Here is a 135,174-nt window from a genome sequence, read left to right as displayed (position 1 = left end):
TTTCATACCCAAAGGTTCATACTTCAGTGCATGAATGGGTGTATTTTTGAAATTCTGTCAATAGCGATCACTACCTTCTCTTTCCTAATGCTGCTGGAATGAAAAAATGCATGAGCACAGCTTATTCCCATATTACAAAATACTCACATATTTGTACATGAATAGAAGTCTGCATGTACAGAAATATGAGAATGAGGCCTCATTCTCACTACATGCTAGGATAGATTATTGCTAGCAGTTAAGTACTTAGGTTGGTTCTGAGGCCTGGTCTGCACAAGCAGCAGAATGAAGTGATAGGATCCCCAGGTAGGAGAATGGACTGTACTGTCTCAGGCTGGGCATGTGTGCTATTTTTGATGAATCTCTATGTAAAACAAACAAAAGAAGACTCCCTCTGAGTAGAAAACGTGTGCATCAGGAAACAAGTTTCTAACCCAGCCCTCTCTTTTCTGTGCTGCATTTATGTATGTATGTATGTATGTTTGTATTTGCATTTATATCCTGCCTTTTGTAGAAAAAGGTCCTACAACTTTCAGCATTCCCCAGCCATTGCTGGCTGGGGAATGCTGGGAGTTCTGTGCCTTTTTTTCTATCTAAGCATACAGAGGGTTGAGCCCTAAGTTGTCCTTGGAAGTAAGTTCCACTTATTTCAATAAAATTTGCTTCCATTTGTGGGCTTGGGTGCAGGAGGTTAGCTTTAATTGTACTATCCACAATGATTTAAATGAGAGAAAATGAAATGAAACTGCATTATAATGGCTTATGGATGCTGCTTCCCTAACTTTACTTCTCAGAATTTGTTCAGAAGAATTGTAAGACATAAAATGTCATATAATTTCCTGAATGTGACATAACGCCTTGCTCTTGATTTTGAGCGGCAGCTTCAGTTTTGCAGTCTCAACTTCACATTTCATCACCATACATTGTTTAACTGGTGAAACATGTCACAGTAACTCCACATCAGCAGCTGCTAGATGTACTTGTAATCAAGAAGGAACAATGTCAAACACTCAGACAGCAGGTAGATGGCCGCTAATGGCTGACAAAAGAGGCACATGGCTGAAACAAAATCTTACCAGATTGGCCTACACTTCCAAATTTGCTCTACAGGCAAGATATTACCCCATCTGTCAAGATCTACATTAGTCTCCATCCACACCTTTAGGGGTTTTATGTGGTCTGCTACTCATGAGATTACTGCCTAAAGGAAACTATAGGAAAGATACAGAGGCATCCTGAGGACAGGTAGATGCAGGCCAAGGTTTTTGTGCAATTCTGCCTCATATAATTACCTTCCTATGCTTCCTTCTCCATGTATAGCGCTATTGAGTAGTAGACAGAATGTTTGATTTAGACTGGGGAGATTTGGAGTCAAAGCTGTGCTCAGCTATGAAGATCAGGGCACAATCCTATGCATAGTTAGAAAGAAAAAGTCCTACAACTCCCATGCTGGCTGGGGGATGCTGAGAGTTGTAGGACTTTTTTCTATCTAAACATGCGCAGTCTTGCACCCTAACAGAATGATCTTGGACTAGTTACTGTTTCTCAGGCTGTGCACAAATACATTTTCTGAGCAGAAGAGTGGCTCTGCAAGCACACTTACCACATTCTCATCCAATAAATGTATCTGTTCCTCTCCAGGGTTGAGGGAGAGAATCGGTTCTGCCAGTTTGTAGCACAATTCAAGTATGCATGTGTTGATTGGCTGGTGGCTGTAACATCACTGCCCATCCCCAGTTTTGCAACTTATTTAACACTGATTTTTCCCATAAGCTGGGGGAGAGGGGAAATAACATCTAATTGATTGAACATGTATAAATATGTTAAAAAGGAGGACAGTTCACTAAAAGCATATGGAAGGGGGAAGCCAATTTGGATGGCTTTAAAAGGTGGTTAGAAAAATTCCTGGAGGAGAAGTCTATCAATGGCTACTAGTCCTGATGGCTCTGTGCTACCTTCAGTATCAGAGGCAGTATGCCTATGAACACCAGTTGCTGGGGAACGTGGGTGGGAGAGTGCTGTTGCACTCGTGTCTTGCTTGTGGGTTTCCTGTCGACAGCTGGTTGGCCACTGTGTGAACAGAATGCTGGACTAGGTGGACTCTTGGTCTGATCCAGCAGGGCTCTTCTTATGTTCTAATGTTCTTAAATGACAGCCCAATCAGCACTGGAATCCCTGACAAGCATGTCTATCAATTATTAGACTGTGAAGGTTAGTAAAGCCAAACTCACTGTGGCAATTGCTGTTTCAGTGCACACTGTTTACAGCCTCAAACTAATGAACTTCATAGGGTTGTTGTGGGGATAAAGATGTGGGAGGGAATCAACTGACAATGTCCTAAAGCCCCCTGGAGGGATGGTAGGGGACATCCAAAGGGCTTATGATCCCAATGAGCTCATTTTGTGTAGAGAAAGAGGACTTGATGCATATAAAGTTGTAATTTTTTACTGCTAGATGTAACATAAAACTTCTTCCTGCTCCCATTTATTTTCCTCTAATTGATTCACAGCTCAATATTGTCTGAAGTTTGTGGTAGCTGGGACAATTGATCGCAAGTCCTGCATTAGATGTGGAAGGATTTAAAATATTACATTTAGAAAAACAGGGGGCAGCTGAAATTACATATAAAAAATAATATTTCACTATGGAAGAACATGTCAGAGACAAGACCATACATCTCAAATCCTGCAAGGCTGTATCTCCTGTGAAGGAAAGGGTATGTTTTAGCTTTAAGCAGCATGAGATGAAAAACACAAATACTGTAGAAACAGCCTCAAGACTTGTGCATTCATCTCTTTCACCCTCACCTGTTACAGAAAGGCATCGGAGATCAAGCAACCTTATGCTGAGGCTGTTTATCCTGATAAGATCCAAATTGCTCCATAAATACATAGCTATCCCAGGGCAAGAAATTCTCTGTCTGCAATATACTTCCTACAATGGTCAGCTCTTTCTTTCTTTCTTTCTCTCTCTCTCTCTCCCTCTCTTTCTCTGGTTGGTAAATGATTCCATTCCAGTTGCACAGAACAAAGTCAGTGTTGACAATGGTTCTTTCTCACTCATGAGGGGGAAAAGAGACAAGCTACAGTTACTTCATATAGAAAACTGTATGCTGGTAAAGTAATTTAGTATGTGCCATCTTGATTTCCCTGGAGATATTCTGCGTTCCCATGTGCTCTGCCCCACTATCAGCTGTATTCTCACAGTTTGGACTTGCAGTAAATAACTACATTTCTGCGTTTGTGACAGCAGTATAAAAATTTAGTAAATATATATCAATTTGGCAATTTATGCCAGATTGCTAGGGCTCTCTTTATATATTTGAACCAGCCGGTTGCGAAAACCAAGCATCAAATATTACTGACAACAGTTTATGGGAGGAAGGCTTCAAATCCTCCATTTCTGCTGAACCTAGGGTGGCAGTGGCAGCTAGGAGGAATCACCCCATGGGTGCCAAATTTGTCAAATCAAAGAAAACCCAGCTTGATAGAGATTTCTCTGCCAAGTCCCAAGGAATTAAAACAAAACAAACAAAAACAAACCCACAAATATTTCCACCTACCCAAATGCAGAAACCATTATGAAACAGAACCCCCTCCCCATTCTCCCAGTTATAGAGCAGACAACAGCCCTGTTCAGACATTGCACTAAGCCATGATGGTTAGGAGTTTTGAGCTAGCCATATAGGCTTCATGGGATGACCCCGGGTTCTAATATTTTGAGAGAGGGAGAAAAATGTCTCCCTACCCACTTTCTCTACACCATGTATAATTTTGTACACCTCTATCATCTCTCCCCTCACTTGCCTCTTTTTTAAGATAAATAATCCCAGGTGTTGCAACTTTTCCTCATAGGGGAGATGCTCTAGCCCTGGATCATTTTAGTAGCCCTTTTCTGCACTTCCAACTCTACAATGTCCTTTTTTAGGTGCAGTGACCAGAACTGTACACAGTATTCTAAGCGTGGTCCCATCGATCTTGGCAGATTTATTTTCAATTCCTTTCCTAATTATGCCTAACATGGAGTTTGCCTTTTTTTTTTTTTACAGCTGTCGCACACTGGGTCAACATTTTCATCCAGCTGTCCACCACAACCCCAAGAACTCTTTCTTGGTCAGTCACTACTAGCTCAGATCACATCAGCTTATACTTGAAGTTGGGAGAATCCCCCTGCCACCAAGAACTAAATGCAGAGAACTCCCTTGCCTCATTTTATCTCAGATGTACAAGCCAGGTGTAAATGCAGGTCCCTGTAAGCTCCTAGCAGGGCCTGGGCCTTACACTGTTCAGTGGGCTGGGACCATACACCACCTACACAGAGGCAGGTCCTATTTGAGCACTGCAAGGCTTACTTCCGAGTAAGCATGCCTAGGATCGTGCTGTAAGTTCTTTAAAGCAGTCCTCCCCAACCTGGTGCCCTCCAAATGTGTTGGGACTACAACTCCCAGCCACTGGGGGATTCTGGGAGTTGTAGTCCAACACATCTGGAGGGCACCAGGTTGGGGAAGCCTGCTTTAAAACAAGAGGTGTTTGCCTGTTGGAAAAAGTCATGCCTTCTGACCTAAAAGATGTGCACTGCTCCCCTCCATTCCAGACGTTTATTTGAAGTATTCTCGTGCTGCTCGTCAGCCAGATAGGCTCCCAGAGCCGCTTACACAGACTCAATTGAGCAAGGGAGTCCCCACCCTCAGACTTACAATCTAAAGAGGCGGATACACAAGGAAAAAGGAATGGGGACGGTCAGGGAAGAGAGGAAAATCTGTTTTACGGGTTGGGGAGAGATGTCTGACCATGCTTACAGCAATAGGGAGCGAAAGAAATGCACTTTGCACGCCCACAGGCTCACTCTCTTCTTCTTTTGTATTCACACGTTGCCGGCTCTCAGAGACGCGGCTCACGTTAACTCCAGTTGCACCCGGAGCAGCGGCCGGCCAGAAAGAGAGCAGCCGGGGGCTCCAAGAGCGAGGCGAGAGGCGCGCCTGTCGCCTGGCCGCCCGCTTCCTTTCGGGCAGACAGGGCTGCCTTGCGCTCCAGGAGCGGCTGCCGCTCCCGCTCCGGCCTTTAGTCGTCCTGACTTCTTGCACGCGGAGGAAACGCAGCCTGGCGCTTCCCAGAAGGGGGCCAGCCTTTCGTAGCCTTCTAAGGTAAGGCTGGCTGCTCCCTGAAGAGGGCTCCCGCCCAGTGCCCCGTCGCTCAGCCGAGGCGCGCAGACGGAGAGGAAACGTGAAAAAGCCTGCCTGCCTGCCTTATATGGGCATGCTCGCATAGTTGAGCCCGACGTGGGAAAGTGGCGTCACGGACCTGGAAGAGAGGCCAAAAGGGCTTCCCGCGTGGAAGTCCCGGCCTGAGGGGCGCGCGCGCGCGCTCCTTCCCCAGCCGCAGTTTCCTGCCTGGGTTTGCAAGGCGGGGCGGACACACACCTGAGGGAGGAGGGGACGAAGCTAGGCCCCCGACCCGCCTGACCTGTGTCTTCGCTCTCGACGTTTAGAGCAGGTCCGTGCATGCCTCGTTCCTCTCCAGTCCCGCGCGCAGCCAAATTCGTGGTGAAAAAGTGTGAGTCGTCTTGAAAGACAACGAAAGTAAGCGCTGGTGGCAAAACCGGCAGGCACACGCCCCACTGAACTCCCTTGGAAGAGCCAGACTGATGGATGACTGGGACATTTGCTGCCCGGAGCAATGCCGTAAAGTTAATAAAATGCAATGTAACTTTTTGGGGGGAGAGGTGTGTAGTTTTCTCTTCGGAGTGTTTCTCAAGAATCAAGTTTACACTAAAGGCTTAGTAACCGCTATGGAGTAAATTTAACAACTGCACACAACATAGCCACCATTGGAGAATATATGCCTAACATTATCTGAAGAATAAACGCTGGGCAAGAAAACTATGCAAAAGATACATTCTGTACTGTAACACCCCTGGCTGGTTAAGGACCAATGTTTTGCACAGCAGTCTATGTGCAAGATGGAAAGTAAGGCCCCCAATATATTATTAAAGATCAGGTGAAAACTTATCTTTTATTTCATGGACAATTCTGATAGCTGAAGTTGCACATGGCCACCTGTTTACCAAATTAATAACTATAAAAGGGGCTCGCTTTCTATATGGAAGGTCTTTTACCAGGCACATTCTGCTTTCATTGGCTAGCATTTTACTCATGCTAGACAAGCACAGCAGTATTTCTGCCCAAACAGAATAAAAGGAGGTGACAAGTTAGCTTTGCTAGGTCCACATGATCTGGATAATTTATAATAGACTTCCAGAGATGCCAAGACATGCATGCTGGTGCTAGATGGAAGGAGCACACAACCTCTGAAGAAAATATAAAAATATCGCATACAGGTGGAACCTGCAACAAAATATTGCCGTGTGGACTGCTCCTATTCAGAATTCTAGCCAACCAGCCATGCCCTTTTCCTAGACACTCCATTCCATTCTCCTCCCCTGCGCCCCATTTTCCATTATTTTCCTCAACATTCCAAGCTGACTGACCACACTTTTTTTTAGGTTCCTCCTCCCTTTTGGATTTTCCCCTTCAAGACTGTATTTCTGCAAACTTTGGGGTTCACGCAAGCCTGCTGATACCTCCCCCTTGGGCTTGGATGATGGCATTTTGGATATATATCCACATTTGGTAAATTAGTTCACAATTTCGTTAGGTAGTTCACTATTTTGTTAGGTAGAGGGAGGTAGAAATGTCAGGGTACTACATGGCATAGATGGGCATGGAGGTTGGAGATTTCAGAGATGTGCATCCAATAGATATTCATGACAGTGGCACAGCTCCCATCCCCACAACAACCAGTGTGCAGTGGTACTAATTGCCAGAGGTACGTGTAATTTCCCAGCAACTGCATTTAGCCATTTAAATGCTGGGAAATTGTGATCCTTCCACAATAGGAGTGATTGAAGGGATCTGGCCGGTTGAGTCACAGCTCTGAAGTTCCTTCCAGGAAGGCCACTGCATCTGGATGGGCCCTATAATGGGGCTGTTCTTTGACAATGTCAGCTAACTATAATCAGTCAACAGTCCTTTCCAAGGACTTGGCCTGAACAGACCAAGGTCTAGTTTTACCTGCTTCTTGACTCCAGTACCTCTTTCTTACAGAGATTTTCTGCAATGAGTACTATTGTTTAAACAATGCCAGCTTTCTTAATGTGTTTTGTTTCTGAAAATTAAAAATAAATAATTTAAAATACTGGCAACTGACAAAGCTATGAGAATCATACATTTTGATATCAGTTCACTGGTATACTGATATATCATGTACTAGTGCTGAAAGATAGAAGGGAAACCCACCCAGTGAGTCTTCAGTATGCCTAAAAGAACTGTGAGAAAAGGACACTGATCTTTCTTTAAACCCTAAGATTACAGGCTTCTCTACATGAAGCTAAAATCCCGCAACTTTACCGGGTGTTCTGCTTCCAGATTCCTAATGAGATTACAGTCGGCTTGTTTCCATGTGGTTCCCCCCCCCTTTTTTTCTTTCTTTCTGGGCAAGTTCATAGAATCATAGAATAGTAGGGTTGGAAGGGGCCTATAAGACCATCAAGTCCAACCCCCTGTTCAATGCAGGAATCCAAGTCAGAGCATCCCTGACAGATGGCTGTCCAGCTTTGTCTTGAACACCTCCAGTGTGGGAGAGCCCACTACCTCCCTAGGTAATTGGTTCCATTGTCATATTGCTCTAACAGTCAGGAGGTTTTCCCTGATGTTCAGCCAGAATCTGGCTTCCTGTAACTTGAGCCCATTATTCTGTGTCGTGCATTCTGGGATGATCGAGAAGAGATCCTGGCCTTCCTCTCTGTGACAACCTTTCAAGTACTTGAAGAGCGCTATCATCTCTCCCCTCAGTCCTCTCTTCTCAAGTCTGAACATGCCCAGTTCTTTCAGTGTCTCTTCATAGGGTTTTGTTTCCAGTCCCCTGATCATCTTTGTTGCCCTCCTCTGGACCCTCTCCAGCTTGTCTGCATCCTTCTTAAAGTGCGATGCCCAGAACTGGACACAGTACTCCAGATGAGGCCTAACCAGTGCTGAGTAGAGGGGAACTAGTACTTCCCAGGATTTGGAAGCTATGCTTCTATTCATGCAGCCCAAAATAGCATTGGCCTTTTTTGCAGCCACATCCCATTGTTGGCTCATATTCAGCTTGTGATCTGCAACAATTCCAAGATACTTGTCGCTTGTAGTTTGTTGAGCCACGTCTCCCCCATCTTGTAACTGTGCATTCGGTTTCTTTTTCCTAGGTGCAGAACTTGGCATTTATCCCTATGAAATGTCATTCTGTTGTTTTCTGCCCAGCACTCCAGTCTATCAAGATCACTTTGAATTTTGTTTCTGTCTTCCAAAGTATGAGCTATCCTGCCCAATTTTGTGTCATCTGTAAATTTGATCAGCATTCCCTGCACCTCCTCCTCCAAGGCATTAATAAAAATGTTGAAGAGCACTGGGCCCAGGACTGAGCCCTGCGGTACCCCACTCGTTACCTCTCCTCAGTTTGAGAAGATCCCATTGATAAGTACTCTTTGAGTCCGATTCTGTAGCCAACTGTGGATCCACCCGATCGTTGTTTCATCTAGCCCACTTTGAGCTAGTTTGCTCATCAGGATATCATGGGGTACTTTGCCGAAAACTTTGCTGAAGTCGAGGTATATTATGTCCACAGCATTCCCACAGTCCACAAGGGAGGTTACCTGATCAAAAATGAGATCAGATTCATCTGGCAGGATCTGTTCTTGACAAATCCATGTTGGCTTCGAGTCATCACTGTATTGTTTTCAAGGTGCTTACAGATGGATTGCTTTATCATCTGCTCCAGAATTTTCCCAGGGATTGATATCAGACTGACTGGTCTATAGTTTCCAGGTTGCTCCTTTTTAAAGATAAGGACATTAGCCCTCCTTCAGTCCTCTGGCACTTCACCCATCCTCCTGGATTTCTCAAATATAATATACAGTGGTTCTGAGAATTCTTCTGCCAGTTCCTTTATTACTCTAGGATGCAGTTCATCTGGCCCTGGAGATCTGAACTCATTCAAAGTAATTAGGTGTTCTTTGACCATATGCCTATCGATCTCAAGCTGCAATCCTGCCCCTTCAGCCTGTACTTCGCCTTTGCCAGCCAGGTTAGACCCTCTTTTGGGAGAAGACTGAGCCAAAGCAGGAATTGAGCACTTCTGCCTTTTCTTTGTCATCTGTTATCATTTTGCCATCCTTATTTAATAGTTGAACCACCATTTCTTTCTGCTGTCTTTTACTATGCATGTAGCTGAAGAAAGCCTTTTTGTTGCTTTTAGCATCCCTCGCTAACCTCAGCTCATTCTCAGCTTTAGCCTTCCTGACGCCATCCCTGCAATTCTGTGCTAACTGCCTGTACTCTTCCTTTGTTGCTTGTCCATTCTTCCACTTCCTATATGTGTCCTTTTTTGTTTTCGTGTCATCTCTCAGCTTTTTGTGAAGCCACATTGGCTTCTTCTGTTATCTACCACCTTTTTTTCTTGTTGGAATTGTTTGTAACTGTGCCTTGAGAATTCCTTTTTTAAAAGCTCCCACCCATCTTGGACTCCTTTTCTCATTAGAGTCGCTTACCATGGGACCTTACTGATCATTGTTCTGAATTTATTAAAATCAACTTTCCTAAAATCCAGGGTACACGTTTGACTACAGTCGGGTTTTGCTTCCCTTAGAACCAAGAATTCAGGTATAACATGGTCGCTTTCTCCCAGAGTTCCTGTAACTGCTACTTTATCCACTAAGTCATCTCTTGGTTAGGATCAAGTCAAGGATAGCCAATCCTCTAGTTCCTTCCTCTACTTTCTGTAGGAGGAAGTTATCCACAACACAAGTCAGGAATTTCCTGGAGGGGCCATGTTTTGCAGAATTTGACTCCCAACAAATATTGGGGAAATTGAAGTCCCCCATTACTACTACATCATGCTTCCTTGAAACATTGGCTATTTGCTTTTCAAAAGTTTCATCCTCGTCTTCTCCTTGATTGGGTGGCTGGTAGTAGACTCTGACCACCATGTTCCTTTTATTCTTTGCTCCATTTATTTTAACCCAGATGCTCTCGATGGGGCTACCAAGCTCAAATCCTCCTGTATTTCTGTGCAGAGAAAGGTATTTTTCACATACAGTGCAACCCCACCTCCCTTTCTGTTCCTCCTGTTCTTTTTGAATAAGTTATGTCCTTCAATTGCTGTATTCCAGTCATGAGAGTCATCCCACCAAGTCTCAGTTACACCTATCAAGTCATAATTTCCCTCCTGCATTAAGAGTTCAGGTTCTCTCTGTTTGTTTCCCATACTCTGAGCATAGTATATAGATATTGAAGACCATGAGCTTCATAGTCTGGCTTTCTTCCTACATGTTTGTGTCTGAAGACTATTACTGGGCGCTATTAGAGCTGTTCTCTCCGTTGCGGTGCATGAACCTTTGTCCATTGTTACCCCCCAACTTTACGTCTCCCTCCCCCATAGGATTCAGCTTAAAGCCCTCCTGATGAAGTTCTTCATGCTGTGGCCAAACACATTTTTCTTTCCCTTTTTATCCCTCTTCTAACTATTGGAAGGATGGATGAGAAAACTATCTGGGCCCCAAAGTTCTTGAGTTTCTTTCCCAAAGCTTCAAAGTCTGACATGATTTCTTTGTAGCTCTGCTTGGTGGTATCATTTGTTCCCACATGGATGAGAAGAAAGGGATACCTGTCAGTGGGCTTTATGAGTGCAGGCAACCCTTCAGTCACATCTCTAATCTCTCCTCCAGTTCTATATGTTTCATTATAAAGTTACTAGATGGTGCTGTGATATTGCAGTGATAAGGCACCATTTCACCAGTATACCATAGATTTACTGTGGTTCATAGCGGGAGGACGGAAAATGTCAGACTTCATCATCATGAAACAAACATGATAAAAGTTGCAAAGAGCAGGAGGTGCCCTGGAGGAGGAGGATGTCATGTATAGGACTTCCATGAGTGACCAATCATGAGCACACGATAAACGCTCGCGGAGAAACGGCCTAAGTAATCAAGATCCCATTTATACAAATACATTTTTGGAGCTTCCAGCTTGAATGGAGTCACCAGCATGTTGTGATATAGTCCCCCAAATTTCAGAATAGAGCTCATAATTTGCCAAGAGAACCACTGATGGCTAGTGGGTACATGGACCTGGTTGTCGAAGTCGTTGTGCAGCCTTCAGTAACCCCCCCCCCTCATTTTCCCATTTGAAACATGACAATAGTAGGGACCTTTCTTAGAGTTGTTGCAACTACAAAACAAGATAAACTGTAAATGGTTTATATTCAGGCTGCAAATCTAACGATACTTACTTGGCACTAAGTTCCAAATAACAGTGGAACTTATTTCCAAGTAAACATGCATAAGAGGCCTCAGGATGCAGACAAGGCCAAGTCCAATCGACCACTTGTGTGCTTGACCCTTGCCCTTCATGGCTTATTAAATCAAACAAGGAGGGGATGTCCAGCTGGGTCCAGGAGGTTGTAAATTCCTCCTTGAGAGAGGGAGTGGTGTCGGCCTCTTTAAAAGAGGCAGTAATCAGACCACTCCTGAAAAAGCCTAACCTGGACCCGGAGGATGTTAACAATTATAGACCAGTGGCCAACATCCCCTTCCTGGGCAAGGTGCTGGAGCAGGTGGTTGCAGGACAGCTCCAGACACTCTTGAATGAAATGGATTGTCTAGATCCATTTCAATCGGGCTTCAGGCCTGGTTTTGGAATGGAAACTGCCTTGGTCGCCCTGTGGGATGACCTCTGCCAGGAGAGGGACAGGGGGAGTGTGACCCTGTTGATTCTCCTGGACCTCTCAGCAGCTTTTGATCCCATTGACCATGGTATCCTTCTGGATAGCTTGTCTGGGTTGGGAGTTGGAGGCGCTCCACTGCAGTGGTTCTGCTCCTACTTGGATGACCGATTCCAGAAGGTGGTGCCTGGGGATTATTGCTCTGTGCCTTGGCAATTGTGCCATGGGGTTCCACAGGGCTCTATCCCCCATGCTGTTTAACATCTACATGAAACTGCTGGGGGAGGTTATCCGGAGGTGTGGGCTGAGGTGCCATCAATATGCAGATGACACCCAGCTCTACCTCTCTTTCTCATCAAACCCAGGGGAGGCAGTGGCTGTTCTGAATCAGTGCCTGGGCACGGTAATGGACTGGATGAGGGCCAATAAACTGAAACTCAATCCAGACAAGACGGAGGTACTGTTAGTGGGTGGTTTGTCTGCCTGGGTAGGTGATATTCAACCTGTTCTGGAAGGGGTTTGCACACCCCCTAAAGGATCACGTTCATAGTTTGGGGGTGCTCTTGGATCCAGAACTGTCACTTGAGGCACAGGTGAGCTCAGTGGCATGGAGTACTTTTTATCAGCTTAGGCTGGTATACCAACTACGCCCTTATCTGTACAGAGATAGCCTAGCTACAATTATCCGTGCTCCGATAACTTCTCGTCTGGATTAGTGCAATGCATTATACGTGGGGCTGCCTTTGAAAATGGTCCGGAAACTTCAGCTGGTCCAAAATAGGGCAGCAAGATTGTTCACAGGGACTGGCCAATGAGCTCATATTACACCAGTACTTTTCCAGCTGCACTGGCTGCCAGTCCATTTCCAGGCCCGATTCAAAGTGCTGGTGTTAACATACAAAGCCCTTAACGGCTTGGGGCCAGGTTACCTGAAGGATTGCCTCCTCCCATATGTGCCTGCCTGGACCTTAAGATCATCCTCAGAGGCCCTTCTCCGTGAGCCCCTGCCAAAGGAAGTGAGGCGGGTGGCTACAAGGAGGAGGGTCTTTTCTGCTTTGGCACCCCAGCTGTGGAATGAGCTCCCTAGTGAGGTTTGCCTGGCACCTACATTGTATTCCTTCTAGCGCCAGGTGAAGACCTTTTTATTTTCCCAGACATTTTAGCTTTCTAGACTTCTAGCTTTGCTGTTTTAAATCTGTATTTTAAATCCCTGCATTGCTGCTAGGTTTTATTCTGGTTTTATTCTGGTTGTATTTATTCTGGTTGTATTATACTGTGGTTTTAATGTTTTATAAATTTTATATTGTTTTATTGTGTGCTCTTTGGTTTTAATTTTTGTGAACCGCCCAGAGAGCTTCGGCTATTGGGCAGTATAGAAATGAAATAAATGGCATAAAATAAAAATAAATAAGACTCAGCTGCATAAATACTAAATTCTGAAAAATAATAGTTTTCCCTCTAAAACCTTCAATTAGCTACTTGAATGCAAAAGATGATTATTTCTCTCTCCTGAAACAAGGACAGTAAAACTCTTCTATGCATAATTTTCCTCTCCATGTTTCTACAGAATATGCGCACCACCTGTCTTTAGGGTGGATTGACCATCTCTGATATGTTTCTGTGTTCCACCAGAAAGCAAAGAAAGAGATTCTGCTGAGCGTGCCTATGCAGCCTTTCCAGAACCCTAATGTAAGGGAAGTTCAGAAGCACTACTAGAGCTGATATGAGCAGAACCAGAAGCCTAACTCAGGGGAGGATTCACAAAAACAGATCCTCCTAAAAGTGAAAATAAACCTAGATGGTCAGTGCAGGAACAAAACTACTCTATTTCCACTTAGCACCACTTTAACTCGAAAATGTGCCATGAATTCTGAACATAGAAAGTGTCTGTCACAAGACTTCAGAGATCACATTTATACAAAGAGACCAGATGGAAAAGAGAGGGCAAGTCTCAGGATGTAGGAAAATAATGGGCTACTTTGAAGAATAAAACTTGATTTTCCTACATCCTGAGACTTGTTCTCTCTTTTCCATCAGGTTATTTTGAATGTTCTCCAGTTTTGTCTGACTGCCATTTGTACAAATACTTTTTTGGTGCTTCCAGGCTGGATGGGAGTAACCAGCATTCTGTGATACAGCCCTGCAAAGCTCATAACAGAGCACATTTACCCTTAGACAGCATGCATTTTTCAACGCTGGTGGCTTTGTTGTTTATTTTGTTCGTTTTAATTCATAGAAGTGTTACCATAATTCTCTCCAGTGATCAAAAGCTGAATGTAGGAAGTTGCTGGGGAATTTACTTGCAAGTCAAAGCAACAGCTTGGTATGTATATGTCTGATTCACAAGCAAATACAGATATACATTCTTTCCGTGTTACAGGGTACTTCATTTTTCACTGTAGAAGTCATGAATGAAAGGTATAACACAGGGAGCAGCTCTCACATTTGGGGACTTTTTGGAGATCATGTGGTGGCTTAACTTTGTCTCATACATTTCCCTCAAGGGCTTCTGCTCATGTGCCAGTATTCCCCTGCCATGTTCCTTGCATAATTTCCTGTAATAGATTTGAAAGTTAAGGAGGTGCTGTGGATGGAGAGGAGCTGGAATCAAAGAACAAATCATCCATCTCCTGTGCTTTGCTCTGATACTTGTTTTCCAGTTTATGGATTGGATCCAGATGAAGTTAGTTGAACACGAGTTCAACTAACTTGCGGTACAATCCTATGCAAGTTTAGACAGAAACTAGTCCTACAACTCCCAGCATTCCCCAGCCAGCACTGTAAGCTGGGGAATGCTGGGAGTTGTAGGACTTGTTTCTGTTTAAACATGCATAGGTTTGTGCCTGTAATCTGGATCCAACCCCTATATCTTTAGTTAAAGCTGTTTGCATAATTGTATTTGCCTTTGCGCGCGCGCGCACACACACACACACAAACACCCTCAATAGGAGTTAAACAATCATTTTAAAAAATCTGTTATAAAAGTGTCTGACTCATTCTATGCATATTTACTCCACTGTAAATTCCACCAAGGTCAATGGGATTTACTTCTAAATAAGCATGCATAGAATTGCAGCCTTCAGGCCAAAGTAGATATGCAGAAAATCTGCAGTTACGATCTCTTGTGTGTGTTTAAATAATACATGGGTTGGGGGAATCCAAATTAGATCAGGACTGGGATGCTGCCAGGTAGGAAGTTAACCCTTTTCCATGCCATTTTACTGACTAACATCACTCTTCTCCTTGAAGCTGTATTTTGCCCCTCAGAGGAAAACTGGTATCATAAAGGTATGTGTACATTTCCCCAGAGGGACAAGTAGCAGTGGATGGTGGGGAGGGTTAACCCCTGCAATACTGTCTCTTAATCCAATTTGCACTTCTCTGCACACAGCTGCTTTTAATCTGAATTCACACCTAGTTGTGCCATTCATGGAGGGTGTATGAAAAGCAATGCATCTGTGGATCATCCCCCTTTACTGAAATTAAGGGAAAGCAATTCCAGGAAGGCTCCATCTGTGTATCAGAACTCCCATCTGCCAGGAAGCACCCTATGTTTGACTGCACTCTTTATGCAATGAAAATGATTTGTAAGGACTCAAGACTGTATTGGACTCTGTAGTAGCAGATTTGCAGAGCTTTTCTAGACAAGGCATTTATTGCCTTACTCATGGTTGTTTATGGGTTCTTTAGACAATGACGTGATCCTCTAATTTTGCTTCTGTGTCTAACCAGCACTTTCAGCAAGTTTTGTTTTAGAGCAAAGAAAATGTGGCATTTAATTGTGCAAGAAAGAGTGATTTCCTCGTCTGTATTTGTGCTATTCTGCTATACCACAGTGCCACCTAGAGGTTATGTTGCAGAAAAGCAGGAAAGGAAATGCTCCTTGTGTATTGCTTGGATCCCAATTTTGCAACAAAACCAAAAGTAGATACAGCGATTAACAGCCTTGTGTACAAATGGTCTAAGAGGCAGATCTAACTCAGCCACCTATGAACTACCATTGAGCTTTGGCCAAAGGAGGGATTTCCAGATGAGCAGGCAGATCTGCAAGAAGACTCTTGAATGTCAGTAGACTGGAGCAGGTAAAGAGAAGGGCCTGAGCCTATTTGAGTTTCTGAGCGAGGTTTGCGCTTCGGTTTTGAGCAACACATTTTTGGAGGAGTTGTATCCAATGGATGGAAACACACCCCTTTATGGTAAGATTGCTTTCCACAATATTCTTGACAGGAATGGCTTGTGTATGGTTTATACCGATATTCCTACCTCAAAAAAAGTTTTATTGGTTTTGCATTTTAATATTTACATGGATTTATTTTTGACACTGATTTATATATAATTATTCTTTGTAAGCTGCTTCAAGCATTTTTTTTAAATGGGGTAAAATATTTTAACAACACCACAATATGAAATTAAGGTTGCAGTACTGTTAGGACTCCTGACACACAGCATTGCTGTGAGCATAATTAATTCTCTATATAACATGTCTTTCAGGGTTTGAACTTTTAAGAAATAACTCTGGAGAGCCAGTTTAATTTTTAACAACAACAACAATGAGTTGGGTAGAGGGTTGGAAATCTTTATTAATACTGATATTATTTGTAAAAACACACCGGATGGAATAATACTTTTTATCCAATATGTTCCCTAACTTTCCTCTCCAGTAATCTCATACACATCTCTCTGGTTTTCCTTTAGATAAAGATGAAATGCTTCCTGTTGATCACGTGGAATGTTTCAGTCTATCAACAATCTTATAGATAAGGTGCTCATGCAAAGTATGTCCTATGTCAACATCACAGCCTTCTAGAAGAGGGGTGCTAGAGCTCCCTACCTTATAAGGATCTTTGTACAAATGCATTCAATGGATGTAAGTCTTGGGGCCAAACTAGACATTACATTGGCTCTTTTTAAACTGGGTGGGGGATTTCTGGAAGGGTAATCAGGATTGAAGAAATGGCAGGGAGTAGGAGTGCTTAACCTTTTCCTGTGTGCCATTTCCCTCCTCCAAACTGCCACCCCAACCAGCTCCCTCTGCCATGAAATTCCAAATACATGTTGGCCTGCATTTCAAACTTTTCAGGGAGTGGGAAGGCAGGGGGAAAGCCATCTAGAGAGCAATTCGAAGCTGAGAAATAGCCAGATGAAGCCACCTCAATAGCATTTTAGAGGTGGGAAATGTTATGCGCTCCCTCCCCTCTGCCACTTCTCTAATCCTGATCACCCTTCCTAAAATAGCTTTGTAAAAAGGTTTGTTAGAGTAACGAGACTCACATCTGCATGCAACGTCTAGTTACACTCTTGGAGACAGTCTCATGGAAAGATTTTTGTGTGGTGGGTAGTTTATCCATTCTTGGATTGCTAATGCTTGGATTGAAACTGGTTATCTAATTCTTGGATATGAGAAGCAACCAAGTCAAGGCTCCTGACCATCACATGCAATACCAAAGCACACCACACAGAAGCCCCCCCCCCTTTTTTTATTGTAATAGCTCTACAGTTCCTATTGCACAACAAGTACTACTATGGTGGTACAATGGAGGTGAATTCTTCCTGGGGCCTGATTATTTAAGATAATAATACTTTCTCCCATTGGAATTACCACGTAGATTAATTAGCTAATCAAGTTCAAGATCTATTATTATTATTATTATTATTAACATTTCTTGGCCACCTTTCAGGGCAGAAGCCCTCCCAAGGTGGCTTACAGCAATAAAATACATAAAAACAGTTGAAATATTAAAAGTGATAAAACATAAAAACAATAAAAACAAAAATAAAAGCCAACAATAAAACCAGCAAGAATGATAACAGCAGTATCAGCAACAACAGCAGTCATATCAAGAGAAGGCCACAGTAAAGTATTATGTTTTCAAGGCCTTCTTAAAAGCCTGCAATGATGGGGCATGGTGGACCTCCGATGGCAGCTTATTCCAAAGGAGTGGAGCCACTGCAGAGAAGGCCCTCTCACGTGGGATCACCCACCTGGCTGCTCTCATAGGTGGGCAAATGAGAAGGGCCTCTCTTTCTGATCTTAAAGCGCAGGCAGGCTGATATAGGTAAAGGTGGTCCTTCAAGTAACTTCGTCCCAAACTATTTAAGGCTTTAAAGGTCAAAACCAGCACTATGAATTGTGCTTGGAAACACACCAGTAACCAGTGCAGCTGGCACAGTATAGGCATTATGCAATCGAATCGCCTTGCTCCCACCACTACTTGGGTGGCCATATTCTGCATGAGCTGGAGTTTCTGAACCGTCTTCAAAGGCATCCCCACATATAGCACATTACAATAGTCCAGCCTGGATGTCACCAGTGCATGGATAATTGAGGCAAGGTCTGTCCTCTCCAGATAGGGCCACAGTTGGCATACCAGCCTAAGCTGGTAAAAAGCACTCCTGGACACCACAGCCACCTGGGCTTCCCCAGTTAGCTCAGAGTCCAGGGGGACTCTCAGGTTGTGCACTTGGTCTTTTAGGGGGAGTACAACCCCCTCTAAGACCAGTTGTAAACCTCCATCCGACATAGTTGTTTTCCCAACCCACAGTACCGCCATCTTGTCTGGATTCAGTTTCGGCTTATTCACCCTCATCCATCCCAAAATACCCTCCAGACACTGGTTCAAGAGTTCCACAGCCTCCCTGGGATGTGCAGATGGAAACAAGAGGCAGAGCTGAATATCATCTGCATTGTTGTTGTTGTTGTTGTTGTTCAGTTGTTCAGTCGTGTCCAACTCTTTGTGACCCCATGGACCATAGCACGCCAGGCCTTCCTGTCCTGTGCTCTCTCCCGGAGCGTGCTCAAGTTCATATTCATTGCATTGGTGATGCTATCTAGCCATCTCATCCTCTGCCGTCCCCTTCTCCTTTTGCCTTCAGTCTTTCCCAGCATCAGGGTCTTTTCCAGGGAGTTTTCTCTTCGCATTAGGTGGCCAAAATATTGGAGCTTCAGCTTCAGTATCTGTCCTTCCAATGAGCACTCAGGGTTGATTTCCTTTAGGATGGACTGATTTGACCTCCTTGCAGTCCAGGGGACTCGTAAGAGTCTTCTCCAGCACCACAGTTCGAAAGCATCAGTTCTTCGGTGCTCAGCCTTCCTTATAGTCCAGCTCTCACAGCCATACATTACTACTGGGAAAACCATAGCTTTGATTAGATGGACCTTTGTCGGCAAGGTGATGTCTCTGCTTCTTACTATGCTGTCTAGGTTTGCCACAGCTTTCCTCCCAAGGAGCAAGCGTCTTTTAATTTCATGGCTACAGTCACCGTCTGCGGTGATCTTGGAGTCCAAGAAAGTAAAATCTGTCACTGCTTCCATTTCTTCCCCTTCTATATGCCAGGGAGTGATGGGGCCAGATGCCATGATCTTCGATTTTTTAATGTTGAGTTTCAAACCAGCTTTTGCACTCTCCTCTTTCACCCTCAACAAGAGGCTCTTTAGATCCTCTTCACTTTCTGCCATTAGGGTGGTATCATCTGCTTATCGGAGGTTGTTGATAATTCTCCCAGCAATCTTAATTCCGACCTCTGATTCATCCAACCCGGCATTTCTCATGATGTACTCTGCATATAAGTTAAATATGCTTATGATGACATTTCAGCCCAAACCTCCTAATGACTTCCCCCAGCAGTTTCATGTAGATGTTAAAAAGCATGGGGGACAAGATAGAGCCTTGCAGCACCCCACAGGCTAACAGCCATGGGGTGGAACAGAAGTCCCCCAGCACTACTTTCTGAGACTGTTCCTCCAGAAAGGACCAGAACCACTTTAAAACTGTGACTCCCAAGCCCAATCCAGACAAACAATCCAGAAGGATACCATGGTTGAAGGTATCAAAAGCTGCTGAGAGGTCCAGAAGAACCAACAGAGTTGCACTCCCCCCATCCATTCCTGGGCATAAGTCATCAATCAGGGTGACCAAGGCTGTTTCTCTCCCATAACCAGGCTTGAAACCTGATTGCAATGAATCTAACTAATCAGTTTCATCCAAAACAGGTTGGAGTTGTGAGGCCACTACATGTTCCAGCACCTTGCCCAAGACTGGCAAATTTGACACAGGCCAATAATGATCCTTGATCTTGATCTTCTAGCAAGGCCCTGCTCTGTGTTCCTTCTCTGGCAAATGTCAGCTGGGTGATGGCTAGGAGCACACCCTTTCTGGTCATGGTTCCCTCCATTTGGAACCATGTCTTCCTCGAGATATCCATGAGGCTCCTTCCTTGTGGGTTTTTAGGAAGTGTTAACTTTTTTATTATTCCACTGGATTTATGATGGAAGATAGAAGGGATTTCCTGCTCTGTTTGGTGACTTTTAACATCATGTGTGTGTGTGTTTTAATGCTTTAACAACTAATTTCTGCTATACTAGATAGAACCCTTTAGCACTACTGAGGCCTTACTCCTCTGAAATTAGCTGGAATTGGAATTAAAACAGAGGTTTCAGGCAGCACTAAATATAGTGCTATATTCTCCAGCAATGCATCTCACCATGGCCAAGATCCTTCTATGATGTTTACTCTGAAGTCCTACTCAACAAAGGTACTTTCCAGTTATGGGTTTGTTTTTGGCAGTTGGTTAAATTGCTTGGTTGTTAAATTGTTTATTAAAACATTGTTTTATTGATTGTGGTTTATATTAATTGTGTATTTTTATTGTAAGCTTCCCTGACGGCCTGTTGGCCAAAAATCAGAAAAGAAATTTAAGGAGTAAAAGACAATTCTGATATACATCTGAAATTACCATTGTGATAATCTTTGGCTGTTCAGAGGAAATTTGGTGTACTATTTTGGCCAGTAGGATTCTGAGAAATGGAGCACAAGCATGAACACAGGATGAAGCAAATGTCCTGAAGGAACGATAGCGGACCACCCTAAAGATGAAGAAAGTGAGGATGTCACATTCCCTCCCCAAATAATGCTGTAATTGTTTTCACAATACAAAGTTGGCTTGTAAAATGTATCCTTTGGGACCAGTTTGCCTGATCTAGAGAAGGTAAGCTGTCATTCAAGTTTTAGTCTGGGATTGTTGCCATATATAGGTAGAGGCTGTGCTGTGCTGTGGTCTCTGTCTTGAAGGAAAAGCAGCAATGCCTGCAAAGATGCGTACTTTTTTCATCTTGTTTACCTATTTGCTAAAATAAAATGTGAATCTCAGTACTAAATTGGGTTTAATTAAGTGCTGATACACTACTCTACATGAATTAAGGCTAAGGATTAGGGTTAAGGCATCAATAATTTCTCTCCCTCTCTTCTCATCCACCCCCTGTCTCTGATTCTACTCAGTAATTTAAGCAATTTAAAGCGCAATCCTATGCATCTTTAGACAGAAAAAAGTCTTAAAAGTCCCAGTATGCCCCAGTCAGCCATATTCATAGGATTGCAAACTTAAAGTCATTCCACTAACTTACTTTGTAATTTCTCTCACTCACTCTCTCTCCATCCTAGGTCAACTAACTTCCTCTGATCTCTCACTAACGGTCTGATTTTCTCCAACTGACACTAACCCAATCCATCACTGTGTTCTAGCCCCTACTGCCAGTGCCACACATTCCTCCATTTACTCTTTGGTTGCAAATGTTTACTCAGAAGTCAGTTCCATTCAGCAAAGCTACCTTCCAATGTTAACTTTAAATTTTCCTGCTTGCAGATGCTGTCCATTTTATTGCTTCCTGTGGATTGCAGCTGGGGAATTTGTGGCAATTAAGAAGGGTTTCACCATTAATCCCACAGTTGTGCTAAACCATACCCCTGAATTTGGTGGATGTGTAAAAAAATAACAACAATAAACTTTTGGCGGGAGGAGTGATTTTAGCACTATGGACCGCTAAAAAGGTCCAAGCTAAATTTAACCATTTATTCCTACAAACCAGTTAGCTGCCAAATTTCAGTGGGAAACTGCCAATCTTTTAACTTTATTTTTGGAATGACCCATGGACTACATGACCCTCCACAGGGCGTGGCTTGCAGAGGGGTGGTCCAGAGGCAAAACTGGCCCCTGGACCTCCCACACTTGCCCATCCCTGTGCTAAACAGTAAACTGGGCAGCATCTGGAAGCAGGAAATGTTAAGGAAAGTCACAGACACTATGAAAAACCTCAGTAGTGCATTGCATGCCTAAAGTGGAAAAAGCACTGTTGCAATTGCATTTTATTGATTTTTGTTGTTGCCACAAATCAAGTAGGAAAGAATAGAAAACAGTGGAGACTTCAGCCACAATTTGAAAAAATAATCAGCTGAATTCTCAGTTAAAAAGTGAGTGAACAAAGAATGGCAATATTTGAGAAAGGGCTAGACTGGAACAGAAGTGTTCTCCTCTGGTACAACCACAGTCTAAAAGTGCTCATCAAGCTATCCAAAAAGAAAGAAAGAAGCAGCAAATACCAACCAGGCTACCATTTCCTCCCACAGCAATGTGCCATCCTTCTATAGACCTTTTCTGCTTAAATTTTAATTATATTTAGTTCTTTGATAGCAGGGTGCTCGCTCGCTTTTTTACTGAAGGTAAAGAGATACCTCAGTTTTTTTTAAGGGCTCCTTCACACAGGGCTTTTATCCTGTGATTGAGATTGCTCCTTCACAGAAGTTTGCAGGCTCTTTACCTGACGTAGTGACTCTGCCGTGACCCTCCTGCACTAAATGCCCTTTGTTCCGTTTTTAAATAGATCACAGATAATGAGCTATCAAATTACCCCGTTGTGTTCCACTTGAGTTTCCCCGTGAAAAGAGTTAAAGTGGCAAGAAGAGGAGCGAGATCAATGAAAGATCATGGAAGACTCAGATACGGGGAGAAGGGGCGGGAGGAGGCGCATGTAAAGGGAGTCAGTTGTGATCCTGCATTTAAAACAGAAGCCGAAAGCCCCATCTTAAATGCAAGATTTTAGGCTGGTGTAGAAATGCCCTAAGGGTCAAACAGAAATGCAGCCATGCACCTTCAGCAGGTTTACCTCCTCAGCGCGCACATGCACACACACACACACACACACACACACACCCTGCCAAATAATTCAAAGGCAACGTGGCAGGATATCCTTCTATTGCTTTTGAATTGGGACTTTGAGACTCTTGTGCAGAGGCTGAATTCACTGATCTAATGAGACCTTAGAAACAAGGGTCTTTTTGTTTGGCTTTTCTTTCTGTGCTTTCTCCTCATTGCTCTTGTTTCATAAGGGTACTTTCAGATTTGATACATCATATCTTATATTTTGGCTGCTCAGCTAGCTATTTATTGTCCATGTAACTGCTATAGGCTGTCACTTCTTGAAAAGCAGGAAAGCACATTCCTCGCAGGGCTGCAAGCAGGGGACTAAGCCATCCTATACTCCTCCATCTCCAACTCCAGGAGGCCCTTCCTTCCCTTATATGGTCAGCTCCATGAATTCAGAGTCCTTCTCTTGCTTGTTGCCAGCAAACTCTGGTTGTTGGGTAACCCTAGCATTTGATATGGGGAATGTTCTGAGCATCTTCTATAGTGGTGACTTCAATTTACAGCAGTGTGCTGTTGCAAAGACTTGGAATGAGATCAGATGAGAGCATTCATTAAGCTACAAGGAGATAAACTACAAATGGGGAGGGACAGAGAAATTACAGGAATAGGATGCAAAGAGTTTTGAGGTACCTTAAAGAAGAACAAATTTATTCTGGCATAAGCTTTCATGGACAATAGCCCACTTCATCAGATACATCTATATGTGCTCTATAGTCCATGAAAGCTTATGCCAGAATACATGTGTTAGTCTTTAAGGTGCTACAAGACTCTTTGTTGTGTTTGCTGCAGTAGACTAACATGGCTGCCCTCTGGAAAAGAAATTACGGAGTAAAAGATATCCCCAGAAATTGAAGGAGTTTGGTTGGTTGGACTGGGAGCAGTGCTGCCAGTACAGAGGGTTATCCTATTCCTAAAAGGGACAGGACTTCTGTCCTTAGAGGTCTGAAATAAAGTAAGTGTAGTTTTTGTCTATTTCTGCAACAGTGGGAGAAGTTGTATCCAAGGACCATCTGACTTCCTCTGAGCCTGTTAAAAGACCAAAGATCTGGCCCTGCTAGATCAGGGTTAACCCTATCAAAGTACTGTCTGTAACAGCAAGAAAACAGCTAATGGTAATACATTATTCATCTTTGGTCAGCAGAGCTGTGTGTGAGCTAACTGAGCTAGCTCCTGATGTCTGATGGCTCCCTTTTGAGACCAATGAACTGTAAAAATTGTACAACAGATTCTTGAAGTCATAATAGGCTGCTTTTGACTGCAGACAGAGAAGAAGGGAGGGAGCCCTCACCCGTGACTCTGTTCATTGCAGCCACCCAGATTGCCCTCTCATAATACACACAGCAGGCATAGAGCCGATCACTGGGTCTGGAGAGATGGGGAGACATGGGCCACTGTTTACTGCCAATTCCTCTTCTGTGCTTACGTGCAGGATGAGAAGGAGGCAGAGGTATGGTTTGGAAAGCCAACAGCAAGGCTTGCAGGACATCTCCAAGGCCCAAGCATGGAGATGTCCCTTAATTATGTATGTATGTATGTATTTATTTAAAACATTTATATCCCACCCTATATCATTAAGATCTCAGGGCAGCATACAGATAAAATCAATGTAAACAGTATAAAACAATAAATAATTTAAACACCTAAAAACATATTAAACTATTAAACAAGCTAAAACCAGTTAAAATCTAAAACAGTTAAAACAATGTGCTAGGGAATGCATTTAGCCCTCAAAGGCTTTGGTAAAAAGCCACATTTTTACTTGGTGTCGAAACGAGACCAATGCCTGCACCAATCGGGCCTCTGAGGGGAGGGCATTCCACAACTAGGGTGCCACAGCAGAGAAGGCCCTCCCCCACATCCCACCATAGTGTATGTCTCATACTGGTGGGATGCAGAGGAGGGTCCCTCCAACAGATCTCAGTTCTCGGGCAGGCATATATATAGAGAGGCGCTCCCTCAAACATCAAGGCCTCAAGCAGCTTAGGGCTTTAAATGTCATCACCAAAACCTTGAATTCCGACTGGAAGCGTATTGGCAGCCAGTGCAATTCCTTTAAAACTGGTGTTATATGGTTTTTATGAGGTGTTCCGGTCTAGCTGCTGCATTTTGCACTAGCTGCAACTTCCGAGTCATCTTTTAAGGGCAGCCCCACGTAAAGTGCATTGCAATAGTCTAATCTGGAAGTTACCAGGGCATGTACAACTGTGGCTAGGTTATCCCTGTCCAGGAAAGGCCGTAGCTGGTGGATCAGCCGAAGCTGGCCCCAAGTACTCCGGGCCATAGAGTCCACCTGGGGCTCCAGTGACAGGGATGGATCTAGGAGTACTCCCAAACTCCCAAGCACCTGCTCCTCCAGGGGGAGTGCAACCCCGTCCAGGACAGGTCGCTTACCCAATTCCCGGACTCGGGAACCACCAGTCCACAGAGCTTCTGTCTTGTCAGGATTTAGCTTCAGTTTATTGGCCCTCATCCAGCCCATTATAGCCTCCAGGCACTGGTCCAGCACCTTCACCGCCTCAGCCGACTCCGATGACAAGAAGAACTAGAGCTGAGTATCATCAGCGTACTGGTGACACCCCACCCCAAAACTCCTAATGACCTCTCCCAACGGCTTCATATAGATGTTGAACAGCATGGGGGATAGAACAGAACCCTGTGGCACCCCACAGCTTAAAAGCCATGGGGTAGAACAGGAATCCCCCAATACCACTGTCTGGAATCGGCCCTGCAGGTAGGAGCAGAACCACTGTAGCACAGTACCCCCAACTCCCATCCCGCAGATATTTGACCCCCCTGGGAGGGGACAGCTGCCTGAAGTAGAGACAAGGCCTATGACAGGCAAGGCAAGCATAAGGAACCAGTGAGGAAACTGGCACCTCCCATCTTCCTTTCTGTCAGCCCAACATTACTATCTACTGTTTGCCAGACTGTATTTGTTATCCTCTTTTCTCCCATTAAACATAGCAGCTTTATCCTGCATCACAGAAAAGGCAAAGGTTCACACCTGCTTTCCCCAACTGGGCACCTCCCAGATGTGCCAGACTACAAACCCCATCATTCCCAGCCAGCACAGTCAATGGCTATGCTGGCTGGGAATGATGGGAGTTGTGCACCATCACATCTGGAAAGCACCAGGTTGGGGAAGGCAGGTTCCCACTCTCTGCCAGAAGAGCAAGCGGTTTCCCAGGGTGCCTTCTCTGCCTACCCCGTTGGGCCTTGTGGTGCCCCTTTGGTTCTCTCCCCCACTTGAGATAAGCATCTGGCCACATAAGTCCTATAAGAAGTAACACACTTAACTCTGTGTTGGGCTGTGGTCAGTGTGTGCAGCTACTGGTCTGTTGCCATAAGGGCAGAGAATCACAGGAAAGGGCATGACCTCACCATCCCCAAGCTGCCTATCTTTGAGTTATGAGCCTCTTCATGTGAGGGATAGAAAGGGGGGAGTTCCCCTCACATTTCAGACTAAAGTGCTTTTTTATTTAACTTGTTGAGACTAAGAGAGAGAAAACTTGGCACAACCGTAGCAGAAATGCAAGGCAAGCAGCTGAAATGTTAAAATGTGTTTTCACTCATTAAAAATTACAAATGTTGAAACTTGTAATTTGGTAGCATCCTGGCAAAATCACCTTCTGTGAACTCTTTTTTATATATACACTATTGCCTGACAGGAGAGCCAGCAAGCACACTGCTTAGTTATGCAAAATGGTTCCCTTTCCCTATATTTTTTTTGCATGGCCTGGCATTAGATAGTGAGGTAACTATTCTGAGACACTGAAATGTGTATGTCACTTGCTCTGGTAGGGCCTGAAAGGAATGATATTGTATGCAGTCTTGAATTTGAGACTGGAGCTGGCAAGATAAAGTTGCTATGAGGTTTCTAGCTGGTAGAAGCAACATGTAGGATAACTGGGCAAGTATTGCTTTGGGTCTAGTCTGGTCTGCAGTCTTGCCCACATGCTTCCACCTCTTATACCTGCATATTTGTAGATGAGCCACACTACTACAAGAACAGGCCCTAGTATCCTCTCCTTCTCCTCACAAGGAAACTGACCCCATAAAGGCATCCTGGAACTTTCAGTGGCTCAGGTAAGTGGGGAGCAGAAAACTATATGTAACACCTCCTAACCTGTCTTGTGGCAAGAGTAGCATATGACAGCAACTCTCTGAGGAACTCTGGGAATGGCAGTATGTGACAATACTGAGATGTGTGTGACAAAGATGCTCACTGTCTTTGAGAGATATAATTCCACCCCTTGGGGGAAGCCATGACAAATTAGCTAGTTTGCATGACAAATATATGTCACATGAGAGAGTTTATTTTTCTATGTATTTTAAATCCTGACAACATTGCCCAGTGTTGTTTTATGTTTTGCTTGTTGGGACTAATTGCTATCAAGCTGTTCAGCAATTTGTAACCTGAACTGCTCAAACATAGCTGAAAACTGAGAAGAAAATTATATTAGCATGACCAAAGTTCTCCAAATTATCTCTAGATCTCAAGCCAAAATTTAACTGACACATCTTTATGTGGCCATACCAAGAAAGCTGAGTAGTTTGATATTGATTAATGAGTGCATAAACAAATTATGGGTAAGAAAATAGATGGGTTACAAGTTTCTGCTGGGCCCTCTCAATTTCTAGTTTGATTTTCCAGGCCAGCCTGGGAACAGATCCTGTCATATCTGAACAGGCAACTCACAGGGAGAAGGGGCAACTAAAGAAGGGGTGGAACAGCACGAGAGACCGTTTTTCCTTTGATCCTCACGGTGCTTTTTAGCAAAGGGGCTTTGTTTGTAGATCCTACTCACATCTATCTTCAAAAGGGTGATAAAGAATTTGACATTACCTACAAACAGAAGCCTGTTATGTGAACACGGAAGAATCTTCACTATTACATTCCTCCTTTATGTATGCTTGCTATAGATTGGCAGAACCCACATACCATCTGCTTAACTATAGTAGAGAACCTCTGATCTTCTATTCCAATAAAAAGGGAGGCAATAAAGCTTCAGCTGAAGTCATTACAAGTGGAACAAAACTTTGTGGAGAGCTTGGTCAGTGTTCCAGGTAGCCTTAGGCTCTCTTCACACCTGTGGTTTTTAGCAGGATCATTCTACTTTAATCACTGGTTTTCGTGGCAGCTTTAGATGCTGCTGCTGCTGCTCTCCTGCTGCTATGTCACAACTTTCCTTCCCTCTTCCCGTGTTATCTGAGACTGGGGAAAACCCAGCATTTTCTGTGCTTGCGATTGAAATCGTTATTCCCTCCGCCCCGAGTATTTCCCCTTTAGCGCTTTGTCCTGCTTTGTGTGGGCATGTGCTAGGGGATGTTGCTGGGTGGTGTTGAATATCATTGTCATGACAACAAATTGGTGGGACGGGGGGACAGGCCACTGACTGGGCTTCCAGTGACCATTTCTGCGTGTCTCTCATTCCACTATGGGCTCCAAGATCCCCTTGAACACAGCAATGCTTACTTCTGAGTAAACTCATTTCCATTCCTGGAAGTAAGTGCCATTGAAATCTGTGTGGCTTGCTTCTGAGTAGGCATGCATAGGAGTGCATTGTAAGTCTACTTAGAGTAGTCTTAAGGTCTCCCATCCCCTTCAGTGCATGTACTTGGAATCTCCCCCACCCATTGACTTCACTGATTGCTTCTTCTCCCTTTTGCTCACCAGATTGATGGGCTTTTTTCTTCCCAGGGAGGATGGGAGAGTCTCCCTTCTCAGCCACACAGGAGAAAGGCTTGACAGTTAGGATTTCAGTGGGGATTAAAAGTGCCTTTTCTCCTCCCCTGAATAAATTCATAATTCAGAGCTTGGAATTGTCATTTTTAATAGTTTCCTTTTTGGGTGTGGAGTTGTTTCAGATAAGGCAGTAATGCTGAGGTGGTTTTCCATAGTACTCCCTCCCACCTAGCCAGCCACTATCTCATCTCCTAGCCCACGTTGCAGGGTCATTGGGGACCCAGAATAAGGTGGAAGAACAACAACAGCGTGCAGAGAAGGGGGGAATCCAGGTCTAATGAAGAAGGTGTCCCCCGTGAAGTGGTCACCTGGGGGGGGGGGCTGCTAGGGATGGCTTGGTGCATTATACAAGTCCGTTTGTGGATTTCTTACTTCTGTAGTTGGGAACACGGAAATCAGTATACCCTTCAAACTCAGTGGTGCAAGCAATATACTGCATTTAATTCCATCACACACTGACATATTTAGCAGAGAAGGACTAGCAGCACCAGCAGCCTTCGGGTAAGCCACCGAGAAGACTCTCTCCCTCGGAGGAAGAAGGGGACCAGCTCCTATAACCCCCTATCCAGGCCACTAGAACTGCTTCCGACTTCCCTCCTGCTGTGGAGGAATGGCAGGATGGGGCAGAGCCATCAATCATGTTACAGGAACCAATGATCAGGGGAGAGGAGGGGGCATGAGGGCAGCAGCCCCCTTTTGTCCTGATTGTTCCATGCAGCTCTGCCCAGCCATGAAAAGATATAATGCAGAGGGACACACTATGAGAGATGCCTGTATACAGGGCCAGTGTAAATCCCAGAAAAGATCTGGAATCAAAAGGACCAGTTTGTAGTGGGATAAAAAGCCAGATGTGAAGAGAGCCATACTGTCTTTCAGGACTTCATTCCCACCACCCCACCTCCACCCCAGATACTCAGTATTCTGTGTCCACTGAACATGCACAGTCCTCATTGGGCTGATTAGGATTTTTAAAGAACTTGTTTTTATTCCTTGGGGTTTTTTCCCCCTAAATATTTTGCCCTACTTCTGCAAACTTTGTGGTTCCCCCAAGCATGCTGATACCTCCATCTTGTTTCTCAGTAGCCCCATTTTGGCTGCATAGCCATCATAACTCAGCATCTGAGTTTACATATTGTATATACAAATTGCACCTTGCAACAAAACCTTGCAGTGTGGAGTGCTTCTGTTTAGGGTTCCAGCCAGCCATGCCCTTTTCCAAAATACTCCATTCCATCCAGTCAGAGCTTTTCTACATGAGGCATTTATCTTTTTTTTTATTATTTCTTTCATTTCTATACCGCCCAATAGCCAAAGCTCTCTGGGCGGTTCACAAAAATTAAAACCAAACGGCACACAATAAAACAATTTAAAATACATAGAACATTAAAACCACAGTATAACAATATAACCACAATAAAACCTAGCAGCAGTGTAGGAATTTAAAATACAGATTTAAAACAGCAAAGCTAAAAGTCTGGAAAGCTAAAATGCCTGGGAAAATAAAAAGGTCTTCACCTGGCGCCGAAAGGAATACAATGTAGGAATACAATTTAGCATGCACTCGTGATTCCCTACTCATAGTCATAAGGGGTTCTTTATACAATGTCATGATCAGTTTTGCTTTGTTTTTTTTCAGAGCAATTTCCCTGGGATTTTTTAGAACAGGGAAAATGGGGTATTATTTCTGAAAGTGCTGTTTCTACTTGCACATTTGAATAACATTTGTGTTATTCTGCTATAGCACAGCCCCACCTAGAGGTTTTATAGTGGAACAGCAGGAAAGGAAAAGCTCTTCATGTAGAACTTGGATCTCAGTACTGTGACACACATAACTGATTAACAGCCTTGTATAGAAAAACTCTCAGTCATATTCTGTGGCCGCTGAGCATGCTCAGGCCTCACTGGTCTGTTTTTAGGATTCCGCCCCCCCCCCCCCGAGGATTTTTTTATAAAGGGGGGGGTGGTACTCCTGCAAACCTTGCAGTTTCCCCAAACCTGCTACTACCTCCCTGTTATGCGTAGATGGTGCTGCTTTGGCTATATAAGGATCTGCACTCGAAGAATTGAGTTCACTATTAGTATATATGATATGATATACATTCTAGATTTTCTCTAGCAGTTTGGAAATACTTGGCTGACTTTGACACTCATTGCAATAAATCAGATCACACCTATGCTGCTTTCAGCTCAAAACAATGTGCAATGTGATGGTGCACATATGGTGTGCGTATGTATGTGCATCAAACTGTAAGGCCCATCAATGGCTGAAGCAAAAGGAAGGCAAAAATGCTCCCAACATGTTGCCACCTCCTTAAAATATAAGATATTTTTATTTCTGATTCCACATTTTCCTGTTGCAAACACTGAAGCAGCAAGCATGATACGGCATATTCAAACCACTGTCTTGCTGCGCGGCTCATGAACAATACCAGCATTCACTGAAATTTCAGGCAGTGGGAAAAAATCATTTCATCTCTTCTTGTTGAGGCTCTAAAATGTGTTCTAATCATGATGGTCCAGGTTCAAATCTGAGCTGCAACCATTTATGAAGCAGCATAGTAAGCCTAGTCTTTGGACAGAGGAATCTGCTAATTAGGAAGGTCATCTCCACCATCTCAGGCAGCAGACATAACAAAGACTGATGCCAGGGGGTTTCAGGAAGGAAAGGTTATTTTTAATTAAACCACAACAGAGTAGGGATCAAAATATTGTTTTGGAATGAGGACCTATTTAAAGTAATGCACATTGCTATGGAAACAGTGAACTGTGCTAGAGAGACAGAAAGTTAGGTTGGCTAGGAGGATTTGAGGAATCCTCAGTTTGATGATGATCTGAACATCTAACATTCCTGCACCTTTCACATCGAGGGTCAACAAGCTACTTTAAAAGTCCTATGGGACCATTTGGCCAACCCTTAAGAGGGCATGGAAATGTGTTGCAATTTTGGGAAAGAAAAGGAGAAATATGTATCTGTTTCCAAGCTCCATCTACAGGCTATGATAGAAGAAAATGGGGTAGGGGGGAAATGGGACACCTTCTGAGGGGTCAGAATTTTACCCCCTTGCTTTCCCCTCCACACCAAGTGTGTTGTGTGTATGGACTTTTCTCTTGTTGCTGGGGAGGGCAACATACTGTACTTGCCATTGGCCAGTAGGATAGGGAAGTTATCATTTATTTCTTTATTAACGGATTTCTAAACTGCCTTTCAGGACTTAAAACCTTCACAAGGCAGTGCACAAACAATAAATGCAACATCATAATAGAAAAATACAAATATAAAATCACCATTCTTAAAATATATCGACAAACATCTAAAATGAACAATACTAAGGATCTTCAGGACACCAATTAATAAAATACAGATTGAATTTTTAAAAATTCTGTAAAGTGTTGTTTTTAACTAAGAATGATAGAGCTGCATGAATCTCAGAGGGTGGGGTGTGTGTGCACAATTGCACAATTCCAGGGCCACCACTGAGAATGCCCCGCTCCTGGTACCCACCAATCTAACATCTGACAGATAGACCTATGAGCAGGACCCCCAACACTGATCTCAATGCACAGGCAGGCTCATAAGGGTGCAGGCTGTCCTTCAATATCCAGGTCCCAACTGTTTAGGACAAGGGCAAGCAACCCTCCAGATATTTGGACTACAACTTCCATCAGTCCTGACCAACATGGCCAGTGGTCAGGGTTTATGGGAGTTGCAATCCAAAACATCTGGAGGGCAGCACATTGCCTAGCCTAGGGCTTTAAAGACAGTACTTTAAATTGAGCTAGGAATCAAATAGCTATCCAATGTAATTTGTACAGCAGCCTTTTCTAACCCTTGGTGCTGCTTTCTGTACCAATTGGAGCAGTGCAGGCTGGTCAGTGGAGTGGTAAATCTGCTCTTGGTTTCAGTTAGAACCAGTTGGAACTCTCAAAGAGCTATCCAAGATGTTGAACCCAGTTTCGGAATAGGGTTCAGATCTTGGATAGCTCCTTTAGAGTTCTGACTGAAATCCAGAGCAGATTCACTGCCCCACTGACATAGGAGCCACTGGTTTCCACTGAACAGGAGTTTCCAAATTGCTTTTCAAGGCAGCCCCATGCAGAGCACATTACAGGAATCTAGCTTGGATGTAAGCAGAGCATGAGTCTCTGAGGTAAGGTCTGCGTTCTCCAGATAGGGCCACAGCTGGCGAATCAGTCAAACTTGGGGGAAAACGATCATGAGGGGCTGGTGGGAACTGGAATCTGAGGACACACATGTCCTCGGTCAGGTTCTCTCCACAGGATCCTCTTAGTGGCAGGGGGAGGGTAGTCTTTGCTGCTGAAAGGATTATGAGGGAAGTGGGAAGTAGGCTCCCCTATGAATTTTCCTGTGTCCTCACTTGTACAAATAACGGCAACACACTTCTGGGAGATTTTACTAGAACAGCCTCCCTCCACCTGCAACAAAACCCATCATCCCCACCCAGCACAGGCTTGAAAGTCTCACATCATATGCATTTCCAGATTAAGAAACAGGAGTTATTCTATCTAGAAATATTTTGACAGGAATGAGCCAACGGTCGTAAAGAATATCCACACTTCAGATTTATATCCATTTGAGACCAGTGTGGCTTCACCCCTCAAACCTGCAGAGTTAAATGCAGACACACATTTGGTCTATTTTGGCCCTGAGAGTTTTCAGAAATCCCCAAGTCCTCCTCAAAAAGTTCCCACAGCTCCTTGTGGAGAGGTAATGACTATTAAAATCCGTTTATATCTTTAGTGTAGACATTCCTATTTGCTGCATGTACTTTGCATCTGCTGTGGCATCATAATCTCAGTCCGTGTGCATGCACACACACACGGACAGACCAAAAAAGTCCACTGGCTCACTAGTCTACTCGTTTGTTTTCAAATATCTGGCCACACATCTAAGCATTTCTTTATATATGTTTATATGACCATGAACACTTCAAACTAAATCTTAGATTGCTTTGCGATCTAATAAGCAGGATGGTGAGCAAATGTGCACATATATTTAAGCTGCAGTTCAAGATGCTCTCATTTTATTTATTTATTGGATTTGTACCCCACCTTTCTACCAAACAATGGCACTCAAAGCAGCTTACTTCAGAGTAAGCCTGATTGAACGCAGAATTATTTTCAAGCAAGCAAGCAAAAGATTAGGTTGAAATGTAGCCAGTGTTTTGTGATCAGTTCTTTAACATTTGTTCTTACTGAGTTTTGTTTCATTCTTGCAAGTGTAACAAAAGGAAATGAAGGAAAACACCCATAATTCTTTATTGTTAGCAAACATTCTTTATATCTGACTAGACCTTCAGGTCGCCTTAATCCATACAGCTCAGCGATTCAACGTCTCCAACATTGTTGGGTGTTTCCAACCAGGCTGAACAAATAAAGGAAAGTGAGTAGGGCGGGGTAAGGAAATGGGGAAACCATGATTAAAGAGAGAGATGTCAAGAGAGTTATGTTGTAGACAACAAGATAAAAGGCAAGCATCTTGAAAGAGAAACAGTGCAGACTGGCTGTAAGAGGGAACAGGTACCTAAGCAGCCACTGCCTTTCTATTAGAGAGATGTTATTTTATATTGTGTTAAGTTGCCCTTTTAAGCTTTCCCCATGAACTTTAGGGAAAGTGGATCAGAGTGGAAAGGTTAGCAGGAGATCTGCAGCAAGGATCTATGCATGTTGCAACAAGGATCTATACAAATTCCAGGTGATTCAGGCCATTTCTACACAAGGCATTTATCATACACTCGTTATTGGTCACTCATGGAACTTCGCAGGTCCTATACACAACATCGTTGTCCTCCAGGGCACCTCCCACTCTTTGCAACCTTTATCATGGTTTTTTTCATGACAGTGAAAGTCTGACATTTTCCCTCCTCCTACCATGAACCATGGTAAAGCTATGGTGTACTGATTAAATGGTGCTTTATCACAGCAATACCATAGTGCCATCTAGTAACTTTATACTGAAACATATAGAACTTGCTCAGAAAGAAGAAAATAAAAAAAACACATGGAAAGGAGCTGATAGTAATCCTGCAAGAAATCCAGAAGCAGAACCCCTGGCAAAGTTGTGGGATTTTAGCTTCATGTAGAGCAGACCTCAGTAGGATTTAGCAGATTAAACCTGTGTAGAACTGGACTTTAAGGATGCAATGCTGGGAGTTGTAGGACTTCTTTCTGTCTAAACATGCATAGGATTTCATCTTAAGAGACCATAGGATTGTAGCCTGAAACTGTATTCAGCGAGTGTAATTTTAGACAGAAACATAGCTAGCCAGCTAGTGCTTATAATTAAACCTATAATAAAGTGGTAATAAACCCTCAACTATGACATATTGCCTATATTAAATATATTCTGTGCCTGACAGGAGATACACATAGAGGCCAACATATTCAAACTACAAACTTGAATAAAATGAAGCTCCTAGTTTTCTGATGTTCTGATGATGCAGAATGTTGAATTAAGCAAATAGGATTGCTGAAAATGTATTTAATTTACATGACTTCAGAAATGTGAATTTAAAGGAATCTTGGGCCTAGATGCACAAAGGGATCCTATTAGGGAGGGTAACAGTCCTCACAGTAAAGCTTATTGTTGAAGACACTGTTCTGAAGTTACCAACTTTTAAGCCACTGAAAGGCACTTAAAACAGACAGAGACAAATAGTAACACTTGGAGATGCCCAAGACCATTGCTTCTTCTTAGGAGTTCCCAGAAATTTTAGGGCAATGAGGGAATTGTTTATATTGGCAGCTTATGAATCCATAGGGAAATGGGGGATTATGGGAGCTCTGTTCTCCAGCACTGAAAAGAAACCAAATATGTCTCGCTCTGTACTGTTGCATGCATGTGGCTGCCTTCCAGCTATTTCTCACCTGGAGAAACACACAGATAGAACAATCTTCCAGAGGAGCAATCAATGAGAATAATAAATTCTCTTCCTCTTAGAATCAGTTGGGGAATAATAATAGTAATGCAAAATCATAGAATCACAGAATAGCAGGGTTGGAAGGGGCCTACAAGGCCATCGAGTCCAACCCCCTGCTCAATGCAGGAATCCAAGTCAGAGCATCCCTGATAGATGGCTGTCCAGCCTCATCTTGAATGCCTCCAGTGTGGGAGAGCCCACCACCTCCCTAGGTAGTTGGTTCCATTGTCATATTGCTCTAACAGGACGTTTTTCCTGATGTTCAGCTGGAATATGGCTCTCTTTACCTTGAGCCCATTATTCCATGTCCTGAACTCTGGGATGATCGAGAAGAGATGCTGGTCTTCCTCTCTGTGACAACCTTTCAAGTACTTGAAGAGCACTATCATATCTCCCCTCAGTCTTCTCTTCTCAAGGCTAAACATGCCCAGTTCTTTCAGGCTCTCCTCATAGGGCTTTGTTTCCAGTCCCCTGATCATCTTTGTTGCCCTCCTCTGAACCCTCTCCAGCTTGTCTGCATCCTTCTTAAAGTGTGGTGCCCAGAACTGGACACAGTACTCCAGATGAGGCCTAACTAGTGCTGTGTAGAGGGGAACTAGTACTTCCCGGGATTTGGAAGCTATGCTTCTATTAATGCAGCCCAAAAGAGCATTGGCCTTTTTTGCAGCCACATCACATTGTTGGCTCATATTCAGCTTGTGATTGACAACAATTCCAAGATCCTCTCGCTTGTGGTGTTGTTGAGCCATGTATCCCCCATCCTGCAACTGTGCATTTGGTTTCTTTTTCCTAGGTGCAGAACTTGGCATTTATCCCTATGAAATGTCATTCTGTTGTTTTCTGCCCCGCGCTCCAATCTATCAAGATCACTTTGAACTTGATTTCTGTCTTCCAAAGTATGAGCTATCCCGCCCAATTTTGTGTCATCTGCAAATCTGATCAGCATTCCCTGCACCTCCTCCTCCAAGTAATTCATAAAAATGTTGAACAGCACTGGGCCCAGGACTGAGCCCTACAGTACCCCACTCATTACCTCTCCCCAGTTTGAGAAGATCCCATTGATAAGCACTCGTTGAGTCCAATTCTGTAGCCAAATGTGGATCCACCAGATTGTTGTTTCATCTAGCCCACTTTGAGCTAGTTTGCTCATCAGGATATCATGGGGCACTTTGTTGAAAGCTTTGCTGAAGTCGAGGTATATTATGTCCACATCATTCCCACAGTCCACAAGGGAGGTTACCTGATCAAAAAATGAGATCAGATTAGTCTGGCGGGATCTGTTCTTGACAAATCCATGTTGGCTTCGAGTCATCACTGTATTGTTTTCAAGGTGCTTACAGATGGATTGCTTTATCATCTGCTCCAGACTGACTGGCCTGTAGTTCGCAGGTTCCTCCATTTTACCCTTTTTGAAGATAGGGACAACATTAGCCCTCCTCCAGTCATCTGGCACTTCACCTGTCCTCCATGATTGCTCAAAGAGAATAGACAGTGGTTCTGAGAATTCTTCTGCCAGTTCCTTTATTACTCTAGGATGCAGTGCATCTGGTCCTGGAGATTTGAACTCATTCAAAGTAATTAGGTGTTCCTTGACCATATGCCTATTGATCTCAAGCTGCAATCCTGCCCCTTCAGCCTGTACTTCACCTTTGCCAGCCAGGTTATAGACTCTCTTTTGGGAGAAGACTGAGCCAAAGTAGGAATTGAGCACCTCTGCCTTGTCTTTGTCATCTGGTATCATTTTGCCATCCTTATTTAATAGCTGATGAACTGTGGTGTTGGAGGAAAATTCTGAGAGTGCCTTGGACTGCAAGAAGATCAAACCACTCCATACTCCAGGAAATAAAGCCAGACTGCTCACTTGAGGGAATGATATACAAGGCAAAATTGAAGTACTTTGGCCACATAATGAGAAGACAGGATACCCTGGAGAAGATGCTGATGCTAGGGAAAGTGGAAGGCAAAAGGAAGAGGGGCCGACCAAGGGCAAGATGGATGGATGATATTCTGGAGGTGACGGACTCGACCTTGGGGGAGCTGGGGGTGGCAACGTCTGACAGGAAGCTCTGGCGTGGGCTGGTCCATGAAGTCACAAAGAGTCGGAAACAACGGAAGGAATAAATAACTATTTAATAGCTGAACCATCATTTCTTTCCTCTGTCTTTTACTATGCATGTAGCTGAAGAAAGCCTTTTTGTTGCTTTTAGCCTCCCTCGCTAACCTCAGCTCGTTCTCAGCTTTAGACTTCCTAACACCATCCCTGCAATTCTGTGCTACCTGTCTGCCTTTGTTGCTTGGCCTTCTTTCCACTTCCTATATGTGTCCTTTTTTGTTTTCAGGTCATCTCTCAGCTTTTTGTGAAGCCACATTGGCTTCTTCTGTTGTCTTCCACCTTTTCTTCTTGTTGGAATTGTTTGTAATTGTGCCTTGAGAATTTCCTTTTTTAAAAGCTCCCACCCATCTTGGACTCCTTTTCTCATTAGCGTCGCTTGCCATGGGACTTTACTGATCATTGTTCTGAGTTTATTAAAATCAGCTTTCTTAAAATCCAGGGTACGCGTTTGACTACATTCGGCTTTTGCTTCCCTTAGAACCAAGAACTCAGGTATAACATGGTCGCTTTCCCCCAGAGTTCCTGTAACTGCTACTTTATCCACTAAGTCATCTCTGTTGCTTAGGATCAAGTCAAGGATAGACAATCCTCTAGTTCCTTCCTCTACTTTCTGTAGGAGGAAGTTATCTGCCACACAAGTCAGGAATTTCCTGGAGGGGCCATGTTTTGCAGAATTTGACTCCCAACAAATATCGGGGAAATTGAAGTCCCCCATTACTACTACATCATGCTTCCTTGAAACATTGGCTATTTGCTTTTCAAAAGTTTCATCCTCGTCTTCTCCTTGATTGGGTGGCTGGTAGTAGACTCCAACCACCAGGTTCCTTTTATTCTTTGCTCCATTTATTTTGATCCAGATGCTCTCGATGGAGCTACCAAGCTCATCCTCCTGTATTTCTGTGCAGAGATATGTATTTTTCACATATAGTGCAACTCCACCTCTCTTTCTTTTCCTCCTGTTCTTTTTGAACAAGTTATATCCTTCAATTGCTGTATTCCAGTCATGAGAGTCATCCCACCAAGTCTCAGGTACACGTATCAAGTCATAATTTCCCTCTTGTATTAAGAGTTCAAGTTCATTCTGTTTGTTTCCCATACTCTGGGCATTGGTATATAGTCATCGAAGACCATGTGCTTCATAATCTGGCTTTCTTCCTACATGTGTCTGAAGACTATTATTAGGTGCTATTAGAGCTGTTCTCTCGTTGCGGTGTATGAGCCTTCATCCATTGTTTCCCTCAAATTTACATCTCCCTTCCCTGTAGGATTCAGTTTAAAGCCCTCCTGATGAAGTTCTTCATGCTGTGGCCAAACACATTCTTCCCATTCTTTGTGAGGTGCAACCCGTCCCTTGCCAACAGCCCATCTTCCAGGAAGTATAGCCCGTGGTCCCAGAATCCAAATCTCTCTCATCGGCACCACCTTTGTAGTCAGTCATTCAGCTGGAGTATTTTTCTTTCCCTTTCTATCCCTCTTCTAACTACTGGAAGGATGGATGAGAAAACTATCTGGGCCCCAAAGTTCTTGAGTTTCCTTCCCAAAGCTTCAAAGTCTGACGTAATTTCTGCTTGGCAGTATCATTTGTTCCCACATGGATGAGAAGAAAGGGATACCTGTCAGTGAGCTTTATAAATGCAGGCAACCCTTCGCTCTCATGCAGGTTCCCCTGTAATTCTTTCTCTGCAGGCTGTCCTCCAGTTTCATCCTCAAGTACCTGGAATCAGTTCCACAGTTCCACTGCTTCCACTGGTGCAGAGTGGCATCTATTTGTTCTTCTCCTAACTGTCACCCTTTTCCAAGGAGTATCCTCTACTGCATTTTTCCTCACCTCAGCATTTCCCACTTCTGCCTCAGCTTGTTGCTCTTCAAGCTTCTGGTCGTCACTTTGCTGCTGTAGTTCCACCATTCTGTCCAAGAACTCTTCATGTTCTCTTATTCGCTGGAGGGTCGACAGTCGCCTCTCCAGTCCTCTTACTTTTTTTTCCAGCAGCGTGATCAACTTGCACTTGTTGCAGGTGTAGGCCATGCTGTTCTCAGGCAAGAAAACAAACATTGCACACACCGTGCAGGTCACCAGCACTGGAGAGTCTTATCCTTCCATAGCCTCTTTCCCTTTTTGTGTCTAGCTTTCTGATTGTTCTAGAGTAGCCCGTGCTTGGTCCTCTACTCACTAGAGGGTAAAAGCAGAGTCCCACTGGTTTGGAAGTGTGTGTTACAAGAAAAATAATTTTAAAAAAATGTTAGAGGCCTCCCTCTTGACCTCCCCTGCCAAACTCCCCTGGCCAACTCCTGTTTGCTCCCCCTGTTCGCTCACTCTGGTCGCTCGCTCTCTGGGAGCTTGCATGCTTCTGTAGTCCCTGGACCAGCTGAAGCAGCTTCCTCTGCTCTGCTATGCTCAGCTGGGAGATGGGAAACAGACTGAAGCCTTCTGCTCTCAGCTGCTGGGAGTACTCAGGCCACACACCCTCAATTCAGTTGGAGCTCTCAGGAGCACCTGGTGAGCTCACAGCCACTGAGAAGGATAAAGAACAGCCCCCCGGGCTTCCTGCAGCCCATTTACCTCTTTGCCTCTATCTTCTTTGTCTCTTGTACCACTGCAACTCCCCTGGCCAACTCCTGTTTGCTCCCCCTGTTTGCTCGCTCTGGTCGCTCGCTCTCTGGGAGCTTGCTTGCTTCTGTAGTCCCTGGAGCAGCTTCCTCTGTTCTGCTCTGCTCTGCTCAGCTGGGAGGCGGGAAACAGACTCATATAATCCTGTTAGCTTTCTCATGGATGCAATGGTGCAATGTTGCAAGAGCATTTGAATATAGGATGCCGCCTTGTATTGCTTTGTTGAGTGTTTTCTACTATGGGCATGAGAAACCTCCAGCCCATGAGTCCAATCAAGCCTGTAAGATCCCATCCAGCCCATAAGGCTGTCCCTGGTAGGCACGCCCCCTTACTATTACCCTTTAACTTGTGTGTGTGTGTCTGGGCTGGCTGCCAGAGTGCAATATTTGCTTTCCTCTCATGTTCTGGCTTCCCTGTGGTCTCTCGTTGACCTTCCAGTCATTTCCAGAGTGCTCCAGCTCCTGGGATTCTCCAAAGTTCTTCATCAATGATCATTCATTTCTGCAGCCATCAGAGGTACACTTGGATTTTTTCTCTTTGATTGCAGGTGTAGGCGTGCATAGGTTCCTTATGTACAGGGTGTGTGTGTGTGTGTGTGTGTGTGTGTGTGTGGCTATGCTTTTCTGAGTGGCAAGTGTCTTTGGGTTGTGGCTATGTACTGGAAAAACTTTGCGTTTGGCCCCACCCACTCTTGGAATGCAGCTTCGGAGACCTATCCTAGATCGGAATTCGGCCCTTCTGCTGGAAAGGGTTCTGTAGCTCCCTGGGGCTTTGGGTAAAGCTAGGAGTGGGCAACTTGTGGCCCTCCAAAAGTTTTCACCTACAATCCCATCAACCCTAGCCAATGGTGAGGGATGGTGGGAGTTGTAGGCCACAATATCTGGAGGGCCACATTGACCACACCAGAAGTAGCAGGCAGAGAGGTTGGGACCTTCTGCATGCCAAACCTGTGCTCTACGCTGTCTCAAAGCTGCGTCACTTCTGCTGGGAGCTGTTATTATTTCAAGAACAAGTTCTGTCTTGCCACCACTATGCCTTCACTTCATGCTGGTGGTGCCCATGGTGGAAACTCAGTGGTAGTTTCTTCTTAAAAGCAGGAATCTTTGTTAACTTCTGGCTGATGTTGTCTGCTTTAAATCAGCAGTGCAAGCATAGGTTAGGGCAGCAGTTCCCAAATATCTGATATAGTTGAGGCACACGTCACTCTTTACACCCCCAAAAGGTTGCTTTTAGAGTGTAAGAGTAAGAATTGTGCACCTCAGGGAGTAAGTAGCCCACCTCCATTATTTTTGCATTCATCACTGTTCTGAATCTGCCCCAAGGTGCACAGACATTAGGATTCCTATAATGGCAAAACAGCAGCAAAGCATCCCATAATGTTTCAGATGTGTTATTATTTTTTTATTGGCAATGTTTTAATCCCCCCACTCCACAAATCTGGAGGAAGTGTGGTGGTAGCTTCCCATAGTCCCCACATGTGAATTATTCTATGATACCCTAATACATTTTCCCCTTTGAGTACAGACAAGAGATCAGAAGTGGGTTTACACATTTGGGCAAAATATGTTCACTTCTATGTGTTTGCTTAGGATCAGAGCAACATGGCATACTGTTCAAAACATACTTTCCACACTTCTTGGTCTCCCTTTTATTGTAGTGTTTCTTGTTACAAATGCGACCGCTCCACATTTGTTAGGCTAGGTCAGCCTTTCCCAACCTGGTGCCCTCCAGATGTGTTTTATTTGATTATTACATTTATATCCCAACTTTTTCCCTCCTGCAAGGAACCCAAGGCGGCTTACATGGTCCTTCTCCTTTCCATTTTAACCTCACAACAACCCTGTGAAGTGGGTTAGGCTGAGAGTCAGTCCCAAAGTCACCCAGTGAGCTTTATGGCCAGGTGGGGACTAGAACCAGATCTCCCAAGTCCCAGTCCAACACTCCCACCAGTACACTACACTGGCTCCCAGTGCATGGCCATTTGGTGGTTGTAGTCTAACACATCTGGATGGCTAGATATTGAGCTCTGCTGCTAACTCTGCAAAACAAACAAACAAACAAAAACATTTGTGCACTTATGGAAAGTTGCCCAGCAACACAATAAAACCTATTTCAAGTGGCTGAATTGAGGCAACTACTTCAGTTGTCCATATAACTCCAGAGGCAGACCACTGAAACGGGCTTTTGTGGCAATTTAGGTCAGCATCTCGTATTAAGACAACACTTCCTTTTAACATTTGCATGGTTTTCCATATGAATATATGCATTCAGTTGTGTTAGTAAAATGTTCATGAATGTTTCATGGACAAATTCATTTTGCACACTGGGGAAATAATAGAGGAACATGGTTTCATTCTTGCCTTGCTAGATACTTCCCTCAGTTCTGTGATGGGACATGCTCTAAAAATGAGAGGAAACAGTGTCTCTGGACATTATTTTTAGAAAACAGGATTGCATTCCTAGTGATAGGGCTCTCTGCACACCCCCGTTTTTCATTTTGATTTGGATGCAGACAACTGGAGAATGTGCCAGACCGATAAAAGTGACAGGGGATAAAACTTTTCTCTCCAGCCAATTTGCTCCTTCTTTCCTTAGCAAACTTGAAAGCAGAAATGCTGGCTCCCTTCTTGTAGCAAACACTTTTATGGACTTAGTTAATGAACAGCAAATGTTTCTTCTATTTAGTTGTGTTTTTAATACTCAAGTTGTCGGCCTTCCATCCAGGCTGCACAGAAGCAAGTGACGTATACAAGTGCCCCTCAGCAGTCTTCTATGTCATGGAAACTGAGCAGCTACCACGTTTAGGCTGCATTCTTAACCTACTTACATGGGAGTAAGCTCCATTGAACTCAATTGGACTTACACAAGTATAGGACTGCACTGTTAGGAACTTAACTGAGACCTTCCATTTGGTTTTTTTAAAAACACGTGTGCATCTTATGCCATCCTTGTACCTTTATGAAGAAAAAATGCACACAGCCATCATTTAAAACCAGCCTTCACCAATCTGGTGCTCTCTAGATTTGTTGGACTAAAACTCCCATCACCCCCGGCCAGCATGGCTAAGCATGGGTGAGGAAGGCGGATATAAATGAATGCACCACAAATTCACCCCTTGACTGATCAAAACTGCATGCATGAAGGCTAGGCTACAACTTACAATTTGAAACACTTCTGAAGGAGATTCATCAGGAGAGGACAATTGATTTTGCAGACAGCTGTATATAATCATTTTGTTAAATGTTCATGGATTCACTATCACTGCCATAAGTCGGCCAAGTAGGGCTGACTGTACACACAGCTCACAAAACCACCTGCAATGTTCTAGAGGATGCTAGATTCAACAGTTGGATCATGTGCATCATGCATGAAGATATATGCAATGACAAGGAACTATTGATGCCACAGTGATACTGAAGACTATTGCTTGTATGTGCAAAGCTAGAACTAAACAAGAAGTGCTGAAGCAGATCCAGACGTGATTATAGCGATTGGAATGATTTTTAGAAGGAGGTGGATTATGCGTTTTATCTTTACGTCTTGTATACCACGTCTTGTATTATAGAGGTGCTGCATGTCATATATTGTCTATTTGGTTTTAAGGCAGGTGGGGGAGTGGGGAGAGGATTTGGATAAGATGAAACGTGCCTAGGCATCTCTACACCAGCCTAAAATCCTGCATCTAAAACGGGGCTTTCTACTTCCATTTTAAATGCAGGATCACAATGATTCCCTCTTTCACCCACTTCCTTCCCCCCTCCTTCTCCCCGTCTCTGACGCTTTCTTCACGCGGAGCTTTTATCCTGCAAGTGAGATTGCTCCTGCACCGAAGTCTGCAGGCCCTTTACATGACGCTGTGTTCCTCCAGAGCGCCTCCTGCACTAAATGTCCTTTGTTCCGTTTTTTAAATAGATTGCCAATAATGAGCTATCAAAAATTACCCCGTTGTGTTCCGCTTGAGTTCCCTCCATGAAAAGAGGAAAAGTGGCAAGAAGAGGAGCAAGATCAATGAAAGATAAGGGAAGACTCAGATACAGGGAGAAGGGGTTCTCAAACATGTCTTGCTGGCTGCCAGTCCATTTCTGAGTGCAATTTAAAGTGCTTACCTTTAAAGCCTTTTCTTGCTTGAGAGCCGGCTACTTGAAGGGCTGCTTGATCCCACGTAAACCTGCCCATTGACTGTTCATCTTCTGAGCCCCTTCTCTGAGTGCTCCCAACATCTGACATTAGGATGGTGGTGACTAGGGAAATGGACTTTTTGGTGGTGAGACCCTCCTGGCTTTAGAATGGCCTCCCCAGTGAGGTTCACCTGGTGCCAACCTTTATGCCTTTCCAGTGCTAGGCAAAGACCTTGTTTTCCAAGCCTTTTAAAACATTTAGTTGATTGGTGTTTCTGTGTGGCTGCTTTATTTCTGTTTGCAGTAACAGTGTCTTGATTATCGATGAGCTTTTTGTTAGCTTAACTTTGAATTTGTCAGCCACGCTGAAAGAGCTTGTGCTGAAGAGCAGCGTAACAATGGCCCAGCTTAATAAATAAGAAACACGTGCTTATACGCTTGCCTCTCTGCTACCCTCCATTTTCTAACCCTCACTAGCATGGCTATGCATTGTACTTTCCTATTGGGAAAATGGAATAATCCATGGAGGAAGGAAGGCAGTGTGTTGTCCGCTGAGACCTTACTGAAAAATTAGATCAAGGGCCAAACTAGACAGGATGTCAAGTACATGACAGGCCTTTGCGTGCTTGTTTTTTGTTTACTAAATAGCAGCCACAGAATGGTGTGGGGGACACATCCAGATCAGGACATGCATGTGCGAAAGAGAGATGTATCCCTTTAATCCTGCTGCAATGCCCAATTGAGCTGCTATTTAGTAAACAAAAGTCAAGCATGTAAGAGCCAATCATGTGCCTAATCATCATGACCATCAGGGCCAAAGTAGATGTAAGAGCTTCTTCTATCTCCCTTTTAAAGTGTGTTTCCATTATATCACTTCCTTCACTGGCAGAATACTGTTAAATAGTGTATAATAATGTGCAATCAGCTGTAAGACAGAAAAGCGAACTTCATTCAAGCAGTTTCCTACTCTAAAAAATATAATTTGATTAAATTTTCCAAGGAATTGGGGAGAGGGATATGTTAGATTGCTGTTGAAAATCACCATAGTTGCAAATTTGCTTTCCTTGCTAATGTAATTGAACTTTGCAGTGAATTTTCACAGATCCTGGACCAGTGCCAACTTAGCCCATTTCTTTTGTTTTCACAGTGATGGATTTTTTAGTTAACTGCATCAGTTCCTACATCATGATCTACACATCAGGGAAATGGAACCTGATTCAGTTCACTAAAGGCACTAATCATGCAGCTTAAAATGTGGGCTTTTGAGATCTGAGATACTGAGATGAAATTTTGTTTGCAAATACTCAGTTCAGTTAACCATATATAGTATTTTTTGTGTTAAAGATTTACTTTGAACAAGTCCAGATGCTGGGTTATCATCAATGTGGTTGAGCTGCAACCGGGAGATCAGGTCTGATATATAACAATAGATTTGCAACTGGAGAAAGAGGCTGCAACTAACTCCAGCATGGAGCAGCCCCAAAGAATGCACCTAAGGCAGCCATGGACACTTACCAGGGACGCCCCCACTGAACTCAATGAGATTTACATCTGAGTAGACATGCATAGGATTACACTGTAAAATGGTCGGAGGTCTAAAACTGCAGCCCTTCCAAATACTGTTAGAAAACAAATCTGTTAAGCTAGTAGACATCTCTCTCTCTTGTTTTGCATCTATAATATTCAATGGCCCCTTTAGTGTACTAGTCAAGGACATTAATCAGGAGTCCACAGAGTAGGGGTCAGCATCTGGGCTAATCTCCTGCCCCCAGCAGGGTTTAATTTGTTCCAAAGCTCAACCTTTGGGCATCTGAAGTAAGAATTAAATACCTCTAAGCAGATGCAAAGTGCATGCTTCATTCAAAACTAGACCCTCCATCATTGCGAAGCACAGCTTTCCCCAACCTGGTGCCTTCCAGATGTGTCTGGAACACAACTCCCATCAACTCCAGCCAGCAGGGCAATTGCCTGTCTAGTTGGGGATGATGGAAGTTGTGCTCCAACACATTTGGAGGACACCAGTTTGGGGATGGCTGATGTAGTGCTTCTGTTTGTTCCACTGCTCAACTTTCAGCCATCTTAGTCCAGGTTATAAGAACATAAGAAGAGCCATGCTGGATCAGACCAAGGGCCCATTTAGTCTAGCATTCTGTTCACACAGTGGCCAACCAGCTGTTGACCAGGTAACCACAAGTAGGACACTAGTGCAACGGCACCCTCCCATCCATGTTCCCCAGAAACTGGTGTACATAGGCTCAGTGCCTTCGGTACTGGAGGTAACACATAGCCATCAAGCCTAGTAGCCATTGATAGCCTTCTCCTCCAGGAATTTGTCTAATTCCTTTTAAAGCCATCCAAATTGGTGGCCATCACATCTTGTGGTAGCAAATGCCATAGTTTAACTATGTACTGCCTGCTTAAGGAACCACCAGCAGGAAGGATTTTCATCCTATTCAGGGCCATGCAGTTAAGCCACAGCAGTTTCAGTTCTGAGTTACAAAATCCCAAAATGTCAGTGCACTGAAAATGCTTTGCTTGGGGAAAAAAGCAAGGGGTGAAACAAAAATGTTTGAAACAGTTAGGTTTACTATTAAATGCCATCATGTGAAGAAAAATTAGCTCAGCAAAGAAAGTGGGGGCATTAAGACAATATTATATCTGTTTAAGGCGGGCAACACTTTGTGCATCAAAGAACTGAATTTGCAGAAATAGGTACTTACATAATTCAAAAGAAAGCTGAGTTTGCATTTCTGTGAACTAAGTATTCAGCATACCAAAGAGCCAACAGCAAATTCCAGGCCATTTATATAGCTTACATCTAATGAGCAACAAGTACACAAATTATGAATTGAAGAGTCAGGTTTGTTAAACTATCCCATTGAATTCCATGCATATTTAGTGGCAGTATGAAGCTGTATTCATCAGCAACAATTAATATTTGATGTTGATCTGCAAACTTCAGACAGCCCTATCATTTCATATACCTATCAGTATCAATGTCATATCATTTCAATTGACTTCAATTATGTTTCTCAGGAAGCATTACACTTATATGGATCCCTTCCAACCCTAGGCTGGCTCATGCTAAGGAGCATCTAGATTTCCAAAAAATGAGAGATTAAAGATTCTGGCTTTTGGTCCATGTACTAGACACACTAGTGCTCCTGCATTCTCCACATTTCCCCTTTGTCTGTTCAAACCAAGACACCCCGAGAGGCAGTTATTATTCAAGACGCCTTGGGAATTATATTGAAGTCTGATAGCCTGGCTGTGTAATATTAACAGGCCAGCTTTCCAAACATAAAAGACCCTTTTATCAAGTCTGTGATGTAAAAAGATACAGGGCTCCTGAACTCTGTAAGGTATTCCAAATAAGTTGTAAGCTTTCCCACATGCTTTAATTTAGTGCAGAAGTACAGTGACTGCTTATATTCCTTGCAAAGGCATCAGATTAGGATTTCAGCTGCTGCAGCCCTGACAAAAGCAGCACACAAGCACAGCTGAACTAGATTCCAAAAACCAAACCAACAACATCTAGTAAAATGCACTGTTAAAGCTTTGCTCTCTAGGAAGCCCACCCTGTCCATTTAGATCTGCTTAGTAAGTCATACTGAACCAATTGTCAGTCTTTGCTGGAACGTTCCAAAGAGGGAAAACACACGTTTAAACATTCAGATGGTTCTAGAAGAGATATGGATGATACGGGAAACATGAACAGCCATGGCTGTGTTCTTTTAATCCTGATTCTCATGACACAACAGCCCACAGCAGCTTAACAGTGGGGCTGTTGCATCATGTGGGGTGCCCACAGGCACCAGTTTGCATGCACCCACAGGGCACCTGACTTGCCATGGCTTGTGTCGTGCAAACCCAGGTGGAAGGGGTTGTTTGAGGGTTAGACAAAACAAGCTATGGGTTATTTGAGGATTGTCAAACAAGCTCAGCCACCTGGGTTTGCACAACATGGCAAGCCACGGCAAGCCGGGCACCCACAGATGCCTGGCACAACACAACAGACCCCCTGGGTAATATAAGCCACAGTGGGCTGTCGTGTCATGCAACCCAGGTGTGTTCTATTTTTTTAAAAATAAACCTGAAGTGTCAACTATCATTACCTCCCGCAAATTCTTCCTTTAAGTGTTTATTTAGCATTGTGAAACAACTGCCATAGTGCACTAACAATAAGTTACTTAGCTATCTTAATAAAGACAAGCTGGCATGGAGTAGCTATTGGTAGCTGTTTGTTACTTTGGATCCTGTCCCAGTTCAGAAACTCAAAGAATTCCCAGGCAAATCTCCTTCCCAGCCAGGCTCAGACCTGAATAACATCAGAAATTAAACTACATCTGGAACCATCCTCTGTGACCATCACAAGAGTGACATGACAAAGCCCATATGAGTCTGCTAATGCAATTGCCTTCTTAAAGTGCATTTCATCCTATGATCTTACAGTACTTATATCAGTCTTCTCTGGATAGAGGGCACAAAAGTTGCATTTTTCTATTGTGCAAATATTATGTGGCATGATAAGCATTGTTTAGACATTCAGAGAAATAAAGTCAGAGTCCAAGGCTCTGGTGATGGTTGATGAAATTTTATTTAGAAGGGCACAGCCTAAATGCATATTACCAGAATTGAATTACTTCCAGCTTTTGAAATTAGGATTACAGTTGCAATGAGACCATACAAATTCAAAATATTTTAAATTTTTTTGCTACAAAATGGTTTTAGAATCCAACCATAAAAAAATAGTCTTCCCTTGAAATTTTCAGTCTTAAAGCCAGTCATTGTGTCCTTCAGCGCACATGCGCGTGCGCACACACACACACACACACACACACTACTCCCAGAGTAAATTTTCTTGCTTTGGGGGCCAAATCCTGGCACAAATTGGTTTTGTTCTGGGAGTGGAAGAAAATTGAGCACACACTTCACCTCAAACGCATGTGGCTTGGCCATTTTAAAGCTCCAAGAACAAAGAAAACATGGAGGAATCATTCATTTCAGATGTTAATGTTGCAATTAGCTTCTAGACAGGATACCTTTTGTTCAGTGAAACCCAGCAGTCTGCTGGCCAACTTGATAGTGCAGCTGCCCCTGGCCTATTTATATCCAACTGAAACCAAGTTTAGGTCCAAGTTGTACATATATACAATGACCAGATTTGGGTAGGTTTACTCTATGCTGTGGCAAATGTTCTTGGCCATATCAAGTTAGTGGAGGTCCCCAAAGTGAATTGCCTCTGCATCCCCCTTCTCCAATACATTCAATATCAGCTTCACTCATTTCCCCACAAACTTTTCAAATAGAATCACCACTTTTCAGCTACAATTCCCATCTATAAAAGTCATGATAAGGGCAAATCAGAACGGTTGGGAAGAAGTTTGCACAATGAAAGTGCAAGTTTCTAACTCCCCCTGCAACAATGGGAGCTTTAAAAACACCGGAAGCAGGGGTTCCTGCAGTCCTGAATCCTAACCTTTAAGAGCTTTTCCACATGAGGCTGTAAATCAGCTGTATCTACTTTCAGTTTTGTTGCAGAATTGAGATCCATGCCTGATATACTGTGGTCAATGCAGCTCTGTGTAGTTGTTACAAAGCCGAAACCCTGTAGCAGTGGTCAGCAACTGGGAGGTCCCAGAGTCAAACACAGTCCCTGAGAAGAAAAGGTATCATGGAACTGATGATGGTTGCAATGCGGTTTGATGGCAGTTTTCTTTGGGAGTTGTAGAGCTGGCCTAACGTTTTCCAGCTCTCCTCAGAGCCCACCCCCATAACACCAGTTGCTGACCACTGTCTTGCAGAATGGTTTGAATATGACCTACTGAGTACAATAGGTCTAGGCTGATTTATTGCAGCTTTGCAGGTTGCATTAGCTTAGATTGTGTCGATATTTACTCAAATACTATGTTGGTATGGCTTGATTAAAGTTAATCAGAACTAAAGCTTGCATACACAAACCTAATGTTACTTTAGGTTAGTCAAAAATACTTCAAACTTACCCTACATGTCAATAACTCATAGTTTCTTCAACTTTGGAGTTTTGTAACAAATCTGTCTCTACAATATACATAAAATGTTGCTATATTTTCTTTCACATGGCAGAAATGAACCCTGGTTCAAGCATATATCCAAGTCCCTAGGGAGGGCGCCATAGCTCAGTGGTACTGCACATGCTTTGCATGTACAAGGTCCCAGATTCTATCCCAGGCATCTCCAGGTAGGGCTGAAAAAATTCCTGCCTCCAACCCTGGAGTGATGCTGCCAGTTAATGTTGACAGTACTGAGCCAGATGAACCAATATAAGGCAGCTTCTTATGTTCCTAATTTGATACATATTTTTCCGCAGGATTACTTTGTAAATGCTATATCTATGTTTAGACACCTACAAAACTAGGGCTATCTAAAGATTTTAGTTGATTAAAAAGTATCTGGTTTTTAAATGTGTAAATTTATCTTGCCCATTACCAAAATACATAGGTGCCTTTGAAGAATGTTGGGAGTAGTGCAAGAAGTTAACAAACAAAAGCTATCTCTCATTGCTAGAAGGAAAAGCCATCTGTAACTGAGCTGTGCACAAATGGCCTCTCAAAATTCTCTGCCCTATTTGTGGGCTGAGAAACTCTCCAACGGTTTCTCACAAACAGGGCTCACCATTGGCGGGAGTTGTGGCACAACTTCTTTCTTTTTTCCTAAGGATTTTTGGTTTTTTTTGCAATGCTAGTGCAAGTGGCAACAGAATCAACTGTATTGGCGGCCTAGCCTCAATTTTGTATCCTTCACAATGCAGGTGTGAGGGGGGCAGTGCTGTGTCCCACTCCAGAAGAGGTGGAGCTAGTGCTGTGCCAAAATCTGTCCTCCAATTTCCTGAAAGTTTTCTTCCCTCATTAAAGAGGCGTCCATTTTTTCTGCCTCACTCTCAGGGCATGTTAGGTTTTTTAAAAAAGTATTGGGTGGTGTTCTTGAGCTTGATCACTGTGAAGTGGCTGAGCGTGGTGTGTGTGTTCTTTCTATTAAATATTTCTCCAGTGCTCTGCAGCTTACTAGACTGCCTGCACTTCCTGATCTGAAAAAGCCCTGTGGGAGGAATTACTTCATGATGTCTCCCCTGGGCTTTAATTGAAGTGTGGGAAGCTACAGGCTGCTGGAGAGGTTATTGTCCAATGAAAGACAGGACACTTGCACACACTCCTCGGCCACCTCATAAGTAAACACAAGAACCCCGAAACCAACCCATGAGAATGTTTCCAAAATTTTCTTCTCCTTTGAATTTCTTTTTGAAAGCAATTGCTTTTCTATCAAATTGAATGAGAATAGTAAACAAAAAAGTGGAAGAAATTTTCAGCACAGCCCTAACCTGTAATATCTGCTTCCATTCTCCATTAGAAGGAACATACCAGGGTCAAACTAGCAACATATACATGAGTGTCCTTCAATTAAAATTTACCCTCATCAATTGCAGATTTGGTTGATCTGTCTATAAATTACAGCCCTCATAACATTGTAAGAATTGCCAGTGTTGCCATGTGAGGCTTAGGTGGCCTCAGTGGCATGCAGTGCCTTCTACCAGCTTCAGCTGGTGGCCCAGCTCTGTCCCTATCTGGTTAGGGATAACCTGGCTTCAGTAGTCTATGCCCTGGTAACTTCCAAGTTAGATTACTGTGATGTGTTCTATGTGGGGTTGCCTTTGAAGATGGTTTAAGAAACTACAGCTTGTGCAAAATGCAGTGGTCAAACTGATAATGAAACAGGAGGTCTGAATATATAACCCCAATTCTGGCTCACTTACACTGGCTGCCTGTATGTTTCTGAACCTGATACAAGGTGCTGGGTTTGCCCATAGCTCAGCATGACAGAGCACATGCTTTGCATGCAAGAGGTCCTAGGTTCAATCCCTGGCTTCTCCAGGTAGGGCAAGGAAAAAATCCTGCCTGAAACCCTCAAGAGCTGCTGCCAGTCAGTGTCGACAATACTGGGCTAGATGGAGCATGGTCTGATTCAGTATAAGGCAGCTTCCTACGTTCCTATGACCTATATGCCCTTACATGGCTCAGGATCACAATACCTGATGGTGCACTCCTCCTGGTCTGAACCTACCTGTATACTATGCTCATCATCTAAGGCCCTCCTTCGAGTGCCTCCTTGGAGAGTGGCAGCAAGGAAAAGGGCCTTCTCGGTGGTAGCCCGATTGTGGAATGCTTTCCCCACTGAGGTCTGCCTGGTGCCAACGATGTCATCCTTTTGGCAGCGGGTTAAGACTGTCCTCTATACCCAGGCATTTGGAGGCATATGATGGGGTTTTTAATGTCAGCTGTCCTATCAGGTTCCAGTATCTTATTGTAACTGTTTTAGCTGTTTTACATTGTTTTAAAATTTTGTATGTTAAAATTTTTATGTTTTTCTTTTGTAATTGTTATGAACCACCTAGTGCACTTTAGCTATTGGGTGCTATAGAAATGAAATGAATGAATGAAACTGTGTATTGAATGGGTGATTCAGATGGGTCAGTATTGTATTTCCCAACATTCACCAGCCAGATGACAGAAGGAAGTTCACATCTATGAGCACAATGAGGATATCCAATCTATCTCTGATCTAGCCCCAACATCTAGAAACTGGGGTCATTTCACCTTTGAACACAGAGGTTTGCAATGCTGGCCAACATGATTAGTAGCCATCAATGCCTTCAGTTCTCCCCACAGAAAGTTCAGTAAAGTGCTGGTTTTGAAACGCCCCATTTCCTTTATATTTATATATTTCTACTGATTATTTCATTATAAAAGTCCATGAAATGTAAAACTGCACTATGAGGTCTCCTATGGAGGGGGGGGGGGAGAGAGAGAGAGAGAGAGACAAAACAAGCAATACACAGCATAGTCCTCAAGGAAAAGTCTGTCTGAACTGGCTGGTTTGGCAGCTGCTGCTGAGCAACCCCACCAGTTTCAGGTAGGGTAGGGTGCCAATCTATGCTCTTGCAGAGTGTCATTATTTATGAAGTGCCAAAAAGAGAGGGGTGGTGGTGGCTTGAAGATATTAAGCTTCAAGCTAAAGAATGAGTAAGTTTGCATGTTACAGAACAAAGATTTTGTAACCCAACAGCTTGTTCTTTTGGATTCATAATTATAAGAGGATACACTTTGCTTATAATTTTACCGAGTGGAGATTTCATATCAATTATGCTATTGCTTAATGAGGGTTTCCCAATTGCAAAATCACCATTTGCCACTTTTAAGTTTTTTAGGAGGAGAAATCCTCTCCCCCAAATGTTCTTACACTTCTATCACAAAAACCTTTTTTATTTTATTAGAAAATACTTGCCCTTGGGATATCCTCTTTGCTATTTGGAATTCAAAGTTCTTCCCTTTCTCCCTCAGGAAGTACACTTTCTCCCATCTCCTTTCACCTTTAGAAAATATTTTGAAACCCTAATTTTTATTTAATAAGGGTGCCTTACCTCTCCCCCAGCTGTACGTAAAGCTTTTAAAACCAGGACTGTGGCATTTAGTTGAACAGCTGTATATTGCAGAAATGCCTAAGCCGGCCAAAACCCTTATTCTTGAAAAGAGATCCATTGAAGAAAAGTTAAACACCAATAAGATTCAGCAGAAACAACTTACCTTTTAATTCAACATTCAAAGTATCCAACAAGGGCCGCATTCTTACCCACAGATGAACTCAGTGGGGTGTGCTTCTGACTAAACATGCACAGCATTGGGCTGTAGAGTGTATTACTGCTTCTTTTGAAATAAAACTGTAACTAGTTCTTTTGCAGCTGTGGGTAGGCTTAATGCCTTAAAAAAGGAGAGAGAGATCACACACACACACACACACACGTGCCCCTTTCATAAACAGGTCAATATGTACAAAAGCCAAGACAAGAGACAAATGGAAGAGACAAACATAGGGCAGGAGCAAAGTAGGATTCTGACTGAAAGTCTTCCCATCCCACTCATCATTCTTGATCCATATTTGACTTTTGCACTAAGTCACCCTAATGATAGCAAAGTACTGGTCAAAAAGACCTTTTACTAATTCTAAGAGATACAGCAGTAAGGTTGGCACTGACTCTGTAAGGTAACAGTTTTCAGAGGAAAGCAGCAGGTCAACCACCCAAATCACAACAGCACCTGGGGGTAACACCTCACTCCCTCACCTTTACCCAACTGAATATGGTTGTGTCAGCCACCATAATGTATAAAAATGTCATCAGCTAACATGAGATATATGGGATATAACATATTTACTTAGTATCCTGGAAGAATTTACCAGTGTCGGTTCTGAACTCCAAAGCAATCCCCAACCTCCAGTATGCAACAGTTATAAAAATATACCAATTTTAGTGTTTATTATAAAAAACAAAGATAGTCCATACACACAAAAATATTTGTTTAATTGGAAACCATACATCAATCTGCACTTTTTGTACTGTAGTGCAGGACTGTAAAACCAGGGTCTCTAAAGTCAGCCTATTGTTCCAAATAAGATCAGTTCTTTAAAAAAAAATGAAACAGAGAAAAGAATCAGGTCTCAAGATTCAGTTCACGCTCACAGTTAGTTTCTGTTAAGTACATCATTATGCATCTTTCTCCTCCTTTGATCAACACTAACCATCTCCTTTTCTGGAGTGTGCCACAAATTATGATGCAGACACAAGATATGTAGCTTTGCTACAAGTTATTTTGTAATCAGATCATAGTTTGGGGACAGCAAATGAACAATGGGTAGTTCAACACTGCTCCAGGATCACAGCTCTAATGATTTTTTTTTAAACTGGAGCTGAGTCTCCCTCCCAACTCAGTGACAAATATGGCTACATTATGATGGGAGAGAGTTAATCTGAGAGAAAAGGTCATTATGGATGCTACCTTCACAATCTCTAGATCAAACAAAACCATCCCCTGCCTCTTGAATGAGCAATCAGATTACTTTAAGTACAAACAGCTGTATATTACTTCACATACATAAACCATGAGGATGCTTCCAAACCAAGAGCGAGGCACTCTTTTTAAGACTTCAGAAGCACTGGAAAGGGTTAAAAAGCTGCATTCGACACCCCCCCCCATTGTCATGTAGAGAAAACACACTCCAAAAGCATCAGTCATAGGATGTAATTTGTCTATTGCTCAACTCAATGAGACTATAAAACCCACAGTATCAACACACAAATAATTCTTTTCAGAAGAATAAAATGTACAATAGCCACGTTAGGTAGCTAGCTGAAGAAACACCACACATCACACAAGAATAAGTCAACTGTCTGAATAAGGATTTACTTGAACAAAACCTTGTAAGGGTACACTATACTCAGTCTCATTTTAAAGGAGTTGATTAGATTTTTATACAACATAGCCCCTGGCAATTTAAAATAGACCCACTGAAGAATGGAATGGAGAGTTGGAAATGCAACATTTCAGAACCAGGCTGCATGTGTTTTTAACTTCTTTTCTGAAGAAGACTTCTCAGAATCTGTGTCTTCAAACTCTGCTCTGTGTCTTTTCTGCCGTCCATGGATTTGCGAGCCATCACTGTCTGCTGGATGCAACTCGGCCACATCCTCTTTCTTGCTCATGCTGTGACTGGATGAGTCTGTTGTAGACAGGCAGCATTCCTTGTGTAAGGATGTGCATGTCTGCACAAGGCTGCCATTATCAGTATTTAAATGTAATTGTCTTCCTTGGGCCATAGCCTCCTGCTCTCCAACACTCTGTCTGTTATTAAGGTAAGAAGAGCGAGAGTGTAAGTGCCCATTATTGTGGTTTGAACAGGAATTGTCAGTGTTCCTGTCCTCATTGTCATCTGCTGAGCTTCTAGAGAAATTTCCAGATCCACTACAGTTGGCAGTAGTAGAAAATGAATCCTTAGAAACAGCCAATGGGTTGTGGCTGGGTGCTGGTTGACAATTCTGGTTATTTTTCTGCTCCACAAATCCTGCAGACTGATTGCATGGTTCTTCAATACAACTGCCTCGTTCTTTGCAAATGGCTTTTCCATTGAGCTTCTTAGCCTCAAAAGAACGATCCACAGACCCACTGCTCCCAGTTTCTTGGGTGGGGCTTTCCTGATCCTCCAGCTGTCTCCGATTATCACAATCATGATCTTGACTGTTTCTCGTGTTTTCTGCTGAACTACATTCCTTGGAGGTTTCTTTGTTGTGGTTTTCAGTAGAAGAATCCTGGCCACCCTGACTTTTTCTGCTAGTTCCTGGTCTCCCCTCACTTTCTCCACCACCATGTGAGGATTCACCATCTTTATTAGCTGCATAAGACATATAAGAATAATGAAGCCACCTGAAAGCTTTGTATATCTTCCTGTCTACAGATTCAGTCTCTGAGCAAGGGGAGATTTTCTCTTTGCGGACCTCTGTATTTGCAGTATTCCTTTCAGGAGACGAAGCTGGAGAAGGAGAGAGGTCATCCACTTTGATCTGGGGGTAATCATAGAGGTCTTCACCTATGTAGGTACTTGTGTTTTCTCTGTTTGCATTAGTCCTTTCTTCCTTCTGTGGTTTTTGTCTGCGCCTTAGTGCATTGCGCTGCCGGGTTGAGGCACGCCGCTCATTCAATTCCTCCTCATCTTCGGTGCTGCTGCTGCTGCTGGAGCTGCTCGAGTCATTCTCTTCAGGACTTGGGGACCTTGGCCTTGGAAAAAGATCAGTGTCCAGATCAGTCTCACAGGTATTTTCATCAGAGTCAGACTCATTAGAAAGGGCCAGAAGACACTTGTCTTGATACCGCCTAAGTGCAGATAACCGTTGCTGACGGGAAGCCACAGATTCTCTTGGGGGTGGAGATTCAGTAGATCTCAAAGTTCCCAAGTTATAGGCAGGCTCATCAGATTCTTCTGTCATGTGAGGTGGGGAGTGACGCAGAGAAGTGGAGGACTCAGATTCACTATAACCTGAGCGTTCGCTTACTCCAGCATGGAGCTGCAGGATAGTGCTTTCACTGAGGTCACTGTCTGAGTCTGAACTCCATCCCTCGATCTCTCGACGGACCAAGGAGTCAAAAAAGGCCATCATTCGTGGATCCTCTTGGACTGACTGATTGGCATAATCATGGGACAAGCCACTGCCACTGTTCAGCACGAGACTAATGTATTCTTCATGCGTGTAAAGACATCGTGAGTCATCCTCGATTTTACCATCAAGATCTCCTGTGCAACCAGGTTGCCGGTAAGGACTCCAGATCTACAGAAGGAAAGAAAAAAAAGATTGCTTTGTATCTCTTCCATACAGTATTTTAAGATGTTTCAGCAAGCAACTGATGTATTCTAAAATAACTGAGTGATAGATACAAGAGAAAGCAATTCCTTTGCAATAATTTTGACATGGCATTTGATACAAAACAGTTCATTTTACTCAGTTCCACAGATATGTTCCATTTCAGATGCAAGATCTTTCCCCACTTAAACTTGTCGATCCACAACTCATAAAAATGCCCTCAGCTTGACATGAAACACCAGACTTTAGCACTCTATTTTTATGTAATAGGTGTTTACTTGGGTTGTCGGGGGGTGGGGGGGGTGGACAAGGGAGGCGGTAAAAATACTTGGTTGCTTTCTGTATAAAACTGTAGGCACTAATGAAAGCACTTGTTTCCCAGGAAACTAGAGCTACTTGCACTAGAGATGTGTCATGGTGTTTCATCAAGTTGCATATTTCACCTTTTCAGCAGCTGTGGATATTTCCACACTGTAGGTTGAAAATCTATGAAAAATATGGCTGAGACATGTTATTGGCTCCTCTGTACTCCAATTCTAGTGCAACCAGACTGAAACATATGACATTTCCAGTCACACAATCATATGAGGCTGGCAGAACAAGCATGTGCTTAGGATTTCTCTGTCCTCCAATGTTCTAGGCTAGCACAATAAATCATTTTTTAAATTAAGATAGTGTCTAAATTAGCATAACTGTATATCATCAGCAGCACCACTGAGACTTAAGCTGTTCACCTCCCATGCACATAGTTGTGCTTGAAACAGGGAATGGATCATGCCTGAGGTACATTTATGCTAATGTATGTGGATGGGAGGTGAACAGCATGAATGGTGATGGTGGAGGTGGTGCACGCTTATGTTGATTTAAATGAGACTAATTTTTAAATTGGTTGACAGTCTTAATGTAGTATGCTTTCTTCCCCACCCTCCCTCATCTCGCCCTTGGCTAATTTGTGGGCCAGGGCCCTGGGGAGCAGGGAACATACCCTACCAGTACAAGCCTCCCACTCAAAGCAAAGGGTAGTGACTGTAGTGTGTGCATAACACACAGCCAGCCAGCAAAACAATACTTCCATTAAGTCCTCTGCCAATCCTCTCCCAGGTTTATAGCTGTGCCCTGAGCTGATGGAGTGTGTCCCATAATTCAAAAGAAAGAAACAACTTCATTAAAACATAGTTCTGAAGGAAAAGCAACCTGCTAAATGAAAACACTTCTCCACGTTGTTTCATTTTTGTCCATCTTATCCTGTCCTTCCTTGCATATTAACAAGAGGGACAATACAACTCTTCCCCAGTATTGTTTTTTATTTCCAATTTCCTCCCACAATATATCTACCACTTCTTCTGTCTCACTTATTTTAAAAAGCCTTCACCATTTCCCTCCCCAAGAAAGAAAGAAAGAAAGAAAGAAAGAAAGAAAGAAAGAAAGAAAGAAAAGAGGGGCCGAAAAAGAAACGGGGGAAGGAGGGGGGAATCCAGCCACTTTCTTTTCCCTTCTACTTGCCAACCCCTTTTCTCCAATGGCCAATAACTCAAAGTCCAATAGATGCTGGGACAATGGTCCTTTTTCTCCCTATCTCCTGCTAAGCACAGAGCAACCCAGCAGACTTGAAGGATTTGAGACAGAAACCTAAAATTAAGTCAATAAAATTATTTATGATTTTATTTTGCTACTGTCCCTGCAAGGCAGCTGTGGGACAGTCTGAACTCAGGCCTACAAGAAATATTTTTGGAGAGACGCTCGCTATCCCTCAAACTTAAGGCTTAAAGTCATCCCTGCCCCGAAAGATGTACTGGCTTAAAATGTATCCTGCCTGAGCAAGCTTTGAGACAAAGAGCCTGTTCAATCTGTAGTGTGGTTCAGAATCCCATTCCTCAAAAATGCATCCCCCAGGAGAAAGGTACAGATATGTAGACATTACTCATAGTTTAATTCAGTGTAATAACTGGGATAGCCAATTAGAGTTGCTACTTCACTAGCACAGTCCAAAATTGAGGACTTGCAGAGTGCATCCATTGGTTCATAACATTAATGTTGAATCTGGGTGCTGATTTCAAACATCACTCAGTTTTTAGTAAGGAGAAAAAGAGAGAGTTCAAGGGAGTATCATCTACACTTGGCAGGAAAGTCTCAGATTCCTTTTATATGCAAGAAGCAAGGCAATGATCTCAGAGAATGTGATAATCTAGCATATTCTGTGCTATGCTCATATAAATTGAAATATAATATTGGTACAAGTATGTATAATTAGAATAAATGTGCTACATTGGATTATCCTATAAAAGTAGAGACAGTAGTCTGCCTCTATGGCTATCTCCATAGAAACAAGGGTGGAAAGAGCTTTATCTCTTACACAGTAGCACATTTTGATTGTCATTAAAATATAAATAAGCAATACCTTACTACTTTTCCCTCCCACACAGTTTATCAAGTTTCCACTGCCATCAATATTCCATTCAACACTGACCTCCTGCTGCCCACCTTTTATAGATTTACATCAATTTCTCCAGCCCACCAACAAACATACTCCCTCCTCCCCACTTCTCCTGCATCTACAGCAACATCTGCCTGCCAAGTAAGGTTTTTTATGGTCTTCTTGTTTGATTTACCATTGTACCCTCTCTTGGAAGCATTGCTTTGCTCCATATTCTCAATTTTGTTTAAAGTATCATTTCAAAGATTGCCTTTCATATCCAAACACTCTTTTTTTTTAAGCCCTCTACCATAAACCTATGCTGAGTTTGCAGTTCAAAAGTCAAATAAAGCTGTATATTAACTTTGCTTCAATTCACAACACAATGCCCTGGTTCACACAATACAATAAACCATGGTGGGTTATCACCCTTCCTTGATTCAGAGTAGCTTGCCATGATGTCTGAACCCGGTGTGGTTTATTCAGCATGGTTTGTTAACCACGGTGGTTGGGTTGTTCAGGGTGGCTGGTTGTGCGCAAGTGTGTGCTTGAGAATGACAGAAAAATTAAATTGAACCCATTTTCACAGCAAGTACACCCACATTCCTGCAGTAAGCACACCTGCCCGTCCCAATAGCTTCAAGTTGCTCAGCTTCTGTTTTCGGAGTTCAAGGTCAAGGGAAGCACCAAAGTGGGGGAGGAAACCGATATATGTCAGTTCAAGACGTAATACAGTGAGAGGATGAAACTGACATGTGGAATTTCAACAGGTACAAAAGGGATATTGATCTGTACTGCTGATAAGACAAAAGAAAGTAAATAGTGAACAGGTGAATGTGCACACTTGCAGAAAAAATAAAATAATGTAAAAAACCAGGACCCATTTGCATACTTCTGAGGAACTGCAAAATAATAATAATAAAAAGGTTGCAAATGGAAAAATTGCACAGAAAAGGGGTAGCCATGGGAGCAGGACGGGAAGCGGGAAAGTTTTCCTCCTCAGGGACAAGGATACAAAAGGAGTTGTGCTGCAGAAGCCCATGGAATACATTCCGGGAGCAGGTGGGAGGACTACAGGGGAAACAAGCCACGGCAAACAAACAGAACACCAGATCGTCTGTCGGGAGTAACACCAGTTCACAAGTGAACAACCAATCCACCATGGCTTATTTTCAGGCTGGCTTACTGTGATGTGCAAACTTGCCCACTGAAAAAGAAACATCAACACCATTCACATTTCACCTGCTAATGCCTTTCAAATAAAAGTTTTGGCTATGCTCCTAAAGATTATAGCAGCCAGAAAAATCTGCTTACGGAGGGAATTACTAAAATTGTGAATCATCATAAAGAAACATTCCCCTCCTTTTTCTGCAGATATAACCTTACACAGGTGAAAAATCCAGAGCAGGGCCTCACCTTTTGATCTCAACAGATGGGGAGATTTATAGAGGAGCATACTATACTTGCCTACAGTATTTGATCATGGGATATGACTTCAAGTGCTGACAACCTGAAGTGGAGACATTTTGGCCCTAAAGTAGGATTACTGCCAAAATGCATCAGAACAAAGCAGAGATAAACAGAAGTTCCAACAAGGCATTTGAATTAGAAATTATAGACACATTCCATCAGATACACATGCTGTGACCTAGCCCGAATTCTGTTTTCCAGAGACACTCAAGCAGCATACTCTTACAAGTTGCAGAGATTTTGAAAGGACACTTAACTGAATCAAGCTTTCAGCCCCAAAGCAGAAATAAAGATGCAACACAGGATACGCTTATACTCTAGTTAATCTAATAGTCCAAGTACAGTCATGCAAGAAGGATTCAGAGGGCAAATGGTCATTGAAACAAAGTTTTCAAAAGGCTTTAGATTGGGCTAATTAAATGGAAATATAAGGACTTTGACTGCGGAGTGTGTCTGAGTCTGTGTTTGGTCCGGAAAGTTCGAACTCGGTAAATTCTTATCAAAAATGAATTGCCATGAATTTCTTATACATCCCTAGCATGAACACACACATACTCAGGAGACACCTCTTGATACAGGAAACCTTTCAATTGCTGCCCTTGATAAAAGATAATTGTTGAAACTGGATGGTCCAATGTGTGCCATTAACAAATGCTTGAGGTTCACCTCCCAGTTTTGACTATTTTTTATGCTGCCCTCTTTCCTGCATCCCCCACCCCAGCTTGTATTACAAGCATACATGGCCAACTAGCCACAGGTAGCCACTTCAAATGCAAAGATGTACACTATAGGGATACTCTGTATGTACCTTTAATCCATAAATTGTGAATTTGCCCTTTAGGTAAAATGGAAGTGCAATGCCTTCTGGATTCCGCAGCAAGGTTAAGCAAGACCTTCTCCCTGCTGCTCTAACCATGCTCTCATCTCTCCATGGCCGCATTTCAGTTTTTTAAAAAGCAAAATACAAAACAAAACAAACAGAACCAAACATCTGAGAGATATGAATAGTCTCCCAACGTCTCATCTAGTTTGGTCCTGAGTATATTCCTGGACTGTATCAGCTTTGGCTTGCAGTTATATTCAAAACATGTGATCTTAATGCTTTTTGCTACTCAGAGGGATGCCCCAGCTTGTGCATATTTTCCATCTATTGGAAGATAACTAAGCCCACTCTAGGAAAGAACACAAGTCTTGCACAATCAAAGTAAACAACAGGATTTGATCTCTAGTTAGGACAAGCATCACAGTGAATGTGCAAATAAAAGTGTATACTTAGGAAGAAGAGGATACATTTACTTTAAAAGAAGTTTAGAGGAAAAACAACAAGATTTCACAACCATGGCAGAAAGCTCACCTTTATAATCTTTTCCACGCCCGAGGAGCAGATCATGTAGGTATGAGGATTAAATCGGACCTGGTTCACAATAGAACGATGCCCTTTCAATACCATAAAGGCACCATTGACCACCCTGCCAATCCCACCTAGAAAAACAAGAGAATATAGCAGAATTGGACCATATTCCATGGACTGGCTTGATTGCACTGACTATGGAGTACTAACTCTATACATAAGCAATCACCACAACACTGCAAGTAATAACTTCAAAGGAGACGAGTGCTGTACCTCTATTACAAACTCACAATCTCACAAGCTACACTGTACTTGATATGCCAAGTCAATCTTTTTGTTTTAGAAATACCCTGAATATCAGTAGCCATGTTAGTTCCACAGAGACAGCATGCTTGGATCAACTAATGTTTAAAATGATACAGTGAACCTTAAGAGTTCTGTGAAAAATACAGTTATTTTTGCCCACAAAGCAAACAGCAGCTTGTGGGGGGAGGGCATGATTATGATTAGGGAAGTGACAGGGGGAGGTTACACAAACACACACACTGCCATATTGATAGCAAACGAAGACCAGACCCTGTGGCTGCATTTCGGGGGGGGGGGAATTACCCACATTACCCGAAAACACAATCAGTAGATCTAGTCATGGATCTTCCATGTAACATGCTAATATTCCAAAAGACAGCTTTCTTTAGTTGTAGTAACCTCATTTGACAAATTCCACATGAACACTCACCTGCTTCTGGATCCGGCGGAATTCTCCACATGTATAAATTGAAGTCATCAGAGCCAGAGAGAATGTACTGTTAAAAATGAAAATACCAGTAAGTTACAACAAAATCACTAAGGCAGCCCTTAATATACAAATGGAAGAGTAGAATAACTCATGAAGACCAGGGATTAATGATGAACGTGGGGGTGGGAGGCAGGAAAGGAAGGTTGTTACTTTAGTATCAGCTAGCTACAAAAATGAAAGGCCACAGTTTTAGGCATATTTACCTGCAAACCCCATTGAAATTAGTGGAATTTCTGAGTAAACATCCATAAAACCATATTGCGTAAGTTTATCATCCCAAACTTTGTGTTTTTTCTACAGCAGATATTGTTTCGCCTCCCTTTCCTTGCAAAAGAGTTCTTCACACACCACACGTGATATTTCAGACACCCACTACATAATCTCTCATTGGAATTATGAAGAAGGGCTCAGTGGTAGGGTACATGCTTTACATATAGAAGATCCCATGCTCAAGTGCCTGGCATCTCGAAACAGAGGTGGGAAAGACTCCCATTTGAAACCATGGAGAGCTGCTGCTAGCCAATGTAGACAATACGGAACTAGATGGACCAATGAGCTGGCTTGGTATCAGGCAACTTCCTATGTTCCTCATATTACATAGCAGTGAAATATCTGGTCACGTAATATTGTTTTTCACCATTTCTGGAACCAGATCTTTTTTTCTCCTTCTAGAATCAGGGCTGGTCCTGGCCCAAGACACTTTGTAGTCCAGTGTGGCTGTGCCACTCAATCCGATGGTTATGCTGTAGAATCCTATGCCACATTACAAAGAAGTCTGGGGCACAGTTCCCAAATCTTGGGATCCAAGAGCTGCACCAAAGCAACACTGCATGCTATCCAGGGATGCACTTTTGCAAATCATTCAATGTTTCACTGATACCAACAAACATATTATTGCCCCCAAGCAAGTGACTGGGTTATCTTTGCAGTAGGACAGCGCTGCTTAAGAATATTTGCTGAAACATTACCCATCTTTTGTTAGTCTGATTAGCCAGCAAAACTAGAGGATAACTTGTAAGTCTTAGTTCTGCCCCTTGAGGAATTCTGAACATCTGCTAAATGTCTGATAGCTGCAATATTTATTTGCAGCAAACAACTATTTTATTTTGAAGAATTATAAACATCTTACTGACTAAAAGAAATGGTACTTGCAATGATGTAGTTTGCATCAATTCTACACTCTTTATGTATTATCTATATGCTACGAGATCTCTCCCAAATCACTCAATATGCTCACTGCATGAAAGATTATCAAGTGCCCACTACCTCTCACTTTAAAAGCTTTCTTAAAAATAGATTGTCTGTTTAGTTGGAAAAATAACACACACAATTACACTTACAGATAAAGAATTTGCTAACAATGCAGAGGCAAGAAAATGTGAGCATACTAGATAATTTTTGCCCCAATATTAGAAATTCAATATAGGGTTATGGCTTTGAGGAGATACAAATGTTACATTTTTACTACATTTTATCAGACTCCAGTCTCTGCCAACCTGCAGTCCAACAAGGTATTCTTCAGGTTTGTGATAAGTAACACAAAGCAGGAGAGAAGTTTAGCTTATGTTTTTTTCACCCCTTAGGGGAGATTGGTTCATTTTTTACCAAGGAATACATGCTTCTGATTTTTATATTCTAGGCAATAAACGGAGTAAAAGACCGGCTAAGATTCCTAATGCTTAAGCAATGAGAAGCAAAAAGAAAACGATCTGAACATGGAGAAGGAAAAACAAGAACTTTGTAGGTTCACCATTTTGAACCGACAGGTACACCATTGTAGGTACACCATTCTGTACCTGTGATGCAGCTTATGTCCAATCTGTAAAGGTTTAGATTGTAAATAAGCTGTATCAAGGCACAGAAACTTCTTACTTGTTTACACACAAGACAAATGATTATCTTCTTGTGTTTTGATGTTTATGCTTTCCTAAACCCACATACTGCCTACATATGCAATTATTCAATTCATTAATACATGGAATTCAGATCTGCAGCCCTAGTTGCTTTATCCAATTTTCATGCACTGGTTCTCAGTGCAAGGAGATATTGTTTTCACCCACAGACATTCTAAAAATGTAAAGAGAAGGTGTTCAGGCACTCTACCCTAATTAGCCCTATCAGAATAAATATCAGACACATCAGTGATGTCTTTCAGGTGGCATTTTAGGGAGATGCGTGTGCAAGAGCATATGCTTTGGGTGGGGGTGGGGGGTGTTGTCTCATCTATACAAATGAGAACTTGTGCAAACACCATCCCAGGAGTTGCTTCAGAGAAAGCATTGCCAGTGGAGTCCCTTCTGGCACGTGTTAGTAATGACCAAAACAGGATCTTGCTTTGAAAGTTGCTTAGACTGTAGATGTGAATGCAGCCTGTACAATTTTCTTATAACTAAAAAGGATCTTCCATAAACTATTGCCGCCAGTCAAATCCAGCAGACACTGCACTGGTGATGAAGTTGGTGGGTTTAGTTATACTTTCCCCAATTGTAGCAAACCTAACAAGTTAAAAATAGGGGTGTAGCATACTAAATCAGTTTAATAGTCCCCAATATAAGAATCACTTAAAAAGTGTATTGAAAGGCAGGAAAACTAATCTCAATAGACATAAATATACTTTCTTTTTAAAGGTGAAGTGGATGTGAAGTAATCTGCACATTTATATGAATTGCCAAGTTGCCTCCTCAGAATAGGCCAAAATGTGTAGACACAAAGATGCCCTCCTAATGCCGGATGACAGCACGCAACAGAGACAAATGCTCTGCAAGCAATGTGTTCCAAACATAACTGCTTCTTAAAACTTGAGATGCTGAAAGGTTGGGCCAGATGTTCTGAACTGGAAGATCTATCTCAGTTTTGGTCAGCTGATCTTTAGGGCAATATAAACAGTGGTCATGAAACCAGCTCTTGTAGGACAATGGTATGAATAGGGGATAAATTGTAGCTAGGGGATAAACTGTGCTGTATCTCTCCAGCACTGAAGGTATATCACGTTAGAGTTGGACATAAAGGAAGTTTGCATGAGGTGTGTGGCCTAAAGCAACATTAGCACCGCTTTCAATGCTGACAAACCCACCATAATTTCCTGCTCCCATTAGCATCTCCAAACATTAAAGTTGTGTGTTCAAACACAACATTAACAGTTTTTAAAAACATTCTAAGTTGTTCTATGAGCAAAGATGTTAAGTCATCAGCCTCCATCTGTGACTAGCTGAGAACAACTGAGAGGGGAGGGGAGAAAAGGCTTCCTGATGACAAGCTGCTGATTCAGAAGTTTGCCTTAGAAGGAAGAAAATTCCCAGGCGTGGTTAATAGCTGCTGCATGAAGCATCAATCCCAGAACTCTAAACATGCCTGAAATGTTTAGAATGAGCCATCCTCAGGCTGTTGCCTATTATGCTTCTTGATACATTCTTCTTTTCCCTTCCTTCTTCCCGCCTCTGCCCTAAAAGAAGCACACGATAGGCAGCTTATGCAAGTTGGAATATGATCGGCCATGGTTACTGTGGTCTTATAGCAGTAGGTTTTGCACATTCTGGAATTCAGCCACCTTCAGGAACCAATGCTTTTTAACTGCTGTCTGCTGGAAAATTTTCAGCATCGTGCAGTTTTTATATTTCCTTAGGTTTTGCTGAATGCAAAGTATTAAAGAGGAAAAGTAAAACCAGCCCATTTTTCTTGGCTTATGTTTTCCTGCTTCTTTTTGTGTAAATGCTATTTGTGATTGATAGAACCTCTTAAAATAACCTTAGACTGCCATACCAGGCCCAAGCTCCTTTTAAGAGTGAGGCAAACATGTGAAAGACCAAAAGATAAGATTTTCAAAGATGTCTTAGAAAAGTAAGTTAAAAATTCAGTGGAAAGAACAGTTTTCTCTATGGTTTTCCCAAGCAGCTATATATTTAATTCTTCCTATATCAACTGAACAATCAACCTCTATAAATGTCACATGTCAAACTACAACCATTTTGTTTATAATCAATGGGTATGCACCATTTTAAATTTATTGCATTATAAAAGCAAATATCTTTTTTAAAGACGTTCCTGAAACTGAGGAGAATGTTCCCCACTAAGTCTGCAATCCTACACACACTTACCTGGTAGCAACTTCCACTGAACATAGTGGCTGCATTAACATGTCATGATAAGCCAGGATCTAGCTAATCCTAGTCTACTGTGAATAAACCGCATGCTCATGCACACAGTCCATTCACTCCCACTTGGCTCCTCCCACTAGTACAAACAGCTAAACAAAGCAGAAATCAAAAGTGTACCATGACATCTGAACCCAGGATCCTGGTTTGTTGATCTCAAACAAGCCAGGATTTATAATAAATTCTGGTTTATGTAAAGGGCGCAACTAACTAGGATCGTGGGTTTAGATGTCATGGTAAGATTTTGATTTCTGGCTAGCTTAGAGGCTCGCACTAGTGGGCAGAGCCAAGTGGGAGCGCATGGGCTGTGGGCACCAGCATACAGTTCATTTACGGTAAGCCAGATTCACCAGAATCCAGGCCTACAGTGATGTGTGATTGTGGCCAACATACATAAGACTGCACTGTTAAGAGCAAACTGTATGATTGCTAGAAGCTATACAAGAGCAGATTCATATGTGATCTCTTCTTCCCCCCACATACAACAAAGGGTGCTTTCACTCCAACGGTGAACAGTAGGTATTTTTTCAGAAGCCACTCTTAAAAGGGGTGCATATCCTGACAACTGGCCACTGGAGCAAAGAGGAGCCTAGTTAAATATTTCAACATAACAGATAATACTACCGCAAGTTCAAATGAAGCATGAAATCTTTTGCTTGGAATCATGGAGAGATGCCCTCGCAATCACCAGGAAGAAAAATCAACGTACAGAACAGCCTGATCTATGTTTAAATCAGCATGCAAAGGTAATTCATGATGAAGACAGATATGTTTTTAGAACCGTGGAGCTACTCTGGAAACCCCTTTGCTGCATTCAATCCAAATATACCTATTCCTCTCCAAAGTTGAGTTGTGGGGAAGAAGAATTGGTTTTGGAAATTTGAAACAGAAGTCAACTTTGCATGGTGCTGATTGGCTGGCTTCCAGGATATCACCAAATGTCAAGGCAGGGGTGAAGGCAGCAGAGAGACACCAGGAGCTGGGATCCAGAAGTTGTGCCAAAGAGTGTCAGAGCCAAGGGACAAAGCCAGAGCCACACTGGAACACAGAGCCACGACAGAATGTTGCTCTGCTCTTGCTTGGGCAACGTTTCAGCTCAAACCGTAAGCCTTTTATAGCATTTCCAAACCTTGGGGGGTGGGGGGGAGCATGGCAGCAGCAGCAGTAAAACGGTCTAAAACCTGAGGTAGGTCCTCCATTCTGCAGTTCTGTGGCTCACCATATGGGGTAGCTGCGCGTAAGAGTGAGAGTTCCTGGCTCTAGCCCAGGTGGTTTCTAACCCTCCACTCCCCAGCTGTGCACATCAAAAAATTATTTATTTTTAATTAATAAGGCTACAAATTAACACATGGCATTTTTTAAGTAGACAGCCTGCTTGAAGCAGGGGGGGGCATGCGAAACTGAAAACTAAGGTAGTGTTTAACTTCCAAATTTCAGATGAGAGGTCAGAAGCCGAGGTCAGAGGTCAGAATAGCAGCTTGCCTAAAGTTCATAGCACTTGCAAGATCTGAACTGACTACTTTCTCATTCACTCCTAACAGTTTGGGCGGCCATCCTCATATTTAAATGACTTTGAAACTTTGCATCCCTCTCCCTGCACCCCACCAATATAGCAGTGCTTGCAAAGGCTTTTCAAGTTCCTCATCTGCATGGACTTACAGTCTCAGGCATAGCCAGCTCCCTCTCTTAGAACAGTAATGTTATAGAAATTTCAGCTTTAATATGTCTGGTTTAGCTTAAGCTGTACCATGTAGCTAGATTTTTGTGTGTGTTCTACCTAGGGATGTATGAAAGTCACTTACCTTTTCGACAAGGCGATTCGTGGTCGGGGGGAGGCGCTCCGCACCTCCCCCCAAAATCCTTCTCCGGCTGGTTCCGCTCTGCGGAAATTTCGCGGAGCTGCCAGCCGGGGCTGCCCGCAGCCGGAAATCTGGCCGCTGGGCAGCCTTCCTTCGGGAAGAAAAAAAAAAAACCGCGTATGCAAATGGCGGCAGCTACGGCGGCCGCCATTTGCATTCCTTATTTTTCGCCGTTTTATCCTACGTAAGTATTTATGTAGGCAATTACGGCGAAAAAAAGGGAACCGCAAATAGCGTAGTGGGCGCTATTTGCGTTCTTTCCCCCCCCCCGCCGTTTTATCCTACGTAAATATTTACGTAGGTTTTTACAGCGAAAAAAAAAGAAACGCAAATAGCGCCCATTACGATATTTGCAGTTCCCTTTTTTTCGCTGTAATTGCCAACGTAAATATTTACGTAGGATAAAACGGCGAAAAATAGGGAATACAAATGGCGGCCGCCGTAGCCGCCACCATTTGTGTACACTGTGTTTATTTTTTTTCCCTTGGCTTGCCGTGATAGGCTACATAAATACTTATGTAGCCTATCATGGCAAAGATCAGAATGCAAATGGCAGCCGCGGCAGCTGGTCGAAAGACCAGCCGCCGCTGCTGCCGCCGAAGCCACCACCGTCCAGAACATCCGCCCCAGGGGGAATCCATGGGGGGGCAGGTCATTCCGCCATGGTTTTCGGGGGGCCGAATGCCAGTGCATTCGGCCTCACTGAAATCCGTGGTGGAATTCTCCACCATCCCTAGTCTACCTCTGTACCTTTGCCATGCTAGCAAAGATACAGTGCCTTATCAGAGACTCAAGAATGTAGTATGCAAGAGTACATGACTATCTCTCTGCTACCTCTCTCTGCGCATGCCTGAGTATGTGAAAGGCGTTGCCTGTTTCCTGTCTCCTTCTCAGCTAGACAAAAAGATTAATAGAGCACAAGCGTAAGGCAGCCCCAAAGACTTTGTGTATATAAGCTTCTGGATCACACTACTTGATTGCCACCTTTGTTGGTGCATTAGCCCCAAAGATAGCCTTATTCTGCAGAATAAAATCATGTTGGACCAGATCTCTGCCTCCTCTCTTTCTTGACATTGGATGAGTCTACCAGGGATAGAACAAAATTTTTGTAAAATAATATTGAGAAGTTGACCAGCTTCTGAATTACATTTCAGAGATCTGAAACTCCTGAAATGTTGAAGCCATGGGGGGAAAAACATTTCAACCCCACCACTGGACAAAATACAGAAAAGGGGTGGTGGTGGGGAGAGAATGGAAATATATGCAATCCATACTTTCTTATCAAACCGAAACTAATTTTACCGCTTTAACGACATAAAACACATCATTTATAACTTAGCATTAGTGTTGCCAGGTCTCTGGGCCTTGCCTAGAGTCTCTGGCCTTTGCTTTGAGTCTCCAAGGGGGAGTGTGGGGGAATATCAGTGCAAGAGCTCAGTGGCAGGTGGAGGAGGAGGAGGAGGAGAGGTAAAAATGAGCAGGAAAGCAGGAAGGGTGGGTGAGATCACTTTGGGGAGAAGGATGGGCAGGGGGTGGAGTGTGTGGTACAACCCTTTTTGCACAGGCAGTGCAACACTGCCTCCAATAATAATAATTTAAAAACTCCCTACCATGACAAATAGGAATGTTGTCTGGCACTCAAAGATGTTTTTATTCAGTCGTTTGGCATATAAGCTAGTCTGTTGCTGAAGGGGTTTTTAAATAGTTGGCTGCTGCTCATTTTTGTATTGCTGTGTTTTTTATTGTTTTTAATGTATTCGTTTTTATGTTCTGTTTAATATGTTGTTTTTAATCTGTATTTTATTATCAGCTGTATGGAGTGCTATGTTTTGGTAGAAAGGTGTAATATTAAATAAAGAATAAATAAACACTGGGGAGGAAATATCCAGGCATGTGATTGGCACTGCTGGAGATAGATGGTTCTGCATTATTACTTTGCACATACCAAGGATGAGAAGATGAAGACTGCAATCTGATGCACATTTACATGGGAGTAAACCCATTAAACTCAATGGGACTTTGAATTACAGGCCCTGAGCAACTGTGGTTGATGCGTAATGCAACATGCTTAATAACGTCACCAGGGCCCGCTCCTGTGACATCACCGGGGCCCACCCCCCATGACATCGCTGGGGGCCATCCCTAAGTCTCAGGTTCGGACCCTGAAATCTCAGGGCTTGGGGTGTTCTGGACCTGGCAACCCTACTTAGCATATAACTACATACTATTTGGAATACTTTCGAAATTTACAGAGCAATCCTATGCTGGTTTATTCAGAAGACCCACTCTATATTGTGGAGCTCCTGCCCGTCTAGATGTGCATAGGATTGCAGGCTCAGCAGAGTTCAAGGCCTATGTTTTGTAGCCAGGTGGCTGTCACAGTGTTTGAGGGCAGAGGTGAAAAAGGTCAACACAAGGGTGGGACCAGGTCAAAAGAAAAGACTTGCTGCTAGAATCTCCTAGTTAGATTAAAGGTTACCAGGAGGCAGCAAGCAGCAATTCACAAGCAATGAGGGGTCTGTCTGTCTGTTCCTCTCTAGCTACAGAAGTGCATCTTGGGTTTGAGTGTTGTATATGTCTACAACAGTTATTATTCTCTAATGCTGTCGATTGTATTACATTAAAAAAAAACTTTATACTACACATGTTGAATGAGTACGCCTTGTTTTAAAAAGTATTTCACTCATTTTAAAAGAGTCCACCCCCCACCCACTGTTCCAGTTTTCCTGCTGGAAAAATTGGAAAGAAATCCTTGGGGGCAAAGGTGTTTTTTTCCAGGGTTTGTTTTTTTTTCCTGTTAATCCCCATCCCGCAGGTCTTCATATCTCTATCCTTGGGATGGTATAGTTTGTAAGAGTGTGATCCACGAAGCCCCAGTTCAATCTCTCCTTAGCCATGAACCCACTAGGCAGCCTTAACATTTACTACTCTTGCATTACAGATATAGGGCTGAGGCGAAGGGGAAAATAAACTGATTGGTAGGCTTGTTGTAAAGATTACTAAGAACATATGGAAGAGTTTTCAACACTTTAAATTCTAAATCCTCCTGGGAGTCCTTACTTTTGAACCACTCATAGTTGCCCACTAATTTCAACTATCCTGTCAACTGGGTACAGAAATGCACAACACCACCTCGCTAGCTGAGATTCAGCATGTGGACACACCTATGCAAAAAAAGTAAATCAATAGTACTACTGGAATTTACACCGGAACAGAGAAAGGCAAGAAAGCTTTTTCTGGTAGATATAACTCCTGTTGGTAGGTAGACTACTTAGTGCTTTCAAAGCGGTGAAAAATCCAATAAAGCTGTCGTGAAACCACTGCAGAGAAGAGGAATAAACTGCATGTTTTAACCAGAAAAGTATGCCATTTTAGAAAGACAAAAACCCAAAATAAGAAGACTACTAACATCTGGATGTATCCTAGGAATTACAATTCAAAGCAGACCTCTTAACAGTTCCTCTCTATCTACCTGTCCTAAAACCACAGGCAATTTAAAAGGTTTTTAATAAAAATGGAGAAGGTTCTCATTAAGTAGTAATGTCAAAGGCCATTAAAACGCTACTTAATTCTATTTCGGTACAATCCTATATGTATCTACTCAGAAGTAAGTTCCGTTGTGTTCAATGGTGTTTACTCCCAGGTAAATGGGAATGGGATTTAACCTAGAAAAGGTCAATTCTACCCAGTGATTCAGACTGATTGCTGAATTCCAGTTTGTGGTTCTTATTTTAGTTGTTAACTTTCAGCTTAAAGCTTCAGTACTTTTGTTTTGTTTTGGTGAAGCACTGTTGGTTTAAAAAAATCCATGCCATAGATCTCTCTCACAGTAAGGCCAACAAAATATAGCAATTGTTAATTAAGACAGAAAATCAGGCACTACATATTTTTTCATGCAAGAAAAAATTTTCAAAAAGAAAAGAAAAAGGTAAGACATTGGGGATGTAGGAAAAACTAGTCATGATCACATCCCAGTGCCCAGGTTAATTCTCTCAAGGCACAATCCTATGTATGGACAGCAAAAAGTCCTACAACTCCTAGCATTCCCCAGGCATTTTAAGAATTACTTTAAGTCATTTTAAGAAAACTCTTGAAAAAATCCTTTTCAGCCATTTTTGAAAAATATCTTATTTGTCTATTTGATTTTTACTCTGCCTTTCTACCAAAAAATGGCAAAACAGCTTTGATCAGAAAACAGAAATGAATTTATGCCCATGTCTTTTCATGATTTCAATTTAAAATGTCTAGTAATAGCCACTGCTGCCCCCCATTGCCAACATAGAGTAATTTCAATGTTTCTCCTCAGTTAATTAGTGGGCTATGGACTTAAGGTTGTGTGGAATATATAGTTTCTAGCACTTTCACCCTCCCCCAATCAGAATTGATCATTACAAATGCACTTGAAGAAAACTTCATAAACTTTGCTTATTTCATTTTCCCCTCAATTTCCTTGCTCATAGAAGGACTATTTCAAAAGTTTAATATAAAATATTGAGCCTGTTCAGACGTGGTGTCCAGAGGCAAATTGTGGGTTAATCAGCCCATTAATTGTGGGGATGCAAGCCGTGCCTGAGCTGGGTGTGATTCACATGCGAGTCACTTCCTGTTTGCATTAACAACCCTTAAATGCCACTGTTGCGGTTTGTTTCCGTGATATCCAAACAAAGGCACTGGGGATGTTCGTGGGTTAAACAACCCAAGTTAGCTCATGGATTACTCTTGGGTTAACTTGGGGTAGTTTAACCCATGAACAACCCCAAGTGCCCCTGTTTTGATGTCACAGAAAGAACCCTCGATGGTGGCAAACAGGAATTGGCTTGGGTGTGGTGCATGGCGCCACAATTCATAGGTTAATTCCATGATTTGCCACCAGATGCTGCCTTGATATCGAAACAGGGTCAGAGGCTTGCATAATGGCTTATCCACATGTACTAGTGTAGTTTATAATTTCAAAACACTGGCATGTATGTGTGGCATGAGCTGGGGATGCATATCAGTCATAAGCCAGTGAACACCATTCTGGCAGGGAATGTGTGAGAGGGTATGAAGAAGTCAAGTTCTTATATTTTGGACTAACTGATATTTTGTTTAATGTAGGCAGGGGAAATGGTAAGCATACAAGATAAATTCCTAGTTGTATAAAAGTATGCAAACTTTTGAATTACTCAACATCTTTTTGCAAAGCTAGCTGGGAAAAAAAAAGTAGCCAGTTCTTAGCTATGTACGGAACAAGATCCCTGATTTATTTTTTAAACAACAAAGTAAAAACTTGGTGTTTTAGCCACTGCTTTTTGTAGGGCCACTTTGTTGAGAGGCTGAAACCATGGCATCTTCAATCAGAGTCTCTCAGTGTGCAGAACTGATCATAAGGAAAGCTGGAATTTTTACTGGGATTGTTACCAGTGATTGCCACATTCCTGAAGCTCTCCTATACAAGCATAATGTCAACAAAGGAGACTGAGTGGTGATGTAATGTCTGAGGACATGCCACAGAGTCAAGATAATTTTTTTGTTTTATTCACAGTCTCAAAGAGCATACATTAACTCTTGCTTGAAAAAGGCATCAACCTGTGAATGTTATTACCGGAGAACTGGAGTTTTGCTATACCTACAGCAAAGTAAAATTTGGTTTCAGAACTGAGCAGAAGGAAAGAGGGAGCACAGGTTCAAATCAATGAACCAGGAATCAAGTAGTCAAATATCCTAAGCAAGATTCCTGAAGCCCACTAATTTAACACTAATTTTCCACATATGACCTGCTTTTATGGGTTGTTTTTTTTTTAATGAGAGCTCTTTTCTCTTGCAGCTTTCTTCCTCATACAGCAGGGGTGGGAAACCTCTTTCAAACAGAGGAATGAAGTCATTTCAAAGAAGCTCTTGGGGGCCACATCCCAGTGATGGGTAGGGCTGAAGCCAAAGGGGGCAGGGCCAAAGGCAAAAAGGGGTGTGGCCAAAATACCACTTTATTGTAGTCTTACTGCCCGTAATTAAGTCTTAGGAGAGGCATTTTAATGTTTTACAATGGGGAAAAACTGCGCAAAAACTGGGAAACCACCAAATGATCAGTGGTTGGGGGAAAAGGGGGTAGGCCCAGGGGAAGGAGCTGAGCCACCTGGGAAACCCTGGGGGGCTGGATTGGATCCTGCGCCTGAGGTTCCCTGCCCTGTCATACAGTCCAACTAGGATACACAAGTTCCGAACAGCAGCTTAAAAAAAAAATTCTTCTCCCTTCACCCCTTCCTTAACATACTGTACCTAGCCCTTTTTATTGTTGCACCCCAGTTCTTTCCCCTCAGTAGCAAAAGGAAACATTTTCCCCTTAAGAAAATGGTCCTGCTATGAACGTGATCCATCTGATTTCGGGTCACAACCCATGTGTGGATCATGGCCCACTAGTTGATCAGTATCCTAAACAAAGAAATAAGCGTATTTTGTTATTTTTAGAGATTTGCACCAGCCATCTCAAACCAAGTCAACGTAAGTATGCAAAGTGCGCTCCCATGTTAACTTCTACATTAACCAAGGCACAAGTCAAAAGTAAGCCAAATAGTGACTGCTCTTTATGGTATGAAGTTCATCTGCAGCTATTTGCTGTGCAACTTGGCCAGCTTTTAGAATACCACAGTAATAAAGTGAAAATGGGCATGCCCTAGTGGTAAGCAACTGTACACAGCTTGCCATGTGGTGAGGCCTCCATGGACTGTTTTAAGACAACTTCATAAGAAGGCTTGATTGTGTGGAAACAGAGCCTGAAGGATCACATTCCCTTTTAGGTTTAGTATCATAGTGCTTCCTTTTTGTCCCCTACAGTGGCTAGTTCTAAGGTCATACCATCATGATGTAGTGAAGGGTATGTGGAGCTTCATCCAGAGATACCAAGATTCTAATCACTGAGCAGCTCATTGGGGGACCCTGGGCCCATCACCATCTCTCAGCCTAGCTCACCTCACAGGGTTGGCTAGTTCTATAGGTAGGTTGGCCTGCATGTGCTCTCTTTCTTCACACTCACATGTTACACAAATTAACTTTTATGTTTTAAGCAGGGGGGAAAACCTATCTACAGGTTTTAAGCAATCTATATACAGGGTTTAAATGAGGGGGGAAACTATATACATATACCTGTATTCTAATGCTATGGCTTAAATCTCCTGAAATGCCTATTTATACAGCTTTTGGAACTTGGCAACTAATGTCCTTTACCTGATCACGATCACCTGCAAAACAGCAGCTTTTCATGGTACAAGAGTTAAAGTAACCCTGGTTGTCAAACTGGAAGACAGGCAGACGGGAATGGATGTCATAAAGGACTGGTGGTAGCCGACGTCTCAGAGCAAGCAGCTGTGTTCCATTGCTGTTAAATCGCACACTCATGGCACTCTGAAGCGATAGGTTCCCACCATACCGGAGCAGGGAACTAGGAAATAGGAAACCAACAAGGATCAGATGGGCTGCCAAAATTCAGCTACCACGAAGCATGCATCTGCCACCCTCCCTTATCACAAAACAGCAGCAAAGGAGTTCAAAGAAGGCAGAACGTTGGCATATTATAGTCAGAAATCCTAAATATATTCCTGGAGGTGGGGGAGATATACTGAGAGGCCAACAACAAGACACCTGAGCTCTGTAAGTTATGAATTACATTTGCATTTTATTTATTTATGGTATTTTTACCCTGCCTTTCATCCAAAAAAGGCTCCCACAGCAGCTTACAAAGATTAATAATGAGACAGTCTCTGCCCTCAGGCTTACAATCTAAAAGATACAACATATAGGGAAAAGGGATGGGGCAGGAGGAAGAAAAAAGCAAAACCCAGGCACCAGTTCTTAGTTTCAAAGTTCTTGTAACAAATTTCAAATAACTAGCCAAATTTATTTCAAGACCTTAATCCAGTTAAGTCTAGTTGTACTCAAGACCCTTTGAAATCAAAGGAGAGTAGGCAATCAAAACTAACTTGTTCTACTAATTTCATAGACTTATGTCTAATTTTAGCTAGATCAGGGCCTACAGTTACCTACACACTCACCTAGAAATAAGTGCCCAGTGAACTCAGACTTGTTTCCAGTAAACATGAATAGGGGTTGGCTCTGTGCAGTCCTACATATGTCTACTCAGAAGTAAGCCCCATTCAGTGGGAGTTACTCCGATGTAAGTGTGTGAGGATTATAGCCGAAGCATCCCATGAATTAAATTTACTGTGGCAATAGCATTCATAGCTCATCCATTCCATGTATCAAAATAAAGTAGGTTCTTGACTATGAAAGCTCTTCCCACTTTTTTTAGCCTTTTAAAAGATACTACAGCACTATTTCTGGCAGGAACTCATAACGCCATTAGTTTTATAGAATACATTGGTTAGTCTTTCAGGTGCCACAAGAGACTCTTTGTTGTTTTATGGAAGAATCCTGTTAACCCAGAGGAGGAGGCCTGCACTACTGTATATTAGGGTGCAATCCTATCGGGATAGGCGGCCGCCTCCAAACTTGGAGGCGACCACCTATCCAATGCAGGGCAGGAGCAGCACGGAGGGGATCTTCTCCTCCACACTTCAGCCGTCCTGCATTTGCAGCTAGGCAGCCGATTTTGGCTGTCTAGCCAAGGGAAGTCAGAGTGGGGGGGGGGGGTGCGCAGAGGCCAGACGACACATAGGAAGCATTGGAAATGCAATTCCACCCTCTCTGCCCCCCCGAACGCCTTGTTTTCGCAACTCTGCGCTGCTCTTACAAGCGCGGGGCCAATTCGTGCTGCCTACAAGGCAGCATGGGTGGGGTTGGGCTCCGGGTTGGTTCCCGGGAACCGACCTATCCTATGCCTGTCTAGCGGCCATAGGATTGCACCTTTATTGTTATAAACAAAAAATTCTCTCTTGTACAGTGTGGATTAAGAGGCACTTGAATGTGTGAAACATCAAGTTAGGGGCTAACTATCTCCTCACACCATCAATTGAAGGCATAATGCAATTAATTATATTAGGAAACAAGAGCCTATCAAAGCTTTTTTATAAAGCAGGATTAGAATTTTAAAAATATTCATCTACTAAAACAGTGCCATTTCTAGCCATCAAAAGTCCTCATAACTAAAAACAGTTGCAATACCCAAAAGGAAGCCTGGCCATTAGAGAAGCCAAGAGAAATTGATTCTTCATTCCAGTTTCCAACGTTGCCAATTACCTACCTCTGTCCCTTTAAGCTTCTCCTCAATTTCAGAAAGTTTTTTCTGAAACACAGTAGCCTCAGCCTCTTCTATACAGTTTGCTACCCATTAGCCTTTGGCTCTACCTTCTTAGCTACCCCTTTGGCAAGGAGGATTGCCAACTTTAAAAACAAAGGAGGCAAGGGGTTTAAAAAAAGTAGCTTGACATTTGCAAGTAGTAATGCTCATCCCAGTGCCACCATGAACTAATGTCTGCAGAGTAAACTGCTGTTGGAGATACAAGAACAGGTTAAGCCAGTTTTTTTTTCTTGGTTAAGTGGCAACCCTATTATCAAGCCTTTCCCTCTTTCTCATATGACAATACTGAGTACATTTGTCAGAAATCCAAATAGCTTCCAACAGAACATACATTAATATATTTAGGCTACACTGGTAGGCAAGTCCTTCATATAAAGACAATGTCTCTTCTGTAGAGCACCAGCTACATACTATTGGTGCTAAAAAATGTTATGTAGCAGCAATGAACTAAGATTTAATATCTAGTTCCTCCACCCCACCAAGTCGTGTACTTAGAGAGCCCTACAGGAAGCCTCTCTCTTGAGTAGTTTCATACACACGGGAAGTATGTTCTGGGCAAGAAAAATGAAATTTGTAAATAGATTACCATATGGCTTGCCAGAGAAGGTACACAGTAGATATACTGATTACTGTTCCACAAGATGATTGACATACAAAAGTTTTACTGTTTCCCCTAAACTGTAGCAGAAACATAATGTGTGAAGTGAGCCTTAAGATGTCATTTGGCATACAGGCAGCAGATAATATGGTATACAAACCAAGGGCGATGGAACGATACACTTTCAATCCAGTAATAGTTTTGTTAGCTTAAGGGAGCAATCCTATGCACGTTCAGTCAGAAAAAAGTCCTAAAACTCCCAGCATTCCCCAGCCAGCATGTAAGGGAGATATAGGAGTTTTTCTGTCTAAAACATGCATGGGATTGCACACTAAATCAGTTTCTACTAGTTGCCAGTACGCCCACAAAAGAGAGACAAAATGACCAACAGCAGCTACTGTCTGCATAAGCTAATGGTTTCCTTTCCAGGAAAAATAGACAGCTGAAACAAAGCATCTGCTTTTTTATTTTTTTTAGATGATCTTCTTTAGCAAGTATTTTCATTTTCCTGAGGCTAACCCAAAAAATCGCTTACTGCCAACAAAGCTCATAGGGGGAAGGTACAACACAAGAAACAGGGGGCTTTTTATTTTTTTTAAGGAATTACCTTAATTGCATTAGTTATATTATTAAATCTGCATATCTTGATAAGTGACAGGCCTGGCTGAGTGAGCTGTATGCTAGCTTTAGGAAATTACAGCCATTAGGGGTGCAGGGAAAGGAAGAAAGAACTGCAAAGTGTTGACAGTTTCTAGCAGGGCGGGTTACAATATAATGAAATAAAAATGACCTTAAAAAGGAAGAAGGATTAAATGCCTGCAATACCCTAAACAAAAACCGGCTAATACACAGTAGTTAACACAATTGCCATGCCGCCAGCCGATCTCAGTATTTCTAATTGCGCAATAAGCATTTATGTGGAAATCTAGCTCAACAGCAAGAATGGTTTCCTTAGGGGCAGGACGGAGAGAATCCAAAAGTCATATTAGGGTAATACCTTTCTTGATTAGGACAAACTAAAAAGTTCATCGGAACTCTTAATCAGGCTAGATGTTAACACACAAAGGGCAGGGAAGAGGGAGGGATGATGTTGCAAGGCAGGATAAAAAATAGTCTTTACAGTGAAATGGAGACATTATGCAGGCTTACGGTGCAACTTTATCAGTAAACCATATATACTAATAGCAAACTCATTCTCCAAGCACCTATCCTTATGAAATCAAAATGGCACCATCTGCATTGTTTAATGTGGAAGTGAAAACATTTAAATCTAGGTTATTTGTAAGGCGCATGCACCATATACCCTGATGTAACTGCTGTTTAACTATGAAGAATAGTTAAACAGCACCCCTAGGGGTGTTTTGTTTGCCAACTTTTAAAAAGACAGCTAATCACCTGATGCAACCTCAGATACACAGACGATACCACCCTAATGGCAGAAAGCGAAGAGGATCTAAAGAGCCTCTTGTTGAGGGTGAAAGGGGAGAGTGCCAAAGCTGGTTTGAAACTCAACATCAAAAAAACTAAGATCATGGCATCTGGCCCCATCACTTCCTGGCATATAGAAGGGGAAGAAATGGAAGCAGTGACAGATTTTATTTTCTTGGGCTCCAAGGTCACCACAGATGGTGACTGTAGCCATGAAATTAAAAGACGCTTGCTCCTTGGGAGGAAAGTTATGGCTAACCTAGACAGCTTAGTAAGAAGCAGAGACATCACCTTGCCGACAAAGATTCGTCTAATCAAAACTATGGTTTTCCCAGTAGCAACATATGGCTGTGAGAGCTGGACTATAAGGAAGGCTGAGCGCCAAAGAATTGATGCTTTCGAACTGTGGTGCTGGAGAAGACTCTTACGAGTCCCCTGGACTGCAAGGAGGTCAGATCAGTCCATCCTAAAGGAAATCAACCCTGAGTGCTCATTGGAAAGACAGATACTGAAGCTGAAGCTCAAATATTTTGGCCACCTAATGCGAAGAGAAAACTCCCTGGAAAAGACCCTGATGCTGGGAAAGATTGAAGGCAAAAGGAGAAGGGGACGGCAGAGGATGAGATGGCTAGATAGCATCACCGATGCAATGAATATGAACTTGAGCACACCCTAGGAGAGAGCACAGGACAAGAAGGCCTGGCGTGCTATGGTCCATGGGGTCACGAAGAGTCGGACACGACTTAACGACTGAACAACAACAATCACATGATGGCTGAAATCTAGCCTAATCTCAAGCCATTTCCAAGATAGCTGAAACAGGCAAAAAAAAAGCCACATGATGTTTTCAGCAAGCAGTCTAGTAATTCCAGAAGTGCAGCCCTGTTAGTTTCTTTCAGGAAATAAAGGATCCCGTGGCACCTTAAAGACTAAACTTTAATGTGGCATGAATGTTTGTTTCTTGTTTGTAGACAAGTCTAAAAAGCTCAAGTTTTTTTTTTTTAGACAAGTCTAAAAAACAAGCCCTGGAATTATTATGTCTTGTGGCCTCAGGAAGGGATGCTTAATATTCACCAACATGTGTTGTTGTTTATTCATTCAGTTGCTTCTGACTCTTCGTGACTTCATGGACCAGCCCATGCCACAGCTTCCTGTCGGCTGTCGCCACTCCCAGCTCCCCCAAGGTCGAGTCCATCACCTCCAGAATATCATCCATCCATCTTGCCCTTGGTCGGCCCCTCTTCCTTTGCCTTCCACTTTCCCTAGCATCAGCATCTTCTCCAGGGTATCCTGCCTTCTCATTATGTGGCCAAAGTACTTCAGTTTTGCCCTTAAGATCATTCCCTTTAGAATTTAGGCTTTAGAATAGTCAATAAAACAGAAAGAGATGTTTTTCTGAAACTCCCTGGCTTTCTCCATTATCTAGCGGATATTGGCAATTTGGTCTCTAGTTCCTCTGCCTTTTCTAAACCCAGCTTGTACATCTGGCAATTCTCGTTCCATGAATTACTGGAGTCTACCTTGCAAGATCTTGAGCATTACCTTACTGGCATGTGAAATAAGTGCCACTGTTCGATAGTTTGAACATTCTTTGGTGCTTCCCTTTTTTGGTATGGGGATATAAGTTGATTTTTTCCAATCTGTTGGCCATTCTTGTGTTTTCCAAATTTGCTGGCATATGGCATGCATCACCTTGACAGCATCATCTTGCAAGATTTTAAACAGTTCAGCTGGGATACCGTCATCTCCTTCTACCTTGTTATTGTAAATTGCCACAATTCAGTTCTATGTTTGCCACAAACATTGTCCTTATTCACATCATGGTTTGCTAACACCATCTAGTGGCATAGAAGCCCCATAACTACTTTGTCTAAACCACTCATATTAGTCAGAAGAGAAAGACCAGAACTTTGCATAATCTTCTAAAAGAAATCATGCAAGGGATTGGGGTAGCCCAGACTGACTTGGTTTCCATGACATGCTGCGGCTAACAGTGGGTGGATTATTTAACTCATGACAAGCCATGGCACCCATGGGCACCATTTTGCATATGCAACCCCCAATTGGGGGCTGTCATGTTGTCTGAACCAAGCCATAACATGACATAACCTTCAGCTTGTTGTAGCGTTATGTGAGGGTTGTTTAACCCTGATGGCTGGGTTAGGACAACATGACAGCATGCTGATCGGGGGTTGCATATTCAGATTGGCAGCTGGCATGCACCATGGCTCCTTGAGGGATAATTAACCCTCAATGGGCTGCTGCGTTGTGTGAACCAGCCCACCGTATCCTAGATCACTCTGTGTACCAATTCCCCTTCTGGTGGGATTCTTTTGTGCAGAAGCTACCCCTTTTTGCACAATATATCTAGACAGGAATTTTGCATTGTTTCTGGCTGTTTTAGGATAAGACGTTTTAGTTTTAATTTGTTTGAAAATTGAGAACTTAGCCATTGTACCCACTCATCTTGTTACTTTTGTTCTAACTTTTTAGTGTAGAACACCTCCCTACTTACTGCAGGGACTTTAAATAATTATCTTATCTCAACCTTTTCCCCCACCCCCACTTTTCCCCAGGAAACTGCATCATACTACTTTTATATCCCACCCTTTCTCCTAGGAGTTATCAGGGCATGTACGGATGATATTGTAGAAATCGAGCACTTAAGAATTTAAAAGCCTAACCAGTGTTCACATTTAACCAAGATCTGAAAATGTGGCTTACTGTTGGTTTCAAATCCTTGATAGCATTGAATCATCTTTGCATCAACCTACATTTCTACAGTTAAGACAAGAAGGGCAAATTCTCTCCTGAAAGGGGAGGGGAGGGAAGGTAGTTAGGAAATCAGAGAATGCATGCTAAGGGCTTCTATACACCAGGCTTTTTATCCCACAACTTTACCACGGCTTCTGCTTATGTGTTCTTTGAGGGATTAAGATCAACCCTTTTCAAGCATTTCCGCTTTTTACCCCTGGGGAGCTCCTTTATCTGCCAGCTCTATGTGTTTCATTATACAGCCACTAGATGGTGTTGTGTTTTCACAGAGAAATCAACGCACAATATTTAAATAGTTCATTAACTGCGATCTTTAAAAAACCAGGATAAAGGTCAGAAAGCATAGGAGAGGTCCTGGAGCTTGACATCATCATGTAAAGGACCTGCAAACTTCCATGAGTAACCAATCTCGATCGCAGGATAAGAGCCCCATGCAGAGAAGCCCTGTGGCTCAGAGGGATACCACAGGTGCTTCCCCACTAGGCCTATTTAGTATTATATGGCCCATATGCTTCCACAATCAGCTGGAGGCAAATTCATTTATAACTGTGATTCCACATGGATGCTATTTTTCCTGCTGGCTAAAGGCTAAGATCCCACAAGCCCTGTCCATATACAGACACACGCAGCATGGTACTAGTGGGCAATATCTCGCTCACTTTATCTTACTGGCAAAGACATCACAGTACCACTGCACAGTGTGGCTCCACACAATAGTTAGTTATTTGTGCAAGTGACTTTAGGGTACTTTAAATGTGTTAAACGGTTTTTGTTGCACCTAATGCACTTCTGTGCAAAAAAGATATAAAATAGCAAATGCAAGTCACCAAGAGGCTCTGATGGGGAGAGGGCACCTTTTAGTTAAGATAATGGTGGAGATGCACCCAGGCAATGGAAAATGGAACAGAAAGGTGTGGACAGAGGCACCATCTCCAGCTACATCACTCCCCATGTCATGGAACACTCTTCCACAGAAGGAGATACATGTGGAGACAACTGTAGCGCTGTTGTAAGGATGGGAGAGCAGCCTTATTTGAAGTTAAAAAAAACATTAAATGAGCAAAAGAAATGGGAGAACAATGGGGAAAAACACAGTAATGTAATGGTTTGGGAGCATCGCCACCTGGCTTCTCTGGAATTGAGTGAGCAAATTATGTCACTTAGAGAGAAAATGGCTAGTGTGGAAGCATCCAGTGTTACGTCAGCACCTACCTTGGGCCATGCAATCTTGATAGTTTAGGCAGTGAAAAAGATCTCAGAAAAAAGGAGACATATCTACCTTCTTGTAGTTTAAAATTATTAGTTCTGGTCATCTTCAGTAGACAGACGGAAAGGACAGGGACTCAATGGGCCATTTAGGTTGCAATCTTATACAGGCATACATGGAAGTCCCATTGAACTCAATAGGGCTTCCTTCTGAGTAGACACATGTAGGATTGCACTGCTAGTCTCTCATAGAGCAAGGAGCAACAGGTTTTTAAAATCACAAGAAAAATACACCTTGGCTAAATAAAACATTTCACCGACAACAAAGGGCAGGTTCATAATAGAATGAGGATGGGAACTACCCAGGAATATCCTTCTTATTTGAGGTTCTCAGAATAAAAGCTGGGCAAATTTCTATCAGGCACACTTCATAGTTTAAGCAGGCAGTTCCACTAAATGATCCATAGGTCCCTTCTATATTGATACAAAGAGAATGGAAAAACATTTGCAGAACACACTAATAAGCTGACAAACTACCACTAGTAGACTGCTGCTGCTAGCTAGTCATGTAACAGAATTTTAGCCAGTGATGTGGGTTTTCTGGAAAATTTTGAATTGGAAACCTTTCCAATGCAAATTAAGTTAATTTGCATATGGTCAGTTTGTACCTGAAAATGTTCTGGTGCCTTAGAGCGGGGGGAGGGGGGGGCGACGACACATGACACAAGACACTTGTGGCCCTCCAGATGTTTTGGCCTACAACTCCCATCATCCCTCACCATTAGCTATGCTGGCTAGAGCTGATGAGATGAATCATAGAATCATAGAAAAATAGGGTTGGAAGGGGCTTACAAGGCCATCGAGTCCAACCCCCTGCTCAATGCAGGAAGCCAAGTCAGAGCATCCCTGACAGATGGCTGTCCAGCCTCGTCTTGAATGCCTCCAGCGTGGGAGAGCCCACTACCTCCCTAGGTAATTGGTTCCATTGTCGTATTGCTCTAACAGTCAGGAAGTTTTTCCTGATGTTCAGCCGGAATCTGGCTTCCTGTAACTTGAGCCCATTATTCCATGTCCTGCACTCTGGGATGATTGAGAAGAGATCCTGGCCTTCCTGTCTGTGACAACCTTTCAAGTACTTGAAGAGCGCTATCATATCTCCCCTCAAGTCTTCTCTTCTCAAGGCTGAACGTGCCCAGTTCTTTCAGCCTCTCCTCATAGGGCTTTGTTTCCAGTCCCCTGGTCATCTTTGTTGCCCTCCTCTGAACCCTCTCCAGTTTGTCTGCATCCTTCTTAAAGTGTGGTACCCAGAACTGGACACAGAAAGTTGAGTAGGTCAAAACATTTTGAGGGCCACAAGTTGCCCCCCCGCTAATTTAGCATGTTTATTTTACTTGTATTTAGTAAACAACAACACTAAAGAAAACATACCCAATGTTAATTTTTTGTCCCACTAGTATTTGCCCTGAAATATTTGAGGTGGAAAATGAAAGGACATGTGATTTAGAATTAACGTGATTTAAATGTTATATTATGTAGAATTTTTTACTGGAATACTTCTAAAACTTTATTTATTTATTTATTTATTTATTTCATTTCTATACCGCCCAATAGCCGAAGCTCTCTTTAAAAAACTTTAAAGACAATACCATGTAGGTCCCTTACATTGTTTACATTTAAGAAAAAAAAAAAGAGTGAAAATTCTTGACCCACTAATTAATTTTAGCAACCCAATGTGCTGTCCGCCACTCATCTGTTTCAACAGAATTCAATTCTGTTCTACTATGGTTGCTGTGGCACCTTCAGTTTCGCTGCCACTATTAGTTCCATTTCACTCAGACACATATATGTATTTCAATATGTATTATCTCACAGTGTTTCTGAACACTTTTCAAGGGCAGCCCCAAGTAGAGTGCATTACAGTAGTCTAAACAAGAGGTAATTAAGGCTTGGATCGCTGTGGTCAGATCTGCCTTCCCCAGGAAGCTGGGAAAATCCACTCCCGGCCACAGCTGCCACCTGGCCCTCTAGGAGCACCTCCCAGTTGTGAACCTCATCCTTCAGAGGGGGTGCAGCCACATCCAGAGCAGGCTGTACCACTAATCCCAGGTTGACTTGTCTACTGACTAACAGAATCTTCATCTTGTCTAGACTGAGCCTCAATTAGTTCGCCCACTTCCAATCCCTCACTGTGTCCTGACAATGGATCAGGACTTCCACAGCCTCCTTTGCATCAGCTGAAAAAGAGAGAGAGCTGGGTGTCATCAGCATAGTGATGAAACTTAACCCTCAAACTCCAGATGACCTCCCCCAGCAGCTTCATGTAGATGTTTAAAAGTACCAGGGGGAAAATAGAGCCCTGAGAAACCCCATAAGCCAATGGCTATGAGGCTGAGCAATAGTCTCCCAGCACCACCTTCTGGGAACATTCAGGCAAATAGAATCAGAACCATCACAAAACAGTGCCATATCAGCCAAACATCCCAGAAGGATACCATGATTGATGGTACTGAATGCCGCTGAGAAGTCCAGCAGAACCAACAGCGATGCACTTTGCCTGTCCAGTTTGATGCATACGTCATCCACTATTTCTGTCCCCAAACCCAAGCCTGAGCCCCGATTAGGAAAAAAATGAATTCCTACACATTATTAATGCTGACTTTATGATCCAGCTTAGCTTTTCTCTTCCCAGTTTCATAAAACAACGCATCAGAAAGCAGATTATGATTCTTACCTTTGGGGCTTGCGAATGTCCCAGAGCCCTACACCTTCTTTTGAGTTGGCAGTGGCAAGTAATCTGGGCTCTACTGGATTGAACATCACACTATGAAAAGCTGATGGATAATTTGCCAAGCAGAAAGGCTCTGTTGACAAAAATGAAGATCAATTTATTTATTTTTAAAGGCAGAGCACCTCTTATGCAACATTTTGACTTCTGACTAAACCTTCCCTTAGTGTGAGATTTGCCAACTCTGGGCACAGAAATGTATATTACCTCTTCATCAGAACAGTAGTGTCTACCAACAGAAACCAATCAATTTTACTAAATGGGAGATCTTGAATCTGTGATCATCAGTGGCAAATATTTTAATTTGGATTTGTGTCTTATATAAAGAGTTTTTGACAAGTTATTTTAGCTAAAATCCATAAAAGTTGTGTTCACTTGCATGCACAAGACATTGAGAAATTGCCTTGCAGATTACACCACAGTGTTACAACATCCCATCTAATTAAAACTAGATTATGGCATTAAAATTAATGTAGCATTGAAACCACTTGAAATACAGTAGGGGATTTTCATCAAGTTTTTCTTTTATAACTTTATTTCATAGTTGCTACTGACAACAAGCAAGACTAGTTGCCCCATCAACTCCCTAAAATAAGGCTGCCATTTACTTGTCCAAGCTCTCTAGAGACGTCAAAATCCCAAATATTCTGTCAAGATCCATATACTCTCCTTCTTGTTGCTCAGTTTCCCAGCACTCCTGCCATTCTCTTGCAGGCTGGCAATTAACAAGATCCTATATGCCCAGCATCTCTAAAGGCAGATCAAGATGTAGGGCCCAATGAGCACAACCCATTAATGACTTTATTGCCTACAATTCCTACATGAACTGGAACCCAGGAAAAACATCACACATGTACTTAAATTCTGATGACAAAAACCAGATCTCATTAACCAAAACCCCATACCATTTAAGGCACCTATTTTTGAGATTGTCAATAACTGGACATTGAGGGTGCAATCCTATACACACCTAACTGGAAGTAAACCCCATTGAACACAATGGGGCTTCTAAGTAAACATGCTTAGAATTGCACTGAGAGTCAAATATTGCCCTTTCAGGATGTAGATCCCACACCCAATATGAAACCATAATCGTGAATAACAGTTCCACAGATCTATCAGCTCCAAAAGCAGTGATGTGCAAAGTGACATACATCTTCCACACTCAGGAATCCATAGAACTATCCATATATTATGTATGGCAAAGCCAACTGCATTGGGTAGACATATATTCAAGGGCCCTAATTCAAACCACTCCAAGTCTAACTTCCCCCTCATCCTTTCTTCAGCAATACCTAACTAAATCACTCACTGATGGAAATATTTCCTATCCATATGATATCATATTACTACTTCCAAGTCAATGTTACTAAAAAGATTTCTGGCTGATGTTAACCATGAGTTAACTCTCAACTATACAAGGAATCTAAGAACCCCTTTAACTTCCTGGAGTCTGAATTGCCAAAAGGTTTCCTATAAACTACTTCCACACTTCCCAATTTCTGTTTGTAAAACCTACCCCAGTGGGTTAAATTCAACATGGTCATCCACAGATTGATAGGCTGCTCTCCAATTACAGTTTGTAAAAGACCAGCGGGAGTGATTGCAAATATTCTACATACTATTCTCAAAATCAGTATCTGAAAGACCATTAGATTTCCCCAAAATAACTTAGAAGCAGAGGCAGCAACTTGGTGGCCATAGTTCATCTCCAATGAAGTTGCCAATATACCAAGGTCATCTTTGGAAGTCCTCCTCTAGGTGGTCCCACCTTCAGAGATGAGGTGAGTGCCACCTCAGGAGACGGCCTTTTTGGTGGTGATGTCCTTCTTTTGGAATACTCTCCTGGAGAGGCTCCCTGGCCATAGGATATTGCAGCCTTCTTTCACCATGGGCAGAGAAAGAGCCCCCTATCCCCGGAGGCTTCTTAATTGCAACAGCAGAAAACTCCACTACTATTCCTCCTCCACCAATGCTCCAATAGGGGATTGGGGAAAAGCATGTCAGGGGCATGTCTGGGCCAATCAAGAGAGGCTTTGGACCCACAGGACCCAAATCCCACCTGTTCCCCCAACAAGGCAGGCCTGGAGCTGGAGTACTTATTTTCCCCTCAAACCTCAAAACCACAAGCTCAGCAGGGTATTGGAAGCAGCTGCTTTTCTGCCACTGATTCTCCACCCCATCCCCCAAGGATTGCTCTGCCCATTTGGTAGCAGGGTGTCTGTCATGCTAGCTTGAGGGGAGAAGTTAACAGTCAACCACAGTGGGGGCTGGGGCAGGGCAAAAGGACAGATGAGGCTGGATGTTTGCTTCTAGAATCTCCAAGCTGGACCAAAGGTGACCAGAAGGAGGCAAGCAGCAATTCACAAGCAACAAAGTCCCTGTCTGCTGCTCTCATGAAGATGGCAGCACCCTTTAGGTGCAGAAGGGCATGCTGAATTTGTGTGTTGCATATGTCTACATAGGAAGAGTGCTTCCAGATGAAGGGGCCTAGCATCAACGGCGAGAAGGCATTGGGCTGCTATTCCATCCTTTTTTTCCTTAACCAATTTTCCGCAGTAAGGGAAAAAAAAGATGGAAGAAGCGATGGGAAAAACACAAGAGGGTCAAGAGTGGAGAATGAGGCAGGGCAATGGTGTGATAAAAGCCTTGTCTCGAAGCTCCCAAATTATCAATCTCTAATACTGTAGATTGCCTTGCATTAAAAAAATCTTCATACTCCACATTTTGAGTGAGTAGAGCCATGTCTTAAAAAGCATTTCACTCAATCCCAAAGAGAAAATATTTCACAGGAGGTTTTTCAGTGATCCGCAAAGTTTCTAATTTTTCTGTTGGAAATGAGGCCTCAGGGAAAAAAAGCCCCCAGAAATGGTGGGTGTGGGGAGAAGAACCCTCAGTTTCCCCCTGGAATTTCCCTGGGTTTTTTCCCCCAGGCCTTCTCTTCTTTATGCAGTACCATTTCCTTTCAGTGAAAGAGTTCAACATTCACACTCACACATACATAGCCCTCACCTCCCTGGGAAGACTCTCTGATATCCCAAATGAGAACTCGGCCATCATCGGATGAGCTTGCAAAAACGTTATCGTTCACTGGACTCACTGACAGCCCATACACTGCATCTTCATGGGCAAACACATCCAAGGTTTCACCGCTGAAACAGACACAGTCATCAGTTTCCTATCTTCTACATGCAGCTAGGAGGACCAGATAGCATTGAAAGCTGTCACTTCCTCCCTACTGATTGTGCACAGGATTGCACAATGGATTGCTGCAATCCTATGCACACTTACTAGGGAGATGCCCCATTGAAGTGAATGGGACTTACTTCTCAGTAGACATGCCTATGAGTCCACTGTAATTTTTCAGGAAATACCAAACCATATGCACCGTGTCTCAATACTGGAAAGCCCTGGCTCAAGCCAAGTTTGCACATAAGATGCAACCATTTGATATATTGCACATCTTGGCCCAAATCTAAAGCAGCATACATGGAGAGCAGTACATAAAGTGGGCTCTCTGTTTCCTACCCCCAGACAAAATTTCTGTCCCCCCACCCATCCCCATTATCCTCCAAACCGATTTTTTTCAAACTGCTTGTGAATCTAGCCCTGGGGTAGAGGGGGGATTATATGCTTGTATAGAAAAGGAAAGAAAGCCCCACTCTGCACACAAGCACAGACATAAGGGGGGGTCTCTGGATCAGAGCCTTTGGCTATGTTACTTAGGCTGCAATCCTATGCTTGTTTAGGCTGAAAAGTCCTACAGCTTCCAGTATGCTGGGAGTTGTAGGATTTTTTTTCCTGTTAAACATGCATAGGACTGCATCACTACAGATACAATCCTATGCATGTTTAGACAGAAATAGGTCTTACAATTCCCAGCATCCCCCAGCCAACTATGCTGGGAGTTGAAGGACTTATTTCTGTCTAAACATGATAGGATTACACCCTAAGTCTTTAACTATACCTTTCAAACAAGTTTAACAGCTCTGATCCATATTTTTCATGGTATATAATCTAGTAACCATATAAAATGGAAGGTGGAGCAGAGGAAGATAAAATAATAACAAAGGCAATAAACAGAAGGAAGGCAAAAGCTTGAATGACAAGAGTGGAATAGCAAAACGTAATCACATATGCTAATCATTTAGGTATTTAAGATCATCCATATATTAGTCAAAGTATCCAGCATCTTTGGGCCTCCAATGACCTGTCTATGTCTAGGTGTTGCCTCACCTCTCTCACCCCAGTAAAGAGTGTTCAGGCATTGGGAAAAAGTGCATTTACCTGTCAACATCATGGAGCAAAACTTGTTCATCATTACCTATAAACAGAAACAGAATTTGATGTCATATTGATAATGAGAACTTAGTTGAGAAGGAGTGCGCTTGTGCAGTTTTCATTTGGAAAACAAAGAAAAGACGAAGAGAGACACAGAGAAGAGATGAGCCTGTTCTATTTGGTCATGGCAGAAGAAGATGTTCATGGCAAACACTTGATTCCCAATTCACTACTTGCCTTGGACATACAAACAGTACCCATGGGAAGATATTTGCTGGTTCTTCTGAATGCTGCCTTTCCTCTGCAATACCACCCCCAGCGTGGCTCCAAGACCATGTGTTAACCTAGTCAAGTGGGGGGAAGTGATTGCAGGAGAAGAGGGTTAACTGCCTGTCCACCTTTCTGTCCTGCAAATGCAATCACATGCAGTCACTTGCTGTTTGCTGCTGAACATCAAGTTCTTGCCTAAGTCTTTGAACTGATGGCCTAGCTGAAGTCATGTGAATTTTTCTCCAATTGATCTATCAAAGCACATCCTAGCTGCCTTCTGTTCCCACAAGTCCCTTTTGCATCACAAAAGCATGATATTCCATCCACATAATGTGGATTTAGGGGGGAGGATAATCTTGCTGTGGGGGGGAATTTTGCTGTTTTTTACCCGTTTACCCCTTTCTAAATTTTTTCCCTAATGTCTGGGTATGTGAACTTTTGAGTGCATAAGATGTGTGTACAACTGGCTGTAGGGAACTACAGGGGTGGGATGGGGAAGAAGGGGGTGGAACATCCTGTAGCTTTTGGCTACCTTTTAAAAATGTGGCTATATGGATCTCTTGTGAGGTGTGATGGCACACATCATGTCACAAACATATGCAGCAGAATCTCCAAGATTCTCACAACCACATTCTACAGAGCAATTGCAAATGCAAAGATCAGTTTACCCTAGGGAAGAATATCATTCTCTCTGACCCAAAGCATTGTGCTCAGAGGAGACATTCCCTCAGCAGGCACACACTCTAGTAAGATGGTAAGGCTGACAGGTGAGAAACAAATGTAAGATATAAAGGAAAGATAATAATGAGAAAGGTCCTGATGCCATAATTTACTCTTATGTTCCTTTAAAGCTTTTCCTCCTTACCTCCAGAAAATACTCTGGTGTTGCCACTATTAAAAGCTAGGCAGAAGATGTTAGAATGATGTTCCCCTTTGAGCTGAACAGGCTTGACTCTGGCATGGATTGCTTGCTCCATATGCCACAGGAGAACTCGACGGTCATCTCCACCTATGTGATACAGAGCACAAGAATCTGTACAAGTGTCTATATAATTTCTCTTGACAACACAAATTTACAGCAACAAGAAATACAAATGATTTTGAGCCTGTATCACTGCTGCATTATACACAAGCTCACTTCACTCCTCTTCATTTCCCCCCCCAGAAAGAGGCTATCATAGCTACGTTTGTATCACCAATAAACACTTCCTACCGTAAGGCAAATATTTTTTTATAGTTAGGCCTGTAGATGGCCAACAGCAAGGGTCAACACTCATTTAATTTATTTATCACATGTATATCCTGCTTTTCTTCCAAGGTGCTCAAGCTGGAATCTCTTTCTCTCTTTCTCTCTCTCTCTAATTTTGTCCTTCAAACAACCCTGTGAGATAGGTTAGGCTGAAAGAGCGGCCCAAGCTCACCCAATGAGATCATCATGGCCAAGTTGGGATTTGAATCTGGGTCTCTCCAGTCCTAGGCTAATTACCACACCGGCCCACGTATTTCTAACATATTCCCTACTATCCATGCCATGCTTAAGTGGAAAGCTTTAAAAGGTAAATTAGCTTCTAACACAGATTATTTCTAGGATGAATCATCATGGATACTTGCCATATCCTCTGTGGAAAGGACAAAAACTTGCAAATTCATTTACAACCTCAGGGAAGGAGTGTAAGAGAGAGAAACGCAAATTAACTCAGTTTTTTGCAAGTGGGCTTGAATTTAAGCAGCCTAACTAAAAGGGGAAGACTCGATATTAGGAACCATACATTCTTCAAGTTTACAAATATTTTGCCAGAATTATCGATCCAAGCAGCTAGTCCAAGTTTACAGGCATGACTGCAACTCAGAGGAATGCTTCTATGTCTATCCACTGTCACACGAGAAACAGTCCTCAAAGAAGATGAAGAATCTGGAGGGAAGCACTGCAGGTCTATTTCAGCTTCCAGACACAACTGTAGCCTTTCCAATGCTTCAGCATCAGCAAGGGTTTGCCACAGCAACATCAGCTTTTAAGCAAGTTTCTTATGGGAATGGCAGAATTACCAAACCATTCTGTTTCGTAGCAAAAACTATTAGGTATGTGAAATTCAGGTTTACAGTCCAATTCAATAATTCAAATTGCTGAAATAAGTTGCTGCATTAGGATACATTTAAATCTGAACCATGTTATCCTTACCTGAAATTCTGATAGGGGTCTTTGAGACTTGCCTTACAAGGATTTAATCATTTTTGTTGTTGCTAACAGCATGTTTAGAAATTGCTTGTAAAAGGAAAAGTAATAATCCATTTACACTTGCTCAGTGGTACACAAGAACACATAATTTAGCCTTAATGGACATTTTCACTAAATATGTGCATCTGATGGACAATCTAACTCATTTATTGATAGTTTATCGGTGATATTTCTTGTGAGCAGAAGTTCGCACATGCGATGTCTTCTCGACCTCTTCGCCCTCTACCCACACCTTTTGAAAAAGACTTGGGAGGGTCCCTAAAACCTTCTGGAGCAGATTTTGAAGGAGGAAGGATAATTGCCCCCATCCTGTTCCGCTGATGGAACCAGTTCCATTAGGAGAAAAGCATAATTGTATTCCATCCATAAGAATCAAACATAATTTCTCAGTACAGTGTTTCCAGATCAACTTAGATCTTTTTGGAAGGACATATATTTTTGTATGAGTGTTAGATCTGTGATCTTAATTGATTACAATATTCTATATAGGTTTTGATGTATATTATGATTTTTTGGTCTTCTTCGTATGTGTTCATTTTATTTGGTTTACTTATATTTCTTTGAAAAAAGATACAATTAAAACAACACCAATTGGTTTGTAGATAGGTTTGCAGGCATAAAATTATTCGAGATATTAGAATCCCCAGAAGACTACAGATGCCAGAAAGAATATCCCAAAGCAGTATGACTTTGTAACAAGATAGCATATTAGATTTAATGTATGCAAAAACTGAGAAGCATTGTGGAGGAAGTGGACAGAGAAGTTTTTCTCCTTCTCTCAAAATATTAGCACTAGGGTCATCTGATGAAGCTGAATGTTAATACATTCAGGACGGACAGAAGGAATTACTTCTTTACACAGCACATAGTTAACTAATGGAATTCACAACCACAAGATATGGGTGATGGCCACCAACTTAGATGGCTTCAAAGGAGGATTAGACAAATTTGTGGAGTATAAGGCTATCAATGGTTGCTAGTCATTATGGGTATATGCCTCTGAACACCTGTTGCAGGGAGTAACAGTGGGACAGCGCTATTACTCTCACGTTCTGCTTGTGGACTTCTCATAAGGATTTGGTTGACCACTGTGGGAAACACCATGCTGGATTGGATAGGCCTTTGGTCTGCTCCAGCAGGTCTCTTTATGTTCTCAATTAATATTGGATGCTATCCTAGATGGCTCTGAAATAATAATCAAGAATAGCCAATATAGCAAACAGCCAAGAGAACCTCCATGTTCAGCAGTAGTGTTACTTCTAATTTAAAAAAAGGGGGGGGGAGTCAAACAGAAAGTTTGATCATCCCCAGGTTATGAGCTTCCCAAGGGTGTCTGGCTAGCCACTCTTCAAGAGAGTGTGCTAATTAGATATAACTTTGGGCAAATCCAGTAAGCCTTATTGAATAAGGCAATTCTTTATCTTCATCACTATAATACTTCTTGAATGCAGGGAAAAGCTGAAACCCAAATTGACAAAACTTGGATACATATATTGCTAAACTTTTAGGTATTTGCTAAGTCTGGTCCTAATATTTTACATACATTTCTGCAGTACTGGCATTTTCCCTTAAAAAAAACAAGGTCTCTGAGCTTCAATTGGCTCCTACATTATATATCTTTCGGTGCCAACTTTTCTTTTTCAGCAGAAAAAGCTCTTTTCTTTTGGGTAATATTTGTTTGATGGTAATAATAGTTTGTTTCATTGGAATCATTATTATTTGACTGTTGTGACCTGCCCCAAGATCACAAGTGATGAGCGATGGGTTATAATTCTATTTATAAATCAATAATAAAATGCTTCATGTCAGGCATTAGGTATGTTGCATCTACTGAAAATATACAGCATTCATGGATCAGAACCACTTCAAAGTTGCAGAACAACCTTGCTACTATTTGTTCATGATAATAATTATTATTATATATCTCACTCTTCTGTTAAATGTATCCAGTACAGAGTACAGCATAATTAGAAAGCCATACAATAATAAAAATACACGTAACAATTTCCAAAATCTGTAATAACAAACAATACAACCTAACAGTAGAAAGGACAGAAGATATTATAATCAGAACTGCCAGCTACACTAGATGGTACACAGTTGCTACATTTGGACATAGCACTGAACCACAGTTTAGTGCTATGGCAGAGGCCCTCAACCTTTTTGGACCTATGGTCACATTTGGGAATTTGAGAAACTGCTGTGGACACCACTACAAATTGCTGAATCAGTGGATTGCCGCTTTAGCATCTATCTGTCACATCTATGGATCTTAAGCTGCGTCTTATTCAGCAAAAACTTTTGTTTCATGTCTATTGGACATCACAACATCTCTTTAATAAGGGATTGCCTAATTCAGTCTTTTAAACATATGTTCTGGAAATGTCCAGTAGTGACTTCTTTGGGGGAGGAGGTTATTACACAAATATGTTTTGTAGTGGAGCAGTCTTTAATATTCACTGATGTACATGCTCTTTTAAATTATTTACCTGCTTCACAGAAATTAACAAATGGTCAATGTGAATGGATTCTCTGTGCCCTTTTGACAGCTAAAATACTGATTTACAACACTAGAAGGATAAAACCCCTATAATGGATTGAGGACCTTACAACACTTTCAATATTTGAACAGGTGGCATACAGACACCACCTTGAAATGGATACTTATTTGGATATTAGGTCCACTTTTGATGAAGCCTATGTATAATGACTAGAAAGTTGTATGCATTTCATAAAAGTCCATGTATGTATATTTAAAAAATGCAGTTGGGGGGGCGGATCAGGTGTCCACAGGCACCACTTTGGGGACCCCTTCACAGATGCCATTGGAGGTGCCTGTAGGTGCCGTGTTGGGGACACCTGTGCTATGGGAATGAGTTTGGGTGAGCCTTGGGCTTGCAAACTGCCCTCTCCCTTCTCCTGGTGTGACTGCAAGGACAAGACTGGAAGCTTTTGCTTCTATTTTCAGCTCACTGCAATTACTCATTCCATCTAAACCGTAGTTAGTGTGAACTTTTTTTCTTTTTTCTTTTACATAAGCGAGGATCATAAACCACTGTTGGAAGTTGGCTCGTTTTCCCAAAACATGGGTTCAGACATAACCCGTAGCCATGGTTAGTTGAAGATGGAAGCAAAAGCTTCCAGGCTCCTCCTTGTGATCATACTAGAGGAGAGGGGAAGGGGAAGCATGTGAGCCCCAAAGCTCGTGCATGTAATGCTAAACCATAGTTTAGCATTATGTGCAAACCAGGCCATTAAATAACCAGTGAAATAAAAGCATCTCCAGTTTCTGGCCAAAGAGAAACAAAGAGGGATCTGACTTATTACTGGTGGAAGGGCATTTAAGAGTTGTGGCACCCATTTCTCAAGCTCACTTGTTAAATATCCTTAGGTGGCATGAAGAGCAAAGCCTCCAAGATTGGTGTTAATTTCCAGGCAGGCAGGCCTATATGTGAACAAGAGGTCCTTAAGGGAAACATCCTAAGCAGTTTATGGTTTTAAAGGCTTGAACCTGCACTTTGAATTGAGACTAGAAACAAATAGGAAGCTAATGGAGCCAACATAAACACTGAAGTTACATGCAACTGACAAATGCATTCAGTGCCTCAATACATTGACTCAAATTCTGTTTTAACACCTCCATTCCTGCAGCCTCAAAATTGTTGCTACCAGCAGTGGAAGTTCCTCACAGGTTTAAAACACAATGTTGTTGTCCCTTTCTGAAAAGTAGTCTAGCAGTGCTATATTCTTGTATCACAAACAAATTAGAACAAAGCACAGGTTAGACTATGCTATTCCACAATTTATTGTTTTGCATCCAGTGACATCATTACCAAAGCTTTATTAATAATCTTTTCCACTCACTACAACTTTTTTTCAAATATACCCACACTTTAATAGTAAAACGTTATGTCAGCATTACAAATGCCTCTCTCAGAGGTTTCCATCACATTTGGAATAGGTTATTTCTCTCTTCTAGATTATGCATCATTTTTAAAAATTTTGTGAACCGCACAGAGAGCTTCAGCTACTGGGCGGTATAGAAATGAATTAAATAAATAAATATTTATTATTGGGCTGCTTTCAGTCTCCTTCCATTTTCTCTGTTCATCTACTGATAGTTTAACTATACATAAGAGTCTAGAGTCCATTACTACTTGATTCTCAATCTTACAGAAACCAGAGACCCAGGAAGCCGACCTACATTATCAAACACATGCAGTGCACGCTGCATAGATAGATACCGAGGTCTCTCTCTCAGCCGACTAGTCTTATTACGTTCATGTACAAGCGTAACTTGGGTCCAAGCACTATTAATATTTGAAATACAAGTATTATGATGGGCTTGTTGCTATCAAACCAGACCAGTTTACAGTGTAGAAAGCCTCCTCAGTTTCAAAATTCTGAATATTTTACATTCAGATTTATTTATTTATCTGTCTATCACATGTGCATGCTGCCCCATAACAAAATTCTCTAGGCGGCTTACAAAACATAACAACAATTTATATTAAAAAATATAACATAGAATGATAACATTAAAAGCAAAATACAATACAAGAAACAAAAACTCACTGCAACTCAAAAATTTAAAACACAGATTTTAATACTAAGGGGCCCAGACTACATGGTTGTTGTTTTTTTAAAAGGCCTGGATGAACAGAAAAGTGTTCACCAGGTACCAAAAAGACAACAGGGTTGGCACCAGATAAACCTCTCTGGGAAGGCCATTCCATAACTGGGTTGCCTCTATCAAAAGGCCCTGCTCTCAAATGGCATCCCACCTCGCTTCATTTGGCAAAGGCACTCAGTATTGACCTTAAAATCAGTAACCTTTCAGGTCCTTCACAGCTTCTAGAAGCTGTGCTAGGAACTGTGGCAAAGACACCTAGGAAGCATGCCTATGGAAACAACCAAGAATTATGCTAAACAGAGCAGGAAGCATAACAAGAAAATCAGTGCAAAGTAGAGTGGATTGAGATACACTGTCCTATTGTGACATTATAACCTTTGCAACAAATTATTGGAATAGGGCAAAGTTTCTTTTCTAGACCCAAGGCTACTAATTTGGTTTCCAAAGAATATCAGTTCTACTCTTTTTTTCAAGTTCCCAGATACGATAATTGCAAAAGAAAGTTTAAAAACACTATCTCCTGAAATCTCAGAAAAACAGAGAGCTCCGCTCCAGAAGTTTTGGACCAACTCCCATCAGCCTCAGCCAGCATGGCCACTGGTCAGGAATGCTGGGAATTGTAGTCCAAAACATCTGGAGGGCACCAAGTTGGGGAAGGCTGTTTTAGATGACATGAGGCAAGGTTGGGTCTAACATGTTTCCCCTTTTTGCCCCATGGGGCTGGACCATGCCCTTCGTTTAATGTTCCTTAAATCAAAATAAGAACAATGTTAATTAGATGTATAAAATATGACCTATGGGCCTAGGACTGGACAAAGACAATTCTTTCCACAGAATGGTTACAATCTGATGAAGAGGTAACTAAATGATAACAAATGGAAAATATATTTAAGCCTGCCCAATCCTATGCAAGTTTATTCAGAAGTAGGTACTGCCAATTTCAATGGGATTTACTCTCTAATAAGCATTAGGATTTCAACCTCAGACTTATGGGATGCGTCTTATATTTATTTCTTGCTGTTATAATGGGAAATCCATATAGAATTTCTTAGGAGGAAGAAGCAAATCTATAGCTACATGTTCCCCACTTCTGAGTGGTGAGAAGTTCTACAGGCAGTGTTGTTTTGGTTTGGGGTTTTTTCCAAGGGAAATGGAAAGAGATGACTGGAGATTTATGGCACCTTGCAGTATTTGGCATAATTTACAGATACACTGCAATAATACATTCCTACCAGTCAGTAGTTCCCCTACTTCATAGCAGGCCCACAGAAAGAAGCACCCCATACCCCAAAGTGCTTCCAGTCTTTTGATCACAACTCTGTCTACTTCTCTGGCTTTCTCACACTGTTGTCTGTTTCTACACACACACAGGCCTGGTACACATGCAACAACATCCCAGTGTATGGGTTGAGTTTGGGTCGTTCTTGAATCGTGGGTGTTATGTGCAAACCCTGCACTAAGGTTGAACTATGGGCTGTTAACCACAAACAATCCAGGAAGAGAACCCATGATTTGTTGTTGGGTTGTGAACTCTGGATTGGTCGTGGTTAACAACCCATAGTTAACCCATAGTGCAGGTTTTGCACAAAATGACAACCCATGATTCAACGACAACCATAGAATCATAGAATAGTAGGGTTGGAAGGGGCCTATAAGACTATGAAGTCCAATCCCCTGCTCAATGCAGGAATCCAAGTCAGACCATCCCTGACAGATGGCTGTCCAGCCTTGTCTTGAATGCCTCCAGTGTGGGAGAGCCCACCACCTCCCTAAGTAATTGGTTCCATTGTCGTACTGCTCTAACAGTCAGGAAGTTTTTTCTGATGTTCAGCCAGAATCTGGCTTCCTGTGACTTGAGCCCATTATTCCGTGTCCTGCATTCTGGGATGATCGAGAAGAGAGCCTGGTCTTCCTCTCTGTGACAGCCTTTCACGTACTTGAAGAGTGCTATTGTATCTCCCCTCAGTCTTCTCTTCTCAAGGCTAAACATGCCCAGTTCTTCCAGGCTCTCCTCATATGGCTTTGTTTCCAGTCCCCTAATCATCTTTGTTGCCCTCCTCTGAACCCTCTCCAGCTTGTCTGCATCCTTCTTAAAGTGCAGTGCCCAGAACTGGACACAGTACTCCAGATGAGGCCTAACCAGTGCTGAGTAGAGAGGGACTAGTACTTCTTGGGATTTGGAAGCTATGCTTCTATTAATGCAGCCCAAAAGAGCATTGGCCTTTTTTGCAGCCACATCCCATCGTTGGCTCATCTTCAGCTTGTGATCTACAACAATTCTAAGATCCTTCTCACTTGTAGTGTTGTTGAGCCACGTATCTCCCATCTTGTAACTGTGCATTTGGTGCAGAACTTGGCATTTATCCCTATTAAATGTCATTCTGTTGTTTTCTGCCCCGCGCTCCAGTCTATCCAGATCACTTTGAATTTTGTTTCTGTCTTCCAAGGTATTAGCTATCCTGCCCAATTTTGTGACATCTGCAAATTTGATGAGCATTCCCTGCACCTCCTCCTCCAAGTCATTAGTAAAAATGTTGAAGAGCACTGGGCCCAGGACTGAGCCCTGTGATACGCCGCTTGTTACTTCTCCTCAGTTTGAGAAGATCCCATTGATAAGCACTTGTTGAGTCCAATTCTGTAGCCAACTGTGGATCCACCGGATTGTTGTTTCATCTAGCCCACTTTGAGCTAGTTTGCTCATCAGGATATCATGGGGCATTTTGTCAAAAGCTTTGCTGAAGGCGAGGCATATTATGTCCACAGCATTCCCACAGTCCACAAGGGAGGTTATCTGATCAAAAAACGAGATCAGATTAGTCTGGCAGGATTTGTTCTTGACAAATCCATGTTGGCTTCGAGTAATCACTGCATTGTTTTCAAGGTGTTTACAGATGGATTGCTTTATCACCTGCTCCAGAATTTTCCCAGGGATTGATGTCAGACTGACTGGTCTGTAGTTCCCCGCTTCTTCCTTTTTGAAGATAGGGACAACATTAGCCCTCCTCCAGTCATCTGGCACTTCACCCGTCCTCCATGATTTCTCAAAGATAATAGACAGTAGTTCTGAGAGCTCTTCTGCCAGTTCCTTTATTACATTAGGATGCAGTTCATCTGGCCCTGGAGATTTGAACTCATTCAAAGTAATTAGGTGTTCCTTAACCATATGCCTATCAATCTCAAGCCATCCTTAGTTGAACCACCATTTCTTTCCGCTGTCTTTTACTATGTATGTATCTGAAGGAAGCCTTTTTGTTGCTTTTAGCATCCCTCGCTAACCTCAGCTCGTTCTCAGCTTTAGACTTCCTGACGCCATCCCTGCAGTTCTATGCTACCTGCCTGTAATCTTCCTTTGTAGCTTGTCCTTCCTTCTACTTCCTATATGTGTGCTTTTTTTTGTTTTCAGGATATCTCTTAGCTTTTTGTGAAGCCACATTGGCTTCTTCTGTTGTCTTCCACCTTTTTTTCTTGTTGGCATTGTTTGTAATTGTGCCTTGAGAATTTCCCTTTTTTTAAACTCCCACCCATCTTGGCCTCCTTTTCTTGTTAGAGTCGCTTGCCATGGGACCTTACTGATCATTGTTCTGAGTTTATTAAAATCAGCTTCCCTAAAATCCAGGATACATGTTTGGCTACACTTGGCTGTTGCTTCCTTTAGAACCAAGAACTCAAGTATAACATGGTTGCTTTCCCCCAGAGTTCCTGTAACTGCTCTTTTATCCACTAAGTAATCTCTGCTGGTTAGGATCAAGTCAAGGATAGCCGATCCTCTAGTTCCTTCCTCTACTTTTTGTAGGAGGAACTGATCTACAACACAAGTCAGGAATTTCTTGGAGGGGCCATGTTTTGCAGAATTTGTCTCCCAACAAATATCGGGGAAATTGAAGTCCCCCATTACTACTACATCATGCTTCCTTGAAACATTGGCTATTTGCTTTTCAAAAGTTTCATCCTCATCTTCTCCTTAACTGGGTGGCCGGTAGTAGACTCCGACCACCATGTTCCTTTTATTCTTTGTTCCATTAATTTTAACCCAGATGCTCTCGATGGGGCTACCAAGCTCCTCCTCCTGTATTTTTGTGCAGAGATGGGTTATTGTTGTGTGTCCCCTCAACTTAGGAACTTCAACACAGCCCCCTTCAACACAGCCCCCTCAACTTAGGAAGTCTGTCACCACTGAGGGGTTTCCCATTCCAGACAAGTTTCTATCAAGAAACCATCTTCTAACAATTAGTTCCCAGACAGGGACATCCATTGCCCATCCTGGACCATTAAGAAATATTAACATGTTTTTGTCAAGCCCAGAATGGGATCAGTTATTGCTTTAAGTCTTAAAGTTTAAGACAAGCCATTACAATGGTCTCACTCACAGAAACTAGTGAAATCCAAGCCAAAGAAATAGGTTTTGAAAGAAGCTCCAAAAAGGTATAACTAAATGAGCATTGCAGGAATAATCTAAGGCAGAGTTCCAGTACCAAGGAAGAGGTTTAAAGTATGTCTGCATTTATATCAATATAAGAGAAGGGTTACAACTTCTATAATATGCAGTTAAGTTTTATCCCTGGGCATATATGGATTTGATAGAAAGCCAAGTGATGATGGGAAGAGAAGAGAGGGCAGGATTAAACAGGCAGGGGTAGAACTATGCATGGCACCTGAACTCCATGGAGGAAAGGTGAGATTCAAATGCAATATAGAATAACTATAAGAACAACAACAACTTCAAGACACATCAGAGGGGAGGGAGAAGCAAAGATGCCAAATGAGAGAAAGAAGGCAAGCAGGGAAGTGAAGTTACTAGAGATAAATGCAAGCAAGTACAACAGGCTCTGTAGAGATGGTGGCATTTGAAGAGGGATTTAAGGAAGACAGAGGGATACTGCACGGGTATGTGTGAGAAATAGAACCCCCTCCCGAAATACCCACAGATGGGCAGCAAAGGTGAATGGGGCATGTAGCTGGAGGGAGCGCATGCCAGAGGTATCAGGTGACAGTATAAGAGTTGAAGAACAAAGGTCACAGGCAGGGATGTCAGCTGAAATAAGAAAGGAAAGGGAAAGAGGGTGAGAGGGAGGGTTGGGCAAAGCCATGGAAAGCTTTAAAGTTAAGGACAAGAAGTTTGTGCTAGATGTGGCATAGGATGGAAAGACAGTGTAGGTATCTCCAGAGGGCAATCGCAGGGCTGTCCCATGGTCTGCCAGATGTGAGCCCAGTATGCTTGTGTAGTATAGGAAGTGTTGGAAAGTGCAACTTCTATCATGGTACTCTAGGGGTGAAAAAGCTACACCTGCCAACATTCCCAGCTCTATGTAGTGAATATTCAAGAAACATGAGCACTGTGTACCTGGTCTCTAAATAAGACTTTTTGTGCACTTGCCGAAGTATTTATCATCTAAACTGATACCATACTCTCTTTTCAATGGAGATCTAATAGCCTCTTCTGCTACTAAAGGGCTTATAAAGTTCCAAAACCTTTTACAACTCTACATTTATTTAGGACACAAAGTAGGAGCGACACTATATGTACTTGCAACTATTCTAGAACCAGAGTACCTCTGAGATACCCTTTAAAGACAAGCACTGAATGTTTAAAGTCTAAGACAAAGATTGACAGCATAGTTTTCTCAAATCTGTAACATTCAAATAGTGTCTAAACTCTCTCTCTCTCTCTCTCTCACACACACACACACAAGTATGCTTTAATATTAATATATATGAAATATTAACCTTATTAAAACGTTGGTTCTCTAACAACATTTCTACAGTCTTTTCTAGCTCTTTATCGTTTAATCTGTAGAGGGAACAAAGTTCCGTATCTCCTATTAACCAAGACCAGTTTTATGTATTATCCTGCTCCAGGCAACCCCTAATTCCACAATCTACCCACCCTCCTCACTCATACTTTGCATAGCGATCCATCTGCAGCTGATGGAGCCAACCTAAATATGATCACAGTGTATTTAACACAATAAATCCTTGAACTGAATAGTATAGGGAAAGATCGGCTGTCATCAGGATTATTAGTAGATTAATTTATGATTAAACGTGGGTTAACGCTTCCCTCCCAGTTAATTAGAGACTAAAAGGAAGATTTTAAGGGGTCATATTGTAGATTACATCAACACACCAGTTACTTTTCTTTACAAGGTGAAGCTAGTATTTCTTTCTAGAAACCACAGACATCTGAAGTTGATAGGGCTTCATTGAAATCAGTACCAATATGTCTTCTAAACCTGGATCTTCCACAAAGCTGATGGGTTTTGAACTTGTTTACTTTTAAGTCATTTTGGCTCTGGTATATTACTGCACTATGGAACATTCTCAAATTTAGCAAAGCAAGAAATATTAAAGATAGTATTTTCTTCAAAACAACAGTGGAAGATAGTGTTTATAATTCCATTGTAAAATTTCTCCCTCTTCATAAAAACTGTTCCCTTCTATCAGGATAGCATCCTCACTGTGTCTTTTACCAAATGTAAATTTACTCAAATCAGTTGAAAGCCAGTGTAACAGAAGATAAACTAATTTTTAATCTGTTTTAAGCCCCTTTAAATCAAACAGCACATTTTTATCACTGGCATTGTAATAACAGAAATACTCTTTGATGGTAAGGAAGATGACCTCCTAAGCAGATGATTATAAAGGATCTCCTTTCTCTCTCAAGAAAAGCAATGGCCCTGTTTGGACATAATGGCGGCTTTCAGTGGCAAGCCACTTCCCATTTCTAGCAACATCTTACAAATGCAGCATTTGTACGTTGTTTCCATGACATCTGAACCTGGGCACTTGGGTTGTTCATGGGTTAAACAACCTGAATTTAACCCAAGAACAAGCAAAGAACAAGTGCTCAGGTTCAGACATCACGGAAACAATCTACGAATGCCACATTTGTAGGTTGTTGCTGGAAACTAGAAGTGGCTTATGTGCAACCCTGGAATTCATGGGTTAATTACACATGCATTGCTGCTGAAAGCTGCTGTTAGGGCAGAACAGGGTCAATTTGATGTAGTGGATAGAGTTGGCTTGAACATGAGTTCAAAAACTACTCAGCTATGGATTTATCAGATGATCTCACCTGTTTCAGTCTCAGTTTCTCATCTGTGAAATGGAAGCAGTAACCCCCTCATAGATTATAATGGGTGGTTCTTCTGACCGGATGGAGGATGTTCATCCTGTTCTGGATGGGGTTGCACTCCCCCGAAGGAGCAGGTTCATAGCTCAGGGGTTCTCCTGCAGCCATCTTTGTCACTTGAGGCTCAAGTAGCCTCAGTGGCACGGACTGCCTTCTACCAGCTTCGGCTGGTGGCCAGTTATGCCCCTATCTGGACAGGGATAACCTGGCTTCAATAGCCTATGTTCGGTTAATCTCCAAGTCAGATTACTACAGTGCACTCTACTGTGCCCTTGAAAACTGTTTGGAAGTTGCAGCTTGTGAAAATGCACCAGCCAGATTGTTTGCAGGAACTTGAAAGTCCGAGCATATAACACCACTTCTGGCCTGCTTGCACTGGCTGCCTGTTGAATTTCTGAGCCAAATTCAAGGTGCTGGTTTTGACCTATAAAGCCTTCAAGGTTTGGTTTTGACCTATAAAGGGTGGCAACAAGGGAGAGGGCCTTCTCAGTAGTAGCCCCACAATAGTGGAATGTTCTCCTCACTGAGAGGCACTTGGTGCCAGCATTGTAATCTTTTTGGCACCAAGTTAAGACTATTCTCTGCTCCCAGGCATTTGACAGGATATGATGGGGCATTTAATGTCAGCTGTTTTATCAGTTTCTGGTAACAGTATAACTGTTTTTGGTCTGTTTTAAATTGTTTCTAAATTTGTGTATGTTAAATATTTTATATTATGTTTTTAATATGTATTTTGTAAACCGCCCGGAGAGCTTTGGCTATTAGGCAGTATAGAAATGAAATGAATAAATGAATATATTGATGGTAATGTTTAGTGAAACCCTGAGTTGTTATGTGTTTCTTATTCCCTTTTTCTATTGCCTTTAACTTTGAAATGAGCACAATGCCTTCCTTTGCCTCAGTTTCCCCTTCTTTCTTTTGAAGTAAGGGAGTGCTGTGGGACATTGCCTTACTATGATGGAGGAAGCAAGCCATATTTATGAAAAAAGAAAATAGGGGTACAATGTGTATCCCAGCTCACTTCACATGCACGGGTGTGAACCTTAAACAAGGTTCACCCTGCCATGATCACAACCCAGATGGGTAGAGAAGAGATTAATGCACACTTCTGGGTGAAGTGCAGATTCTAATCCAAGTTAGGGGGCAATTTTATGCATGTTTAGACAGAAAAAAGTCCTACAACTCCAACCATTCTCCAATCGACATGGGTGGTTGGGGAATGTTGGGCATTGTAGGGGCTTTTTTCTGTCTAAACGTGCATAGGATTGCACTCTTAGAGACCTGACATAGCGTAGGGAACCAGGTTGTGGTAGTTATTCCGGATTATGCTGGAGTGCTCTCTTGTTTCACAGGAGGGACAGGAGACGGGAACACTGCCTCCAACTTACTACCTGTCAAGACATCCTTCCCGTAGTTACATGCGAGGGAAGCTCTGACTCCATGTGTGCGCGTGTATGTGCATACACATACGTACGTACACACACACCCTCCAACTAGCAAAGGCCAAGGCGGCCGGTGCGAGATGCCACCCTTGCGTCGCCCTCCACTCCCTGGACGGAATAGGCCATCGATTCCCCGGCCTGTCGCTATGAGGAGCTCAAGGAAAGAGAGGCCTGCAGCTCCCACTCAAGCCCCGGCCTGGAGTTTGCCATTTCCCCTCGGAGCGGCGCCTAAAGCGGCAGCGGTGTGTCTGTGAGAAGGGGGGAAGGGCTCTGCCCCCAGCCTCAGCCCCTGATGGTAGGCGCTGAAGGAAGGGGCGCAGTCCGAAGGGGCGCTCCCCAGAGGCCCCCTCCAGAAGGGGCTCCTCCCCGCTTCACCCCACTGTCGCAGCAGCCAACGTCAACGCCGAGCCTCCCCGACACCTGACAGCAGCCCCCCGCCCCGTAAGGCTCGAGCCTTCCCCTCGCTTTTCCCAAACGCAGTTAAAACTGGGGAGGGGAGCGAAACGAGCACATGCGCCATCCCCTGCCGAAAAGGCACTGTGCGAGATAAAATTACCCGAACCTTCTCCCGGTTAAAACATTAAGAAATGTTTCCCCCGCCCCAGTGCTCCTCTTCTCAAAACCGCACACCTCCCCCTCCTCCAAAGTGGAGTAAATAACATTCGAATCCCTCCAAATCCGGACACAAAAAAACTAGTCCGGTCTCCATTTAGGATATGTTGCGTCTGTCGTTATTTACTTCATCAAATGCCACTGGAATTCCTACGAATCTTAATCCATTTTGTTTCCAGTCACTCGCGACACATACAATATGAGGGCTGAATATTCACCTATTAATGTTATATATATATATATATATATATATATATATATATTACTAAGCCCTACAGAGCAGTCACTGCTTTCAGCGGCGGGTGGGGAGCCAGAACTTCCACTCCCGTAAATGCAACCACGGTGAACAGGATTTGGGATGGGGGACAAAACAACCCCCCTAAAAAACCTGTCAACCATTTTAGATCTCTATTTGGGAAACATCAGGGGTGTGTGCGTGCGAATACGCCTCAAGAGTGCCGCTACCGCTCCTTCCGATGCGGGCTCATCGAGCTCAGGGATTGGGGAGGGGGACACACACACCCTGGCGAAGGAAATAAAAATTGGGGGGAGGGGGGAAGAAGGGGGAGGGGTTGCATTACCTGAGACCAGCCACTGGCCTCCATTGTTGGAGAATTCAATGGCATTGACACAGCCGAAGTGGCCCAGGAGATCCTTCTTGTAGAGGTTTCTACAGCCTCGCAGGCGTCTCCTCTGAAAGTCCTGGGTGAGCAGGGGGTCTCCCTGCAAGCCCCTCTGGGACAAGAAGCCCACCACTGACCTCATGTTGCCCCCCAGACCAGCTCGCCTTCTCATGCCGCTGGTGGTGCTGTTCCCCCTCCACCCCCTTGCTCACTCCCTCGGCTTTCTCTCCGCCTCCCCCCCCCCCCGTTATGGTTATGATGATTTTTCTTTAGCCAGCCATAGCAGGGGAGAGGTGTTAGGCACTCCGTTGCTTCCTGATCCCCTTTAAACTCCTCCCCTGCCTCGCGGCGGCGGCGGCAGCAGCTGATCCACAGCTGCAGCCTTGCTGCGATTCTTCTGCCGGCTGCCGCCTTGGACTGAACGTTGATCCGGGGTGCCAGGCCAGCGGCTTTGGAGGTTTGGATTGTGCCCTTGTATAACTTGCCCGCTTAGGGGCGGAGGCCCTTTTAAAAAAAATTAGTGAGTGCTGGCTAACTTATATCGGCCGCCTTCCCGCTCCCTCCCCGCACGGAAAATCTGCGGAAGTACATCCTTCTCCCACTAGGGATCAAAGTGTCACTGGATCCACTTTTATTTTAAGGAGTTGCAACAGAGGGAAGTCACTAGATCTCGCTTGGGTGGGGCCAGAAGAGGGTGAACGCGACGAGGAGCCGTGAACTTGGTACTACCGGATGCCGTTTACACTACCTCCTTCTGGCCGATCCTCATAATAATTAAAAGCAACACTTTATTATGAAGTTGAGCAGACGTAATAAGAGAGGCACCCTCATTCAGGAGCCTGGCTGGAGTGTGATTTCATGAGCTACCATCACCAAAATACTTCGTAGTAGGACTGAAATTAGAAATAATGCTAATTTCCTTGACTGTGAACATAGGGTTCTCTTTGAGCCTTATTAAAAAATGTATCAGAATAAACTTTGGGGAGGAGTGTGCTTCCCCAATCCTCTCTTTTCTAAGCCATCTCTTGAGACAGTTGTTGGCATTTTATGTATTCCCCACAGATAAAATGGAAACCTGATCGTTTTGTTTTGGATCAACGAAGGAAGGTGAAAAGAAAAGAAAATACTTTCTAAAACTCTCCAGTACATTAAAGGACTTCTCAGGAAGTGGTCCTAACATGACAAATTTGATGAGAAAGAGGACCGTGTGGATCAGATGTTGGGGAAATTAACAGAAAGACTATGAACTGAGGACAAACTTGACAGAACTAATATACAGTGTACATAACTCTGCCTTCATAAACAGTACATTTCTGCAAGGAACGCTTTCAGTTTCTTAAAATGGCAAATGTTGGCAGTATTTTAATTTTGATGGAGATTAAAAGGGAATTTCTCTAGAATCTGCCTTGTGAAATGTGTGAATTATGAGATTCTCTTTTGGGGGGATAACATTCTGCACAAATGGGTTAAAATCATACATGACAGCAAATAAAGACATTTACATGGAAATAAATCCCTGATTTCAATGTAATGGTTCCAAATAAATATGTTTAAGATTGTAGGTTAAATTCATGTTGTCTCCCTACAGTTTTCTGAGTGGTATGTTATGGCATGGTGGGTATATGACCCCCACAATGAGGATGCAAAAAGCTATGTGATAGGAGTTCAAGGTAGATTAAACAAACATCAAGGTGAAATAAATAACCAAGATCTTGCACCACCATAGAACTGACTTGGAAGTATATGGATGAGACAAGCTATAAATAACACAAGTGCTTGTACAGGTTACATATATCATTCAATTAATGTGTGTGGTGAAGGGGGAGTAGGATGCTCATGGCTCCACCCTGATCCTTTTGCAATCATTTGTGGGTCAGAATAGAGCCTATATCCATTCAACTCTGCAAGAGGGAATCCTGCTTTTTCAGAGTCCTGGACTGCATGGAAAGAGTCCTACAGACATACAAGCTTTGTTCTGACCCTCAAACACAGGGGTCAGGGCTTGGCCAGCAGGTGCAATCCTGCTCCATCCCTCCCTCCAGATGCTCATTTAATACTGGATATTATCTAAACACATTGCAGTATGACGTTTTCTAAGCTAGAAAAAAGACCCAAAGGCAATCTAACTCTGTGATGTTTTAGAGTACCTTTTTTGGAGTGAACTCAGGAATTTTCATGTTTCACCAAATCATGGCCTAAACAAAGGGTCTGGAATGCCATGGACAGCATAATCTATAGTCCTGTGATGCTAGCTGCTGCTACATAACAGCTAAATGCTGGTGTAGTGTAGTCACAATCCTAGCAGTAGAATCATAGCAATATCGACACACTCCCAAAGTGGCCTTGGAATTTTGCTGCCACCCACTAAGAGCAACATTACATCCCAATGATGCTCCAGTCATATTACCCATTCATAGAAGATACCAGTCAGTGGGGGGTGAGGGAACATAATAAGTCCAGCCCACTACAAACACAGCCTCCACATACAACACACAACCAGGCAGCCAGAAAGAGACCACAGTGCCTCCTGAAGCACAGGCTGGTATGGTGCTATATCTAATAGGCTTGCACAGAGAACCCAGAGCACACAATTCCCATACCATTGCACACACCGCTTGATTGCATTGCCATTTCTGGGAGGCAAATCAGAGAAGTGGAAGGCACATACAGAAGGAAGAACAAAAGTTACAACGAGTTCACAGCAGGCAAATCTGCCAACTGCCCATGAAGTCTGTGGTTGAAGTACCACCTTGGTGTGATGCATATGTGTCTTCTGACAGCAGTGATGCATATATGGTTCCTGACAGCAATAGCTTTGGGAAAACGGAGATGTTGTGAGGCTGGAACCCAGCCACTCCACACTCCAGAAAGCAACACCCTAATAGGCGAGAGGCTCCTGAGGATGTCTGTAATATCCGTGGGCCTAGTCCATGGCACATCACCTTCCCAGCCCTTATGGACCCAACTGTATAACTGGCACCAGAGCAGGGCTCTGTGAAGCTGTAGCTCAGTAGAAAAGCACAAACATATCATACATGAGGTCCAGGGCTTGATCTCTGGCTGCAATTATACAGGGAAAAGGACTAGGTAGAGGTATAATGTGACTGGCATATAGATAAATATTTATTAGGCACTTATTTAAAACATTTCCCCCACCTTTCTATAAGACATCCAAAGTGGCTAGCAACATCTAAAATCAATGTAAAAATACAACACAAATAATACAAAGAATAGTGGATATAATCCAGATCCAACTGCTACAAGATGATTCAAGAAATCAGATTAGCAGGAGTTAAAAAGCCATTTCCCACGGAACAGCTTCCAAATCCCATATGAAGTGGGCACAAGAGTGTCCTATAATCAAGAGCGTTTCAAAAAAGAAACTCTGAACACTTGTAGAAAGACATCAAAGAGAGGGCAAAGGAGGCTTCCTTAGGCAGAGAGCTGCAGAGCCAGGTGTAGCCACAGAGAAGGCCCCCTCCCTGGTCCCAAACAAATGTACATCAGGTGTCCAAAAGTGGTTCTTCAGGCATCCTGATTCCAAACCAGATGAGGCTTTAAAGATTACTACCAGCACTTTGGATTGGACCCAGAAGTAATTTGGAAACCAGCGAAACAAGCTGTTTCAGCATGGACCAGAACCACCATAAACCCGTGTCTCCAAACACCATTCCCACCAGACTGTCCAGAAGGATACCATGGTCAATAGTACCAAAAGCAACTGAGTGGTCCAGTTGAACCAATAGTTCCTGACATTGTTCATCAGAGTGAGCACGGCTGTTACTCTTCCATAGCCAAGCCTAATGCTAGATTGAAATGTGTCCAGAGGATCTGTACAATCCAAGAAAATCTGGAGCTGACACACTCAAGCACCTTGCCCAAAAATGTAATATTTTGGGCAAGACAGGCTAGAAAATTTCCCATATGGTGGGATTAAGGGAGGGAGGGTTTCCCCTCAATAAAGGTCTTGCTGCTGCCTCTTTCAGATTTGCTGTGACAACACCTTCCCGAAGGAGGCATTTAACAGGGCTAGTCCACTCCTGGGCAGCTTTCATTAGCCAAGAAGGGAAAGATTCAAGTATGCACGTAGCAGCTTATCCCTCCAAGAATCTTGATCACATCCTCAGCCTGAAGAACACTCATTGTTGATATGGCTAATCATTCAATTTCACACCTTGAAGTGTTTAGAGTTTCACTAGGAACTTATGTGGTCTGTACTGTAGCATCCAGAAGAAATTAGGCTTTCCCCCCTGCAGATTTACCTGATGAGAAAGCTACAACCTTTCCTTACAGATCCAAACCTGATCATTTGCTATCATTCAAACCCCCAGTACCAAAGGTAAGTGACTGCTCTGTGTGGATCTTTCCTTAAACAGCATTTGATAATTAATTTTATTAGTGTACATGTATAATCTGCCATCAGATCAGAAGGGGTAATAGTATTACACAAAAAAGACACTTGTAGTTATTAAGTGATTAACAGATAAATGAGAGAGGGAGAGATGGATTTCTATCCTGAACATTCACATTCATAACTTATAATCAGACACAGAGGGAGAGTTTGCACGTAACGCTAAGCCACCCTGTGAATAAGCCACTATGGGTTGGTTATTTGCTGAACAACCCAGGGTACACCCAACAAATAATTGGGCTTGCTGTGACTTGTTTTCTCACTCCCTTCCCCTCAGTCCTCCAGCCAGCTCTGGCACATATCCCAGGCACCTTTGCAGCAGAACCCATCTTGTCTCCTCACCCCAGGCCCCTCCCCACTCTGATTGCTGCTACTTTTCATTCACCACCTTTAAAAAAAAATAGTGCTTCGGGAGTACACAAATGTGTTCATATTTTTTTAAATTATTTTTTCCTGTTCTTTCACAAGTGCACAAGAGCACACTTTTGCCTGTCCAGTATGTGTAGTCTTGCCTTGTCAATGTCCTTGTATGTTGCCGCTGTCAATGGGAGCATGGAAGTGGAGTAGATAATGTAAAAGGAAATTGACAAGATGAGACTAAGTAGGCTAATTTGGGCACAGTAGTCAAGGGCTGGGGAGAAAATAATAGTAAGGGATAGGAGGAACCCATTTGCATTGTTGCAAAGCCCTGAAAAGGGGAAAAATGCAAGAACAGTAAGTGCACCACAGCTGGGGGGCGAGGGGACAATATCTCCTGCTTGGAAATGTAATTCTTTTCCTTTTAAGTGTTGAACTGACACTTGTCAGCGTCCTCCTCCCATTCAACACTTCTCTGAGTCTCCAGCTAGTTGAGAAAGGGGAGATATTGCCCCCCCGCTGCCCTTTTTGTGGCTCCTTTTCAGAGTAGTTACTGTATGTGAACAATTCCCCCCCTCCCATGTACTTCCCAGCCCTTACATTTTAGCAAATTTACCCTCCATTCACTTCTCAGCCTTTACATTTGCACAAATATTCCTGGCAGTTTTTTGTTTTTTTTTTAAACTTAGAGGTTGGCTGAATGGGATGGAAGAAATGGAGCACCCACATCAGTAGTACTTACACCCACCCCTCCCCATGGGGCCTATCACTCTGCAACCTACTTCTCAGGGTTTAAAAAAAAAAAACTGTCAGGGAGATTTGTGCACATCTGTTGAAGTGCATTAACCACAGCAGTAACTTCCCCAAAAAGGAGCTGCGAAGATGTGGGGGGAGTTAATAACTCCCATTTCTGGACCAGCTGGAGATTCAAAGAAGAGTTGAAAAGGTGGAGGACACTGAGAAGTGTCAATTCAACATTTAAAAGTGAGAGGATACATTGCCAAGGGGAAGATATGATCCCTCCCCTGCCTTTTGGTGCACTTACTCCATTTGCCTCCCCCCCTCCACCCCCGTTTTTGGTGCTTTTGAATTGCGCTACTGGGTCCCTCCTTTCTCTTACTATTATTTCTCCCCTGGTCTTTTACAACTGTGTGCAAATTAGCCTATATGCAGCCTCGTCAGGTCAGTCTCCTTGTACATTACCTACTCCGCTTCAGTGTGACAGCTGAAACGTACAAGGAAACTGACCAGGCAAGACTGCACATATCGGACAGGCAAAGGTGTGCTCTGGCACACTTGTGAAAGAACAGGGAAAAAATAATAATAAAAAATTGCAAACACATTTGCGTACTCCCAAAGCACTGATTTTTTTTTTTTTAAGGTGGCGAACAAGTGAAAGTGCTTCCAAAGTGCTGTTTGGACATAAGTGGAGTGGCAGTCACTAGCGAGGGAGGCTGGAGGTGGCACTGGTGAGATCACAAAGTGTGGCATGGACTTTTTTGCTGCTCATGCCAAGAAGCTCTGTAGGTAATCCCAGCATCCCATGATAAAATTACTCTCCCAGGTTCAGACAATACAACTACCCCCCATGGGTATGAACAACCCTACAAAAAGCCATGGGTGCTCTGGGTGGCTTGTTTGCGAAAATTAGGCCACCCTGCAGAAAACACATTGGGTTTGGATAACAAAACAACCCACCATGTCTGGCTGTCCATGATGGGTTGTCATGTTGTGCGAACCCAGTCAGTGAGACAAAGGAGTGGGGACCATAAGAATGAAGAAATGTCACAAGAATTAAGCTGCTGCTGCTGCATACAAGATGTCAACACTGTGGCCCAGTTCGCATGATCACCAAGGCTGTCAGGGTTGTATCTGAGCCCATAGAGTCCCAAGGCAGCTCTGATTCTGAGGAGGAGATACCATTCATGGGAGAGGAACCCTCTCAGACTTCAGAGGCACAGCTGGAGGGGGAACCTCCCACTCGCTCACATCCTTGGGAGCGGCAGTGACCCAGGCATGGAAAGGGAGGGACAACTTGAGCTTTTAGATGGGAGGTGCAGGTGCAGGCACAAGCGAGAGATTGCAGGAGCCGAGCTTAGGCTCTCAGCCCAATTGGCTTAACGTCAACAGCTGCGCCCCAAGGCCCCACAGGAGAGGGGGAGATCTTCCCCTCACACCCCTTAAGTTCAGAGAGTTGCTGCGTTTTTCCCAGAGATCAACTGATGTCCTAATCCTTAGAAACCTCTAGATAGCTGTCCCTTTTTAGTTCCTCTGAGTCTCAGGCAATTAGCATCTGTATGCTTTATTAGGTTGAATGGAATTAAAGCCTTGGAAAGCAGTCCTTTTGTCTGAGTGTTGATTCTGGCTATTGGAGGATTCAGTAGGCAACAGGGGCATCTTGACAAAGGCTTAAACAAGCCACTCTGGCTTGTTTAAGTCACAGTGTGTGCAGGACACCATTTGCCTAATTACCCACCCAGGTGCAGCTTGTCATATCATCTGAACCTTGATGTCATGGCTTGTTTGAGGGGGAAACAACCCTCAAATAACCTATGGCCTGTTTGGGGGTTATTTGAAGGTTTCCTCCTCAAACAAACCATGCTGCCTGGGTTTAGATGAAACAACAAGCTGCTCCTGGGCAGATAATTGGGCAAATGGTGCCCAGCACATAGCACTGTGGCTTGTTTAAAGCATGGTGATCATTCAGACTGGGTCAGTGAGATATACTAATCAAGGGAAGGCAAGTATTGCATATGCCAAAGGCTAAAGGTGATTTCATCCACTTATGGTGGAAGTGCAAGAAAGCAAAAAAAAATAAAAAAATTGGAGCTAAATGGTGGTCAACATGATTAATGAAATAATGAAATATTTCAGTTATAGATGCCTTTAAGCATGAGCTAATATTATATATTTTAACTTTGGCAAGAAACCTTTTTGCCAAATAATGGAAGAATAAAAAAACAAACTGCTCATTAAGATTTGAGACCAGCTGTCACTAGTTAAATGAACTGCATTACAAACATCAACATGCAAATTTAATACTGTAATTAATATATAACCACTGATTCAATATGGAGCAAGCAAATTACTCATCTCTAGCTCTGAATATAGCTTTATGAATGTATATTGAAACTGCTCCTCTCATCTTACTGGTTTTAGTACTCTCTTTTATGTGATTTTTGCATAAACTTCAGTCTACTGTCTTTTGATGCATTTGTGTTATATATTTCTTCAGCAAAAATTAAAAAGTACTAAAGCTGCCGCAGAACTTGATCTCTGGCCTCAAACCGGGTTTGGTGCTAGGAGTACATAGCTCTAGATTTTTGTCCAGAATTTGTACTGGGTTCCCTGGGCAGAATTTAAGGTGTTGGTGTTAATGCACAACGCTCCTGCATGGCTAAGCCTAATATGTGCAATCACTTGGAAATAGGTTTGCCCATCTGTCTCTGCCTTGCCGTGCCCCCGCTTCAACCTTTGCTCCCCTCGGTTTGCATTTTTGAAAGCAAAAATTGGCAAGCCACTCCACTCCTAGGTCAGGAAGATACTGGTTGTTTCATGTGGGAACCGCACCCTTTTCTCATACCTCTAGACGAGCCTTCCTGAACCTGGTGCCCTCCAGATGTGTTGGACTACAATTCCCATCATCCTCATCCCACATGGCCAGGTTGGGGGAGGCTGCTTTAGGCAGTTTGTAGTGATTTGCAAGGGCATCACATTATGGCTACAATGTGGTGGGGTTAAATTTATTTGGGGGGGAAGAGCCTTTGAGATAAGGCCTTCTGACTCTAAACCTAAACACACTTTTGATATTTCTTCTAACATCTTTGGATATTTGGGGGCCCTGCTGTATACCAAAAAACCACAACAAAGAGCCATGGTAATTCACTCCATGTAAACTGCATGCACATTAGAGTTTAGATAGTATCTATTGTGCCACTGAAGGTTACAACACATAGAATTGTACCCGAGGATTTATGGCATTGGATTTGATTTATTGATACTAATTCACAGAATCTCCAATCCAATTATTCATAGATACATAACAAATTTATGTATTCAAGGGGACAGCTCAGTTGCTTACAAACATAAATTTTCCAGCTAAAGGTTGGTTGCCATCTCCCTCCTATGTGCAAGTCAAATTTTGTTGCAAGTTCCAACCCCCACCACTTTTTCAGAATGAGCTCATGCATCAGTTATTTTCATGTATTTGTATTTCAGCATTTGCACTTGAATAAACTATTATCTATGTGGCATGATGAATAGTGAAAGGGAATAGCCATTTACCTATTTGTGATCATGATAGTCATGAAGAATAAAATCAGGAGTGTTTTTATAACCAAGCTATTGTTTTGCCAATAACTAAGGTATTGTTTCCCCTTCATGGATCACTGCCTTGTTGTGGCGAAGGGGCTTGCGTAACTCAGTGAAGCCATAAGCTATGCCGTGCAGGGCCACCCAAGACGGACAGGTCATGGCAGAGAGTTCTGACAAAATGTGGTCCACTGGAGAAGGAAATGGCAACCCACTCCAGTATTCTTGCCAAGAAAACCCCATGGAACGTATCACAAGGCTAAAAGATATGACGCCGGAAGATGAGCCCCTCAGGTCGGAAGGTGTCCAGTATGCTACTGGGGAAGAGCAGAGGGTATTTCCAAGTAGCGCCAGAAAGAGTGAAGCGGCTGGGCCAAACCCGAAAGGACACTCAGCTGTGGATGTTTCTGGCGGTGAAAAGAAAATCCGATGCTGTAAAGAACAATATTGTTTAGGAACCTGGAATGTCAGATCAATGAATCAAGGTAAGCTGGAGGTGGTCAAACATGAGATGGCAAGATTGAACATCGACATCTTGGGAATCAGCGAACTAAAATGGACAGGCATGGGCGAATTTAATTCAGGTGACCATCATATCTACTACTGTGGGCAAGAATCCCTTAGAAGAAATGGAGTAGCACTCATAGTCAACAAAAGGGTGGGAAAAGCAGTACTGGGGTACAATCTTAAAAATGATAGAATGATCTCAGTACGAATCCAAGGCAAACCATTCAACATCACAGTAATTCAAGTCTATGCCCCAACCACTGAGGCCGAAGAAGTTGAGGTTGATCGGTTCTATGAAGACCTACAACACCTTCTAGAACTAACACCAAAAAAAGATGTCCTCTTCATCATAGGGGATTGGAATGCTAAAGTAGGAAGTCAAGAAATCACCGGGATAACAGGCAGGCATGGCCTTGGTGTACAAAATGAAGCAGGACAAAAGCTAATAGAGTTTTGCCAAGAGAACATGCTGATCATAGCAAACACTCTTTTCCAACAGCACAAGAGGCGACTCTACACATGGACGTCACCAGATGGTCAATATCGAAATCAGATTGATTATGTCCTTTGCAGCCAAAGATGGAGAAGCTCCATACAGTCAGTAAAAACAAGACCTGGAGCTGACTGTGGCTCAGATCATGAGCTGCTTCTTGCAAAATTTCGGCTTAAATTGAAGAACGTCGGGAAAACCACTAAACCGTTCAGGTATGACCTAAATCATATCCCTGATGAATATACAGTGGAGGTGAGGAATAGATTTCAGGGATTAGACCTGATAGACAGAGTGCCTGAGGAACTATGGACGGAGGTCCGTAACATTGTTCAGGAGGCAGCAACAAAATCCGTCCCAAAGAAAAAGAAATGCAAGAAAGCAAAGTGGCTGTCTGATGAGGCTTACAAGTAGCTCACGAAAGAAGGGAAGCGAAAAGCAAGGGAGAAAGGGGAAGATATACCCAACTGAATGCAGAGTTCCAGAGAATAGCAAGGAGAGACAAGAAGGCCTTCTGAAATGAACAATGCAAAGAAATCGAGGAAAACAACAGAATGGGAAAGACTAGAGATCTCTTCAAGAAAATTGGAGATCTCAAGGGAACGTTTTGTGCAAAGACGGGCATGATAAAGGACAAAGAAGGCAGGGACCTAACAGAAGCAGATGAGATTAAGAAGAGGTGGCAAGAATACACAGAAGAACTATACAGGAAAGATCTGAATGTCCCTGATAGCCATGATAGTTTGCTCACTGAACTTGAGCCGGACATCCTAGAGAGTGAAGTCAAGTGGGCCTTAGGAAGCATTACTAACAACAAAGCTAGCGGAGATGACAGTATTCCAGCTGAGCTATTTAAAATCCTAAAAGATGATGCTGTTAAAGTGCTGCATTCAATATGCCAACAAATCTGGAACACTCAACAGTGGCCACAAGACTGGAAAAGGTCAGTTTACATTCCAATTCCAAAGAAGGGCAACGCCAAAGAGTGTTCAAACTACTGCACAATTGCGCTCATTTCACATGCCAGCAAGGTGATGCTCAAAATCCTACAAGCTAGGCTTCAGCAGTATGCGAACCGAGAACTACCGGAAGTACAAGCTGGGTTTCGAAGAGGCAGAGGAACTAGAGATCAAATCGCCAACATTCGCTGCATCATGGAGAAAGCAAGAGAATTCCAGAAAAACGTCTATTTCTGCTTCATTGACTACGCTAAAGCCTTTGATTGTGTGGATCACAACAAACTGTGGCAAATTCTTAAAGTGATGGGAGTACCAGACCACCTTACCTGTCTCCTGAGATACCTGTATGAGGGTCAAGAAGCAACAGTAAGAACCAGAGATGGAACAACCGATTGGTTCAAAATTGGGAAAGGAGTACGACAAGGCTGCATATTGTCACCCTGCTTATTTAACTTATATGCAGAGTACATCATGAGAAATGCCGGATTGGATGAATCACAGGTCGGAATTAAGATTGCCGGGAGAATTATCAACAACCTCCGATATGCAGACGATACCACCCTAATGGCAGAAAGCGAAGAGGATCTAAAGAGCCTCTTGTTGAGGGTGAAAGAGGAGAGTGCAAAAGCTGGTTTGAAACTCAACATTAAAAAAACGAAGATCATGTCATCTGGCCCTATCACTTCCTGGCATATAGAAGGGGAAGAAATGGAAGCAGTGACAGATTTTACTTTCTTGGGCTCCAAGATCACCGCAGACGGTGACTGTAGCCATGAAATTAAAAGACGCTTGCTCCTTGGGAGGAAAGCTATGGCAAACCTAGACAGCATAGTAAGAAGCAGAGACATCACCTTGCCGACAAAGGTCCGTCTAATCAAAGCTATGGTTTTCCCAGTAGTAATGTATGGCTGTGAGAGCTGGACTATAAGGAAGGCTGAGCGCCCAAGAATGGATGCTTTCGAACTGTGGTGTTGGAGAAGACTCTTACGAGTCCCCTGGACTGCAAGGAGGTCAAATCAGTCCATCCTAAAGGAAATCAACCCTGACTGCTCATTGGAAGGACAGATAATGAAGCTGAAGCTCCAATATTTTGGCCACCTAATGCGAAGAGAAAACTCCCTGGAAAAGACCCTGATGCTGGGAAAGACTGAAGGCAAAAGGAGAAGGGGACGGCAGAGGATGAGATGGCTAGATAGCATCACGGATGCAATGAATATGAACTTGAGCACACTCCGGGAGAGAGCGCAGGACAGGAAGGCCTGGTGTGCTATCGTCCATGGGGTCACGAAGAGTCGGACACGACTGAACGACTGAACAACAACAAAGGTATTGTTTGGCTGCAGTTGTGGAAATCCTATTCCTGGACTAAGATAGGATTGCTACTAAAGGCACAATTCTATGTGTATTTAGACAGAACAAAGTCCTACAACTCCTAGCATCTCCCAGCCAGCCATGCTGGCTGGGGGATGCTGGGAGTTGTAGGATTTTGTTCTGTCTAAGGACTTCATCACACTGAGCTTTTATCCTGCAATTGAGATTGCTCCTTCACGGACATGCCTGTTATCAACTTCAGCTGACACGCCAGCTACGCCCATTCCTGGAACATGTGGACCTAGTAACGGTGGTGCATGCGCTGGTAACCTCTAGGCTTGATTTCTACAATGCGCTGCACTTGGGGCTGCCTGTATATTTAGTTCAGAAACTTCAACTGGTACAAAATATGGCAACCAGGTTGGTCTCTGTGACATCTGTGGAGACCATATTACACCAGTTTTAACATCTTTACACTGGCTGCCAGTGGATCCAGCAGTTCTTTCATATTGTTACATGGGGCAAGGTGCAAATCAACTGATGTATTTATTTTATCTGGGATTATCTGGATGAGAAATTAATTGGCTGGCTTTGCCTTCTGTAAAAATAAATCCTCATAATTATTTCTAAATTTTCATGTATAGATATAAACAAGCATGCGCTGATTTCATGCATATTTGTGTCCTATGGGCCTGAGCCCCAAATCTTTTAAGTGCCTAGCAATACCCTTTAGGTGGCATCATGAATGTACATGGGTGTCTCAGCACAACTGCACCAACCAAAAGTCAAATGTAGGAGGAGTTGGGGGTACGGTGGGATAGCACTGGAACTTAGTTGGAACCCAGTACTTGCTTACAGGTCGGTTGCATCCTTGATGACAGCATACTGTTAAGCCTACAAAAGAAATGGTAAAAGTTAAAAACAACAACAACAACAACCCCTATTAATGGCAGTGGATACTCCCAAGCAACCATTTTCCTTCTTTGCCCTCTGACAAAACAGAGGATAGGATCCTTACTAACTCTGCTGCCTGCCATGGCACACTATCGGTAGTATATAACACCTACTCAAGGAATACATATTTCAAACCAAGGAAACGACACCACTCTGTCCTCATGTCTAGGCACCCTTGGATCACACTAGTAGGGACTTTGGTGACAGTGACTCTGGTGAAAAGGCACTTGGCATAAACAACAAGTGCTGATAACAAAGTAGGAAGTTTATATTGCAAACACATGCACCTTCTGAGAACTCTTATAGGTACCCTGCCTCCACACAGCAGCACGGCACTGCAATTTCCAGGCAGGAAAAGAAATGGCAGTCCTAAATATCATCGTGTATTACATCTTTCTACTACCACTTCACCATCCTCCAGAAAACTACAAAGACCCTGGGAAGTAACTTTTTCTCAGAAATTTACCTGCTCAAATCTTTGACCATTAATGTATGGATGCATGAGCAAGATCACGTAAAGCAAGGATGGGGAACATCCGGCCTGGGGGCCAAATCTGGCCCTCCGGGGTTCCCCAAATGGTCACGCCCTTTTGCCCCAACCATGGATGGCTTGGTGGTTTCCCAGCTCTTGTGTAGTTCTCACCCCGCCCCATTCTAAATGGTTGAAATGCCTCTTCTGGGGTATAGCTGTCTGGGGAATGCTGGAAGTTGTATGACTTTTTTCTCTCTAAACCTGCATAGGATTGCACCCTTAGTTACTGGCAATAACTAAGCCTTCAGAGGCTTGTGAACTGCCCAGAGAGTTTCGGTGTTTGTGCAGGATAGAAATGTAATAAATAAAGAAAATAAGAGCTTTAAGCTACAATATGCTGGAATGCAGCCCTCAAGAGCTTCTCTGAAATTGAATTTGGCCCTTGGGCTGAAAGAGGGTCCCCGCCCCCGACTTAAAGTACGATGCTAGCCATGCTTCCTCAGTGGTAAGCCCTATTAATGTCAGTGGAGCTTTCTGGTAAATGTGCTTTCTACAACCAGGTGCAAAAGAATAAATGTACACAAACCTAACATCAGAAAGGGCAACACTCAGAAACTGCAGTAGGAGAGCATTTCAGTCTCTCTCAAAAGTTGGCATTATTGAAAGTTGGCATTATCCAGCAGAAGAATTTCAAAGGGAGATTTCAGTATGAAAGAGGTGAATTCGAACTAATAACGGAGTTTGATTCTATTCATTTGGGTCTGAGTAGAGATAATCACTTCCTGTAGTACTACAGGTGTTAATTTACTTAGCATTGCTAATTATTGTTACCATCTATTACTGCTGTTGTGAAGGATCACAGTGCTTAGCTTGCATATGTTTAAAGGTTTAACTGAATTATCACAAATGTTTTGTATTTCTTTGCCATTTAACTCCACCCCTTACCATATTTTTCCTCCTCACCCATGTGCCAACTGCAGATCCTCTGCCGACTGAGGATAACACTTCATGCATAAGGTGCTCCAAGACTCCGGGTTGTTTTAGTTTTAATATGGATTAGTTGCCCCCAATTGTCCCAGCCCTTGTGAAGTCAGAGGATGGCTAAATGGATTTCTCACCTTTTCAGTGCATGTCTGCCAAGCGAATGAGCATCTTGATCATCAATGTTAGGTGACTATCTGTGAGAACAGAACATGAGGTTGGCACTTCTTCCAGATTAGGCAGCAGTGTAAAGTTGTGCATACGATGGTACAAGAGCACGAGCCCTCAAAAAGGGATCCGGGGGGAGCCGGGAAATTACAGGCCAGTTAGCTTAACGTCTGTTCCAGGTAAATTGGTTGAAGGCATTGTTAAAGATAAAATTAGTAAGCATATAAAAGGGCAAGCCTTGCTGGAAAAGAATCAATGCGGCTTCTGCAAAGGTAAGTCCTGTGTCACTAACCTTTTAGAGTTCTAAAACGGGATTGGACTCGATGGTCTTGTAGGCCCCTTCCAACCCTACTATTCTATGATTCTATGATTCTTTGAGAGTGTCAATCATGTAGATGGGGTGATCCAATAGACATTGTTTACTTGGACTTTCCTCAGCTACTTGTAAAGCCTCATCAGACATCCACTTGGCTTTCTTGCATGTCTTTTTCTTTGGGATGGATTTCGTTGCTGCCTCCTGAACAATGTTACGGACCTCCGTCCATAGTTCCTCAGGCACTCTGTCTATCAGGTCTAATCCCTTAAATCTATTCCTCACCTCCACTGTATATTCATAAGGGATATGATTGAGGTCATACCTGAATGGTTTAGTGGTTTTCCCTATGTTCTTCAATTTAAGCCGAAATTTTGCAACAAGAAGGTCATGATGTGAGCCACAGTCAGCTCCAGGTCTTGTTTTTACTGACTTTATAGAGCTTCTCCATCTTTGGCTGCAAAGTATATAATCAATCTGATTTCGATATTGACCATCTGGTGATGTCCATGTGTAGAGTTGCCTCTTGTGCTGTTGGAAAAGAGTGTTTGCTATGATCAGCGTGTTCTCTTGGCAAAACTCTATTAGCCTTTGTCCTGCTTCATTTTGTACACCAAGGCCATGCTTGCCTGTTATCCTGCTTATTTCTTGACTTCCTACTTTAGCATTCTAATCCCCTATGATGAAAAGGACATCTCTTTTTTTTGGTGTTAGTTCTAGAAGGTGTTGTAGGTCTTCATAGAACCGATCAACCTCAACTTCTTCGGCCTCAGTGGTTGGGGCACAGACTTGAATTACTGTGATGTTGAATGGTTTGCCTTGGATTCATACTGAGATCATTCTGTCGTTTTTGAGATTGTACCCCAGTACTGCTTTTTCCACCCTTTTATTGACTATGAGTGCTACTCCATTTCTTCTAAGGGATTCTTGCCCACAGTAGTAGATATAATGGTCACCTGAATTAAATTCGCCCATGCTTGTCCATTTTAGTTCGCTGATTCCTAAGATGTCGATGTTCAATCTTGCCATCTCATGTTTGACCACCCCCAGCTTACCTTGATTCATTAATCTTACATACCAGGTTCCTAAACAATATTGTTCTTTACAGCATTGGATTTTCTTTTCACCGCCAGACACATCCACAGCTGAGTGTCCTTTCGGCTTTGGCCCAGCCGCTTCACTCTTTCTGGCGCTACTTGGAAATACCCGCTGCTCTTCCCCAGTAGTCTATTGGACACCTTCCGACCTGAGGGGCTCATCTTCCGGTGTCATCTCTTTTAGCCTTGTGATACGTTCCATGGGGTTTTCTTGGCAAGAATACTGGAGTGGGTTGCCATTTCCTTCTCCAGTGGACCACGTTTTGTCAGAACTCTCCACCATGACCTGTCTGTCTTGGGTGGCCCTGCATGGCATAGCTTATGACTATAACTGAGTTACGCAAGTCCCTTCGCCACAACAAGGCAGTGATCCATGAAGGGGAAAAACCTAATATTACAAAAAGCCATAAGCCTCCTGTCATCCCCTTCCAAAGGGAACCAGAATGGTTAAGTAAAGCATGCCAGGAAATTCTAACCTTTCAGATAATTGTGGGGAGCATAATTTGTAAACCTTCTGTGCCATGCTTTTCTAAATATGGTATTCAAAAGACCAGCCCTGTCTTGCACTTTTAGTACCACTTATTTTGCAATCTTATATATGTCTACTCAGAAGTAAGTCCCATTGAGTTCAATGGGTCTTAGTCCCAGGCAGGGGCATTGCTAGGCCTTTCCCCACAGGGCCCCAGCCCTGAATCTATTTCTCTGGGCCCCAACTGTCCAGTGACGCCAATGGAAGATATTCTTTAAGCTTAATTGCATGGGGTGGGGGCTAGTTTCCTGCAGGTGGGAAAGAAAAATGGGAGAGAAGTGGGGATGTGACACACACGAGATTGCAAATTAATAGTAATTGAAGAGGAACTACTGATTTGGGATTATCTTGGGTGGGGCACAAATTGAATAATTTATATTATTTGAGATGATTTGGATGAGAAATTGGCTGGCTTTGTCTTCTGTGAAATTTAAATAGATCCTAGTAGTCATTTCTAAATGTGCATATAGATAGAAAATAACATATGCAAATTGTATGCTGATTTGTGTCCTATGGGCCTGGGCCCTGAATCTTCTAAGTGCCTAGCAATGGCCCTGGTCCTAAGTAAGTGGATATAAGATTACACCTTTAGGGTACAATCGTATGCATGTTTAGACAGAGAAAAGGCCTACAACTCCCAGCATGCTCTGGTTGGGGCATGCTGGGAGTTGTAGGCCTTTTTCTGTCTAAACATGGATAGGATTGCACCTTAAATGCCATAATTATTGCGGGGTGACCTTGGGATAGTTCACATTCTCTCACCTTCCACAGTGGGTTGTTGTGAGAACAACAGAGGATGAACCCGGCTATTTAAATGCAGGGGCCATGATTCCAGTCTTACATGGTCTATCATGTGTCCTTTTTCAATTCCTTTCATTTCTTTTTTTCAATGTGGTTAATATGGTTTGTTTATTTCAAAGGTTTTAAAGCTGCCTTTCTAAATTTTTTACACAGCTGCAAATATATTAAAATCACATTAGAAGTTCATCTGGTCTCCATGGCTTTTAAGTGGAAACTTTTGTGTTCTTTGTTGCTGGTGGAAGTTTTGAAATTGTATTTTATTGAAAGTGGTTTTATTACAATTGTTCATATTTAATTTGATTTTATTAATATGTTTGTATTGTTTCATGCCTTGAGAAGTCTATGGTCTTGCAAGCAGTTAAGAAATTTATGAACAAACAAAGCAAACATCAAAATTAACTCTTTAAATAATAAAACAGAGCGATATAAATCATTTCTCTCCCTGTGACCCATTCCGTTCCCTCTAAAAACCCATTCCTCGTTTTGTTTGCAGCTTATTTGTAGCTTGTACCGATGTCAGTGCAGCCTGGGCACGTCAATTGCCACTTGCAACTCTCCGTTATTTTCTATGGACCTTCGGGTAGCTCCCATTGTTTCCAGTGGAGATCCTTGTCCTTCGTTTTAGCGCATTCCGAATAGATACATTAGTATTAGAACTTAGTGCAAGCCCTATTATTTTAACCAGCATTAGAGGCCAGAACGTCAGAGAATAGAGGCCCAAACAGATGGAACCAAAGAGTTAATTGCCGTACAATATGGTTGCTCCCTCTATCTCTCGGAGCTCTTGGACTACACCGGTACGTTCCTCCCCCCTAGAACGAATCGCCCGGAAGCGCACGCTTGCAAAGACTCTCCGGGCAGCGCACAGACTGTGGAGAAGGAGTTCCCCCTTTACGCAGCTGAAGCAGGTAATGCGCACGTGAGCGCCTTTTAGTGATGGCACAGAGCCTTAGAAGCATGGAGGGAGGGAAAGAATCGCAAGAGAGGGCATATGCGGGTGTGTTTAGGTTCTTTGTAGCAGGATGTGTGCTTTTCCTAGGGATTGTAGTCAAAACATGTTCAAAGCTTGGTGGAGTTCCTTGCTCCTCTCTCGGATCTTAGTCCTAAGGGTACTTGCTAATGTAAAACTTCAAAATGCAAGAAGGGCTTGTGGAAACGAAGTCTGCATGAGAGAGCTGCGGTGTTCTGAACACAAAAAAGCTGCTGTTTATGGAATCTCTGAAACGGAGTCTTCCTTGAAATGAGGAACAGCCTATCATCCAAAGGAAAGAAAACTAGGCGATTCTGCCTCATCTATTGTCTACCTTGTCGCTCTCAGTTTAAAGTTTCTATGTGGTTAATTATGTTATGTTATGTTGTTTAGATATACTTGGCTATGCCTGTACAGGAGAACATATTATTTCACACTTATAAAGCATTTAGGATGTTCTAAGTGCTGTTACAGGTCCTACAGAAATAGGACGGTCCCTTTATATTAAGGATGAAAAGTAGATGCAAGAATGTATTGCTCTGCTCTCTACGTGCCTGTTAATCTTAAACTCTGAGGAAGTGAACTCTTATATGGCCCTCTGGGCTAATCTAAGTGTTTGGGCTCTTGCAAAGTTCATCTCGCTGGTCAATAACATTGTTATCAAACCTAAGGCTGAAATACAACAGTTGGTAGTGCTTGAAGGGAAACTGACCAACTGGAAAGCAAATTACCCAGAGTAAATTGAGATTCACAAATATGACGAAGGTAAGCAGTTGTAATAGTGGTAGTCTGCCACCCAAGATGATGGAAAGGGAACCTTTGTCCACTCTTTGCTCATTGAAGACTTGCACAAACCGGACTTATAAAACTTTTTATATTTATTACATTTATATTCTGCTTTTCCCATGGGTGTTCCAGCTGGCACATAAGACAGTTGGCAGCCTCCCATCCAGTCATTGACCAAACCCAGACCTACGTAGCTTCAACGAAGTTGCTGCTCATGTGTTTTCAAGCCATGCCCTGCAACATCAGTTTCTACTTCTTCTGTCAGATGGCCCTTTCTTCTTTTGGGAAGCCTGTGGCAAATTAGGTGGCGGCAGCAGCAGCGCTTCTCTCACCTTAGTAGTAGATACAGGTGACCCCTGCCAACTATCTCTTCATATGTTTTATACTGCCACCACTCACTTAAAGGTTCAGTTAAAAGAAGGGCATCTTAGAAGAAAACAATCTTCTTTTAGGATTACCACTGCATATGATATGCAGCCTCAGATTTGTCAAGTCTAGTCCCATGTTAATGAAGAACTAACTTTCTGATCTCTTTACTAGGTAAGTTATTAGATGTGAGAGGTTAGCAAAATACTCTATATAGGTTTCTCAAAAAAGAAACAATTTATTCAAAATAAAAATACAAAACATCCAAACTCAAAACACCACTAAATCTACCTTGGCATCATGAGCATTGGGATTAAAGTAGGTAGTTAAAATATATCTCTCTGTCCCAAACTATCCTAAATGTAGCAGGTTTTTTTGTTATCTTAACGGTAACCTGTTCAGCTGTTACATGTTTTCTTTTAACATAAATGCCCATTTCTATCTAAACCCCTGATTTAGGGCACAATCCTATGCGTGTTTAGACAGAAAAAGTCCTACAGCTCCCAGCATTCCCCAGCCAACTATGCTGGCTAGGTTATGCTGGGAGTTGTAGGTCATTTTTCCTGTCTAAATATGCATAGGATTGTCCCTCTAATTATTCTCCCCTATTCCCCACCTGAGATCTGTCTTTTATATTTTTTTAAATATATAATATTTTATATATATTTCCCCCTTGATATTTTCAGATTACAAGACAGCTCTGTAATGCCATTTCTGCATAGGTGAAGTAGTAAGGGGGATGAAAAATGCCCAGACAAACAACAGTCACTGTTACTGTGGCCACCCTGTTAGGCATTGCAGCAGGAGGTCTGGTTTTCTGGAAAATCATCCAGCGTCGGAAAGACAAAGCTGTCATTGCGCTTAAGCAAGGAGGAACAGTTAAAGAACAAGAAAAGGAAGACCTCTTGGAAGATAATATTTCATTCATATCCCCTCCCTCAATCCCCTGGGCAGAGAAGATTCTTGACGCAAAAGTAGTGATCATTTCTGAGGCAGAGAAATGGAATGAAGTGGAACCATTACTAAAGAAGGAGTTGGAGCATTGTCCAGTCCTTGGAATTGACTGTGAGTGGGTAAGTTACAGTTACCTCAGGAAACTGAATTGTGTAGCCTTCCCCAAGCGGGCACCCTCCAGATGTGTTGGACTACAACTCTCATCATCCCAGCGAGCATAGCCGACACCAGCTTGGAGAAGGCTGTTGGATACTGCTAGCAAACTTACTGTCTGAGTGTGGATTCTTATGTAGCCAAAACGGCATCATCTGTGCACAAGAGGGAGATATCAGGAGGTCTGGTGAAACCCCAAGGTTTACAGAAATACACATTAAAAAAAACCCAAAAAACAACGCTATGAGTGCAATCTTATGGTCTCTGGGAGAGCATCCCAAGGACCATAAGATCACTAGGAAAACTCTTCTGAGGTTGGAGACAGCACTTCTACCTCAGAAGCGGGGGGAGCTGGAGATCCTAGCCCAGACCCCTCACCCTTACAGCTGGCATGGAAACAACTGTACTGGCTGCATCAGAAAATTGATCTTGGAGAGAGGGGAAAGGGGGTGTTCTGGTGGGCAGGGAGGGGAGGAGACCAAGGAGGCCAGGATATGAGTTATCTTGAGCCTCCTCCATTTTCCTTCCTTCCCCCTCCAAAGCGCCCTCCTCGCTAGATGGACTGAAAAGCCGAAGACCGAGGATGGGGAGGGAAAGATTACCTCCTCTGCTACTCCCCGCTGCCGTCTTCAGCCTGGCAGGGCATCAGGATCTCAGAAGCTTTCGAGTTCGGAGGCTTCCAAGCAGTGAGGGCGCAAACAATAGGATTGTGCCCGAAGGGGATAAAACTCCCCAAAACACTCCAATGAGGTCTGCGCATGCTAGTGAGTATGGAATGCTGGTTGACAGTTGTGGGTTGGGAATGGTACACCAGGGTGGGGTGGAATGAAAAAGGGTCTAGCTAGCTGACTGAAATCCTGAACAGGAACACTCTACACTATAATGTTTTGTTGCCAGCCCCACTTGTTTACTATTTCATACACTGGTCCCCTGTTTCCCCCATAAAGCTGAAGTGGTACCCAGGCAGTCTCCCATCTAGGTAGTGTGTAAGGCTTGACCCACTTAGCTTCAGCAGTATAACTGTGTAATGAGCCTTCAGACAGACCATTCTAAAAACCAGGTAGAGGCTTAATGGGAGTGAGAACTCAATGAGATTGTTCAGACAATCGGCAGGGGAAACAGCGCAGCGTCGGTTGTGTCTCCTGTCCCTGCTGGTCACGCGACCGGGATTGCCCTAATTACCCGTGCCACGTTGTGAGTTGCTGTGTTGTCCGAACCTGGCATGTGGTGCTGGCGTAGTGCATTTTCACTTACCCTGCAACCCATATTGGAAACCGTGGGTTGTCGGGTGGGTGAAAATGCATTACACCCGCACCACACGCCAGGTTTGGGCAATGTGGCACGGGTAATTAGAGCAATCCTGATTGCACAACTGGCACGTGCGGGAGTGGGGGAAACAACCGATGCTGTGTGGTTTCCTCCGCTGTTCGTCCGAACCTGGGGACCAGCTCAGTGGCTGTTTTAGGTGGGACTTGTTTTCAGTGGTTGAGCATAGCTCTGAAATGTATGGTGTGATATTAATGCTGGCTTTTAAAAGGTGCAGTTGTCCAGCTCCCTTTTGGTATTTTTTTCCACACACTGTAATGTCTGTTCTATGGGACACTTGGAATATGGAATATATCTGATCTATCAAGAAGTTGGTCTATACTCAGGATAACATAATAACTAGGTTTATGGCACTAGATTAGTGTCTCATGGGAATAACGGAACTGTCAGTTTCAGCCATGTTTTGCCACTGTCAGACCCTGGAATCTGGTTCAGAAGCCAGCACATGGCCCTGAAATACACCGGATAGTCTTGGCTAATGCATCATTGTCTAGAAATGGAAATACTTCTGAGATGGTACAAGGTGCATAGCGACCCTCATGCATTCTGCAATTAGGGGGAAAGTGTCTGGGTTATAGGGTGTAGCTTTTAGCGGATTTAGGGCCCAAATTAAGGATGGGGGATGCAACCTATAACAATTTCATTTGGGTTAGGCAAAAAATATTTACTAAAAATGCACACTGTTTGATCTAGATAGCTTTTCTTTACATAACTCTTTTCTTCCATTCTGTGGCATATATTTCAGCCAGAAACGAACCCTTTCATTCTTCTTTTGTTCTTGCTAGGTCTCAGTAGAAGGGAAGAAGGCCAAGCCTGTCTCTCTCCTGCAAATGGCTGCCTCCAGTGGCCTTTGCATTCTCCTTCGTTTGCCTCAGTTGACCGCTGGTGGACAGGTTCTTCCAAAGACTTTGCTGGACCTTCTGGCCAATGGTGGCATCTTAAAAGTTGGGGTAGGGTGTTGTGAAGATGCCTGCAAGTTACTTCATGACTACGGTGTAACAGTCAAAGGGAGTGTTGACCTCCGGTATCTGGCCATGAGACAGAGGTGTGTTTCTTTGAAAGAAGGTTGTTTACTTTGGTGGGCAGATACAATTGTGTTTCCAAATGTTCAAAAATGGTTACCTGAGAAGGATATTAGCATGGCTTTTTGTTCCCTAGAACAGTACCAAACACAGCACATATAGGATGGTGGCAGTCTTTCCTTTTTGTTGTTGTTCATGATTTTAACTGTACTTGTTCTATAACTTTGTTACATATACAGTTTTCCTATTTTTAATCAAATGACTGTAATTGTGAAATGATTTCAAGAAGATAATAACACTGACAGTCTAGATCTAAAATTTCCAAGTTAACCAATGTCAGTCTTGGACAAGAAAGTTCTATGCATAGATCGTGCTTTCTTATAGTGGTCAAAAACATATACATCATTCCCTCCCGAAATCATTGTCTTTGACTGAATAAATTAATTATTTTCCCCCCATTTACAAAACCTAAAGTAAGGCCCTTTCCCCGAGTGGGCTCAGCCTCAAATCTCTTGCTGAGAGGATCCTCAACTGCTCACTTGACAAGTCTCTTCACCTGTGCTGCAGCAACTGGGAGGTCGAACAACTGACTCCAGAACAGGTTTGTGTGTTTTTCCCCACAGCAGTAGTAGCAGCTTGTGGAAGGAGTAGGGGTGTCAGAGAAATCCATAATGGATTCAAATGAGTTCGGATTTCTGTGAATCTGACCTGTGGATTCTGCAGCAGACCAGCTTTTTCTGAGTCACGCAGATTCTGTGGACTTGGACTTGCAGACCGGTTTTTCACTTGTGCGCGGGGGGGATTTGCATGAATGCGCATTTGTGCAAGTGTGCACTTGTGCTAGTGCAAATTAGCACTAGTGCAAATTAGTGCAAGCAGAATGAAATTCTGGTAAAAAAATCAGATTGCGTCAATGAGCGGATGATAGAACAAAAGATGCCTGACGATCCCTGAACCACAGATGGAATGGATTTAACAAAATCTGTACATCTCTAGGAAGGAGCATCTTATAGTGAAGGCAGCTCACAGTTTTCTCTTCGCCATGAACTTCTCATTTTTCCCACTGGAGGAAGCAAAAGAAGGGCAAGGATTTTCAAGAAATGGAAAGCCACTGGTGGGCAGCTTTTTGACCTATAACTCCCATCAGCCCTAGCCAGCATACCCAAAGGTGATGCGAGTTGTAGGCCAAAACATCTGGAGGGCCACAAGTTGCCTACCACTCCTTTAAGCATAAGAGGGGACTGAATCACTTGTTAAGGATGCTTTGGGATTTTCCTTATATGTTTGAAGACTGCAAACCACAAGGATCTGGGAATGTAAAAGCCGAGAAGCAGGGGTATAAAACGCTGCCACAATGGAGGATAGAAATGGGGCTCAGGCGCAGTTGTAGCTGTGTTTGCAGATAGCCCTGGAAGGCAGACTTATTATTGCCTCATGGAGCTTTGGTACTGGCACTTCTTGTGTGTGGCTTCTAAGTGGAACTCAGACTTAGGATCCAGTCCTCTGCATGTTTAGACAGGAAAAAGTCCTGCAACTCCCAGCATTCCCCAGTCAGCCTGGAGATAATTAACTATTCATTTTTGTCGTGTTTGGGAGTGTTCATCTTGGGTCCTCTCAAATAATATCATTGCTGCTGTGTGTGCTCAGGTGTGTATATATTTAATGCAGAGTTCTTGCTCTTCCTCAGATTGCTTATGCTGCCAGGGATGCCCAGGTGTCGGTAGCTCTGTTCCTCCATCTGCTGAGGTTGCCCTTCCTCCCCCATGCAGCAGGCAGTGAACATGCTCTTCCTTCTCGGGAAAAGGTCCTGAAGAGGTGCCAGGGCTTGGTGGATGTACCCTTCAAAGGAAGAAACAGTAGTAGCCTTGGAGATGTTGAAAATACAGAAGACTCTGAGCAGAAACTCGAGAATCAGAATCCACTAACGAATGGGCAGTCCCAAGTCAGCCATCAAATGAAGGATCCTCGGAAGCACACGCGGAAGCCCCTGGGAGTGGGATATTCTGCTAGGTAAGCTGACTGTATGTTTGTGCAGTTTTTTTCATGAGAAAAGTCCAAGGAACAGGGTTTTCTTTCGGCCTGGCTTCAATAGCTAGCCCTAGGACCGCTGTGGAGGTCCTCGCTAGAGATGTATTCTTAACCCTTGAAAGAAACATTGAAATATCTGCACAGCACCTGATAGACTGCGTTCCTCTCATTGGCCAAAGTGCATGAATGAGTCGAGAGTGAGGGCTTTCTACCTTGCGGGACAGCAGGTGCAAACCACAACAGGGTCAGTTTTGTAGATGATCCCATAGATCAGGGATGTCGAACCTTTTTAGCCTGAGGCCTGAACTCAGTTTCGGAGAAGTTCTCGGGGGCTGCATCCCAGTGGTGGGTGGGGCCAGACAAAAGGGGCGGGACCAAAATACCAGCATGTTTCAGGTTAAAGCTCTTACAGCTGGTAGCAAGCCTTAGGAGAGGTATTCCAACCTTTTAGAATGGGAAAAACACCAAGCCATCAACAGCCAGGGTAAAGGGGTGAGGCCAGGAGAAGGGGGTTGATCCCAGCTAGGCCTGTGGAGAGGACCATGTTCTGCCTCTTATTCTGATGGCAGCCAGGTGGAATGACCATGGATGGAAATGGTACTGTGAGGGCAGAAACCGGGTATCAGTTGGTCCCAGCCAGGTTGATGATCTCAGCATTTCACTTTTTTGGAAGGCTGCCAGGTGGAATTTTGTCTTACTGGCCTTGGGAGCCAGCTAAAATATGTGGTCACTTTCACCCTACTGCTCCCCCAACTCAGGAGGAGGGGTGGGGCCTTGAGCCTGATGTCATGCTGATCTTTAGAGGTGCTTCGAGCATCTCTGAAGCATAGCATGAGGTGAGGGCTCATCCCCTCCTCACTCAGGAGAATGGAAGGGACTCCACATCTCATTGAGTTTCTGAGGTGTTTAGAGTGCCTTCAAAGTGCAGCACAACTGCAGGGACCATCTCCCTTCCCTCAGCCCCTAGTTCAGCAGAAGGCCAGGGGCTCATGACACTCGCCAGCGGAGGAAGGACACTCACTGCGGTGAGTGAATTTGGGTACCTAATTTTGAGTGTGTTGAGGACGAGGTTTCAGAATGGACATAACTGAATACTTTGTGATCCTATGTCTACTTGCAGCCTGATATTATGAAAGTTTACTAAGA

At 43.0% G+C, this 135,174-nt stretch overlaps 2 protein-coding genes and 2 long non-coding RNA genes across 5 annotated transcripts in view; 3 read left to right on the top strand and 1 right to left on the bottom strand.

Moving 5' to 3' along the window:
• Window positions 1–15,593: 15,593 nt before the first annotated feature.
• On the top strand, window positions 15,594–20,904 carry LOC146357466 (uncharacterized). Its single transcript, XR_014786712.1, has 3 exons — window positions 15,594–15,952; window positions 16,452–16,623; window positions 19,747–20,904. It is a non-coding gene; the product is annotated as an uncharacterized LOC146357466 (long non-coding RNA).
• Window positions 20,905–54,584: 33,680 nt separating this feature from the next.
• On the bottom strand, window positions 54,585–108,968 carry DCAF5 (DDB1 and CUL4 associated factor 5). The gene is made up of 9 exons (XM_084847953.1): window positions 108,721–108,968; window positions 92,953–93,096; window positions 91,824–91,860; window positions 90,549–90,688; window positions 87,483–87,612; window positions 76,716–76,929; window positions 63,446–63,512; window positions 62,713–62,840; window positions 54,585–57,442 (listed from the first exon to the last, which is right to left on the bottom strand). The coding sequence occupies exons 1-9, from the start codon at window positions 108,932–108,934 to the stop codon at window positions 55,667–55,669; spliced, it is 2,850 nt and encodes a 949-aa protein (XP_084704079.1). The 5' UTR covers window positions 108,935–108,968; the 3' UTR covers window positions 54,585–55,666.
• A 147-nt stretch (window positions 108,969–109,115) lies between these two features.
• On the top strand, window positions 109,116–110,081 carry LOC146357464 (uncharacterized). The gene is made up of 2 exons (XR_014789817.1): window positions 109,116–109,219; window positions 109,825–110,081. It is a non-coding gene; the product is annotated as an uncharacterized LOC146357464 (long non-coding RNA).
• Window positions 110,082–127,278: 17,197 nt separating this feature from the next.
• Window positions 127,279–135,174, top strand: part of EXD2 (exonuclease 3'-5' domain containing 2) — a 13,930-nt gene continuing 6,034 nt past the window's right edge. Inside the window, exons 1-6 of one of the 2 annotated variants that reach the window (XM_084847943.1) lie at window positions 127,279–127,331; window positions 129,232–129,618; window positions 130,195–130,416; window positions 131,764–132,023; window positions 132,475–132,601; window positions 133,688–134,010. In XM_084847943.1, the coding sequence (XP_084704069.1) occupies window positions 130,411–130,416; window positions 131,764–132,023; window positions 132,475–132,601; window positions 133,688–134,010 (716 nt within the window). In that variant the 5' untranslated portion in view covers window positions 127,279–127,331; window positions 129,232–129,618; window positions 130,195–130,410. The remainder of the gene's footprint in view (window positions 127,332–129,231; window positions 129,619–130,194; window positions 130,417–131,763; window positions 132,024–132,474; window positions 132,602–133,687; window positions 134,011–135,174) is intronic. The other variant, XM_084847935.1, reaches the window with a different exon arrangement.

Source organism: Heloderma suspectum, chromosome 1 (assembly GCF_057233095.1).
Source record: "Heloderma suspectum isolate Gila_16-S chromosome 1, 16-S_ref, whole genome shotgun sequence".
Lineage (NCBI taxonomy): Eukaryota > Metazoa > Chordata > Lepidosauria > Squamata > Helodermatidae > Heloderma > Heloderma suspectum.
Note: the sequence above shows the minus strand (reverse complement) of the source record. Positions and strands in the feature narration are given on the sequence as shown.

What these genes read in the sequence shown, in the direction of transcription:
- DCAF5 (XM_084847953.1), bottom strand. Translation starts at nt 108,934, where the DNA reads ATGAGAAGGCGAGCTGGTCTGGGGGGCAACATGAGGTCAGTGGTGGGC. An exon ending in AGGCCAGTGGCTGGTCTCAG is followed by an intron (nt 93,097 to 108,720) that starts GTAATGCAACCC and finishes TGTATCACATAG; the next exon opens with GTGGAGATGACCGTCGAGTT. An exon ending in CAGAGAGTCTTCCCAGGGAG is followed by an intron (nt 87,613 to 90,548) that starts GTGAGGGCTATG and finishes TTTTGTCAACAG; the next exon opens with AGCCTTTCTGCTTGGCAAAT.